The sequence below is a fragment of the Meriones unguiculatus genome, chromosome X (assembly GCF_030254825.1).
Source record: "Meriones unguiculatus strain TT.TT164.6M chromosome X, Bangor_MerUng_6.1, whole genome shotgun sequence".
NCBI classification, from domain to species: domain Eukaryota; kingdom Metazoa; phylum Chordata; class Mammalia; order Rodentia; family Muridae; genus Meriones; species Meriones unguiculatus.
In genome coordinates, this window is record NC_083369.1 from 76,647,518 (window position 1) to 76,790,644 (window position 143,127).

Sequence of the window (143,127 nt, forward strand, 5' to 3'; positions counted from 1 at the left end):
AGACCTTGTCTCAAAGGAAAACAAAACAAACAAAGAGTATAATGGTCATGCCATGTCTCAAAGACATCTACAACATCTCACCTTTTCCTCAGGCTCTTACATCCCCTTCCTCCACATATCTTTTATAAAATGTGTGAAGGTTTAAGAAGTTACAACATGGGCCTAGAGAGATGGCTCAGAGGTTAAGATCACTGGCTGCTCTTGCGAAGTGTCCCGAGTTCAATTCCCAACAACCACATGGTTGCTTACAACTATCTGTAATGAGATCTTCCCTCTTCTGGTGTACAGGTGTATGTGCCGGCAGAACACTATCTACATAATAAATAAATAAATCTTAAAAAAAAAAAAAAACAAAACAGAAGTTACAACATAAATTCCCTCTGTGTAGCCTTGGCTGTCCTGAAACTGGCTATGTATTTCAGGCTGGCCTTAAACTCACAGAGATCTGCCTGCCAAGTGCTGGAATTAAAGGCATGAACCACTGTGCCTGATAAGTGACTATATTCTCTCTCTGAAAGTTGCCTTCAGTGGCCTGTTCTTTACTTTTTTTTCCAGACAGCTTGTCATGTATCCCATGATGGATGACCTTGACTTTCTGCTCTTCTCAACCAGTACTGGGATTACAGGCATGTGCCACCATACCCCATTTTGTTGCAATTCAGTGAAAAGGCTGAACTCACATGTTCAGACCTTTAGCAGTTTCTGTAAGGGGCTGGATAGAAAACTCAGCCTAAGAACACTTTCAAGCCTGGAACAGTGGCACAGGCCTTTAACACCAGCACTTGGGAAACAGGGACAGGCATATTTTTATAGGTTTAAGGGAACACCGTAAATTCCAGCACAGCCATGGTTATATAGAAAGACCCTGTCTCAAAAAATTCAATAAATAAATTTTTGAAAATGTAAAAAAAAAAAAAAGCAATCTTGTGGCTTTTTCAGAGGACCTGAGTATCCATGTCAGTCAGCTTACAAATTCACAATCCCTTACAAGCTGTAAGGTATGTGACACTCTCTTCTGGGCTCTGTGGGAACCAGCACACTGTCATGCACCCAACACACACCATTTAATTTTTTTAAATTAATTACAGTGTATTCACTTTGTATCTCAGCTGTAGCCCCTCCTTCCCTTTTCTCCTCCCATGCTCCTCCCCAAGTCCACTGAAAGGGGAGGCCCTCCTCCCCTTCCAATTGACCCTAGTTTATCAGGTACTCATCAGAACTGGCTGCATTGTCTTCCTCTGTGGCCTGGTAAGGCTGTTCCCCCCTCAGGGGAAGGTGATCAGAGAGTCAGTCACTGAGTTCATGTCAGAGATAGCCCCTGTTCCACTTTACTAGGAAACCCAGTTGGACACTGAGCTGCCATGGGCTACATCTGTGCAGAGGTTCTAGGTTATATCCACGCTTGGTCCTTGGTTGGAAAATCAGTCTCACAAAAGACCCCTGGGCCCAGATTTTTTGGTTCTGTTGCTCTCCTTGTGGAGCTCCAGGAGCTCCAGACCCTTTCAGGTCTTTTATCTCCTCCTTCTTTTATGATTCCCTACACTCTGCCCAAAGTTTGGTTCTGAGTCTAAGCATCTGTTTTAATACCCTGCTGGGTAGTTTTTCAGAGGCTCTCTCTGGAAGGCTTCTGTCCTGTTCCATTTTTCTCCCTCTTCTGATGTTCATCCCCTTTGCCTTTCTGAATGAGGATTGAGCATTTTACCCAGGGTCCTCCTTGATTAGCTTCTTTAGGTGTACAGATTTTAGTGTGATTATCCTATATATTTTTAATACCCACTTATAAGTGACTATATACCATGTGTCTTTCTGCTTCTGGGATACCTCACTCAAGATGATCTTTTCTAGTTCCCACCACTTGCTTGCAAATTTCATGATTTCCTTGTTTTTAATTGTTGAGTCGTATTCAACTGTATAAATGTACAATTTCTGTATCCATTCCTCAGTTGAGGGACATCTAGGTTATTTCCAGATTCTGGCTATTACCAATAAACCTGCTAAGAACATGGTTGTATACTTGAGCATATTTTGGACATATGCCTAGGAATGGCATAGCTGGATATTGAAGTAGCACTATTCCTAATTGTCTGAGATAGCACCAGGTTGATTTCCAAAGTGATTGTATGTTATGTTGGGCAATGTCAAGAGTGAACACCTCTATGCAACCTTGGACGCTTGAATCCAGCAGAGGCTAGCATTCATTTATAAGATGCTTTACAGGCCAGTCAGTTCATCATATGAATGTGTACTTATATATGGCTCTAGGATTCCACTTAAAGGGCTCAGGGGCAGAGGGGCCTTGTTGTCCTAAATTGAATCCCTAGTGTATACGGGGGTGGGAGAGAATTTAATCCAGGGAGTTGTTTGCAACCCCACACACTATCTTCAAATAAATGTAAATTTAAGATTCCTTTTAGGGACATTTGAATTTTCATGGCTCCCAAACATGCAGAAACGTGGGCTCAGCACTTAGGAGGCAGCAGTTGGATCTCTGTGAGATCCTGACTCAAACAGGCTTTGTGCAGGTGTGGTGATACATACCTGTAATCCCAAAACCTAGGATTGAGGGCAGCTTGGGCTATATTGCGAGTTTATCAAGCACCAATTAGTTTACAGGGTCTGGAAGAGATGGCATAGCAGTTGAGGACTTGTTCTTGCAGAGGACCTGGTTTCAACTTCTTGCACCCACAATGTATGTTTATACACATAAATACTAAAAAAAATAACCAGTGTGAAAGAGGTTCAGAGTTTAATTCCCAGCAACCACATGGTGGCTCACAACCTTGAGATCTGGTGCCCTCTTCTGATGTGCAGGTGTACATGCAAAAAGAACACTGATAGTTTTTTTTTAAATAATTATGTATACAGTATTCTGCCTGCATGTACACCTGCACACCAGATCTCAATAGATGGTTGTGAGCCACCATGTGGTTGCTGGGTTTTAGAACCCAAACCCAGAACTTCTGCAGGAACATCAAGCACTCAAAAGTGCTGAGCCATAGAACAAGCCTAATTAGGTCTGGTAGGGGAAGGGGAAACTCAATGCTTCACAAAACAGAAGAGCGGTTTGACACGTTCTACATTTTATTATGAGACAAACTCCATCCCCAGTTTAGACAAAACCAAAATTCCATCTGGTAGGATTGACTGATGATCACAGGACCCATTTGATGATGATCATAACTCTGTATAAACCTTCATTCTTGCCATTGTGTGAATCCTTACAGACCCAGCTTTGTTCTCCTCCAGTGTCTTCTCTTGGAGTTGTACCTGTATGGAACCAAGCCACAAGTTACAAGGTGGTTTACTCATAATCTAATTGCTCCTACATCACAGACATGACCTTTTCAGGGAACTGGGGAGAGACTGTCTACAAAATAAATAATTGCTACACATGTGAAGGGCCCTGGTTTAGCAACCCATGTCAGGGATGCATGAGCTAGGGCAACCTAGTTTAGAAACAGGGCCTGGGAATTACAAGGACTAGCACATTGGAACTCAGATTAGATTAGGTGCCCCTAGAACTCACATTAAAGCAGGAGAAAGCAACTCCAAAGCTGCACATGATAAAGTTGCTTGAAAGCAGGCACAGTAGTGCACACCTATAATCTCAGCACCCAGAGAGGCAGAGACAGGGAGATCTCTGTGAGTTCGAGGCTAGCCTGGTCTACAAAAGCAAGTCCAGGACAGCCAGGACTATACAGAGTAACCGCGTGTCTCAAAGAACTAAAAAGGCTTGCAGAGCGAGGCCAACCAGTCTCTGAATTGTCCATGTCAAGGTGTCATGATTTTACCATAGAAAAGCAAAACCAGAAACAATCAACATGGCTTTTCTTTCAGCAGGATAATGGTAGTACTCCCAAAAAACTGAAGCACTATAATTGCAACCTGCTTTTAATTAAGTTTTCAAATATGTAAGAGAGGCTTAGGTTACAGTCCAGTGACAAAGCACTTGCTTAATAGGCAGGGCACCTTGGTTCAAACCCCAACACCCATAAATGAAAGCCAGAAAATAATTCTGTGGGTTTGGGTTAGGGTACATAATCTCCCCAAACAAAATACCACCCCAACTCTAGGATATATTAGATAAACACATTGCATAGTACCTCAAAGCTTTTCTTAGTGTTATATGTTGACAAGACCATGGGTTTGAAAGAGTGCTGACGGCAATTAACGTATTTTAAAAAGAGCAGCACCAGGAGATAGACGAGGGCAAGTTAGTTGAATGTAAGGCCAGAGTGGGTTATTGAATACCAAGCTTAAGTGGCTAAATTAACTAAGAACATGGACCCTCAACTTTAGCCCCAGCAGATCCACACCCAGATTTTTACTATTAATCCCAAAGCCAAGCAATGCATTTGCTTAATCCCAGCACTTTGGGAGGCAGTTGAGTCTGAGTTCAAGGCCAGCCTGGCTCAACCACCACCCCATAAATTTGTTTCTAGGCACTGGCAAAGGCCTGCATCTCAACAACCCAGAAGCCAGGCACCATGATTCACAGGGTAAAAGGTCTTACCACCAAGCTGGACGAATTGTGTTCAAATCCTAGAACCCATGCAGTCAAAGAAATTGTCCTGTGGCCACATGAAGACATGCATCCCCACAGACAAATGGAGTAAAGCAACACAAACATTGACATACCAGAACCGTCACTGATCACCTAGCAAAGTCCCAGGATTTTTTTCTACTTAGTTCCCTTCCCTCCAAGACTTGTCTCAAAGGCTTTGGACAAGACTCAATAAGGCACTCCTCCTTGTCTGAGGGGGGCCCTGGGTTTGATCTCTACCACTCCTCTCAAAAGCCCAGTTGGTCCTGCTTTCTTCTGAAGCTGATTCAACTTTGGCAGCAGGAGTTTCCCATCAGGATAAACAGATTAGATTAGATTTCCTTAAGCTTTCATAGGGAAATTAGTAAGGAAGTGAGAAAGGTTGTCCCTATAGTCTAGCTGTGACCATGCAGGAACCAATGAAACATACTTACAAAGGGCTCTAGACTAGGTTAATGAGGGAAAGCCCTTACTATATGGAGCCTGGTGACCTGAGCTGGATCCCCAGGACCTACTAAGTGAACGGGGAAGTGATTACTGCAAGTTGTCCTCACCCACGTACACCCGTTTACACAAAAGGAAAATCAGAAAGTGTTCCAGCACAGTAGGCAGAGGATGGCCAGGATTTCATGTATTTTTCAACTGCGTATCTACATGCCTAAAATTCTGTAAAAGCTAATGAAATCCAAGCAGGACAACAGAGGTCTTACCTGATTTTGTTACCAGTTTTCATCCGAATCCATTGAGGAATAGGACGATTCTGCTTTTGTTTCTTGGCCAGGAATCGCTTGATTCGGAAAGTCTTGTGAGAAGACTACGAGGAGATGCAACCAGTTTAGCAACACCAGAACCTAGTCATCTGGGGCTGTATTTTGTAACAGTAGTATCTACTTTTGAGGGGTGGTGTCTGGGTAATTTTGATTCATGCAGCCTTTCACATTAAGTAGGCATGTAAAAGGTATTGAAGGCAAAGAGCGCTAACCGCACCCCCCACCACTGTAGGAGTAGATGCCAATAAACATAATCTGTCAGTAGACAACGAATGATGTACTGTTGGCAGATGCTTCAAAGTAGTGATGCTCGAACTTCTGAAGATACCATGAAGTGCGGTTAACGATTACTGTAGTCAGCTTTTTTCACAAGTTCCCTTTCTGACCCTCTCCTCTTTGTGCACATCCAGAGAAGACTACAGTTCAATCACCCGAGACCCAAAAGTGGCCCCAAGTTACCCTTTCTGCCAGAATCATGTAGCTCACCATCAGCTCGAGGCTAAGGGAAACAAGATTACTTCGCACCCCTCGTCAGACTGTACGATGAACAGCACGACCGGCAGGGCTAAAAGGGCTTGTTAATTTCATGCCGTGCCCGCGACTCAAGAGGTGGCTTACAAAACTACCCTCACAAAACACTACCTCCAAAATGCACCTAACCCTTGATGCTGCACACGTCCACCATAAAGCCACTGTACCCTCCTTTCTCAGGGAAGCCGCCTAGAAACGGATGGCGGCCGATAATCTTACCATAGCAAGAAGCCCTGTTAGTCGCAAGGCTCACGATGGAGGAGGAAAGGCGAAGAGGAAGGCCGGGCCGGAAGAACACGATTAGAAGACGGAGCTAGGGGTGGAGCTTAGGATGTGACGCAACGTGTCTTCCGGAGCTCCGCCCCGACGCTCCCATGGGGCTGTGGAAACCCTCCCCGGATTATAGGAAACATAATTCTCAGGCCTCCGCGTCCGCGTCCGTGGATGTGTTCCTCCAAGTGATCGTCACAGTCTTGCGGCACTGTCTTCGTGGCCGGGGTAGGTGGCCTTTGAGAAGCGCCAGAGTAAAAGCCCTTAGCAAAACCCGGGAAACGGAGTAGGCGGGACCAACTCTGAGAAGGGCGGAAAAAGGACGCTGTCACTTTCTCACAGGGCGACTTCCGCCTGTCTTTGAAAGGGCGGGGCTTAGGGTTGGGCGTTGGAGATCTTCAAGGCGGGGCGGATGACCTGGCGGAACGAAGGTAGGTCTAGAGAGATTGTTTAACGGTTAAAGCACTGTTGTAGAGAAACCCAAGTTCGGTTCCTAACACCCCCCTCAGGTGGCTCACAACCGTCTGTAATTCCAGCTCCAAGGGATAATATGACTCTGGCTTCCAGAGGCACCTGCACTCAGGATTTACATGTACATATCCCCATGAAGACACACACTAACCAATAATCAAAAATAACCAAAAAATATAATAATAATAATAATAATAATAATAATAATAATAATAATAATAAAAAGAGCTGAGCACGGTGGTGGCGCACACCTTTGATCCCAGCACTCAGGGAGGCAGAGACAGGCTGTTCTCTGAGTTTGAGGCCAACCTGATCTACAAAGCGAATCCAGGACAGCTAAGGTTACACAAAGAAAAAAAAAGGTCGCAGAAAAAAAAAGTTGCAGGGCGATGTTGGCGCACGCCTTCAATCCCAGCATTCAGGAGGCAGAGCCAATCGATCTCTGAGTTTGACGCCGTCCTTGTCTACAGACTGTGAATTCCAGAACAGCAAAAGGTGCACAGAGAAACCCTATCTGGGGGGCGAAGTGGGGTGGGAGACATATAGCAGGGCAAGGGGAATGGTTAGTGGATAAAAGCAGTAGCCGTGCAGTCCTGACAACCGGAGATCAAGTCCCAAAAAAGAAAGCACCAGGCCGCTCACACCTTTAATCTTACCAAGTTCAGGAAAGTAGAGGCAGAAGTATCTCGATGAATTCAAGGCCTGCCTGCTTTAGATAGTGAGCTCCAGGACAGCCAGGACTACTACATAGAGACCCTGTCTCAAAAAAAAAAAAAAAAAGGCGGAGCAAAAAGCGTGGTGGCTAATGCCTGGTATACAGAGTGAGTCCAAGAAAGCCAAGGCTACACAGAGAAACCCTGTCTCAAAAACAAACAAACAAAAAGCAACAACAAAAAAAGAAAAAACAAGCCGGGTGTGGTGGCGCTCACCTTTAATCCCAGCACTCTGGGAGGCAGAGGCAGGCGGATTTCTGTGAGTTCAAGGACAGCGTGGCGTGGTCTACAAAGTGAGTCCAGGACAGCCAAGGCTGCAGAGAGAGACCCTGTCTCAGAAAAAAAAATTACTTAAGATATATTTCAGTTCTAGAGCACTTGTCTATCATGAATGAGACCCATGGTTCTGTTCCCAGTACCTTAAAAACAAACAACAAAAAAGTTGGATGTAATGATGTGTATCTGCAACCCTAACATTCCTACAGCACAGTAGGAGGTGGAGACAGGAGAAACACCTGAAAGATTGAGGGCCAGCTAACTGTAGAGTCACTATTAGATGTCTTTACAGTGCAAAGTGTGATTATAGAGATTGACCGTGTTGCTATGATGTAACAGGCAAATCCTATCAAGTTTCCAAGCAAAACCAGAGGAACAGAGGAAAGCTTTACGAAAGAGGGTTTTCTTTGCTTTCTTTCTTTTTTTCTTTTTGAGACAGGATTTCTCTGTGTAGCCTTCCTAGACTTGCTTTGTAGACCAGGGTGGCCTGGAACTCAGAGATCTATCTGACTCTGCCTTCCAGAGTGCTGGGATTAAAGGCGTGTTCCACCACCACAACCAGCAGGAAAGAGATTCTTGCTATTCTCCCATCTGCAAAAGAACAACAAAAGAGAACAGAAAAAGAATAGAAGGATGTTTTAAAAAAAAATTAAAGGCTCAGATACTAAACTGAGAATGGTGGTGTAGGGTTATATTCACAACCATTAGGAGGAGAAAGTAGCAAAATTCCTAGGCTTTGAACAGCCAGGGCTATAGAATGAGAACCCGTATAAATAAATCCATGCATACAACTCTTATCTTTTCTTAACTTCTGCCAAACTTTACAGCTTGCTTACTCTGAGTGTGTGTAGCCAGAGTTACTTACTTTGTGGGTTCTTTCTTCCACCTGTCTCAATCCCTTTTCTTCTTCCCCTTCAACACCCAAACACTAGATATGGGACAAAAAAGGATAGAGAGGAAAGGAAAGAGATCCTTGAATAAAGTTGGGGTCGGAAAGGGGGCTAGCGATATTATTAGACTACTTCCTGCTGATTAGAGGTTGTCAAGTTCCTTGGGGCAAGTTTGATCTTTGCTATCAGGATATCTAGTTTCTTGTTTCTTCTTTGCACAGGATTACCTAATAAACCGAAACCAACAACCCACCCCACCGCCTGGGACCCTAGCATTTATATACACTCTGAAAATGCCCAGAATTCTACTCTTCACACAAGCACAAAAATTATCTGCAGCTGGCAAAATGCTTGCTACTTCCCCCACCCCTCACCAGAGCATGAGGCAAATCATAGCTGCTGTGAAGCAGCCTGATATCCCCGCAACTTTGGTTAAAATTAAAACATAGTGTTGTTTGTGTTTTTAAAAAAAACCAAAATTCCAAAATTCTCACTACAACAGTGTGTTTCTTCTCAAATTCTAATTAAATGATAGCTTCAGAAACAAACAAGCTTGGTGTGGTAGTAAACTCCTTTAATCATAGCACTCAGAAGGCAAAGGCAAATCATCTCTTGAGTTCAAGGCAACTCGTTCTACAAATCCAGAACAGCCAGTGCTATATAGAGAAACCCTGTCTTGAAAAAACAAAACCAACCAAGGAAACAAACAAAAAAGGCTCAGATGCCCACCGTGAATTGTGGATGAATTGTCTCCATCCTGTCTCTAATTTCAAAGAAATCAGGAGCTGAGAGTGTAGCCCAATAGTAGAGTACTTACTAGCACCGCTGAGGGTTTGGATTTAATCACCAGCACCATGCAAATTACAAAGAAATAGCCAGAAGTGGCATAGGTCTTGAATCCCAGCACTCAGGGAGGCAGAAGCAGGCAGATCTCTGTGAGTTCGAGGACAGCCTTGTCTGCAAAGTGTTATGCCAGGTTCACGGGACCCTCAGAGACCACCAGGAGATGACTCGATGCAATTGCAAGAGAGCTTTATTACGAGAGCGATCGAACTCGGGACCCAAGTCTCACTGGCGTAGCAGTAGAGAAGTGGGACCCCAAGCTCTGAGTGAACAGAATTTTTAAAGGGAAAGTCTGTGAGCAGGGGGTTTCCATGGCAGCAAGCAGGGGGGCACAAGCCTTGGCGTTACAGAATTGGGTGAAGTTTAGCAGGGCGGGGTGACCTTTTCTGAGGCACATAATCACAATGGCTAAGGCATATAATCACAATGGCTATTTTTCTAAACCATATCTGAAACATTGGGGAGAATTTTCCCACCCGATTCTCAACCGATTCCCATTGATTATTGCCAGGGAGTTTGTCTCTATTTTCTATGAAGCATTTATTCTGTTATATTTCCTAGAGGCTGTTGCTAGGAGAGTTAACTTTGTTTTCTGCCAGGTGTACATTCTGTGATATTTCCTGGTACCTGAATTCAGTTCCCAGTCAAGATCTTTATTTTAAAATGGAGTTATATTCAGGCTATCATAAGCTCTTCACAAAGTGAGTCCAGGACAGCCAAGACTACACAGAGAAACCCTGATGGAAGGGGAGGAGCACCTCCCCTATCAGTGGACTTGGAGAGGGGCAGGGGAGGAGATAAAGAAGGGAGGGTGGGATTGGGAGGGAATGATTGAGGGGGTTACAGCTAGGATACAAAGCAAATAAAATATATTTAATGTAAAAATAATTTAATTAAAAAAGAATGCGAAGAAAAAAAATAGAGATTGCAAAGGAGAAAAAACAAAAAACAAAAAAAGAAATAGCCATAGGAAAAAAAATGAAATCTGTGCCTGAAGAAAAAAGCAGACCAAAGTGGAATGAACTCTTTCCCCCACATTTGTGAAGAAATCTGATTATATACACAAAAAATAGTAAGATTATAGATAAAAATTACAATCTTGCCTTTGTGTGTATATGTGTGTATGTTGCTAGGGATGGAACCCAGGGTCTATACATGTTAGGAAAAGCACTCTACCATGGAGACATACCAACTCCTGAGTTTATTCTTTGTTGTTGATTTTTTATTTTAATTTTTATTAATTACAATTTGTTCACTTTGTATCGCCCCTGTAGCTCCTTCCCTCCTTTCTTCCCATGTTGCTTTTTTGAGACAGGTTCTTACAATGTAGCTCAGGCTGGCTTCAAACTTACTATTTAGCACAGGTTGGCCTTAGAGTGATCCTCCTGCCTCAGCCTCTTGAGTACCAAACATTATAGATAATATACCATCATGCCTGGTTTCTATAAGTTTATTATTATAAATAATATGAAAGTATGATTTATGGCAGCAAAGGTGGGACATAGTGGCACATGCCTTTAATCCTAGCTCAGGAAGCAGAGATAAGCAGATCTCTGTGAGGACAGCCTGGTCTAGAGAATGAGTTAAAGGACAGGCAGGGCTACACAGAGAAACCCTGTTGCAAAAAAATAAAAAACAAAGAAAAATAAAGGTGGTAAAGGGGACAGAAAAGAAACAAACTGGGGTTTGGAAAAATGGGGCAGGGGACAGTAAGATAGCCCAGTGGGTAAACCTGAAACCTGAGAACCAAGCCCCAAAAGTTATTCTCCAACCTGCATTCATTATGTCATGTGCACACAACTCTACAATATAAGTATAATAAAAATCAAAATTAGGACTGGAGAAATAACTCAGTGGTTAAAAGTTGGTACTACTATTTGGGAGGGGTTAGGTTTTGAGACAAGACCTCTCTACATACCCCTGGATGTCCTGGAACTCAGGCAGGTCTTGAACTCAGAGAGCCAGCCATCTGCTTCTGCCTCATGAAATGAAATGCAAGAATTAAAGGTAATGCCTGGCCTAAACTGGTACATTTGTAGAGGACCCCAGCTCCATTCCCAACATCCACAATGATTGGCTCATTACCAGCTCCCGAGAACAAAACACTCTCTCTGGCCTCCATAGCCACACACACACACAAATTTAAAGAAAAAAAAAATCTTAAAGATGTCAGTTCTTAACAGATTAAACAATTGCTTAGCAGGAGGGAGGGCCCTCCTGTGGTTGCAACCAGTAGATCCAGTTTAGTGATTTTCCTCAGCAGCACTTGGCAAGAGACTCCCAAACCATTTTGTCCTCTCACGGCCCTTCTCACATTACACACCAAATTCTGATTAATTCCACTTGTCTCTAGTCACTAATGTCTCATGAGTTACTCAAGGACAAGGACTTGACTTTTCATCCTTGTCCCTAGGGACAGGTATAGAGTGAATAGTAAATGTTGGCCAAATGAATAAAAGAGTGGAAGAAATTTGAAGGGGGCGGGAAAGTAGGCTTGACTCAGAGCTGGACAGGCCTGGCAAGAACCAGAGGGAGGTGCTGACAGGAAAACTGCCCTGAATTTACTCAGCTGCAAACAGACCAGAAGGGAGGGAGGCACGTATTGCCAACTCTTTACTGGTGGCTGGAGAGTAGCCTTTTTCTTAAGGCCCGCTACCATGACCTCTATCTTTGGCTTCTTTTGGCCGCCTCCTTTGCAAGAAACCTAAACTATTGGTTATTTTCTTGGGTATTCGTTCTTAGATATCTTCATTCTTTAGTTATATTTGAAATGATCATTTATCACAACCACTTGCCAATTTGTTTTATTTCAAGGCCAGACTTCTACTATAAAAAGTTTTAAATGATAACTGAATCTATTCTCAACCTAATGACTTCCTTCCAGGCCATTAATGGTCTAGAAGTACCACATCTGTGGTACTCTTCAAGGATCTTAATTGAGTTTTCTCTAGCATCAAGCATATTGGTCACTTCCTTCTTTCTAGTGCCAATTGGAGTGAGCCTTGCTTACTCTGCCATCAAGCTTTATCCACAGCCCTGTCCACTACTCCTGTTTTTTGGTGTTTTGATAGACGGTCTCATATAGCTTAGGCTGGCCTCAAACTTACTATGTAGCCAAGAGTAGCTTGAACTCCTAGTCCCCCTATCTCTTTCTTCCAAGTGATGTTATTTGACATCTCTGCCACCATACTTAGGGTCATTACTTCTTGAAACATTCTTTTAGATTAAGTAGCACCAGAAATTCTCCTTCTCTATGCCTACTCCTTGTAGATATAATTTTTTATTGGTATAAGAATGTTAGAATTCATTCAGGCTGGGCTCTAGCTCTATTTCTGTCCCTACTTTATTCTCTTTGGCTAAGCGACAGAATCCATGCTTTAGTGACCATCTAAAATTAGATAAGTTCCTAGATGTTTCTCAGGTTCAAATGTCTTCTGACCTATTTGTCCCAATCTCCACTTCCCACGTGCCATTCATTTTACACTATGACATGGCTTTCCTCTGCCCAGTTTACTACTGCCTGAACACTGCCAAATCCTATAAAATTTTCATACTTCCTGTATTCCTTAGCCCCTCTCAGGCATGGGAAATGCCGAGCCACTTTTCCTAAAAATGTCCCTTATTTGGAAGTACTTTCTCAGTTTTAGATGACTCTCTTTCAATAGTTTCTAGTGGTTCTTCTACCTGTTTCTTGGATATAGCATCTAAAAGCTGAGGAAGGTGGATATGATCAAAATACACTGGCATTGCACAGGAGGGCTGAAGAGATGGTGTAGTGATTAACAGCACTTGCTGCTCCTGTAGAGAACCCATTTCAGTCCCCGGTGCCTCCATGGCAGTTTATGACTGCCTGGAATTCCAGTTTCAGAAGATTGATTCCTTCTATTGGCATTCATGTGATATATACAAATACATGTAGACAGATACTCAGACACATAAAATATCTTTAAAAGGTATATTGCATATATGTATGGAATTACCAAAGGAAAAAAATATTCTAAGAAAACTGAGGAAATATAAAGCCATAAGTTAACCGATTAGTAATGGCAACCAATAGATGCCAGATTAGGTGGAGCTGGCAGAAGTCAAGCAGAAACTCAAGAATGTTGTGCAAACATTATATTGTTTGGGACAGAGTCTCACTGTGTAGCTTGGGCTAGCCTGGAGTTTACTATGTAGTCCACGATGACCTCAAACTCATGTCAATATTCCTGCCTAGACCTAAGGCCTTCTAAGTGCTGGGACTGCAGGTGTGACCCACTGCACTGATCTTCATTTTGGTTCTTACAGGAAAAGAATGATCAACCTTGATCTGACACTCTTCTTAGTCGAAGCCTCTCCTTGTCTACTGCAGGCAGAAATTAATACCATTTATCCCCTTTTAAGACTCCCAGGAACTTAATTCAGTATCAAAAGTTTAATTTCTTAAAACCAATAGCTATTTAATAAAGTTAATAAACTCAGTTGGTTTGGGGCTAAAGAGGTTATAGCTCAGTGGTATACACATAGCATGCTTGAGGTCCTTGGTTCTGTCCCCAGTACTACAAGTAAGTCAGTACATGAATAAATAAATGTAGCTTCATACTTGAGTGAAGTTAAAATTTATTGACCAGCAATACAAAACAAGCTATGACTGACTGAAAGCTGCCATTTAACAGGAACAGATATTGGTGTAGTTTCTTTCCTGGAGGAGGGTAATGCACTCAAATCATCAGACCTAAGATAAAAAAAAGACTAGATTGTCAGTACCTAACCAAGGACTACATTTTATCTATTAATAGGAAGAAATGCTGAAGGCAAAACAAGATGTTTACAAATATTTTCTGATGCTATGTTCACAGAAGTAAACAATCTATAATTACAAAAAATCCAGACACAGGATATAGCTGTAACATGACTATTTAAATCTTTTAAATATTTTAAATCTTTTCCATCAGCCATAATTTGCTCTATCCTCCACTCTACTTGTGCTACAATTACATGCTTGTTGCTTCTATACTACAGAGTCCACAATAGTCAACACCAACAATGCAAAATAGTTAGATCTCAACAAGACTTCAGTGTGCTTTTGCTCAACTCAAACTAAGACGCGCCAAGACCGGATTAAGAACACCTGTTGATTTTAGACCCTGCTCTTTTTTACTTGTGGCATACAAAGTTAAGTCCTTGTTTGACATTTTTCACTTGCAATGCTCTTGCTACCATCTTTTTCTGGGACATTAAAATTGACTTGTGGCAACTGCAAAAGACAATGAAATTGTACTTCCAATTCTGAGCCTCCTCTGCAGTACTCCCACCAGCACAGCGACCCTTTCCTTGTTCTCTGTTCCTTTGCCCTGAAGGCACTTCTGGATAGCATAATACGTGCTCTTTGGCTGCCTGGACAGTCAGGACACCTATGGCCATTTGGACTTCTCACTCTTCTCCTCCTTCTTTTCTATGGCTAATACCACTTTCCTGCTTTCTGTCCACTGGTGAATCTCCAGACTTGATGCTGTCATCAGAAGGACAGAGACGATTTCGGCTTCGAGCTCCTGGTTGGTAAAGCTGCATTGCGGGACGATCCTGAAACAAAACAATATACATGTTATAACACAATTACTCTGCTTTAACGTGGGGGGGGGGATCCAGAGCCCTAAATTATGCATTCATATGTCCCCAAACCAAGTTACAACAGGACAAAGACCTAAATGTGTGCTACATAGTAACTTTCCATTTCCTCTCTCTTACCTGAAAAGCAAACTTTGGGAATGGGGTGGGAGGAGCAGGAGGATTGAAACAAAAGCCTTATGCATGGTAAGTATTCCACTGAGTTGTATTTCCAGCCCCTTTTTTAATATTCTGAGACAGGCTATCACTAAAATGCCCAAGCAGGCCTTGAACTTAATTAATATCTTCCCAATAGCTGGAATTGCAGGCCACTGCCACCAGCTACAGCTGCTGTCACTTTTTTATTTAGATAGGGTCTCTCAATGTAGCTGTGGATGTCCTAGGACTTTCTATGTAGACTAGGCTGGTCTCAAGGTCACAGAGATCCATCTGTCTCTGCCTCCTGAATGTTAGGATTTAAGACGTTCAATACCATGCCCAACTGGTAGTCATTTAACAGTTACTTTACATGTCTAGGGTAATATTTTGAGAAATTTACTGCCTAATTTTAAAGTAATATTTTATTTTCTTTGAGAATTTCATACACACATGTAACATATCTGCCTAATTTTTAAAATCACCTCAAGTTTACCTAATTCGCTCTAATTTTTTAAACTTAGAAACTACAACAATCAAGGTCTTAAGCTATAGCTCAGTAACAGACTACTTGCCTAATGCATTCAAAGCCAGGGGTTAGATTCCTGACCTAGGGGAAAAAATCACCGGAGAAACCATGACAATTACATGCCTGTCATTATCCATTATCCATTATCCACCTGTCATTATCCACCAGTATATTGCCTTTTTTGGTGGGAGAGGGAGAACAGGGCCTATGATAGTCCAGGCTGACCTTCAACTTGAAATCCTCCTACCTCAAATTTCTGAGTGCTGGGATTATACATATGAGCCACTACCTCCAATGTAATAAATTTGCTGTAAAAATCCAAAACTATACAAAAATGTTTAGGTTTGGTTGGAGACTTAGTGCAGTGGTAGAGTTCTTGCGTAACAGGATCTTGGGTTCAATCCTTAGCACAGCATGGAAAAAAAAAAAAAGATTGAAAACTTTAGCCAGTGAGATGGCATTGTGGGTGACATTGATTCCTGGAACCACAAGGAGAAAGGAAAGAGCCAATTCCTGTAATCTGTTCCCTAACCCCCACTTGCACACACAATCACACACACACATACATTAATTAATTGAATTTTAAAATAAAAAGCATGGAAACTTCCCTGAAATTATGAGGTTAGATCCTACGTAAATTGCCACAAATTTCTGTTTAAATGAAGTCTCACTGTATTGTCCAGTCTGGTCTTAAACTCCTAGGCTGTGATGATCTGCTTGCCTTAGCCTCTCCAATAGTTGGGACTCTTAAGTTTAGCAGGTGGGTGGCACTTTAGAATCAGATTGCTTGGTAAACCAATATAATCACAGACTTGATTAACTCTAGTCCTATGTTTGCTTTATGATCATATGACCCTAGAAAACTTGTAAGCCATTTTAGAATTTAGCAAGTGGTGGGCTTGGAATATGGCTCACTTGATACAGTACTTGCCTAGCATGTGTGAAATCAAAGACCCAGGGAAAGTATATTCAAGTCTCTAGACCAGGACATACCAGGTATATTGTTTGGGCTTTTTTGTTTTGTTTTCTTTTGTTTTTGAGGCAGGGTCTTACTGTGTAGCCTCAGCTGACTTGGAGCTCACTGTTTAGACCAGGCTGACCTCAAATTTGTAAAGATCTGTCTGATTTACAGAGATACATCTGCTTCTGCCTCCTGAGTTCTGGGATTACAGATGTGCACCACCACACCCAACCTTTCTTAAAGATTTATTATTATTTTTAACTGTGTGTGTGTTTATGTATGTGTGCATGGGCAAGTGCACCTGTGTATGTATGCATATGTATGTATGTATGTATATATGCATGCATACATGCGCTGTTGCCCACAGAGGCTGGAGTTATATATGTCTGTTAGTTGCCTGACATAAGTACAAGGAATTGAACTCCAGTACTTTAGAAAAGCAATATTCACCCTTGACTGCTAAGCCATCTTTCCAGCCCCAAGTTGATTTTTGTTGTTGTTTTTATTGATACAGGGTCGCTCGACAAGGCATTTGTTATCTTGAGACTCAACTACATAGACAAAGTTACTCTTAAATTCAGAGATACTCCTGCATCTGCCTCTCAAGTACTAGAATAAAAGGTGTGCACCACCATGACCAGTTTGTTTTGTGTCCCCCCATCCCACGACTGGCTATCTTGGAACTCACTCTGTAAACTAGGCTGGCCTTGAACTCACGGAGATGTGCCTGTCTCTGCTTCCCTGAGTGCTGGGATTACAGGCATGTGTTACCATGCCTAGCTCTAAGCAAACACTCCCAACTCCAAAGTCATTTTATGTAGCATCCATGCCTGTTTTCTTACAGAGTTTAGCTGTTGTGACAGAGACTGTAAAGTTCATACAGCCTAATATATTTACCAGCTGGTCTTTTCCAGAAAAAAAAATGTTTACTAATTTCCAGCCTAGATTTAATTATTATTTTCATTTTGAAATTGTTTAGTTACAAATTTTTAATGCTGGGGATTGAACAGATGGTTTTATTCATGCTTCTGTCTATCATAGTACCAGCACTTAATTACCAACTGTAAAAGAAACATAGAATATATATGTTCAATAAGATCAAAAAGTTATTATATGCCAATCTACAATCTAAAAAGATTCATAGGACAAAAAATTAAATGTCAGGACAACACAAGGGATTTCAATCATATACTATTTAACTGTTTTAACCACACACAATCTATGAACCTCATTCATAACCCTTCTTTAAAAAGACATTAATCATGTAATTGGGAAACTCTGAATATGAATAAATAGGATATTAAGAAATTACCTTTGGAATTGGGCATGGTGGTACATACCCTTAATCCCAGTAGCTGGGAGGCAGAGGCAGGCAGATCTCTGTGAGTTGGAGGCCAGCCTGGCATACAAAGTGAGTTCCAGGACAGCCAGAGCTACAAAGAGAAATATTGTCTTAAAAAAAGAAGAAGAAAAAGAAAGGAAAGAAAGAAAGAAATGACCACTGGGTTAATGAGATGGTAAGGGCACTTACTGACAAGCTTGACAACCTGAGTTCAATCCCTATGACCCACATGGTGGAAGGAGAGAATGACACTCTCAAATTGTCCTCTGACTGTCACTCCTGTACTGGGACATATATATACTTGCACGCACTCATGTACACTCACACACGAAGTAAATAAATGAATAAATACATTAGAAAAAAAATAATGAAAATTCCACAATAGGGACTGCGGATAAGGTTCACTGGCAGAAAGCGTGTAAGGATTCAGTACCTAGTGCGGGTGGGGAGAACACATATTCCTTTCCATTTATACTTCTTACAGAAAAAAATTCCCATAAAGTAACCAAGTTTTGTTTTTGTTTTTTAAGGGAGGCAAAGGCAGGTGAATCTCTGTGAGTTTAAGGCCAGCCTGGTCTACAAAGTGTGTCCAGGACAGCCAAGGCTACACAGAAAAACCCTGTCTTGAAAACAAAACAAAAAAAAGAGCAGTAGCAGCACCTTGTTCCTTATGCGGTCTCTCTTAACCACTTCCTCCTTTTTTTCTGAGGTGCATATTGATTCTGTATTCTCACTCTTCTTCCCTTTATCTCGAAGTCCCTCTTTTTCTCTCTTCGTTTCCTCTTCCTTTCGTTTAAAAGTTTTCTCCTTCTCATAGCGCTCTTTCTGCTGTTGCCTCCGACGTTCTTCTTCTTGCCGCTTCAGCCTCTCTCTTTCTCGGATCATGCGCTCCTGATCTCTTTCATAATCCCGGTCCCTCTCTCTGTAATCTCTGGCACATTCATCATCAGGCCTGCATGAAAAATAAGTGAGAGGACTGGAGATACAGCTCAGTTGACAGAGTGCTTTGCCTAATGATGTATGAAGTTCCCAGGGCTCAAGTTCCAGCACTACAGCCTGGCCTGAAATACTGAAGATCATGTCTGGGAAAAACAAACCAAGACAAAACAGAACAAAACAAAAGGCGAGACTGAACCTTCAAGAACCCTGCAATTGCAAATGCAGGAACACTGTGATTCTAAATTGGCCATCCTAATGAGGGTGCACTCTTATAGCTGAGGAAAAAGTGTTAGTGTTTTAGAAAATTTAAAAAAAAAAAAAAAACACCAAAAAAAAACAAAAAAAACCCCGAAGTCACGACTGGAGAGCTGGTTCCTCAGTTAAGAGCCTACTGTGTTTGCAGAAAACCCAAGTTTAGTTCTCAGCATCTACATCAGGTGGCTCACAACCACCTATAACTCCAGCTACAAGGGGATCTGACACTTTTGGCTTGCTTGGGCATTTGCCCTCATGCACACTTAGGCACATATATGCACAATTGAAAAGTATATAATTTTTAAAGATTTATTTATTTGATGTATGAGTGCTTTATCTGCATGTATGCCTGCATGCCAAAAAAGGACATCAGATCCCAGTATAGATGGTTTCGAGCCACCATGCATGCAGGTGCTGGGAATTGAACTCAGGACCTCTGAAAGAGAAGACAATCCTCTTAACCAGTAAGCCATCTCTCCAGCCCCATATAAATAAATCATAAAAAAAAAGAAAACCAAACCAAACCAAACACCTATAGGGGTCATTCACATAGATGGAGACACTAGAATATTTGAAACCGTTCCTCTTCCTCCTCCCTCCACCCCATATAAAGCATTTTTTTTTTTTTTTTGCCAAGCTTTTGCTATGTAGTCTAGGCTGGTCTTGAAACTAGCTATCCTCCTACCTCAGCGTCCTAGGTATTATTACCAGTGTGTACGTCACTCCAACCAGCAAATATTTTAAATCCATGCAAGTCCAGGACATGGCGTGTACATGAGTGGCTCATGGCTAAGAGGGCTAAGAACTCTCACTGCTCACTGACCTCCTTTGCCTTTCAACCTTCACTTCGACATCAGAACGTTTGAGTAGAATACAACTTTGCCCAGTGACTCGTTCTTCATTCAGATTCTCTTTGTCCGGTTTCTTGGCTTTGTCTCTTTTATCAAGTTCTTTTTCATCTCCTTTTTCTGGTTTCTTGAGAAGCTTTTAAATAGAAAATGTTTATTTATTTTTTTATTCTGGTTACTGGGGCACTGCCTTCTGATTCTATCAAAACCCCCACAATATACTAAATATTATAAATTTAGACTACAAAGGCCCTTTATGTTGGCCATTAGTCTCAAACTTCCAGTTAACAGCTAATGCACAAGAGTGATTTTCTAAAAGGATGCTACTAAAGTGAAAGTATCATTCCCCCCAACAGGAAATGGTTTCACCATCCTGTGGCAATGGGATCAAGACTCCTTTGGATTTAAATGGGTCAACCTCTTTTGAAGGGGTTTGGAGACAGGTTCTCACTATGTAGCCCAGGCTAACCAGGAAATTATAATCTGCCTACATTTATCTTCCTAGTGCTAATTAAAAGTATGCAGCACCATATCTGGCTACAGGTGAAACTTTTAAGTGAGTCAATGTATTTTTTGTTTGTTTTTCTTATGTGTATATATTTGGAATGCCAAATACATTAATTACCAAAGGAGAGTTCCACTGGGTGGAATGATTCTACCATAAGTCTCAGAATAACATATATATGATGGTATAATCACATTAACATTAGAGATAATAGAAAGAATTACTGGACACTGGATTTGTAAAATCCAAAAACTTTATACAATAGAACACTGAAATTCCATCTATACTTAGTGCCACATGACACTCTTTCTGACATCATTGCTATAAAGAGGTACCATGGATACCTCTGCTAGGTGTTGGATAGGCAGAGATTCTTAGGCAAAACAAAGTATCAAAGTAAATGCTTCGTAAGAGGCTCATCTCAAGGAGAAGGCATCATGCAAGTCACCAAGCAAAAGGTAAAGGAACCACAGACTTAAGCATGAGCTACTTCAGCACATACAGCAACTACAAATGGGAATCAAAAACTGACACAAAGAAGGTCCCAAAGTAAAATGAGGGCAGATGTGCAGGTTTCATTTGAAGTGTTCTTATTTTTCTAATGAACATCTATCTGTATTAGATGCCAAGATGTTCAGTACTCTAATAAGAACATTAGAGAAGCTTTCTAAAGCATGGCTGGCTCTACCTTCTATCTTGCTCATCATGAGGATTAGCAAGTCAAATCACTTGTGGCACGGTGACAGAGAGTCAGCTGGAAGGAACTGAGGGGGAAGCTTCCCCTGTATCAGCAACAGAGACTCAGGAAACCCCAGGCCCCAAAACTGCTGTTTTCAGAAAGTAGTAGGTAACCATGCAGTCACATCTGGGATATACTCTCAGACTTTCTGAAGGTCTGGCTGCAAGTACTTCTCTGAGATGTTCACTGGAGCAAGGGCTGCCCAGGCCATGCTCTTGGGAAAGTAGCAGCAAGGCTGAGATCTTTCTACAAGTTTTCCTCTTCCTATATACAATGTAGCAATAAGCATCTGCTACTCACAGATTCCTAGCTCCAAGAAGGTAACTCCGGAATCACATGAGAGGGGAAAGCACTTAAGGCAGGGTATTTATAAATACTCTTGTCCCATGGCAGCCAGTGAGGAGAGGCATGTTAAGAAGATGACAAAGTGCTATATATCCCGACTTTCCTCTGAACCTATATTACTGAGGCTTCTGGGTACCAGCAGCATATCAGGGTATCACCCCTCTATTTCATTCTATCCTATTTTATTGAGATAGATTCTAGAACTGCAGGCCAGGATGGCTTCAAACTAAACCCTCCTGCCATGATGAGTCACCATGCCTAGGTTTCCTTTGAAAGAGGGATGTCAAATAGCTCAGTTTTCACAAATACCCAAGTCAATCTGAAGGGGTTTCAACACATAACACTACCACCACCACCAAAAGTTCTTATTAGCTAAGACCTAAGTGTATGACATGATACTAGATGCTCTGTATCATGTACTTGATCCTTACATTTTTCTGATTCACAGCTTGTAACAGAAACCTGTGTACCTGAAGACAGTGGAAAACAAACAGATGAGGCAATTTCATGTATCATTTATGAAAGAAAAGCTGAATCAAACCCCAAATTCATGCAAGCCAGACCTAAGTCCTCATTTACCAGGAACTGAGAGACTAATAACCCACATAGCAAACATCAGTGACTTAAACAAAACAGGTCTGCAATGAAGGACAATAGCATTGGGTAATCTATAGAATCCTTCTAAGTCATCTTAAGCTTAAAACTTAATAGTATTAGTATGATAGGAAATCTTTTTATTTCTATAACCCCTCCCCCAAAAGTGCAAAAACACAACAAAACTTGCAACAACACAAAGCTCATGGATAAATAGATACATGCAGTTTTCAGGGACATGCAGTCAGTCTCCATTATTTTCATACCTTAATCTTTGGTTCATCCTTTACTTTGTCCCTTTCTGGAATTCTCTCTATCTTCTTTAGCTTTTCTATATCTTTCCTTTTACGTTTCTCCTCTTCTTTCCACTTTCTTCTCTCTTCTTCTCTTTGTCTTTTCCTTTCTATTTCTCGCCTCCTCCTTTCTTCTCTCTTTTCTTCTCTCATCCTCTAGAAATACCAACATAACCCTTCTAATTACAAAGGTCCCCAAACCCCAACTAATCCCAAAGGCATTTTGGGTACCTGCTAACCTGATTTCTTTCCTACTTCCTGCAATGTCCTTACTACCCATTCCCTCGAGACTCAAGACTAGAACCTACTTGCACCCTTTTCCTTTGTGCATCCCCTGATGCTTTCAGGGAATCACAAATTTCTCTGGGACATCAAAGCTCTATCCACATCTGCAGGGTAAACCCCTAGTCCCACAACTACCATGAATAAGATGACCAAAGAAGCTACACCTTTAGGAGCTATTTTTCCTGTAGGACCCCAAGGCTCTCAAATGTTTATTCACTGTGAACTACCAAAATGAATAAACACTCACCTGCTTATTCTTCAGGAAGCTCAAAAGTGGGGTTGTCCTTTTAGCTATAAAGTATAAGGAGATTATTAATAATGCTTATCAACCCTGGAAAGGATTCTGCTTTTAGTCATCCCCTGACACCCCTAAGGAAGGGGAAAATATACCCTTACAAGATCTACAACTGTATTAATCCAAACAAGTTGTATAGTATTCTATTTCAAAGTTCAGGCTTAAAATTATTTAAATATGGGTAATACTAGGTACATTGGCACATGCCTGTGGAGACCAGATCAGGAGTTAAGGCCATCCTTGGCTATATAGTTTTTTCTCAAGAAAAAGGAAAGAAACTCTCATTGAAATGCTGAAAGTTTTTGTGAGTAATTTCTAGTTGGTAACACATAAGTAACTACACTCTTATCATACAGGAACATAAAAGTTTGTTCAACTGGACAGAAAATGAGGGGACAGGTTTGTGTAGCTACAAACATCCAGTCATTCTGATACCAATAGGAATGAGCTTATTCTGCATATTCATTAATAGAAATAAGGTTTTAGAAATTTATTTAATGGGGCTGGAGACAGCTCAATGGTTAAGAGCAAATACTGCTATTGCAGAGGACCTGAGTTCAATTCTCAGTACCCACAACAGGTAGCTCACAGCTACCTATAACTTGAGCTCTAGGTAACCTGAAGCCCCCTGGCTTCCTCAGGCATCTTCACTCATTTGCATATACCTTCCTCCCTTACATATAAACATCATTAAAACAGTAAAAATGGGTTGGACATGGTAGAACACTATGGAGGCTGAGGTAAGCAGATTTTTGTGAGTTCAAGGCCAACCTGGTCTACATAGTTTCAGGACAGCTAGGCTACACAGAGAAACCCTGTCTCAAAACAAACAAGCAAACAAAATAAAAAATGAATTTTTAAAAAGAAATTTCAGTTCAGTTTTCAACATGCTGAACAATAATTAGCCTTGAGGGTATCTTTGTGAACATGTCTTTTTTAAAACATCGTTTTTGTTTGTTTAGAAATAGGGTCGAATATGACTCAGGCTAGTCTGGAACTCACTATATAACCAAAGATGGTCTTAACCCGTGATATTACTGCCTCTATTCCCCCAGTGCTAGAAATATAAGGGTATGCCCCCATTACTGTCTTTTGGTTTGCTTTGGTTTGGTTTTTTACTCACTAAATTGCCCAACTGGCCATGAGCAAACTGTAGCCAAGGTAGAGCTTAACTTGCTGTACTCCTGCCTCAGCCTCTTGAGTAGCTAGGATTATGGAACAAATTTATGGGATAAATTCCTGGGAGTAGAAATCCTGGGTCAGTACTATGCCAGTAGTTAGAATTGGTTGCTTGGAACATCTAAGCTGAAATTTCCCAGACTTTCAATTTTATAGTAATGAACTTCAGTTTGTTTGTTTTAGATTACCAGGTCAAATTTTAGGAATAAGACCTTACTGCTGAGGAGACACCAACTGTTCTTCATTGGCTAAGCATTTTGAAACAAGCTTTAAACTTTGGCATACTTATATCACAGCTGTGTAACACTAAGAAAGCCACTAGAATCTTGTCTCATGGGTTCAGTATCCCATTACCTCCTGTGAACCAGTTATTTATTGTGTGCATTCAGAAGAAGCAGTCTCAGTCAAAGGAATGCCTTCAAGATCAGACAGCTGCCAAGTCAGGTAGGAGGAAACAGACTTACATAGTCTGATGAAAAAGACATTGGCTGAAATCCTTTTTCTACTTACCTACTAATTCTCGATTTTTGGCTTCTATTTCCTCTAGCAATGTCTCTGGAGTAGATGTCATTTTCTCATTGTCGGTGGCATAACTCTCCAAAAATTTTTTGTATTCTGGGTCTAAACAATCATTTAAGAAACCAGAAAACAGAAACTTTAAACAGCAAAAAAGGAATTCTTACCTAGGATAGATATTTACCTTAGAAGATATTTTTTCCTATATGGAAGATTTTAAAAATTAAAATTAAAACAACAACAACAACAACAACAAATGAACACTCACACAAGGTAGATTACTAGTACTTAACTTGCTACTTACTCTTTGGAACCCAAATTAATGATACCCACCGAGGGAGTCTGATATAACAGAAGAGTCAGGAAAAATGAGAGACCATACATTAGAGTTCCTACGAATCCAGAGCCACACTTATACGAGAAATGAGAATTACAGAGTATTAATTAGCAGCATGTAAGCAATTTGTACATGGGCACAGCCCACTTTAGGAAAATTCAACATAGGAAAGTGAGGTGTTCCAAAAAGTTAAATTCCAAATTCCAAAAATCCAAGTCCTAGACCTGGCTTTGGAGAGCATGGTGATTCTTGCAGTTGTTTCCTAGATACCTCTGTCTTAAGAAAGGGAAATAAATACACCTGAGTCATTATATTGTTTGGTTTTCCACATTTAAAGTCTGCAATGTCATCAGAAAAGAGCTGTGTTACTGAATCGTCACTGTTTTATAAGGTACCTGTTATAGTAACAAAGGACAGAAATTCAACAAGGTATTTCTAAAAGATCAATCTGACATAAAAATATTGGGGGTGCTGGTGGTTGGATAGGTGACTGAGTAGTTAAGATCTTTCAGAGAACCCAAGTTCAATTCCCAGAACTCAATGGTGGCTCACAATACTTTGTTACTCTAATTCTAAGGGATGTAGCATCCTCTTCTGTGCATGTGGTACATAGATAAATACGCAGGCAAAACACTCACACACATAAAAAATAAAATACTGGGGCTAAATCTTTATCTAATACAGTAAGTCATACAGTAGTTATCCAACGTTACCAAAATCTTACCATCTGCAGTTGGTTTTGCCTTACATGGAATGATTTAACTTTTCCATTTCTATATTTCTGTTAAGAAATATAAGAACTATAAGAACTACATGTAGGGGGCAGGAACCAGGTCACAGCAGTGTTTCCACCCAGCTGCTGATCCTTAGGCTCCGAAGGCCTCTGGGCCAACTTACCATCAACTTATGGATAATGTAGAGTTGTTGCTGCCAGAGAAACTGAAGCCACTATACAACACCTGGCAGGCCCCAGAACAGTTTTTTTTTTTTGGGGGGGGGGGCTCCAGTATGAAATGGGGATTGGTGTGTGCTGGATTAGCTGACATGGCCAGACCTGCAGAGAAACTCAGCACAGCTCCATCTATTCTGCTGATGGCTACAGGGTTTCTTTGATCAAGGTACTCACTTGTAATTATACCAAAAATTGGAGTTTGTTCATTGTTAATTTTTTTGTGGGGTTAGCAGAAGCCTCTCAGCTGTATCATATGTGGAGATATAAGCAAGAACTCAAAGCTAAAGGACTCAAGTAAGAGAATTCCCGATCACCTGAACAATCCAGATGTGGACAGAAACATTGGAACCTAATTTATTTGATTATTATTGATAAAGTGATGCTAACTATTCTGATAATATTTGAAAAGAATGGAAAAGAAATCTAACTGTCATTAATAGCTGGCACTTCACAGAAAAATAAGCAGATTTTTATTAAAAAAAAAAAGGACTACATGTATTGTTACCTACATAGTCTAAGCCTAGGAGACAAGAATGGCATTTTCAGTTGATTTATATGAAGTACTTGGAGATAAGGGTTTTAGTCTTGGGGGTAGGGTGTGTTTCAAGATGGCTCAGAGGGTAACGACATTTGCTGCCAAACCTGAAGACCTGAGTTCAGTTCCCAGGAACCAAAAGATATAAGGGAAGAAGTAACTCCTACAGGCTGTCCTCTGAACTCAACACCTATGCATTCCCCCCCATCCTCACTATATACATTATTTTTAAAATAAGTTTTTGGGGGCTAGAGAGTTAAGAACACTGACTGCTCTTGGACCTGGGTTTAATTCATATAGTGGCTCATAATCACTTATAATTCCAGTTCCAGGGGACACAATGCCCTCTTCTGGCCTCTTCTTTTAAGAGGCACAGAAGTGGTACAGACATACATATAGGCAAAATATCCATATACATAAAATAAAAGTAAATAAATCTAAAAAAGTTTCATAAAGTTTTCTACTGCAGGTCAAACCTTGCTTTAGAAAGATAACTAAAACTAAAAGTTAAATCACAGCAACATTAGGAAGCTGCAAGGAGCAGTCATTATTGCTTAGAAATGGATTCTTCTTATGGCTGTCTAATCAGCAGGCTCAGTGGTAAAGACTAGATTGCCCAGTGGTGGAGGAATGAAATGCCAGTAGCCACTGAGAACAGAAACACTGTGGAAAACCCTCACTTACTCTAGCAATTCAGCAAAGCTTCCATAGACAAAAGATTTCTCATGAACTTTATTCATGTTTTCTAGCTTAACATACTATAGTTTAACTCAAAAAAGCATTATGCAAAAGAACTTTTTAAAAAAGCTAACAATAGTAGTATATAAACAGCGCTATACTGTACCATCATCGATAGTCCCAACTTTTGTATCTCTTTTCTTAATCTTCTTTTTTGAAGCTTTTTGAAATGGTGCAAATTCTACTATAGCACGATATTCCTGACCTGTTTGAGGAAACAAAAGAAAGAAAGAAATGCTACCCTTGCTTTAATAAAGATGTCAAGAGTGGGTACAAGCAAATCAACCTGTTTTCTAGACCTACTTAGATGGCAGTCAGTTGAATTAGTCTCCCGAAGGCCATCACCCTCACTAGATTAGCAGAACTATAGAATTAACACTGATAACATATGACAGCAAGCTGGAGGTGATGGTATGTACCTATAGTAATGACTACTGGGAAGAATGAGGCATGAAGATTGCTTGAGCCCAAGAATTTCAGGCCAGGCTGGGCAATACACAAAGATCCTATCTCAGTCGACAACAGCAACAAAAAATTAAAAGATATGACAAAAAGTAAAATGTTCCCTGAAATTCAACTTCTAAAATGTGGTGTTTGATATGTGAAAAGAAATGTATAATTTTTATTAGTTTATGTATTAGAGCATGGCATAGTGACTTGTTTTTTATAACCATAGTACTGTGAAGGCTAAAGAAGGAGGGTCATGTGTCAAGGCCAGCCTAGGCTTCCTAGCAAGCTCCTGTCTCAAAAATTCCAAGTAAAGCAACAACTATTAGGAATCTCTTAAACAAACTTTAAGAAAAACTTTTTTTGGAAGTAGGACACCTCATGTGGCCATAGCCAGCCAGCCAGCCAGCCTCAAACTTAGTATGCAGGTAAACTGCCTGAACCCCCTGATCCTCCTGTCCCTAACTCCCAAACTCTAGGATTATAGGCATCAATGTCCAATTAGAAGCAAATCTACAGACAGAAGCTCTATGTGGAGGCACAGGCCAGTAATCTTAGTACTCATGAAGAAGACATTAGTTTGAGGCTAGCACTGGATAAGCTAAGATCCTCTCTGGGAATGGGAGGGGATACTAATGGTTTAGAGCTAATTGTAGGAGTGACAACTAATGAGAATGCTGTTTCTCCTTGGGATGACGGTCACTGTCTAAAATTAGATTGTGGTGATGCTTACACAACTCTGTGAATATATGAAAAACCACTGAACTGTATGCTTTAAAAGGGTAGATTTTGCTGGGCAGTGCTGGTGCACATCTTTAATCCCAGCACTTGGGACTCAGGGGCAGGCCAATCTGTGAGTTCAAGGCCAGCTTGGTCTACAAAGCAAGTTCCAGAACAGCCAGAAATACACAGAGAAATCCTGTTTCAAAAAAGGTAGGTTTATGGTATGTAAATTACATCTTCATAAAGCTACTATTTTCAATACGGTACCAGTATGAGTTTGACAGGTATAATTAACTTCATTTCACAGTATATATACATATATATACATCCACACTGGGGTGGTAAAAGGGCTCAATGGATAAGGGCACTTGCCACCAAGGGTGATGACCTGAGTTCAATTCCTAGGTCCCTAATGGTAGAAGGAGAGAACATGTATGACACAGCCTGCAGACACATAAAATAAACAAATTCAGGTAATAAAATTGGTTATTAAGAAAATAATAATGCTGGGCACTGTGGCACACACCTGTAATCCCAGTACTTGGGAAGGTAGACGCACGTAGATCTCTGTGAGTTTGAGGCCAGCCTGATCTACAAAGCATGTCTAGTATAGCCAAGGCAATACAGAGAAACCCTGTCTCAAAAAAACTAAAAAAGAAAATGAGAGATAAAGAAATGAAAATATTATACAAGTTGGACCCCTGAGCTAAGTGATAAATCATTGCTATCTACTAGAATAAAAATGCTAGTCAGGAAAAATAGCTAGTTTGGGAAAATTGATAAAAGACATGGGTGAGACTGTAGCAGAGGGTGAGAGGTCCTTATTTTTTCCTAAAGTGCATAAAGTAGGACAAACACAATTGTCAAGCCTTCAGCTTTTATTGACATATACCATAACAAGGATTTAATATTTACAAACGTAAAGTAACTGAGGAAACAGAACTTGTCTACGATTATAAAACCAAATGAAAGATGGCAAATGGCAACTTGGATACATTCTGGCTAAATACTGAAAGCACCAGAAAGCAAATAAAAAGTGAGATGAGAGTTAAGTCAGAAATTTGTCATTGTTATAAATTGTGTATCTTGGATTCCAAGAGTTTGTATATGGGGACTGGAGAGATGGCTCAGAGGTTAAGAACACTGGCTGTTCCTCCAAATTCCCGAGTTGAATTCCCAGCAACCACATGGTGGCTCACAACCATCTATAGTGAAATCTGGTGCAAAAGCACACATGCAGGCAGAATGCTGTATAAATAAATCTTTTTTAAAAGTTTGTGTTTGTGTGTTTTGCTAGTGCTGGTTTTGATGGGACTGAACCTAGGGCCTCACACTCAGTTGATCATTACATTATATCTCTAGCCCAGGAGATCAAATTTTATACTTTAGTTGCATACAACTTTGTGAGAAAAAGAAACAGTATTCTAATGAGGGCTGTTGACATAAATAGTATCTCTAAGCAGAAAGTCAGCATTTAAAACAATTTTAAAGTATCACATAGGGAGAAAGAGTGGCAATTTTATTCACTGGATCAAACCAAAGAAACAATAAAATACTAAATATCTCAGGGTTATAAAAATCCTCTAAATGTTGTACATTGTATCTCAAAGTAGTTTAGGAAAAGTACCTATATAGATGTTATTTTGTATACTGCTCTCCCATAGATGTTATTTTGTATACTGCTCTCCCCCACACCTCTCTCCCTTTCCTTCCTTCTGCAAGTTCATTGTATGTAGCCCAGACTGGCCGCAAACTTGTAGTCATCCTCCTGCCTCTGCCACAAGCGCTCCAATTACAGACATGGATCACAACCGGCTGCACACATTCTCTTAAACGTAAAAATGGCAAACACCCCTAAATCTTATAAAGACTCACCTTTATTGTCAAGGAATATATAGCCATCAAATCGGTCCCTGAATAAAAGAATATCTTCTTGGTTTTTAAAGTTGATGTATGCTCTGGCATACATATGAGGATACAGACTGTAGAGGGAAAAGCAATTATGTGAATATTGTTGCAAGTGTCTTGCTGAATTGCAAACATGTATATATTAAAGAAACTAAGTAGCTCAAAAAACAAAAAAGGAGGATAAAAGAACAGAAGACTTTTCCACCCCGGTTTTTAATTTTTATTTTACCTAGTATCATTAGAAAAAAACTCAAAATAATCATGTTCAGGCATAGGTTGAAGATGGTCCTGAAGCTGCTCCTTGGTCAAAGTTGGAGGTAATCTTCGAATTACCACCTTAGAAAATGAATGAGGAAAGTAAATTCAGTACACATCAACTTTCTGGCATACCCAAATCATGGCTCCCGATGATATGCTTTAAAATAGAAGCACTGATAAAAACACTGAAAATAATCTGCAGCCCAATGATCCGAATTAGCCAAAGGTAGGGAGTATACGGGTATATACAAACTGACGGAAGGATGATCTCAGGTTCTGCTCTTAAATGGCAACCCTACAGTTTAAAACCCATTTTCGAACAAATCTGCTGGCAAACAGGTCCTGGTCTTTTGTCGATGTCACGAAACCTTGTCTCTCACATGTCTAACATTCGCTAAATGAACCCCCTTTCCCCATTCTGCTTAAGACAAGCAAAACATTTACCCATTGCCCTCCATCTGTCTGCCCCTCCAGGTCAATCAATTCCCTTAACGTGCTCCCCCAACTCGCCTCCATTATCACTTACACCACAATTACTCCCACCCCACACCCCTGGTGTTGAAAACACTATGTAGCAATTCAAGCCCATTAAAGTTCCCCTATCTTTACTACCTCTCCCTCGACCACCCACTGTCACAGCTCTGACCTAAACCCTTCTCATTTGGGAACCCTCCTTTTCGCTCACCCCCTACTTTGGGGGTTTGATCGGAACCTGCTAATCCCATTTCGAGCAGTGCATGAGACAGAGCGAAGCGATTTTCATTCGGTTAGAAACAGAAGAGAAACCCGAGAGAGGAAGAGAGCAGCCCCATTCTCAGCCATCCTCCCAATCGGTGTCCTCGTCCCGCCCTCTCCTGGGCCAGCCACTGATAGGCACCTTGCTCAATGCGTCTTTCTTGTCCCTGTTGTGCTCCTGCTTATCTTCCCCTTTGGCGCCTTCCGCAGTAGCCCCAGCACTGCTGCCTGTGGCACCCTGAGGCATTAACAGGGTCACTCGCTTCTCCTTAGGCCTATGATCCTTCTCTTCCTTCATGGCCATGGTTACGGTCCTTAGTGCCGTGGCTCAGCGGCTATGCCGTTACGCCCGGTACCTACGACTGGAGGGTAGAACCCACACGAGCTCCGCCCCTAACAAAAGCCCCTAGTGATAAGCAGAGTCCCACGTGCCATTGGGCTCTCTGAGATCTCGCGAGAATTCTAGGCACCCAGCTTCGCTCAGGGTTAAGGTTTTAACACCTGGTCTTTACTTCCCGCCTGCCTAATCCCCGCGCTGCCCAATCCCCTAGCGGCCCAGATACCCTCGGGGCCCGCCCCTCTGTGCGTCATTAGCAACTTCGCCATCTTGTCTAGAAATGACTCTTTCCCGGACTACAACTCCCGGCATGCAAAGTAGCTACCCGCCTAAGATTAGAAATATGAGAATCATACAGATGTCTCATACAGATTTTAAGTATATGTGATCGTTTAATCTTAAAAGTTTAGCGTTTTTTTTTCTTTTGTCACTTTTTTATTTTTATTTTTTAATTTTTATTATTAGTTACATTTTATTAACTCTGTATCCCAGCTGTATCCCACTCCCTCATTCCCTCCCAATACCACACTCCCTCCCTCATCTCCTCCCTGTCCCTTTCCAAGTCCAAGTTTAGTGGTTTTATTTTATTTTTTTTTTCAAACCACAAGTTTTTGAGCCACTTGTGGCTCGTACTTGTAATCTCAGTACTGGGGAGCCTGAGGGAGGAGGATCTCAACAAAATTCAAAGTCTGGTCTAAATAGCAAGTTCCAGGCAAATTAGTGCTAGATAGTGGAGCCCTGTGTCAACCAAACAGTCAACAGATAAATAGCTAAGTAAAAACTTTGAAAACTGAAGTATGCTTTCAAAGGCGTTAGGATTTACAAGTACTCAAGAAACATACAGATACTAATTTCAAAGACTTATAACCAAAATGGATGGCTTTTTATTTTTTCACCACCTTTCTTTCTTTTTCTAATTATAGAATTTTCTTATGGCATTGGTATCCAATAGGGAGAGGAAAGGAAAAGACCCAACTTAATTTTTGTTCACTTTACTCTCTTGACTTTCAAAAGGTCAAGACTGACTGTAAATTACCCCTTATGCAATCCACACATACCCATTAACAGGTGAATGGACAAGTACTGTGTCGTATTAGTGAACAGTGATCCATGCTGTAACTTCATTAGCCAGGGGCGGTGTCGTGTTCTTGCATTTCGGAAGCTGAATCAGGAGGGTCAGGAATTCTAGACCAGAATGATCTACTCAAAAAGATGTTTTCTTTGGAAGGAGGGAGGGAGGGAAAAGAGGAAGAAAAGAATAAAGCTTTGTGTGTGTGTGTATGTGTGTGTGTTATGCCAAGTCTCGTGGACCCCAAAGACCACCAAGGAGCCGATTCCAATGCAAATGTAGCAGTCTTTTTTATTTTATTACAAACTTGAGCTTCAGCCCACAGCCTCACAGATGCAGTAGTTGAGTATAGAGCCTCAGGCTCAGGGGGAGGAGGGTTTTCATTTAGGGTTACAGCAAGGTTGGGAAATTCTAGCTAGGCAGTGTTATGATTGATTGACATGTAGCAAATATCAGGTGTCTGGAGGAAATTGTTTGCCCAGAGGGCCAAGCCACACCGTAATTGTTTTACTCATCCTATTTTAAAAACACCTGGATAAATTCCAGGTATTCACTGATTAGCCATTGGTAGGGGGTGAAGGTTAAATATTACTGGGTTTTCTTCAGGCTATTCCTAGGGTAGGGGACTCCATTGTCTTCTTCTTGGAATTGGTGACCTATGGTCTAGTACCTGGGGGAGTCAGGCCTGATTCTCTCATAGGTAGGCCTGCTTGAGGGGAGTCTCTGGTGCAGTTTATTGGTGCCCAAAGAAGACAAGGCACTGACTAACCCACATTGGAGCAGCTGGTTCCTGATCCTTGCAGGCAGTTCTCAGTGCCACTCTTGAAAATAACCATGCTGTGTTACAATTGAAGAAAGAATGGGGTTTGGAGAGCACACTTCCATCACCTGTATTCTTCACTAACCTGAGAACATAAAGCCTTAGAATTTTGCTGCTACAAAAGGTGACCTTTATCTGAAGTTGGCCAGATCCTGCAATTTTGGTCTTTCTTATAGCCTTGTATTTTTTTGAAAAAATAAATAAATAAAGGCCTGGGGGTGTGGAGTGGCTGGAGAGATGGCTCAGAGGCTAACAGCACTGGCTATTCTTCTAAGGGTTCTGAGTTTGATTCCCAGCAGCCCCATGATGACCCATAACCATCTGTAATAAGATCTGGTGCCCTCTTTTGGCATGCAGGCATACATGCAGGCAGAATACTGTATACATAATCAATAAATAGGGGGCTGAAGAGATGGCTCAGTGGTTAAGAGGACTGTCTGCTCTTCCTAAAGACCTGGGTTCAATCCTCAACACCCACATGGCAGCTCACAGCTGTCTGTAACTCCAGTTCCAAGGGTTTTGACACCTTCATGCTAATGCACATAAAATAAAAATAAATAAATAAAATTAAAAATAATAATAAATAAATAAATCTTGCTGGACGTGATGGCATATGCTTTTAATCCCAGCACTCGAGAAACAGAGGCAGGTGGATTGTTGTGAGTTCGAGGCAAGCACAGTCTACAAAGAGAGTGCAAGACAGTCAAGGCTACAACAAGAGAAACCCTGTTTCCAATAAAACCAAAAATAAAAAGGACTGAAACCAGCATATTTATGTGCGAGGTAGACAGGAAGCTGAGTGGGGTGGCAGATAGCTATGCTGTAGTTGTTAGGATTGTGCAGCAAAGCTACATGGCGGGTTCACAAAACATGCCATGGGACTGGTTCCACGTGGGAGATTTGTTAAGGGAAGGGGGAGGGGTCACAGAGACTGTCTCTAAGCAGGGAGAGAGAGACAGAGAGAGATTAGAGGTGGTACAAGTTCTCTTATAAGGTGACCAAAAGCATGCACAGGTGGTTTCAGGTGGTCTGCAAGTTGCTTCACAGATGCCTGATATGGGGTTTGTCAGGTCCCTTGGGGCTGACCATGGAGATGCCTGCTTACAGATCCCAAGATTCCTCCCTTTTTGTTTTATTAAAAAAGTGAGGAGCTAGGAAGGGGGTAATGGTGGGGACAGTATAGGGGCGACCTTTGCTCTTCAAGCTACTTCCTACTGATTGGGGCATTGTCATTCTCAGGGGGTAGCTGGTCCCCACCATCAGGGTCTATTGGAAGGTCATTGTGATCTGGTTCTTTGGGAAGAGATTGATAATCCTGTAAGAGTAACTGAAAATGGTTTGGTTAGAGAATTTTTCCATTTGTTGTTGGAATAATGTAGAGAGGAATTTAATAAAGCAGGTGTGCAAAGCAAAAGCAGAAAGACAAACAAAAAAGGTTTGAGAAAGGGCAGAATCCATTTCCATATGGGGTTCTCGAAGGCCCAAGAGCTAGGGGTCTCTAGCTTTTCCCTTTGCTTTTACAGATTTGTCTGGAGTTGTTGGATTTTGTCTTTTACTATACCCGACTGGTTGACATAAAAACAGCATTTTTTCCTAGAAGAAGATGCAAAGGCCATCTTTAGCTGTGAGGAGATCCAATACACTTCAGTTTTGAAGTACTACTGCTGCCAGCAAGTCGATCTGCGCTTGGGATGTTAGTATTGTCTGAGCCACTTGCTGGAGGTCCTGGATGAACTGGGAAGAAAGCTGATAATACAGAGTTTGTGAGGTGGCTAGTCCTGCTGTCCTTGTCCCGACAGCTGCCATGATTCCTGCAACAGCCAAGTGGGGCAAGATTTGAATTGCTGTCTTATCCTGCTGGGAAGCTATTGATCGAGTCCACGACTGGGATTTGGTAGGGGCTCCTTTTCATTTATCACCCCCAGCTCGGGGAAGAGGAGCATAAGTGCACAAACTCCTGACCAAACAGCGGGCAGACTATGGTCGACCTAAGTGTCACAAAGAATTGAGGTATTATTAGCAGTAAGGCATTGGGGCTGAGATGAGGTATCAAGGATTATAGTTTTATTACAGTCTAAGGAACTTAGAATTCCTAGAAAGTATGTCTCAGATGCCTTGAAACATCTTGCCATGCCAAAGATGGTGATATGAAAAAGGTAGGGAGTTTTGGCAACATCAGAGTCAGGGCAGTCAGTGAATGATGAAGTAAGGTTACTTCACAGAATCACCAGCGATGCTGTCGGTAGTAGTTCTGAGTTGGTCCCAGGTGAGACACAGCCAGCAAGCTTTAAAATGGCCCAGTTGGGTGACATTAAGGAGCTTATAGGCGGAGGTCAGAGTCTGAAGTAGGAGATGAAATGACAGGTTTGTATTATTTAGGAGGAGGGATGTCAGAGAGGCAATGACCCTAGAGGAGTGTTTAATTACCTTCTTTCTCTACTTCTCCCACCACCAGGGAATGGGTAATGTACTGGGTGCGATCCTATAGCTGAATTACTACAGGAGAATGGTGTCTAATGACAGAGAGGTTTTGAACATCCCAGACTTGGAGGTCCACTTGAGAGGCAGGTAAAAGAAGTGATGTGTCACAACTGGTAGGTAATGTAGCTAGGAGGAGGAGAGAGGATGCTGGTGAGCTTGGGGTCAGGTGAATGGGTGGAGTAAAGGAAATAGAGGCTCCTACTTTGGCTAAAAAGTCCCTTCCCAGTAAGGGAACTGGACAGGTTGGTATCAGTAAAAAGGAATGAGTCTAGGGGACACCCCTGAAAATACAATTGAGAGGTGGAGTACAGCAAGGCTGGAAAGGCTGTCCCCCTACCCCAACAATAGAGGAACTAGAAGGAGAGGTTGGTCCCCAATACTCCATAAGGAGTGAGTGGCTCTGGTGTCCACAAGGAAGGAGATGGACCACCACAATACCATGATAATTACCCATGGCTCCATGCTAGTGATGACAGTGGTTGGGTCAAGGGAACCTGGGCACCTTTAGTCGTCTGTAGCCAGGCCAAGGATATTGGCTGGCAGGCAATCTGGGAGTGATGTCCCCATATCATGGAAGAAATGGTGGCAGTCAACACCCCAATATCCCTCTTGGTGGCATTTTGGACATGGACCAGGTGCCTTATGAGGGTTAGGACAAAACCGGGCTCAGTGACCTTCTTGACCACATTTACAACAGGGACCCCATGGTTCTCATGTCTTAGGAGGCAAGAGAGCCTGGGTAGTGGCCTGGGCCAGTAGGATGGCCTTGGCCAGTATTTGGTATTTTTGTTTGTGGGCTTTCTCATCTCTCCCATGGTACACTTTAAAGGCCAGCACTAAGACTTCTGCCTGTGGAGTCAGAGGGCCTCTCTGCAAGCATTTAAGCTTGGCCCTGATGTTGAGGTAACTCTGGGAGAAAAAAATAAGTCATCAGGAGTTGCCTACCCTCTGTACTTTTGGGGTATATATTAGTATGTTGTAAGAAGGCCTTTGTAAGGCGCTCTAGGAATTGAGACGAGTTTTCATTCTTGTCCTGAATGATCTCCTGGAGCTTTTCATAATTAACTGACTTAAGGGCAGCCTTGTGGAGACCAGCCAGGAGGCAGGTCGTGAACTGATCTCTGGCTAAAATGTCTTCTGGGGTATTATAATACCATTGCAGATCCTCATCCTGCACCACCTCATCCCCAACCAGGTGTGCTGCATTTGTTTGGTGAACCTCATCTGCATGCATTCCTCAGGTTAATATGTTATTGGTAAAAATCATATATATATATATATATATATATATATATATATATATATCAAGGAAGGTAAAGACTGAGTGAGATACTGAAATTCTTTAATGAAAGTAGAAGGAATAGAGGTATAGGATCCTAGTCTCTTCTCTCCTTGAGAAAGTTCAGTTAATGAGAAGGGAACTTGCACCCTAACTAAGCCATCCACACTGGCCACCTCCCACAAGGGAAGAATTGAGTCTGGTTTATGCTGAGTAGAAGAAGGGAGCTTTGCTATAGAGCAAGAGTGGGTAGCAGGAGGGTTAATAGCTGTTGGTGGGGTGAAAGTGGGTGCCAAAGTAAGATGATTGGGACAGCCTATTGCTGGGGAAGGGGGTGAAGGTTCTGGAGAAGCCAAAGAGGTAGAGGAGGAAGCAGAGAGGGTTGAGCGGCGCGGTGGATCATCTGCAGGATCAAAAGTAGAGAACTCTTGAGGTAGAGACTTTATAGCTAGAAGAAGTTGGGTAGGAGAACAGGAAGAACAGAGAGAATGTTTAGAGCAGAGAAGAGAGAAAGGATATATAGGCGGAGCCAGGCTTATATATCCTCAATCTCCATGTTTTTCCTGATTCCCATGTGGTTCATTTCCCAGATTCAGTAAAGGTGACAGATACTCTGGGTGTTCTTCCTATAGCTGGAGGCATATGACATGGGCCACCTGTTCCCTTGTTTTTTCCTTTTATCTATATCGTTCTTGACCCTGGGAAGCGAGCAGCATAGTTGATGTTACTACTGGTATAGGGCCCATAGCTGCCTCTCCTATGTACTGTGATTAGATCCTTCCGATTAGCTTCCCAGCAAATGTGTCCTGTGCTCTCGCATTCCTAGTTGGCACAGAAGTATTGTTCTGGCCCCCCACACTTACCTCTCCGTGATTTAGTCTTATCGTGGTCAGGACATATGTAGAAATGATGGTTCCGGAGGCTAGCCCGGTACCCAGGGTATTTACAGCCATATCCTTCTTCAGGGTTGTCGTGGTCCCAGGTTCCTGACATGTGTGCCAGGTCACAGAGATCAAATTCTAGTTGGGACCACCAGGTATTTCTGGGGGCTAGTCTGGAGGTTGCATTAATGATTTCCCCAGTGGCTGTAGCTATTATTTCCCAGGTGAGGTTGAGGGGCTGGTGTGGATTTACAGGAGCAGAAGCAGTTATTAAGGGAAGCAGAGTACATACAATTAGCAGTCTCATGATCGGACGAGTTTGAGCTTGAGTGGGTTCTTGGGGTCCTGATGCATTCCATGCAGTCTGATGGTTGGTATAGTCCTTTTTAGTCTCTAAGGGGCTAGCTGGTCTGGCATGGGTGTAGTGGATCCAGGTGGCGACACCGTCAACCTTCAAGGCAGTCTGTGTTGTCAACAGCACCACGTATGGCCCCTTCCAGTGTGGTTCCAGTGATGCCTAGCAGTATCTTTTGATGTAGACCTAATCTCATGGTCTATATCAATCAGCCTCCCAGTTGGCTGATTCATAAAGAGCTCTTAACTTAGGCCAAACATGTTTATGGGACCATTGTATCCCCTTGAGGTCTTTCAGGAAGTCTCCATCTTCAAACTCAGCAATGACCACAGCTTGTAGGCAGGGATAATAGGGGGAGGGACTCCAAACATAATCTCAAAAGGAGTGAGCCCCATCTGATAAGGAGAATTGCACACCTGGTAGAGCACAAATGGAAGGAGAGACACCCAGTCCCCGCTGGTCTCTAAGGTCAATTTAGTTAAAGTCTCTTAGAGTTCTATTCATCCTGCCCTGAATTCTGGGGTCTATAAGCACAATGTAACTTCCAATCAATCCCCAGGACCGTAGCCAAACTTACCTTGGACACAAAAGCTGGCCTATTATCTGACGCTATCATCTGAGGAAAGCCATACCTCGGAAGGATGTCCTCTATAACTGCTTGGCTACAATTTGTGTGGTTTCATGCTTTGTTGGGAAGGCTTTAGTCCATCCTGAGAAGGTGTCTACAAAAACTAGCAAATACTTATAACCATATTTACCAGGCTTCACTTCTGTGAAGTCTATTTCCCAGTAAGCTCCTGCTTTCCTACCTCTCAGTCGGATACCTGCATTTTTACCATTGGGCACAATATTTGTCAATTTGCATGCGTTGTAGTTGGAAACAATGTCCTCAATCTTGGAGTTAGTAATTTTAATAGTAACTCCTTATTGTTGAATTAATCCTCCAGATACCCAAATGGGAAGAGTGATGAATTTTCCTTAACATTTTCTCTCCCAGCTTTTCGTGGAGTATTAAGTTTCCTTCAGTTGATCTCCACCATCCATCTAAGTATTGAGACATGGGCAATCCCTTGGCCCACTCACTGTCCTCTGGAAAATAGTCTAGTTCCTTAGAGAGGACTGGGTCTCCGGGTCTACCAGAGCAAGAACGGACTGCGTCTCTAATGTAACTGCATTTGCCATTTGGTCTGATCACCTGTTGCCTCTGGAGATTGGAGTGTCCCCCCTCTAATGTCCTGGACAGTGTATGATAGCCAGTCTTTTGAGGAGCCAGAGAGCTTTAAATAATGGCAGTATTCTTTGTTTTTGTTTTCCCTTCAGCTGTCAATAGGCCTCGCTCCCGGTAGATGGCGCCATGTACATGTGCAGTCGCAAAGGCATACCGACTATCAGTATACACGTTAAGGTTTAGATCTTTTCCCAGAGTCAATGCCTTAGTCAATGCTATCAGTTCGGCCCTCTGAGCTGAAGTCCCAGGAGGGAGGGGCTCTGCCATATAGTCTCAGCCAATGACACCACTGCAGCTCCTGAACACCTTTTCTCATCCCTGACATAGCTGCTTCCATCTGTGAATGAAGTCTCGCCCTCGTTGGTCAGGGGAGCATCTTGGAGATCGGTTCAGAAACCGTGCCCTTGGGCTAAGATCTCAGTGCAGTCATGCAGAGGGGCATCCAGGTCTGGGTCTGGCAGCAGAGTGGCTGGATTCAAGGAAGTCAGCACTTGAAAAGTGACTCTAGGCGGATTCAGCAATAGTGCTTGGTAATGGGTCAGGCGAATGTTGCTCAGCCATCGGATATGGGGGTTGTTTGAGCGCTCCCTCAATGGCTTGAGGGGTGGTTATAACAAAGTCTTGCCGTAGAGTCAATTTATTAGCATCTTTGTTTAACTATATGAGTGTTTATATGAATGTATAACCGTGTATTACATATCTACAGTGCCTTTGAAGATTTGTTTATTTGCTTATTTGTGTGTATGTGTTTGTGTGTGTGTGTGTGTCCTTATGCTCAGGAGTAAGGTTAGGGTACAGGCTGCTACAGACAGGCCCTGAGAATTGAACTCAGATCTTCATACTACATAGCAGGTGCCTTTACCATCCTGATTCATCTCTCTTGCCCCACTCCATTTAAAATAATTTTTGTAAAATATTATTTGGGGTTTATGGGTTTTTTTGTTTTTGTTGTTGTTGTTGTTGTTGTTTTTCCCTTGAGTTTTGCCCAGAGTTGCCATTCTCCTTCCATCACCTGGTTCCCAGAGACACAATTCAGATGGCCAGGCATGGCAAAGGGCAAACTTAAAATATTTTTTAAATACATTTAATTTTATCTGTATGAAGGTTCACATGCATGTAATTCTGTGCCCCATGTACATGCCTGGTGCCTGGGGAGGTCAGAGGTGGACATGAGATTCTCTGGAACTAGAGGTAATGATAGTTGTGAGCCACCATGTGAGTTCTGGAAATAGAACTCAGGTACCCAGGTCTTCTGCAATAGAAGCAAATACTCTAGGTCAGAGCCATTTCTCCATCCCCAATATGTTTTTTCAAACATTTTAAAGGCTGGCATAGTGGAACATGCCTTTAAGCAGAGGCAGAGATGGGGGAGGGGGTGTCTCTGTGAATTTAAGGCCAGCCTGCTCTACACAATGAGTTCCAGTATAGCCAAGGTTATGTAGAAGAATCCTGTCTCAAAAAATAGTGGTTATTTTATATGTAGTACGTGGTGTGTGTTTTTGTGTGTGTCTGTGTGCCTATGTATGTCTGTGTATGTGTGTGTGAGGCTAGGTGACACCTCACCAGAATTTGCTATCTCCTTTCACGATGTGTTTCTGGATTGAACTTAGATCTTTAGGCATGGTGGCTTCCACTCTGAGTCATTAGGTAACATCTACCTCCTTTGAAATCTGTTTTTGAAGGGGTATGAACTCTCCCTCTTTCTGTCTTTCTCTGTCTCCCACATCTCTCTTTGCATTCCTGTTCTTGTGGGGCAGAGGGAAAAGAGGTAAGGTGACACTCACCAGAGCTGGCTCTTTGCTTCCATCACAGGAAGATTAGGGATTGAACTCTGGTTTTCCTGTTAGCAAGCACATTTACAACAAAAGGAATTGGAAACAGAAGAGAGTGAAAAAAGAAGAGTTGAGCCGGAGAGATGGCTCAGAGGTTAAGACCACTTGCCTCTCTTCCAGAAGTCCTGAGTTCAAGTCCCAGCAACCTCATTGGGGCTCATAACCATCTAGATCTGGTGCCCTCTTCTGGCACACAGGTGTAAATGCAGGCACATTTACTTGATGAGGCATCTTGGTGGCTTTTTTCTTTTTTTACATTTATTTATTTATTATGCATACAATGTTCTGTCTGCATTTACACCTGTGTGCCATAAGAGGGCACCAGATCTAGATGGTTGTGAGCCACCATGTCGTTGCTGGGACTTGAACTCAGGACTTCTGGAAGAGTAGCCAGTGGTCTTAACCTCTGAGCCATCTCTCTGGCCCAGCTCTTTTCTTTTTCACTCTCTTCTGTTTCCAATTCCTTTTGTTGTTATTTTTTGGACAAGGTCTCACTCTGTAGCTCAGGTGTCCTCAACCTCATGGCAGTCCTCCTTCCTCAGATTTCTGAGTGCTGTGATTATTGGTGTGATGTAGCAAAGTAAGTTTGCCTTCTCCATTGAACATGCTCTTTAAAAATTTCCCAGCCATTGGGACTGGGTTACATCCAAATGAGTTGTTGGCCAAAAAGGTTCCATGCAAAACCCTAAACAACCCAGGCTATTGCCAAAACAATAGGTTGCTTTCCATGAGCTGACAGCCAGGCCCCATTGCTGAAGACAACACACAAACCACTCATTGAACATGGAGAGGTAGGTAGAGTTGGTGCCAACACAGAACATCTATCCCTATGTTTTGGTGTCTTTAATACAGGAAAGTACTCTGCAGGTTACCAAAAGAGAAATGTAAACACCAATCTGTCCATAAAATCTTTAATCTACAATACTTTCCTGCCTGAAAACATGTTTAGTTTTTTTTTTGTTGTTGTTGTTTTTTTTTTTTAATGGGACTCCTGACTATGTGAGTAAGGGGTCTCTGATACTTGTGTTTTCTCTTGGGCTCTTTTTCTTCTGTTCGTTTGCCTTGTTCAACTTTGATATGATGGTTTTTGCTTTATCTTATTATATTTTATTTTGTTATGTTTTATTGTTATCTCCTAATAGCCTGCTCTTTTTTGATGAGAGCAAGAAAAACATGGGTCTGGATAAGAGGGCAAGTAGGGAGAATCTGGGGGAGAGAGGAAAGGGCTGAAAACTTGTAATCAGAATATATTCTGGGAGAAAATAATCTATTTTCAATAAATGGGAAATCCCCGGTGGTGTGTAGTTGTTTATGCCTTTAATCCTAGCACTAGATAGGCAGAGGCATGTGGGTATCTTTGAATTTGTGGACAGCCTGATCTATGTAGTCAGTTCCAGGCCAGCTTGGGCTACATAATGTTAACTTATCTCAAAACAAACCAACAAACAAGAAAAGAAAGAGGAGAAAAAATCGCCAAAAGGCTCATTCTAAGTAGTATTATATGACATTATTCCTAGGGAGACATGAACAAACACCTACTTGCCTCAGTTAAGGAAAAGAAAACAGATCAAAGTAAGGATATCATCAAAAAGTCCAACTTGGTGAGCCAATGAGTTTTATTGGGGTTACTCACAGGGACATGGATGAATTGTTACAGTATCAGAAATGATTCAAAGACAATCATATGTCACCAATATGAACAGGCAGGGAGGGGCTTAGTGGAACCGGCCAGTTTCAGAGATTTTCTCCAGTTGTTGCATTACTTACTTCCTGAGCTTAACTGAGCTGCTCTGCAGGATGTAATGTTTCAACTTCCTTTACAACAGTGGTTCTCAAACTTGCTCTATCTGCAACCCTTTAATATATTTCATTATCTTGTAGTGACCCCCACCACAAAATTATTTTTGTTGCTAGTTCATAACTGTAATTTTGCTACTGCTATGAATAATAAGGTAACTTATATGCCGGATATTTGATATGTGATCCCTGTGAAAGGGTCTTTCAACCCCTAAAGAGGTCTAGACCTACAGGTTGAGAACCATTGCTTTAGAACTTCCTGTGTCTTAATGAGCTCTCCTCCAAAATGGAAAGTTTTAATCTCAGAGGAACCTGTTACACAACACATAGTTCCACATGATTCTGGTTTGGGCCTTTGACCTATGACTAATTGTTTTTCAAAGAATATATTCAATATAAGGTTCACCTTTTCCTTAACATTTTATACAACTTCTTTTTATATTTCAAAGAAGATGACTCAGATTCAAGTTTACTAGCTTCCAAAGTGTAATGAATTACTGCTAGCCCTGGTATGAAATTTTCACAGCAGGTAGAATAATTCTATTTTGGGTAGCACAATTACTTAACATTTGTTTAACAAAAAAAGGGAATGCATCCCTGTTGTGGGTTATTAATATTTGCTATTGATTTATCTTTTAGTAAAGCAGCAGTTATTCCTAAACCAGCTGTATATCCAAATCATCACATAGAGACTAGGATGTATTTAGTTAACCTAGAGCACAATGCTGGGCAATAGTTACTCCATCCTAAACTCCAAGCCCGCATAGTTTCCTACCATTCAGATTTCACCCATTGTATTTATTTTTAGTCACATTTTAGGCCTGGTTCATCTTTCCACGTGGTTCCAAGTCCTGCCCTGCTGACCAATGCTCCTATTCCACTCCTCCCACTCACTTACTTCCTTCTCCTCCTCCCTGGACCAGGATGTCCCACCCTATTCTCTCCATTGCTCAGCATTGGGGCTGGTTGTTTTATTGACAATATAGAGAGCAAATAGTGGCATGTTTATACAAACTTGAGACAGGTGATGCTCAGAATAAGCAACACAATGCAATGTCCAGAATGAAACCAGATAGTGGGGCAGAGAAATCAGCATTTGAGTGAACAAGGGTAAATTGTATACATTCCAAAAGAACATTATACGAACACATCCCAAAGGAAATAATGGCTTCGTTAAAATGCCTCAGATCTATCATTCCTATTGGATACTACATTATCTCCTGATAATCAGAATCAGTACCATTAGAGGCATATGTTGCACAATCATTGGGAAAACCAATGTTGACTTCGTAATTCCAGGCCATTCCACTCGAAGCACACTTGGCTCAACATTAATCCTGTCCCTTGAAATGGACTGTTTCTTTTCAACTCTGTTGCTCCCGCACAGAATCCTCCTCCTGGCTCCTTGCCTGGCCCAGGAGTTGACAGGATTTGAAACTGAAAGTGCAGAATGGAGGGCTGGCGGGGGGGGGGGGGGGGGGGGGGGAGGGAGCAGCAATTGCAGGAAACTCTTGCTCACAGTCACCAGGTCTGAACCCTTTTGTTTTTCCTTTTCTGGTGCTTTTTGCTTTCCAAGCTCTTCAACCTTTACCCAAAAACTCTCTAGTTGCACAGTCAATTCTGCAATCCTTTTAAAAAGAGAGAGAATAGCGTGACCCTTCTGGTTTTCCTATTTCATCCTTTTTTTTTTCCTCAGAACCCTCCATATCTACTTGCAACTTTTTCATTTGTTCCCCAACGTTTTTTTGAAATGGAATACAGGAAGAAGATGAAGAAGAAGAAATAGAAAATCCCTTCTGGGAGCAGTGTGGGAGAAAACTCAGTGGCTATAGCTGCAATAAATCTTTTGCTGACATCCTGAAACAGTATATTCGTTCCTTCATACCCTGCTGTTCTTCTATGGCATTAACTTCCTACTTCAGATTAAGGAAAATTCCCTCACTGGTTTCCCCTCCTTTTTTTGGACTTTAATTCATCCTAGATAGAGTCAAGTTGACAATCAAGAATAACCATCACAGCAGGTAAAAAGCCCCCTCTTTAGTTATTGGTCAGGGTAGCCCAGAGACTCCTCAAACATTATAGGCTATTGCTCTTTTTTGTTTCTCAGAAGTTGAAGGTAAGTTAATACACATCTCAGACAAGGAACTGGATGATCCAAGCTTCCTCCCTGAGGATTAGCACTTGTCGTACCAGAAGATGCTATATAAACTTTCAGAACACCAATAGCATACACAACTATTGTTATGCCCAAGTCTTACAGACCCCCAAAACCACCAAGGAGCCGATTCTGATGCAAACGCAGTAGGGTTTTTATTACAAGTAGGTCTTTATTACAAGCTTAAGCTTGGGCCTACACCTTCACCAATGCAACAGTTTTTTAGTGTAGTGCCCCAAGCTCAGGGTGAGAGGGGTCTTTATTTAGGGTTAAAGCAAGGTTCAGGAAATCTCAGCTTGGTAGTTGTATGACTGATTGTTAGCCTGGAAGGCCAAATTATAATTGTTTTACTCAACCTATTATAAAGAACACCTGGGTAAACTCCAGGTAGTTAATGATTAGGTGTTGCTAGGGGTGATGGTTAAATATTACCAGAGGTGAGGGGTCGAAGCACATATTTGTGGGTTTTCTACAGGCTATTCCTTGCATAGGGGACTTTATTGTCTTGTTCCTGGAATTGGTGACCAATGGCCTAGTTCCTGGGACTGGTGACTTTGGGGGTGGGGGGAAGGAGGTCAGGCCTGGTCTTCTCATTCCCCTCCTTCTCATGGTCATTTGACGGCCCAATCATGCATCTTCCAGATATGACCCTTCAGTGTCCTCTAGATTTACCCTTCTGTAATGGAATCTGAGTACCATTAATTGTATCACTCCCAAGTGTTCCTTCATGAAAGCTACCAAGTGATTTAAAATGCAGGATCCCAGGCTGGAGAGATGACTCAATGGTTAACAGCACTGGCTGCTCTTCCAGAGGACCTGAGTTCAATTTCCAGCAACCACATGGTGGCTCAGAACCATCTGTAATGGGATCTGATGCTCTGTTATGTCATGCATGTGTACATATAACTAAAGGTCTCATATACAGAAATAAATATATTTTCAAAAGAATTACTTTACATTAAAAAAAAGTAAAATAAAATGCAAGGCCCAAAGGTTGGGGACTTGATAGTGAGGCAGGGGAGACTGCCAGGGGGAGCAAAGTACATACAGTCAGTAGGCTCAGGATTGCTTGAGCCTTAACTTGAGTGGATTGTCAGGGTCCCTCTTGGCCTTCCATCCTGGAGTCAGGACCATGTAGTCTTTTTTTCACAGTGAATGGGTCAGCAGGCTGGTTGTGAGTGTAATGAACCCCAAGATGCCACTCTGTCCACCTTCAAGGCTGTGGGAGTGGCAAGCAACACAATGTAGGGATCCTTCAACTGAGGCTCCAGGGACCTTTGTCGATGCCACTTGACAAAGACCCCATCACCAGCCCAGTACTGGTGAGGTTCCGGGGGAGGACTTGTCTCCTAAAGAGCACATAGTTTAGTCCAAACACGCTTATGGGACCACTGGACTCCTCGAAAGTTGTACAGTAGGTATCTTTCCTCAAATTCAGCAATTACCTTGGCCTGAAGGTTTGGAATAATAGGTGAAGGGCTGCCAAAAATGATCCCAAAAGGAGCAAGTCCCATCTGATAAGGGGAATTATGTATCCGATAGAGTGCAAAGGGAAGGAGAGTCACCCAGTCACCACCAGTCTCTAAAGTCAACTTAGTTAAGGTCTCTTTTAGAGTCCTATTTATTCTTTTTTGCCTGTCCTGAACTCTGGGATCTATAAGCACAATGCAATTTCCAATCAATCCCCAGAACTGTGGCCAGATTCTGACTTCCCTTGGACAAAATTTCTGGTCCATTGTCTGACCCTGTCATCTGTGGAAAACCATACCTTGGGAAGGATGTCTTCTAGCAATCTCTTTGACACCACTCGGAAAGGCTTCAGTCCATCCTGAAAAAGTATCTACAAATACCAACAAATAGTGATACCCATACTTGCCAGGCTTTACCTCAGTGAAGTCTGTTTCCCAATAGGTTCCAGGTCTCCTTCCTTGGAGCCTAGTTCTTGCGTTTTTGGCATTTGGTACCGAATTGGTGAGCTAACAAGCCTTACAGTTGTTGAAGGTGTTTTCAATTTGAGCTGGCCTCCTTGATCTTTATATCTGCATGTCGAATCAAGCCCTGAATCCTCCTGATGCCATGTGAGAAGACTGATGTATCTTTGCCAGCATTCGTTCTCCCAGATTTTCTGGGAGGATTAAGTTTCCTTCTTCTGACCTCCACCATCCTCCTAGGCATTGGGTCATTGGTAGTTCCTTTATCTGATTTAGATCTTTCTTAGTATACTTGGGTTTTTCTGGGCGGTTTGAGTTACCTGGGCTGACCAGCGTGGTGGCCAAGACTGGGTTAGTTTGGAGGGGGGACTTGTTTGGCTATTTGGTCCTCCTGACTGTTTCCTTGAGAATTTAGACTGCCTCCAATAATTATCAGTTTCTTTGGTAGCCAGAGGGCTTTTAACAATGCTAGTATGTCTTCCTTGTTTTTGATAGTCTTTCCCACTGCCATCAGCAAGGCCCATTCTGGGTATATTTCCCCATGGATGTGGGCAGTACTGCCCTGAGTACCTCTGCCCATCCTGGATGAAACTACTCCTGTCAGTGAACCATGTCCCCTTTGCATCCGGCAGTGGGGGTGTCCTTCAGTCTGATCTGGTCCTGTGAACATGGGCCAGGATTCTGGCACAGCCATGGAGGGGAGTATCCGAGTCTGGGTCTGGCAGGAGAATGGCTGGATTCAGGGCAGCAGGTACCTGAAAGATAATTCTGGAAGGATTAAGTAGTAACACCTGGTAGTGTGTCATTCGGGTGTTGCCCCTTTAAGTAAATAGCCCAGGCACTGAACCTGTTGTTTGCACCATTGATCCTTCTTGGTAGAGGCTCAGTATCTGCTGCTACAAGGAGGTCATCTACATAGTGCAAGAAAGTAAGGTGAGGGTGCTGGGCACAGTACTCACCCAGATAGGATATACGGACTGGGCACTGTAGGGTGAATGTTTATTTCCCACTTGTTTACTTTCTGCAGATCTTGCACCAGCCTAGTCATTGGAGTGGGGCATCTTTACTGACAGCAGAGGAGGTGTTCCTGGCTCACTGGCATGGCCTTAAGTCCAACAGTCTCCTGATGTGGGGGAGTGATGCTCATTCTAGCTTCCAGAGATGCTGGATAGTGGCAGACCCTGCCTGGATCGGCCCCTAGTTTGAGCTCCACAAAGATTGAGGACTGGTGTTTGGCCAATCCCAGCCTTCCTGTTCCAGCCTGTGCTGAGGGAAATTTCTTTAGCCAGGACTTGACGATCGAGTCTGGTGTTACGTGTCAGGTCCATACAGATGTTATACATTCACTAATGTGGTGGTCAATGCATGGATAGGCTCCCCTATCTTATCCAATACTCAGGTGCCCTCTGGTGAGAAGTGTATCTGGGCTCCCAATTTAGTCAGCAGGTCCTACCCCAGCAAGGGATACAGGCATTCTGGTATGACTATAAAGGCATGGGATATGTGACCCATTCATAAGTCTACCATTCTTCGCATAGTTCATGGGTTTTGTTTCATCCCGGTGGCCCCTTGAGCCCATGATATTCTGTAGGACAGGGCACCTTCTGGTTGGAGGAGCACCGAATGTTGGGCTCCTGTGTCCACCAAGAAGCTGGTGAGTTTCCTCTCCACTTTTAGGGTTATCCTAGGTATAGGGAAGGGGGCCCGAACCCTGTCTCCCCTAGTCACCAACTTTAGCACTAAGGTTGAGCACCTTAGTAGGACCCTTCTTTGGGGGCACTTCTTTGCCCAGTGACCCTCTTTTTGCAATATGCACACTGTTTTTTTCCCCAGTTGGGGGTCATCCTTCTTTCAGGAATTCCTTCCCTTCCCTTCCTGACACCATCTGCTTCAGACACCTCCATTGGTCCTCTGGGTCCATGGTGGCCACCAACAGGATCTTTGCGAAGTCCCCGCTCTGCCTCTTCTCTGCCTTCATCAGTGCAGGTTTTCCTCTGCACTGTCCCTGCTATTATATATTTTATCTGCCACAGTTACTAAATCTCTCAAACTCTTTGCTCCCAGCTGCTCTACCCTTTGAAGCTTTTTCTTAATGTCTGGGGTGGACTGGTTGATGAAAGCCATAGTCACCCCAGCCACATTATCCTTGGCTTCTGGATTGAGTGGAGTGTATCTATGGAAAGCCTCTATGATCCACTCCAAAAATGCAGCAGGGCTCTCATCCATTCCCTGACTGATATCCTATACCTTGGTCAGATTGGTCGGTCTGTGAGCAGCTGCCTTGAGACCTGCCAACAGAGCCTGGTGGTATAGACCAGAAGCCTTCCCTTACCTTCAGCAGTGTTATAATCCCAGGTGCATCTAGTCAAGGGGGAAACCAGCATAGATTTGTGCCTGATCGGTGGTAGGGACTCCAGTGGTTCCAGAAACCAATTTTCTGGATTCTGTCTGGATGTATTCTCTTTCTTCCATGGTGAATAACACCTGCATCAACTACTGACAGTCATCCCAAGTGGGCTGGTGGACAAACAAGACAGTTTCTAATAAACTAATGGGGTCTTTGGGGTTCTCAGTGAAGGGAGAATTCTGAGACCTCAAATTATAAAGATCACTAATGGCAAAGGGCCAATTTTCTGGTATGTCAATTGGGGGTATAGGAACCCATTACTTATGCCAGGGAGCCCCTTTTGACTTAGAATTTCAGCCTGTTAGGTAGGATAATGGCTGACGAATTTCTCTTCTGTAACTTTCTTCAGGTTAACATTAGAACAAAGATATTGGGGGTCCAGGAAGGATGAAAGGCTAGTCAAAAGCTAGGCAATGGGGCACTTATCAAAACCATCTAACTAGTGATCCAGTTGAAGACACAAGTAGCCATCACATTGGCTGGACCTGTTTACTCCAGCTTTCAACAACTCCAGATCTCAGCTTGTAACCCATAGCTGATCTCTGAATGGAGTTTGTTAGGCAGGTGAAAATCTGCTGAGACAAATTTAGGCTAGAGACAGAAGTTAAATTTTGTGTCATAATAAGAGAACGTGAGGAATCCCAAGACCAAGGGAAAACCCCATTTCAAAATCATCTGGGTTCCGTTTGAGCAGTGGCAGATCCAGGTATCATGATCTTTTGATTTCCTGAAGCTCTTATGAATTTTAGTTTACAAAAAGAAGTATTTCAGTATCACCATTGTATTGAGATCCATACTTTACAAAAAGCAGGTAACAGGTGTCTGAAAGACAGCAGGAGTAGGCACATGCCATTAAGATATACTAAAAGCTATAGCTTTGGGTCAGAGATATACACATTAGACATAGATATTTTTAGCATGAATAGAAGCACCTTAAGTCTATTCCAGAAGATAATCAAAGGGAAATTAAAATCTCGAGCTTGTGGCTGAATAGTAAGCAGCCAAGGCTCCATCAGCTTATCAGAACTCTATTGATCAATGTTGTTGTAACTCTGAAACTTTGAAATCTTATAACAATATAAGCACAACAATAGCATGGGGGGGAGAGAAATCTGAAATATTTTTCACTTTTAATATACCTTAAATTATTTTCTTATAACATTACAATTTGCATTCACATACCTTAAAACACCTTCTTAGACCAATAAAAACTTTTTTTAGATCCTCATAACTTAAACTTTCATATCTTCAGACCTTACATAAACTTTACATCTTTCTACTCAGTTATTCACCATAAGACACAGACATTTAACATGAAGCCTGTGAACAAGGCAAACCTGTTTGCCTTTTTAAATAAGAGATCTAATACCTAGTAGTTCTAACTAGCTAATCAATCGACTAATGAACTAACAGTGGTTGTAATTGCTCCTTAACTGCAAAGCTACCGTTAGCTTAGCTTAGCCATCAATGTGATCAGAGGCCTGAGAAGGATAAATTATAAGGTAAATGAATCTATGTATCAATCAAAATGAGAAATTACTAGTCAGTCCACCACTTAGACAATTGTCCCTTGCTCCTGTGGTTTCATGGAACCACATGCATAGACAGTCTGGCCATCAGGCACAGAGGGTAAGAGACTGTTTCTGTGGAAAAAGCACATGAGAGACTGATCTCACCTCTCCTTCAGCAACATGAAGCAATGATTCTCCAGGTGTCCACAATTTTGTCCACAGTTTAGGCAGTGGTGGGCCAGTTGGGCCAGTCTTGCCCAGTGGTTACCATACCACAATTCAGAGTTGAAGTCCTCTGTCGTTGTGCCCAAATCTTCTTGGAGACTTTGGGGAGCTACTGCGAGGATTTTGGGACTCTGTCTGTCACAATAAGCTTACACGTGTTAAAATGACATATTCCACAGATCCCTGACAAGCTTTGAGGGACAGCATATGAGTTACTCTTTGTCTATCTTTAGTTACCGTCTCTAAACTGCATTCTGTAAAATGGAATGTAATAATCTATTCTGGCATATTCTGTACTGAAGTGTTTTAGGGCCGTATCTATTTCAAGTAGATCTACATAGGCAAACTTTGTAGTTACCTATCCTAGGCTTAACTTTGAAAACATAAACAAGAGACTAGGTAAAGCTCAATCGTGTAACCAGCTGCAGTCATTAGCATAATTTTAATTTTTCTGAACTAAAATTGAAGCAAAACTTTCAATCATAGATACAGTTCATAGAGGGGCTGGCAAATCTTGCCGATCCTATCATATTGCATTATTAAGACTGAACAGCAAAAGTTTAAAGGACAAAAGTTGCACTTAGTGCTAAACAAAGAACTGAATATAGTTGGCAGCCCTCAACAAAGATGGCAGTGTACCATGACTCTCCCATAACCAAGATGGTTGCCAGTCATGTGACTGCCCTTAGTTGAGGTGGCAGTAAAACCATGGCTCCACCTTCTTTATCCCTGAACCAACACTTCAAATCTTAATAGACCTTCCTGAACCGGGATTGAATCACACAGGATACCTCAAAAATACAACCCTGAATTGTATACATATATAATCCATAAAGACATTATTATAAAATAACCGATAAACTAAAATGTTTCATAGCCTTGAAACACATTTTTAAAAAGAAACCTGTTCTTGCAATATCAAAATAAAGTACCGTTTTTTTTAGGAGTGAAGTCATAAAGCATAACCATAATTTTAAAAGTCAAAACCAAATTTTATCAGTGTAAACAATTCAGTCTCTAAAATCAATACCAACTTAAAATGAGACTTGTCTTCTTGGTCTAAAAGGCGATAGGATGATAAACAGTATTCATTATACCTAAGAGGTTCTGTAACTTTTTTTTGCCCTATGTCATACCACGTGGCAATTACAAGATAATGAAGTCACATCACATGGTAGGCCGCATGGTCGCTATTTATAAACATCTGTTTTTATATATGTGTTACAAACATACATGCATACCTATATATGTTCTAAACAAGAGTTTGAATTAAAAAATATTTTATTTATTTATTTACGTATTCTTCTGTCCGCATGTACACCTGCACGACACAAGAGGGCACCAGATCTCTCTGTAGATGGTTGTGAGTCACCATGTGGTTGGGGGGGGGGAATTGAACTTAGGACCTCTCGAAGAGCAGTCAGTGCTCTTAATCTCGGAGCCATCTCTCCAGCCCAAGAGTTTGAATTTAACATTTAAACATACCCAATAACTGTACATCTATAACCAAGAGAGCATATTAATCATTTAAGATCAGTCAGAAATAAACATGTAATGGCCACAAATACACTTAAACAGGCAAAACTTTCTGTTTACTTCCTCCAGCTGTAATTTCAAGCACTTTGTTACCTGCAGAGGCAGGCAGATCTCTTTGAGTTTGAGGCCAACCTGGTCTACAAAGTGAGTGCAGGACAGCCAAGGCTACACAGAGAATCCCTGTCTCAAAAACAAAAACAAACAAACAAACAAAAAGCAAAAAAAAAAAAAAATTGTCCCCTGGGCTGCTGATTTAACCGCAGTATAATAGACTGATGTTATCAGAATGTATGCTTTCTAAGAGAATTGGATAACAATGTTCTTAGATCAAAGCTTAACCCTATTCAGATAAACCCTCTTTAGTTTGCTTGAGACTTCAAAAGGGGGGGTGGTGATGGGAGTACAATATATACTGTAAGTATTTAGGCAGCCTGCTTCTGGGTTGCCTAGCAACATGTTATCATGTGTCACCCACCAGGTAGTTGCACCTGGCAGGAGTGGTTCAAAATTGCTCTATAAAAGGACCAACCTGCTACTTTGTTACTCTCTTATTCTCTTACTCTCTTGCTCTTCTCTCTTTCTGTTGGGGTGTTCCTTCCCCTCTACAATGTCTCTCTCTGTTTTTCTCTCTTGCTCTCTCTTCTTCCCTCCCTCCCTCCATCTCTATCCAATAAGCCTTATTGGACTTAAGATTGGTTGTGTTCGAGGCATCATTTTAAAATAAATATTAACATTTAGTGTGCTTTGGGCCCAGGACCAACAGCTCCAGGTTCTCCCAGCATTCCTCAGTCCCTATTTGCTGCTGGGCATGGCTGGCAACTAGACCCTCTACCCTGAACTTTTCAGGGCAGGGACTTCTCCTCCCCACCATGTAATCTGGACATTTTGGAGCTCTTACTTTTCCTATCTCTCTTATCCCTTGCATGGTGACCAAGAGCTGTTTCCAATGTACCTACATTTATATACTTTAAGTTGCCGTACGTTGAGAAGCAGACCAAGCTCCTCACTTTTTAAAAGATTTTATTTCTTTATTTTTGAATGCTCTATGTGCATATACACACCTGCATGCCAGAATTTTAGTATTTAGGCAGCCTGCTTCTGGTTTGCCCAGCAACATATGATGCCAGGTGGTTTAGTTGCTTCATAAAAGGACCAACCTGCAACTTTGTCCCTCTCTCGCCTTCTTGCTCTTATGCTCTCTTCCTCTTTCCTTCTCTCAGAGCGCCCCCTCTCCCACTATATTTTTCTCTTTCTCTTTCTCCCTCCTTCCCGCTCTCTCTCTCTCGCCATCTCCTTCCAATAAACCTCATTGGATGTAAGATCGCTTGTGTGCATGGCATTTTTATGTAAATACTAACACACACAGATTCATATGCGCACACCATACAGGTAAAAGGAATTCCCCACAAAATACATGGAGAATTGGTGATTTAGTTCATACAGCTACTCAATGTACTATGTACTGCATTTGTAGTAACTTTCTTTCAGGCAGCCTGTGCAGTTTAGATTTCAGAAACATAACTAGGAACTGGATGAGAGCATGTCCCTAGTTTCCTGGCCGGCTTCTATATACTGACACACACATCTCTTCCTGTTGGCTGCAAGGAGCCTGGGTCGTGGGGAAGTGGTTTACCGACGTACCCGGAACTATTCCCAAGGTTTCTTTTTTTTTTTTTCTTTTCTGTTAAACCCTGCAAGCTCTCGGACCCTAGGCGTCTGAGACATTTGGGGGGGGGGGTCGCCAGAGCACCCCCCCATTGTCAGGCCCGTTGGTGAGTTCAGCTTCCAACACCATGGCTCCTGTGTTGGGCTCTCGTAGCCCTGAACGGGAGGCCTCCGGAGGAAAAGGTCGCAGTTCATCGAGGAGCCCTAAGCCCAGGAAATCATCCCGCTCCCCGCGGGGTCCCCGGTCTCGTTCGCACTCTTGTTCTCGGCTTGGTGACAGGAATGGCTTCAACCATTCACTGAGTGGCTTCAGCCAAAGCTCTCGAAACCAATCTTACCGCCCCCGCTCTCGATCTCGTTCTCGGGAGCGGCCCTCTGCACAGCGGAGTGCCCCTTTTCCGTCGGCATCTTCGTCCGCCTATTATGGTGGTTACTCGCGTCCCTACGGGGGTGACAAGCCATGGCCTAGCCTGCTGGACAAGGAGAGGGAGGAGAGTCTGCGGCAGAAGTGAGTGAGATCGCTGCACCCTCTCTTGGACCAGTCCGCCTGCCTTTGAGTCGTCTGGCTTGTCGTTCAGTGTTTCTGTTTGTATTTTGCTTCCCGCCTGCCTTGCATCTTTTCCGTGCCTCTTTCTACTCCACATCACGACCTTTTTATTTATCCTTTTCTAACTTACAATTTCATTCATCCCCAGACTCCTTCATAAAGTGCCCTGGTTTCCTAGCCTATATCGCTAAGAGGCGCTATTGTGTTTTCTTGGTTGTGCCATTTATTCCTCACTAAACTGAACTTTTGGAAATTAGAGGACCTATTTTATTGATCACAGAATTAGCAGGTCCATCTCTTAGTAGGCATGCAACCGTTGCTTGTTGCATGAAGAAACAGACAAGTTTGAAATAAGATAGATAATTAGAAAAGTTTTGCAGGGAATTGGGAAGGATTGTAAGTAAGGATCTGTATTGGATATGAAGAAACAAGATGATTGTAAGAAAAGTGCTCTCTCAAGCTGTAAATGGTGCTAGGTTAGAAGAAGTCTTGTAAAGTGGTCGCAGCCATGTTGACCATGAAACACAATTCAGGAATGAGATCATATCTCCTTTAATAAGAGTTCTTAGTTTAAAAAGACCCACAGACCTTTAACCAAAACAGCTGTGAGGCTGCTGGAAGTCAGAACAGTGTCGTTTGTACTCATCTACATAGCAAGTTTAAGGTCAGCCTGGTCTGTATGGGACCGTGTCTCAAAACAAACAAACAAACAAACAAATAAATAAAAATAACCTTAAATTAGAAAAGCTGGGCATGTTGGCTCAATCCTGTGATCCTAGCATTCAGAAAGCTGAGGTAGGATTGTCACAGTTGGAGGTCAGCCTGGACTACAGAGTAAATTCAGAGTTCGCCTGCGATAGAGACCCTGAGAGTCTTATATTGCTGCATTACTCATCGTGTCTAATATGTATGAAGTTTATGTTTGTTAAACATTATGTCTTAGGTACTGTGGTTGGCCTTGCACCACGTGTTTAAAAAGGATAAAATTTCAAGTATTGAGGGGCAAGTTAATTTTCCAACAGTTGAGAAGTGTTTTTGTGTTTTTTTTTTCTCTTCCAGCAGCAGAGGAAATAAATTATAGTAATAAAAAGGGCAGGCTTCAGAATCACACTGTCTGAGTTTGAAGGCTTTGTTTACCATGGAGCAGAGTAGTCTTGGGCAAGTCAGACCTCTCTGAGCCTCACTTCTTCATCACTAAAAATGAGGAGAAGCTGGAGTTGTAACTCAGTGGAAGAGTGCTTGCCTAGCGAACCTGAGGCCCCGAGTTGGATCAGCAGCCCAGAAGGAGGAGAGGGCAATTAGTAACAAAGCTTTTAAGGTTGAAATAACTTCCACAAGTGCATGGAAACAGAACGGTAAAATAGTCCTGAATTGTTGGAGACTTACTTGTCCAACTTAAATTGTTCAGCATGCTATAGCACCCACAGAAGTATGTCCCTCCAAAAGCAAATGGTGAGCCAGGATCATGTCTCTTATCTCAACACTTGAGAAAGGGTCAGAACTATGAGGACCTGGAGGCTAGCTAGACCCTGCTACATGAGATCCAGTCTCAAAAAGAGGTGTAAAGAATTTACTGGAATGTTATAAATGCTTGAAGACACTAGCATTTGTACTTTTATATGATACAGAGTTTATTGTGTCTGTTAAACATCAGGTCTTAAGCACGGTACTAGGCCTTGTATGTTCTATGTGCTTTAAAATGAGAAGTTTTTACATACGACGAGCAACACTTCTGTGTTCTTTATGGCTGGGCAGGCATTCTTCCCCAGCACTTAAAAACAGATATATCCCTTTTAAAAATTATCTGTTTTGACCAAATTAAAAAAAAGTCCAAATCTGCCTCTGTAGTTATAAATGCCCTTTTTGAATGATCGAAGAAGTTAAAAAAGAAAAGAAAAGAAATTATATGTCTTTTGTAATGATTTTTTTAAAAGTGTGAGTTGCAAGCTGCTAATCTTTAAGGAATTCAGGCTTATTTTTTTATTCAAAGAATTATTTTTATTTTCTTTATTTTGGGAGGTGGGAGGTTGAGACAAGGTCTTTCTATATAGCTTTGGCTGTCTACAAAGCTGGCCTCACACACAGAGATCAGCGTGCCTTTGTCTCCCGAGTTAGTGGCACTGAAGGCATCTACCACCACACCCGGTGTGATTTTTATTATATTCTTAATTATGTGTATGTATGTGTGTCTTGGTATGAATATGTACTTGTGAGTATAGATGACTTGAGATGCTAGAAGCATCAGATCTCCTGGAGCTAGAATTACAGGAAACTGAGAACCGACCAACTTGGATGCTGAGAACCAAGCTCTAGTCCTCTGCAAGAACAGTATTTGCTCTTAATTACTTTCCAGCCCAGAGTTTGTTTGTATTTAAGTATATGAATAGTAGTAAATATAAGAACAGAATTAGTTACATACATAAAACGAAAAAAGTCACCCCCCCCCCCAAGTGTAGAGACTGTGCTCCTTCTCTAAAAAGGATCTAAAAGGAAAATTGGTAATAAACCTTATATAGCATGGGGGCAGTTTTTGTCAAATAAAATTTTTCTTCCTTTCTAGAATCCTTTTTATTTTCATTTCATCTTTATCTTCTTCACTAATTCCTAGGTTCCTGAAAACCGAAGGTTTTCAAGTCAAGATTTGTCTACCTTTATAAACATACATAAACAAATGGATTTATTTTTTAAATATAAAACTTTCTGTCACAGTTTACAGTTAAACGGGCCCATTGAGTAGCTGTGCCACAAGTTCAGCAAAAGGGATGCCCTTGACAGCCTACCCAGCTGCTGTTTCTGCCACTGCCACTGCCACTGGGGTACTCTATAGTTTGAACCAGTTGGTGATACTATCAGAACATCAAATCCTAACTAATGAGTTTATATTTAAACCAAGATGTCCTGTCCGCTCCTGCCCTGATACTGGGTTTCTTTGTGTAACCCTGGCTGTCCTGGAACTCTCTCTGTAGAGCAGGCTGGCCTTGAACTCACAGAGATAGGCCTGGCTGAGATCAAAGGCTTGTGCCACCACTGCCTGGCTTAAACCAAGTTTTTATTAATTTTTTAAGCATATAGATAAATCCAAGTGTTCCTGTAGCTCCAGATACTTTTAAGGCGGGATCACTTGCACTTAGGAGTTTAAGGCCAGCCTAGGCAACACGGTAAGATATATGACTCCTGATGAATTTTATTATATGTTTAGGAAACAGTTCATCCATTGAGTTATTATTTAAATATTTATCTCTTTTAGGAGATTAAGTGAGAGAGAGAGGATTGGAGAATTGGGAGCTCCTGAAGTTTGGGGACTTTCTCCAAAGAATCCTGAACCAGAGTAAGTGTGTTAATTTTTTTTTTTTTAAAGTTAATAGCATTTGTTTAAATACAGGTCAGCAGTCAAATTTTTTTAAATTATATTTTCTTACATTTCATTTATCTGTATGTGTGTATGTGCACAGTTGGAAGTCAGAGAACAACTTGCAGGAGTCCATTCTCTTCTTTCCACCATGTGGATCCCAGGGATTAAACTCAGGTTGTTAGGCTTACCAGCAAGTGCTGTTACCTATTGAGCCATCTCACCAGCCCTACTGTTGAATTTTTAAGTGAAGAGCTTCAAGTACTTATCAGATTTTTTTTTTAATTTTCTTATGATTTATACTATTTTACCCCTTATATTTAAAAAAAATCATGGAATATGGGTAATGATTACAGATACTGCTAAAAGACTTTAGCACATTCATTGTATGTGTGAGTGGTTGTTTTGTTTTGATTTTGAGACATGGTCTCATTCTATAATCTAGGCTATCTGGAACTCACTGTGTAACAACCAAGGTAGGATTCAAACTCTTTCTGCCTTAACCCCCTGAATACTGGAATTACTGGTATATATTACCATGCCTAGCCTAATTGCTATCTTTATAACTCACAAAGCAATAATTTCATACTCAGAGAGATTCATTATCAAAAATAACATAAACATGTTTATGTTATTTTAATAATATGTTTATATTTAATAATATGTTTATATTATTAATTTTTTAAAAAATTATATATAATTTTTATATATAATTTTATAATTAAATATAATTAAAAATTATATTATTTTTTCTTTTTTTTTTTCAACTAACCCATTATCAGACTGCTAGGTATTAGCATAGCAAAAGAGTTTTACTTTTTTTTTTTTGTTTGTTTGTTTGTTTGGTTGGTTTTTGGTTTTTTGAGATAGGGTTTCTCTGTATAGCCCATATTGTCCTGGACTCGCTTTGTATACCAGGCTGGCCTTGAATACACAGAGATCCTCCTGCCTCTTCCTCTCAACTGCTGGGATCAAAGGCATGCGTCCCCACCACCTGGCAAGTTTTATTTTTTAAAGTGATAAAAATAGGGACAATTTACTAAGAAAGAAGATATGCCTGAGGGTAGAAAGGGGCTATTCAGATGGGAAAAGTGACACTCAGAACCCTAAAAGAATAAATGTGTGTGAGTGATTGTATATGTGGGGCCAGAATTTTTTTTTTGAAGTCAGATATTTTTTGTGATCTCTACTTAATATTTTAAAAATGTTTTTCTTTTTATTTACTTTTGTTTGTCTTCTTTTGTTTTTTATTATTTTTATTTTTAATATTAATTACAGTTTATTCATTCTGTATCCCAGCTGTAGCCTCCTACTTCATTCTCTCCCAATCCCACCCTCCCTCCCTTATCTCCTCCCTGCCCTTCCCCAAGTCCACTGATAGAGGAGGTAGTCCTCCCCTTCCATCTGACCCTAGCTTATCAAGTCTCATCAGGACTGGCTGCAATGTCCTCCTCTGTGGCCTAGCAAGGTTGCTCCCCCCTCAGGGGGAGGTGATCAAAGAGCAGGTGACTGAGTTCATGTCAGAGGCAGTCCCTGTTCCCATTACTATGGAACCCACTAGGAGACTGAGCTGCCAAAGGCTACATCTGTGCAGGGGTTCTAGGTTATCTCCATGCATAGTCCTTGGTTGGAGTATCAGTCTCAGAAAAGACCCCTGGGCCCAGATACTTAATTTTTTTAATTTAAATTTATTTTTTAATTTGTTCACTTTACATTTCTACCTTATTTTTAATTTATATTTATTTATTTTCACTTCGTGTGTATGTGTGTATGCATGCATGTAAATGGAGTACCACAAGAGGACAACTTGCAGGGGTTGGTTTTCTTTTTCCACCATTTGAATTCCAAGAGATATAATTCATGTTGCTAGGATTGGCATCAAGTGCCCTTATCTGCTAAGGCATCTTGCCAGTGTAGCACCTTAGTTTTTGAGACAGAGTTAAAATGAACCTGGTGCTGATCCGATGATCTGGATTGGTTAACCAGAAAAGCCCTAGGGATCCTCCTATCTCTGCCTCCCCAGTGCTGGAATTACAGCTTTACAACCCTGTCCATTGTTTTTGTGGGTGCTGAGGATCTGAACTCAGGTCCTCATGCTTATGTGACAAACATTAAGTCAACTGAGCTACCTCCCTGGACCCTAATTTGAGAAAAAGAAACAAAAAAGGTTCATACAGACAAAATATTATTCATTGCCCATAATCCCCTCCCTATGTATTCCTTTTGTACCCCTAAACAGTTTAATTTCTTCTTCATTTTATATATACATATGTGATTTTATGTGGCTATATGCAATCTGGGAACCACAAATGAGATAAAACATGAAATTTGTATTTCTGAGACTCACCTAATTTGTTCAGTATGATTATTTCCTATTCCATTCATTTTTCCTGCACATGATATAATTCTGTTCTTTTGGCTGAAAATATTTCCACTGTGTACACATCCTACATTTTTAAATCTATTCCTCTGTTGTTGGATACCTAGTTTGATTGCATAGCCGAGCTACTATGAATAGTACTGTAGTTTCCATTGCTGTTTGAGTGTCTGTCTTGTGATGACTTGCAGTCCTTCAAGCAGATGTCCACGAGTGGTACAGCTAGATTCTGTGGGGATCTATTTTTTTTTTTTTTGTTTTTGTTTTTGAGAAAGCTCATATTGGAAGTATATAAGGGTTTTCTGTTCTCTGCATCCTCAACAGCATTTGTTCATAGTTGCTTTCTTAATGACTGTCATTCTGACTGTGGGGTAAGATGGACTCTCGCTGTAGTTTTCATTTGCATTTCCCTGATGGATAGTGAGACTGACCATTTTTTCATGTTTATTGTCCATGTATTTTATCTTTTAAGAACTGTTGGTTCATTTCTTTAGCCCATTTATTAATTGTGTTGATTTTTGTTTGTTTGTTTTTTGTTTGTTTGTGTGCTCCTTGTATATTCTTGGTATTATCTTCCGCCAGATGTAATATGTAGTAAAATTTTCTCCCATTCTATAAACTGTCTCTTTACTCAAATGTTTTCTTTTGCTGTATAAGGGGTTCTAATTTTACAAGGTCTCAGTCATTGATCTGGGGTCAGATTTAGTGAATAACTGGCATCCAAGTTAGACAGTTCTTGCCTATGCCAATATTTTCTAAAAAAATACTTTTTTATTTAATAAGGGTTTTGCCTACATTATGTATAAATGTACTGCATGGATGTCCTGGGCCTACAAAGGTTAGAAGAGAGCGTTAGATTCTCTGAAACTGGAGTTACAGATGGTTATGAGCTGCCATGTGGGTGCTGGGAACTGAGCCCAGGTCTTTTGCAAGAGCAGCCAATATGTTTAACCACTAAGCTGCCTCTTCTCCTGTTTGTTTATTTCCTTTTTATATTTTCAGAGTTTCAAGTTTACGTTATGGTCACCAAGTGTTTTTTACATTAATATACTAACATTTAAAAAAATGTTTCCTACTGGGCAGTGCTGGTGCACACCTTTAATCCTGGCACTTGAGAGGCAGAGGCAGGCAGATGTCTGTGAGTTAAAAGCCAGCCTGGTGTGTAGAACCTATCCGAGGACAGCCAAGGCTACACAGAACCCTGCCTTTAAAAAAAGTTTCCTATATCTAATACTCTAAAGGTCTAGTGCTTTTTTTTAACTCCATATTTATTTATTTAAAATATTTTATTGATTTTTTTTCGTGTATATGAGTGTTCTATCTGCATGTACACCTGCATACCAAAAGAGGGCATCAGATCCCAGTATAGATGGTTGTGAGCCACCATGTGGTTGCTGGGAATTGAACTCAGGATCTCTGGAAGAGCAAACAGTGTTTTTAACTGCTGAGCCAGCTCTCCAGCCTCTTACTCCATACCTACTTACTTACTTTTTAAACGTTTTTAACATTTTATAGTGAGAGGGACATGTGTATGTCATAGCACAAAGGTGGGAGATGCTTTCTCCCTCCATAGTTGGATCCAAAGGATCAATCTCAGGTCATCAGGCTTGACATTTAACTTGCTGGCTGCTATATTTATTCATTTATTTTATTTATTATTATTATTATTATTATTATTATTTTGCTGCAACTCAGATGTTTTTTTCTTCCTGTTCTTGATCTTCCCCCACCCCACCCTTGGGAAAGAAGGTGTCTCTGTGTAACCTTGACTGTCTTAGAACTCACTCTGTAGACCAGGCTGTCCTCAAACTCAGAGATACACCTGTGGGGATTAAAGACATATACTACCATGCCCAGCTCCACTCGTGGATTTTTAAGATGTGTTGAGGCAGTGTGCTTAACAAGAAACCTATAATTTGTGTCAGAGTGATAAAGCAATAATATCTGAAACTTGTTCTTATAGATAAATACTTGAGCTCATCAAATGAGAGTTTAAAAAAAACCCAAAAATATGGGAGATAATATCTAAGTTATTCCATGTGTGAAATTCAAAACTTCAAAGAAAAAATGTGACACAGTATGTACAACTAGAGCTTTTTAACTTTTTCAAGTCTGTCCCAAGGAATTTAATAATTTTTAAAAATATTTATTTACTATTTTCACAAAGTCTCATTCTGTGGCCCTGGCTGGCCTGAAGCATGTGTAGATTAGGCTGGACTCATTCACAGAAATCCACCTGCATCTGCCTCCTGAGTGCTGTGATTAAAGGTGTGCATCGCCCTGTCTGGCTACTTTTATTTGTTTTGTTTTGTTTTTGTTTTATTTGAGACAGGGTTTCTTTTTATTTTTTATTAAATTTTTATTTTTTATATTAATTACAGTTTATTATTTTGTATCCCAGCTGTAACCCCCTCCCTCATTTCTTCCCAATCCCACCCTCCCTCCCTCATCTCCTCCCATGCCCCTCTTCAAGTCCACTGATAGGGGAGGACCTCCTCCCCTTCTATCTGACCCTAGCCTATCAGGTCTCATCAGGACTGGCCGCAATGTCCTTCTCTAGCATGGCTGCTCCCCCCTCAGGGGGAGGTTATCAAAGAGCCAGCCACTGAGTTCATGTCAGAGACAATCCCCGTTGCCCTTACTAGGGAACCCACTTGGATACTCAGCTGCCATGGGCTACATCTGAGCAGGGGTTCTCAGTTATATCCATTAATAGTCCTTGGTTGGAGTATCAGTCTCAGAAAAGACCGAGATAGGGTTTCTTTGTGTAGCTTTGGTTGTCCTGGACTCAATTTGTAGACCAGGCTGGCCTCGAACTCACAGAGATCCTCCTGCCTCAGCCTCCTAGAGGGCTGGGATTACAGGTGTGTGCCACCATGCCTGGCTTATTTTTAGTATTTTAATTATGTGTTTTGTATTGGTTTCCATGGGTATGCACATCTAGGTGTTCATGCCCCTTGAGGCCAGGGACATCAAGTTTTCTTGGAGCTAGAGTTATAGGTGATTGTGAATCACCCAGTATGGATGCTAGGAGTCAAACTCAGGTCCTGTACAGGTAAGAGCTGGTCAAGTGCTTGTCTAGAATAAGTTTTGATCATGAGCATCAAGAAAACCAGTCATGATAGTATACAATTTATAATCCCAGAATTGAAGAGGCAGAGGCAGGAAGATTAAAAATGAAAGGTCATCCTTATCCACATAGAAAGTTCAATCCCAGCAGGACAATGAGATATTTCAGGACGTAAAGGTGCTTGCTGCCATGGGACCAACATAGGGTGGAAGGAGATAACCAAATCCTGAAAATTGTTCTGTAACTGACAGTACTGTACAAACACACACTTACACACACACAAATGCATACATGCATTCCCTAAACAAATTAAATATAAAAATATTTTTAAACTCCAAAACAAAATAACTTACTTTCAGAATTTGTTTTGCAAATTCTGTAATCTGTTAGGTTCTAGGGAGATGGGAGTTGTTATGGCATATATCATTCACCTACTTGGAATAAAATTATGGAATTAGTATATAGCTTGGTTATAAGCAAGTGGCTAGCATTTTTGAAGTCTGGGTTTGATCCCATAGCCACAAAATAATAATGAAATCACTAACTCGTCTTTCCACCCTCATGTTTGTCTTTTATCTTTCCTTATGTTTTTTATTTCTCAACTTTTACCATATGAGTTTCTTCTGAAAACATTACAACACATTGCTTTTTTAATGGTACTATGTAAACTCTAAAGCATTATACAAATATAAGTCATTTTATTATGAAGGTAGTAGAATCTTGAATATATTCTTACAAAAACCGTTGCCTTTAAGGGCTAGAGTGAGGGTTCAGTTGTTAAGAACACTAGGTGTTTTTCAGGGGAATCTGGGTTTGATCCACAGTACCAACAAAAAAGCTATTCTAACTCCACTTCCAGAGGATCCAATGCCTTTTCTGGCTTCTGTGGGCACCAGGCACTGTCATACATGTAGACAAAATTCCTATACACATAAGATAAAATGTAATGATGATGATAGTAAAAAAAATAAAATATTTTAATAGTAATAACAATAAAAATAAAATAAAAATAAGATTTTTTAAATGCTCGCCTTTAAAGGTTCTTAGGCAATGAGTGCTGTTACTGAAATTTTTAAATGCATATTTTCATGCTCAATGATCCATTTCTTACAACCATTTCTTGTAATTCAGCTCTGATGAACACACACCAGTAGAGGATGAAGAACCAAAGAAAAGCACTACTTCAGCATCTAGTTCAGAAGGTAATTTTGTAAAATAAGGAACTTAATCATAAATTTAAAATTTATAAATATTTGAACATTGCTTTTACTCAAACTACCAAATAGCTGTTTCTTTTCAGTGTTTCAAACATAGTGAGATAGTTGCAAATACTTTATAAGTTAATTTGTCTTTTGTACTTAAAACAGATGAAAAGAAAAAGAAAAGGAAATCTAGTCATTCCAAAGAAAGATCCAAGAAAAAGAGAAAGAAAAAGTCATCTAAAAGAAAACATAAGAAGTATTCTGAAGATAGTGACAGTGACTCTGAATCAGAAACAGATTCCAGTGGTAAGAAAGCCATATCTTCTGCAAATCCTAGAATATAGCTTAATTGTTAAAAATTTTGCGTGTATGGGTGTATTGCCTGCAAGCATGTCTTTGCACCATGTATATTCTTGCTGCCTGATGGAGGTCAGAAGAGGGTTTAGTTCTCCTGGAATTGAATTTAGAGACAGTTGTGAGCCAACACGTGGTTACTGGGAGTCAAATCAGGTCCTTTGGAAGAACAGCCTGTGCTCTTTACTGCTGAGCCATCTCTCTAGCTCCTCAGCTTTCTAAAAATTTGTTAAATTATAAGCATAATTATGGCCATGTTAGTTTTCTGATTATATTCCAGTTTTTATTATTTACTTAATTTTCTGTGTTTAAGTATGTGTCACATGGTACAGTAGGTCCTCTGCCTTCAGAACTAGTCGTTTCCCGTGTCCACCTGGGCTTTCAGTGCAGTAATGGACATGTGCTACTTTTATAATAAGCTGATTTCAAAAACAACTTAGAGTCACTGCTTCAGGGCTGGAGAGATGGCTTAGACATTAAGAGCACTGGCTACCCTTTCAAAGGTCCTGAGTTCAATTCCCAGCAACCACATGGTGGCTCATAACCCATCTATAGTGAGATCTTTTGCCCTTTGCCACTGTATAAATAATAAATAAATCTTTAAAAAAAGTCACTGCTTCCAGGTCAACTATTTCTCAGTTACCTTCCCAAATCAGTCATGTTTTTAATTACATTTTATTCATTTATTTTGTGCATATGTGTGCATGTGTTTGGATGTGCATACCACAGTGTATACATGGAAGTCAGAAGTTAACTTGGAGGAGTTGAAGTTTCTTTCCTTCCACCATAAGGGTCCTTGGGATGGAACCGGGTCCTCAAGCCCAGCAATATACACTCTTACCTACTGAGCTATTTTGCCAGTGTCTGGCTAGCTGGTTTTAAGACTCCTTTGGGTCCTTAGAGCACCTGTCAGACCAGATTATACTCATTTCATTACTATCTCTCACCTCCATTCCACTGAGATTCTGGAAAATATTATCTTCCTCTGCCACACACACAGAGAGTTGTTTCTTTTTGTTTTTGTTTTTTCTCACTATGAAACTTTAACAATTTTCAGGAAAGTAAAAGGAGTAATGTTAATTGTCAATTTTTAACTTTTATTAACATTTTGATATATTTGCTTAAAATATGGGGGGAATTGTTGAGTTATTCAAAGTAAGTTAAGTTATCCTTCCTTGGCTAAATCTATATGTACCTCTTTGAAATGGGAATTTTTCCTACTTAACCAGTTATCATTAACTCAATGAGTAAATGAATAGCAAGTCCATATATTATTAATAACTAGTGTGACTTTAATTTCTTAAACTTTTTTATTGCATGTGTTTGTGTGTGTGCAGTCATGCATGTAACAGCCAGTGTGTAGAGATCAGAAGACATCTTATTGGAATCAGTTCTCTCCTTCTAGCATATAGGTCTCGGGTTTGACCGCTAGTCATCAGGTTTGACATTAAGTGTTTTTTGCCCATTGAGTTATCTTGCCAGTCCATGACTTTTGTTTCTTTAGTTCCTACCCTAGTATCATTTATGGCAAGTTTCAATCAATGTTAGAATGAATTAATTTTTCTGTAACAAAAATGAATATTTATAATAACAGAGTATCTGTTAAAGTAAAATAAAAAATTTAAAACAATTTTGAACTTCAAAAATTTTTCAATAATAATGTGCTTTAATTTGCAGATGAAGATACAAAAAGAAGAGCAAAGAAAGCTAAGAAAAAAGAAAAGAAGAAGAAACGGAGAGTGTCAGTTTTTCTTTAGTTTTTTAATGGAAAAGTTTAAAATGTACTCAAGATGATGTGAAATAGTATCACACACAGTTTGATCAATTACCCTTTAGTGGGTAATCTCCACCACCCTCTGATTATTTTGGAACTAATCAGAGCTATTGTTTCCTTCATAAATAATTCAACAATTTAGTACCTTTCTCTGAAAGGCTTTCTTAAAAAAAAAAACAAAAAACAAAACTTTTATTGTGTGTAAGAATATTACAGTCAGTCTCTACAGTTTTTTTTTTCCTAATGTCCCTAAATTATAGCGGTTATACAGAGTGAATTACCATGTTTTTCTGTCTTCTCTATTTCCTAGAGAGAGAAGGGTCTTGAGGCTGGCAAGATTCAAGTTGGAATTTTGGCCAAGAATACTTTTTAGGTGGTGCTGTGTACTGCCCTCAATAGGCAGCTAATGTCTCTTTTTGTCATATTGGCAAACATGCTGGTCATTGTCTAGATCATTATGTCTTCGAGATTGCAAAACAGTGGTGGTTTACTTTGCTACTACTCAAACATATTTGCTGTATTTTAATCCATTATACTGGAAATTTTTATTAATGCTCACATTGGTAAGAACTTGTTTTCTTTTTTTTTTGTTTTTATTTTTCATTTTTGTGGGACTTTGTATTTAGGGTTGTTCAATTATTATTATTATTAATTTAAGTATATGTATGCATCTATGTATGTGCCATGTACATATATACCTGGAGAGGCCAGAAACAGGCATCAGATCCCCTGGAGCTGGATGTAATAGGTGGTTATAAGCTGCCTGATGTGGGTACTGGGATACAAACTCTAGTCTTCTAGAAGAGCAGTAAGCACTTGTAACTGTTAACCTATTCATTTTAAAGTTAAGTTAAAGTTAAAGTTTTAAGCTTTTTCATTTCTATTTTCTTTCTACATAACTGTATTTCATTGATCCTTTAGTCATTTCTTGTTAATAGTAAAATGCTATAAGGTTAACTGAGAAGACTGAATTGAAAAGTTCAAGTAAGCTGGGAATTCAGGTCATTTTTATCAACCTTTTCATTCCTTTGAAAACTGAGAATGCCTGGGGCTGGAGAGATGGCTTGGCAGTTAAGTACACTGGAGGCTCTTCCAGGGTACCCAGGTTTAATTCCCAGCACCCACACGGCAGCTCCCAACTGTCTGTAACTCTAGTTCCAGGGGATCTGACACTCACACGGACATACATGCAGATAAAACACCAATGCATGTAAAAATAAGTAAATCTTTAAAATTTTTCTGTAAAAAAGAAAACTTTTAATATGAGAATACCTAATTTGTATTAAATTATAATCCCCACAGGAAGAAATACAAGAAAAAGAAGACTAAAAAGAACAGAAAAGAGTCCAGTGATTCGAGCTCTAAAGAGTCCCAGGACGAATTTCTTGAGAATCCTTGGAAGGATCGATCAAGTAAGTTCCTGTAGTTGACTAACTCAAAACAGATGAAGCATTAACTGATTAGTTAAGATGTTAATGTGTTTCTGAAAATGTTTCATGCAGAGACAGAGGAACCATCCGATCTCATTGGCCCAGAGGCTCCCAAAACACTTGCCTCCCAAGATGATAAGCCTTTGAAGTAAGTAGTGGTGGATGGTTATGGGGTTTGGTGGTTTTCTTTGTTATAGGTTATTTGTCTTGTTTTCTGCTCAGCGTTCTCATGTAGGTTAGCAGGCTGCCACTGAACTGTCCCCTTAGCTAGAAGCAGTGTATTTGCAATATCTAAAGCACTTTCTTTAGCTCAGTCTGGTATTTGTACCTGTGATCCCAGCTTTGAGAGGGGGAGGCAGAGAGATTAGGAATTCTAGGTCATTCTAGGCTAAGAGACCCTGTTTCTACAAAATAAAAACAATATCTGTAACTGTTCTTCAAGCCCCTTTCCTGAAGCAGCAGCTTATGCTTCTCTGAAAGGAGTAGTGACTTCTGTCCTTCTTTAGTCCTCACAGCAGTTTCTATTTCTTTTATGCAAGGTAAATTTTAAGTTTTTATTAGTTTATTATTTTGTATGGGAGAGGGAAAGGCATGAAGGCTAGAGGACAACTTTGAGGAATTAGTTCTCTCCTTCCACTATATGGGTACTAGGGATTAAACTCAGGCCAACAGGGTTGACAGTAAATAATTACCTTTACCCTTTGAGCCCCCTCATCTCATGAAACATACTACTTAGGTTTACCTTATAGTATAGTCAATATGTAAATTTTATAAGTACAGAGGTTACTATTGTGTTATAAGCTTCAGGTTTAATAGGAATACAAGAAACCATCACTGAACTGCTCCTAAAATCTTTTAATCAAAGGCAAAAGATAAGTTTTATTGAATGGCATTATTGTTTATTGTAAGTTATTTTGAGATATATCATTTATTTGGGTTTTTTAAGAGAATGAGTTGAGGGCAGAAACAATAATGGCAGTACCTGATGAATTAATCCACAATTATAAAGTGTGAATCTGTACTCATGAACATCAGTTCTTTTGTTTTTCCAAAGTATACATTTCTAGGTTAGTAATAAAGGTCACAGTTCTCTAATAAAAGTGAAGTAATTCACACCAGGGACATTGCTGCTCAGCACTGTTATTCTTATTACTGTCTGAGGGAAAATATTTTGTGTTGTCATTTCTATGGAGGTAGTTTAATGAATCTTTTGTGAATTCTGAATTACTTTGTAGTTATGGCCATGCTCTGTTACCTGGTGAAGGTGCAGCTATGGCTGAATATGTGAAAGCTGGAAAGCGCATCCCACGAAGAGGTGAAATTGGCTTGACAAGTGAAGAGATCGCATCATTCGAATGTTCAGGTTACGTTATGAGCGGTAGCAGGTATTTTCTTGGCATTGAGTCAATTTCCATGATTCACACTTTTCCTTCTTTCTTACTACTAGGATTATATTTTGGTGTTCTGTTTCATTAAGTGACTATTTCCTAATGGAAAATAGAGTGTACAAACACACACACATACGATACTAGTTTCATTAGATGAAGCATACTTAAATAAGTTTCAATTATGTATAAAATTCAACCTCAAACTCTAAAATATCTCCAAATTTAAAGAATCAATAGTTTCCAGTTTTATTTCTTCTTCATACTTTGGAGCAAATGTTTTCCCTCTACTAAATATAGTTAAGTTCAGCCATCTATCATAGAGGAATGTGGGGTTCCAGTGGTGAGGAAAACATTTTCATAAGATAATCTTTCTTTTTTGAGTTTGCCTCCAGTTCTTGGAGGACCTGAATTTCTGGAGTGAATATCAGTTAAGGATCATGAAAAAATGTCACATTCCGCAAGATCAAATAAAACTGGAAGAATAAGAAAATACTTGACTGATCAGGGAGAGTAAAGACAGTGGTACTAAAATCACAATTATCGATTCCTTAAGATTACAAACTACCTGTTAAAATACTTAGCCGTTTTGAATTGGTAATAGGGACGAATATTTGCTGATCCTCTGAAGTACCTCCAGAATCTTAGATGTCTAAAACCAGTGTAACTTTGGAGCATGGACACAGTATGACAAGGACAAATCACTGGAGACATAAGAATAAGTAAGGAGGGTTCTCCGTAGCCATTTTTGTGATTGAGATCATTGTTTACAAAAAAGGTCTGAAAGACTGCTCAGAGGCTTAACAATTGGTTATATATGAAGTCATTACAAAATCAGTTGTGTTTCTATATCTCAGCAATAGGCAACTAGAAGATATAATTTAACACATTAATATATTAATATAATTAACAATGTATAATTGTATATGTTAAATATAATTAAACAGTTATAATAGTATCAGAAAATATGAGTGATTTAGAAATAAATCTTAAAAAAGAATCCACAGACCTCCACAGGGGAAACCATAAGACATTAAGAAACATTGAAGGGCTGCAGAGATGGCTCAGTGGTTAAGAACACTGGCTGTTCTTGGAGAGGAACCCAGGTCAAATTCCCAGCACCCACATGGCTGTAACTCCAGACCCAGGGGATCTGAAGTCCTCTCTGGCCTCTGCAGGCACTACACATATGTGATGTGCAGACATACATTCAAGCAAAACATTCAGACACGTAAAAAAAAATTAGCTGGGTGTGGTGATGTATATCTTTATTCCTAGCACTTGGGAGTGGAGGCCAGCAAGTTCCAGGACAGCCAGGGCTACATAAAGAAACCCTTTCTTGAAAAAAACAGAATAAATAAATAAATAAATAAATAAATAAATAAATAAATAAATATCTCTATCAGTGGGGACATACCATGTTCTGAGTTAGGATAGCAATATTGTAATGTCAATTCTTAAAATTTATCTACAAATTCAATAACATTTCAATCAAAATAATAGCACTTTATGAAACTTGTAAGGTTGTTTTAAAAGTATTTGTTAGACTAAAAGGCCAACAATAGCCATTTTAGTTCCGAGGAAGAGTAGGAAAATGAGATGTGACCTATAAGAGATGAGAATTTAAGGGGCTTGCAGACTTTAGGAAGCATATGTGATAGCCTAATTATTTAGCGAGATAACATGCCAAGCCCAAAGACAGTTATACATGTATGAAATTTTGGTTTATGAAAGAGACAGCATGTCAGATCTGTGTAGAAAAAAATGTGTTCAGGAAATGGAATAGGGAAAACATTTTTTAAAAGAATGTAGAACACTGAATCACTGTATATAAAAGGCAGTGCAACTACATTAAGTACTTTCAGAGATGATGATTTTTAGGTAAAAAGATATTTTCTAATCAGAACAAAAAACTTCCCAGAAGGTTGCCTAGGTGCTAAAAGTAAGAACTTGTGTTCATCAAAAGATACATGAAAATGTGAAAATTCTAGGCTTAGGTAAGATTCATGGAATGCACACAATTTATAAAGTTTTGGTAGTGAGTATATTTAAATACCTACAAAATAAATATGGGGAAATGATAGAAAGGGCCGTTTATCAAAAGACTACATACGTGGCATGCATAAATTAAATGGTATTTATTGTCATTGGAAATGGAAATCAAGACCTTAGTGAAATACTCTTGTGTACCATTTAATAGCAAAAGGTTCAAAGTTCTAACAATGACAAATATTTGAAAGGATTGGTGTCACAGGACTTCTTAAACACTTCCGATTGTATATCAGTTAATATACAAGAACAATGTGACATCTTAGAAAGTTGGACTCTGATACTCAATATCACCAAGCAGCACTACACTAGGGTACCCTGCAACTTGTATATTTTATTTTGGTTTGTTAGGCTGCTACCTCCCTTCCAACCCCCTGACCCTTGGTAAGAGAGAAAGAAGGTTTGAAGAGAAAGGAGGTAGTAGCCTAAGAAACCAAAATAAAATAGAGGAAAATATGCACACTACTTGTACAAATTTTAGAATGATTATTCTATATTATATGTCTAATATCCACTTATAATCGAGTATATACTGTGTGTGTCTTTCTGCTTCTGGGATACTTCACTCAGGATGATCTTTTCTAGAGCCCACCATTTGCCTGCAAATTTCATAATTTCCTTGTTTTTAATTGCTGAGTAGTATTTCATTTCGTAAATGTACCACAATTTCTGTATCCATTCCTCAGTTGAGGGACATCTGGGTTGTTTCCAACTTCTAGCTATTATGAATAAAGCTACTATGAACATGGCTGAGTAAATGTCCTTGTATACATGAGAATCTTTTGGATATATGCTTAGGATCAAAGCAGATGCTGAGAATTATAGTCAAACTTTGGGCAGAGCGCAGGAAATCTTATGAAAGAAGGGGGAGATAGAAAGACTTGAACAAGGCAAGAGCGCCACAAGGAGAGCAACAGAAACAAGAAATCTGGGCACCGGAGTCTTTTCTGAGACTGATACTCCAACCAAAGACCATGAATGAAGATAACCTAAAACCCCTGTACAGATGTAGCCCATGGCAGCTCAGTCTTCAAGTGGGTACCCTAGTAATGAGAACAGGGGCTGTCTCTGACATGAACTCTGTGGCTGAATCTTTGATCAACTCTCCCTTATGGGGGAGTAGCCTTACCAGGCCACAGAGGAATACAATGCAGCCAGTCCTGATGTGGCCTGATAGGCTAGGGTCAGAGGGAAGGGGAGGAGGACCTCCCCTATCAGTGGATTTGGGGAGGGGCATAGGAAGAGATGAGGGAGAAAGGGTGGGATTGGGAGGGGAAAAGGGAGGGGTTACAGCTGGAATACAAAATGAATAAACTGATTAATAAAATAAATTTTAAAAAAGAAAAAAAATATATACATACTACAAGTGGCGGTCAACATAAATACTTGTAGCATGTATATTTTACTCTATTTTATTGAGGTTTCTTATACCTCTACTTCCCTTCCAGCCCCCCCAACACTAGGTAGGAGAGAAAGAAGGTCATTGGGGAAAGGGGACGGATTTCTCTTAAGCTAATTCTGGCTGTTTAGGGTCATTTGGTTCTTTGCAAAAACACCAATCTCAGTCCTCAGGATATCCAGCAGTCTAGCAAAACTAGCAACTTTCTTTCTCCATCTGTCTCCTCGAAGCCTTTTCCCTTGACATGTCCTTTTTTTCTCTCTCCGGGCTCTGGTACTTATACCCTCTCTGAGTCCTCAGAATTCCACTAACTGCACTGGCAAGGACCAGACCCCTCTCTGATCCTCATGAGGCTGTTATCAGCTGTGGACAAACTAAAAGCAGCTCTTTATCTCACACTTGGGATTAAAACAAAAACCTGTTGACATAACATAACTGAATTTTGAAAGAAACCAAAACTTCCATTACATTTCCCAAGAGAAAATATTACCCATGAACTAGAGACATGCATGTGGGTGTTCATTATAGCATCATTTTGTATTGCTTTTTGTTCCATATTACTTCACAGAGCCCATGCTGTACTCGAAGTAACCTAAATATATTGCCATTTCCTCAACTCTTCCATCTTATCCCTAGATACCTTCACAGTAACCTGAAATTATTCTCTCCTGTTCTTTCCTAGTCTTTCTTACCTTTTCTAAACATAAGTTTCTTGAACTGATTATTTAGAGTTGGGTATGTACAGAAAAAAAGTCATTAATATTTGTCTCTGAATAATAGACCTTTTGAATCTAACATCATATTCCTTTGCCCCTATATTTTACTGATCTAATTCTTAGACTGAATTCCTTTCCCCTTTCTTTGTGACACTCCTAGATTCTAAGGGAATTAAGCTCTCTACACAATGTCTCTTCAGTTATAGATTTAGACTTGATTTTCTTCTTTGCATGAGTGAAGTTGAGTCTTGATGTGCCACTTATTTTTTTTTTCCAAGACAAGGTTTCTCGTGTAGCCTTGGCTGTCCTGGACTCACTTTGTATACTAGGCTGGCCTCAAACTCACAAAGATCTGCCTGCCTTTGCCTAGCAGAATGCTGGGATAACAGGTGTGCACCACCGTGCCCGGCGATGTGCCATTTATTAAGATACATCTTTTGTTTTTTGTTTTTTTCTGAGAGGGTTTCTTTGTATAGCCTTGACTGTGTTGGACTGATTTTGTAGACCAGGCTGGCTTTGAACTCATAGAGATTTGCCTGCCTCTGCCTCCCTGAGTGTTGGGACTACAGATGTGTGCCACCATATCTGGCTAAGATAAATCTTTCATCTGGCCTGCTATAGACTCTACAAAGACAAATACTATTACTGGCTGGGCATAGTGGCACATGCCTTTAATTGCAGTGCTCAAAAGGCAGAGCATGTGAACCTTTATGAGTTTGAAGCTATCCTGGTGTATATAAAAAATTCCATCCTAGGGTTTACTTGATAAACCCTATCCAAAACAAACAAAAAATAAAACAAAACAAAACAAAACCCAAGCCATCACTAAAACATTTAATAAGTTTCCCATTTCAGTTTATTAGAAATAATAAAAAACAAATTATATCTTCAGTCTTTGAAATTAGTGGATAAAATCCACTATGCTAATAAAATATCGGAGATTATTATTTGAATACTAAAAATAAGTCAAAGGAAAAAGAAACATCAACAGATAAAATGTATGGTCATTTGATAACCCATCTCCAGGTTCTATTGTTACCTTTTAAATAGAAGAGTCTAGATTAAGAATGGATTGATGAGGACCTGCTATAAGAGTTATTAGTAAGAAATTATGTCAAGGCCTGCAGAGACCAGTACTCCAACCAAGGAGCATGCATGGAGATAACCTAGACCCCCTGCTCAGATGTAACCCATGGCAGCTCAGTCTCCAAGGAGGATCTCTAGTAAGAAGAAAAGGGGCTGTCTCTGACTCAGTGGCTGGCTCTTTGATCACCTCCTCATGGGGGTGGGGGGGGTGCGGCCTTGCCAGACCACAGAGGAAGATGATGCAGGCAGTCCTGAAGAGACCTGATAATCTAGGGTCAGATAGTATGGGAGGAGGACCTCCTCTATCAGTGGACTAAGGGAAGGCCATAGGAGGAGAAGAGAGAAGGAGGTTGGGACTGGGAGACGAGGGAGGGTGTTACAGTTGGGATACAAAGTGAGTGAATTGTAATGAATAATGAATAAATAAAAATTATAAAAGAAATTAACCCAAATATATTGTCTCCAGGCACCGGCGAATGGAGGCTGTACGACTGCGGAAGGAGAATCAGATCTACAGTGCTGATGAGAAGAGAGCCCTAGCATCCTTCAACCAAGAAGAGAGACGAAAGAGGGAGAACAAGATCCTGGCCAGCTTTCGAGAGATGGTTTACAGAAAGACTAAAGGGAAGGATGACAAATGAGGGATTTCTGACTTTACAAGTGGATATTTTAACATCACAAAGGAAATTGTGGGTTCTAGAGATATACACAAAAAGGTCATTTTGTTTTCTTTGTTTGTTAGGTTATGTTTTGATGTGTGGTTTTAAGTAGCCCAGGTTGACTTCAGGCTTCAGACTTTGTAACTAAGGATGACTAAAGTCTTGGTCTCCTGTCTCTACCTTCCAGGTGTTGAGATTCCAGACGTGTACTACCATGCTAAGCCAAAAAGGCTATTGTGCTCTGAAATTAAGGCTTTTCAGTGCTTCTGTGCCTTCTTTTTAATTCTTCAGCCCCTTATAAAAGATGCTTGTTGATACCATTAGTAAATTATTTGGGGCTTTTTTAGATTCACCTCAAATTTCTGGTATAAAAATCCAAATTTTGAATGAAATCCTGCTGTGTTAGGAAGGTGGCATAGAGAGAAAGTGGCAGCCTAATGAGAATTAATAACTCTCACATCATGATTTGGTGTGAATATTATTAACTCCATACATGTCTGCCCCTACCCCGGCAGAACTTGGGAATTTCATATCTTGTCTTCAATGTGTGAAAAACAGGTTTGAGAGAAACTCTGTAGGTGATTTCTGTTAACAAGATGAAGGTGTTGCTGTAAAAGGCAACTCTAGAATTTGAAAACTGACTTGTTTCTATAGTCTTCCTTAGAAATGTATTTTGGGCTAAGTCTACCTCTACTCTAAAAACAAGCAGACCAAATGACTAATTCACAAATGTGTGGAATAGAAAATGTGAGCATTTGATGTTTTAAGTTCTTCATAAATTAGTTAAAATAGTTCTTTTAGTGGCTAGGGTATAGCTGAGAGTTAGAACATGTGCTTATGATGCATGAGGCCCTAAGCTACATCCCAGCAGTGCAAGAATTTTTTTCAAAGACAATTTTGGGAGGTCTATTGTTGTGCCATTATAAAAATACTATTTCTATCTAAGCTGATTTTTAATGATAGGATAATATCTAAAAGAATGAGTATCAAGAGTGCTGATATGGGAAATATAAGTATTTTAATTAGCTGTTTCATGATGATGAAGGTAAAATGTTAACCATTATCAATGAGTCCTATCAATGAGTCCTTTATGGATTTGGATTTCTTTAATGAGACAGAGTCTCACTATGTAGCCCTGGATGGCCTGGAACTCAGAGAGTTGCCCCTGCCTCTGCCTCCCAGGTGGTAGGATTAGAGATGTGTGCCACTGCACCTGGCTATCAGATTCTAAACACTGTTAAGATCTGCAGCATTTTTATATCTATCAGTGTCTTTAATTCTTAACTTTGTAGAAACCCTCCCCACTTTGTCACTGTTTCAAATGTTTAATATATGTTTTGGAAAGTGTGTTTTTAATCCAAAACTGCTGAACTGAGCAGCAGTTAGCATGTAGTAACATCTGTCATCTTTGAACTTGAAATTATTTCACTGTGTTTATACTTCTAGGTCTAATAAGTATATAGTTTCCTAAAGTTTAATGGAAAGTAGGTTCTAAAGTTGGAAGTCTTTTTAATCCATATACTTTCTCATATGATACAATATAAAGTTTATAATCCATTCATTCAAATTTATTCTATAGAGGCATTAGTTTTTGTTAACTGGCTGAATATGTTTTTGTTTTTTCATTGGAAATGTAGTTTCAATGCAACATTTTTGTGGGTGTATAGATATTATGGATTTTCTTTTGCGTCTTCTCCTCCACAGAGTAGATACAGGCAATGAAAAAAGATAAGAATTTATTTTAAAATTTACCATTCTTTGCATCACAGTTTATTTGGATAAGATCTGAAAAGAATAGCTTCAGATCCTTTACAAAGTGGAGGGCTAAAAAGTATTTTATTTTCAGGTTATTTGAGTTACTGCTTCAAACTGTGTTTTGTCCCCTGAGCTCTAAGTTAACCTTTGTTTCCAAAAGCAAATCTTCCCTGGCCTACAGAGGAAAAAATACACACACACACATACACATACAAACACACACACACATACAGTCATAATCAAACAAAACGTTGAGCCAGGAATTCCCTGTTTGTTACATTCCCAGTGAACATGATAGTGGCTAGGATTTTACCTGTATTCCTCAATTCCTCATAATTCTTTAGGCCTGTGTAAAAATCTATATAGAACTGTTGTAATTTAAATACTTTGTTTTGTTCTCTAAAGAGACTTACCTAGTTTCTTACCTGTTGTTCATAGGATTTTCTCATTTTTAATTTGTTGTACAAAGATAATAGTAAAAATAGAAGATTGCTCAGTCCTACCACGTGAGTTGTTATAAGTGTTGTATGTTTCTTGTATGTCTTTGTCCCTCAAAGTGTAGTGTAATTTTGTCTTTGGTATTTTAAAGTAATGTGAGCAGGCATAGAAGCCCTATTGGGAAGGTAGAAATATGTGATGATCCAATGTGAAGGCAGAAACAAGACCAGAAATAGTAAGGGTGGTAACCCATCTCTGCTTCATTACAGTCACAAGCATGATGGTATGTCCTAGATGCCAAAGTACTCTGTTTCAGAGTTTGGCAGTAAGGCTCACCTTACAGTAAAAGAGATCTGTGAGGAGGAGAGTCCTTAAGACTGGTTAGTGTGAGCTACAGAACTGTTGCCATTTTCTTACCCAGGATATCCATAAAAAAGTGTATCAAGCCTTGAGGTAGGCATAGAGAAGGACCAAACAGTTAAGGGCCAATGGGTGAACTTTAGTAATGTTCAAAATTCAACTCTGTGCTTGCCAGACTCCAAAATCATAATACAGTGTTGAGAAAAATCTTTTCAAAAACAGAAAGGAACTTACTGTAAGATTGATAATGAATAAAAGCAAAAACACAGTTGGATTGTGTACCACAAGTTTATTATTCAATAAATATTATGTGGTTTGATGTGCCGTTTCATATTTTTAATGTACTGATTGTGAAAAGAATCTTTAAACATAAGAATCAGGCAAATTTAAAAGGGATAGACTCCAACAAAATATGTTTGGTCTCAGTAATGTCCCTCAGCCATTGTTCTCGAAATCGAATATTTCCTGGTCTATAGAGGAAGGGAAAAAAACAACACACACACACACACACACACACACACACACACACACACACATAAAGCTTTTATAATAAACAAAACATTGAGGCAGATATTCCCTCTTTATATTCCCAGGGAGCAAGATTCTGGCTAGGTCTAGCTATATTCCTTATTGTTCTTTAGATCTATGTAAAAGTCTTTTGGAGAGCTGCTATGCTCTCATATATTTATAGACATATATAAATATATTTATAGATATAAATAAACATATATATTTATATATATTTATGTGTTTATATATTTATATATATGGATTGTTACACATGAGCTAATTCATTGTGTTTAGTGTAATTCATTATTGGAAGGGGGAGAACTGAAACATGGTCTCACTCTATAGCCCTGGCAGGCCTAAAAATTACAGCAATCCCCTTGCCTCAGCTTCCCATGTACTGGCATTATAGATATGCACTACAGTGCCTAAAAGGGGTTACTACCCACAGTAAATTCAGTATAATTCTGAAGTTTTCCTCAAGAGGCCTGAGGCTATACCTCAGTGGTAGAATCCCTGCCTACCATGGACTTGATATGCAGCACCACATATGCAAACATGCAGACACACACGTGGGCGCGCGCGCGCACACGCACACACACACACACACGCACAAACACACGTGCATACACACACATACATAGAAATAATAGACATGACTCACTTTGCCCCACCCTGTTTTGTCAAGAAATCCTTAAATTTCTAATTACTGAAAAATGTTAAAATTTTTTTCTATACTACTGCTAGAATCCTATGTTCAGCCCATATTGTAGGGTAAGTAGTCCAAAGGTGAAGTGAGCCCTGTTTGAATTATGTGTGTTTATGGCCTACTGGAATTCTAGAATGTGACAACCTTTACCTCACCCATCTAGAACAAGTCTCCAAACTATAATTACCTTTGAAGTAGTTCTGAATTCTCAAAGACATAAGAGACATCAACAGGCATATCCTAAGAGAGAGGGACAACTGTAAGCCTGGACCAAGCAAGCCAATGCTTAATCCTCCCACTCTACCCTTATGTATATGGTATTTTTGCAGTTTTAGGGCCTGTCCTCTTTATTAACATGGAATCCATTAATTGGTAGTACTTTATTATTTCAAACCAATTCTGCAAAAGTTTTTTTTTTTTTTTTTCGTAGATACCATAAACTACTCCACAAGATTGGAGACAACTGGCAGAGGCTTGCCTTCTTCAATGAGAGTAGGAATCACTCTTTTGCCTGTACTATTTTTTTTGGCAGGGGAGAGGATTGGTGTGTGTGTGTGTGTGTGTGTGTGTGTGTGTGTGTGTTTGTTTTTGTTCTTTTTTTCAGAGGTTTATCTCTATTGTCTTCTTTACGTGCTCCAGTTTACTTAGCTGTGACTCTCTACCTCTTAGGAATGGAACCAGGAGAAAATAACATAGATGAACGAGGTTGGAACATTTTTATCTTAAAGCAGGGAATTTGCTGTGTTACCTCTACTAGTGTTGAGTACCTAGATGCATGGAAACCTCTCCTCAAAACCTGTTGCCTAAGTGCTTGGATTATAGTGTGCTGCAACACCCAACAAATATTCGGAGACAGGGTCTTGTGTAGCCCAGTCTGGACTCAGACTTAGTATGTAAAAGGCTGGCCTTGAGCAGATCCTCTTGTCTCCACCTTCCAAGTTCTGGGACTACAGTTGTTGCTATCAAGCCTAGCTCTAACAAATATACTTTTTCCAAGGAGGAAGAATTATTTTGGGGATGAGCACAGTGGCGCATGCCATTAGTCCCAGCACTCTGCTAAGGAGGGAGAGACAGGCAGATCTCTGTTAGTTCAAGGCCAGCCTGGTCTACACAGTGAGTTCTAGGACAGCCATAGCTACACAGAGAAACCCTGTCTCAAAAAAAAAGTTATTCTTGGCTCCTGATTTCAGATGATTTCAGCTGATGACAGTAGGGAGGACATAGTGGCAGGAGCATGAGGTATGGTTTGTTCATGTGGCACATACAAGGAGACAGGACACACAGATGGAACATAAGAGAGCATACTTCCTTCAAAGGTTCATCTCTACCCACTTCCGCCAGCTAGAACCCACCTCTTGAAGGCTTCACAGCCTTCAAAATAGTGGTACAAGATCAATTATTAACTTTGTTTTTTTCATATAGGATCTTATACTATAGCCCAGGCTGGTGGTACACTCAAGGCAACTGATCCTCTTGTCTCAGATTCGGTAATGCTTACATTATATGTATGAACCACTGTAATGGTTGATTTTTTTTGTTTGTTTGTTTGTTTGAGACAGGGTTTATCTGTGTAATAGAGCCATGGCTGTCCTGGAACTCATTCTGTAGGCCAGGCTGGCTTCAAAATCATAGCAACTCGCATGCCTCTGCCTCCTGAACACTGGAGTTAAAGACATGTGTCACTGCATCCAGCTGACATTTTTTTAAAAAATGAAGTTCTCTTACAGGTTTGTTTTACTTGGGAACTGGAGATTTTTTAAAAGATTTATTTGCTTTTATGTGTATGAATGTGTATGCTTGTATGTGGGAACCCATAGAGGCCAGTAGAAAGAATTGGATTCTCTGAAGCTGCACTTACAGGCATGTGTGAAGTTCCTGGTATGGGTGCTGGGAATTGAACTTTGGTCTTCTGCAAAAGCAATAAGTAGAAAGTTTCCTTTACATTTTTAATTTTCATTTTCATTTTTATTTTGTGTGTGGAAGTGTTTTGCCTGCATGTATGTGCATTATGTATATGATTGGTGCCCACAGAAGTCAGAAGAGGATGGTAGATCCTTGAAACTAGATTTATGGATAGTTGTAAGCCATCATGTGGGTGCTGAGAACTGAATCTAGGTCCTTTGCAAGAGCAATAAGTGCTCTTAACTAAGCCATCTGTCCATTCCCCATAACAAGTACAGTTTGTAGGCAGAAAGAATGTAGGTAATAATATTACAATGGTCCTCACCTATATTTTTCTTAGGGTTTTCTCTGTGTAGTCCTGACAGTCCTGGAACTTGCTCTGTAGACCACACTGGCTTAAAGTTCACAGCCTGTTTGCCTCCCAAGTTCTGGGATCAAAGGTATGCACCATCACCACCTAAAACCCCCACCTATTTTCACCTTCAAAATTAGTCTTGGAATTTTGAGCAAGAGCCTTTTCCTAGGACCTCAGTGTATGATATCTGCTCTTGCTTGCCATCACCAGTCTTACTTCTTAACCTCTGTGCTGCCAGCAGAAAGACTGCTAAGGGAGGGAGGGAGGAGAAAGGGAGGAAACATATGTATTACATATAGTTATAGCTCATGGGCCCTTGCTACTCTCTAGATGTGCACTGTCAGAATTACCTAAGAGTTTTTAAGAATGTATTATCTCAGTCAGGCAGTGGTGGCACACACCTTTAATCCAGGGAACAGAGACAGGTAGATCTCTGGAGGCCAGCCTGAGCTGTAGAGTGAGTTCCAGGACATCTAGGACTACACAGAGAAACCCTGTTTCCAAAAATAAATAAAATAGAAACAAAGCAACAAGAATGTATCATTTCTAGCTCTACACAGACCTGCCGAATCAGAATCTAGCAAAATCTTCAAATCATTTCCGTGTACTTTGAAGTTGTAGAACCACTTAGGGACATTTTAAACAAAGGACTGGAGGTTGGAGAAATGGCACAACAGTTAAGAGTGTTCCTACAAGCCAGGTGAGGTGGAGCATGCCTATAATCCCAGCACTCAGGGAGGTAGAGGCAGGTGGCTCTCTATGAGTTCTAGGCCAGCCTGGTCTACAAAGCAAGTCCAAGACAGCCAAGGCTACACAGAAAAACCCTGTTTCAAAAGACCAAATTTTTAAAAAGAGAAAAGAAAGAAAAAGTAAAAGAAAGAGTGCTCCTACAAAGGACCTGAGTTCCTAGCACCCATGGCAGGCAACTAACAGCAGCCTGTAACTCCAGATCCAGAGTATGTGAAGCATCTGTGTATGAAAGCTGCACTCACATGCACATTTACATACACATATGCCCACATAAATAATAAAAATCTTTAAACAGAAGAATGATGGAAATTTGCTTTAAAGGGCTCTAGCTGGCTGGCTACTACCTGTGAGCAAGAACAGAAAGAGAGATACCAGTTAAGCTACTGAAATAATCCTAAATGGCAGGGGATATGAGAGCTGGGATCCTGTACACTTTTTGTTGTTGTTTTGAGACAGGTTTTCTCTGTGTAGCCTTGGCTGTCAAGGACCCACTTTATAGACCAGCTGGCCTTGAACGCAGAGGTCTGCCTGCCTTTGCTTCTCCACATGCTGGGATTGCAGGCATGTCCTACCACTCCAGGCTGTACATATTTTTTAATGGTTTAAGGGGTTGGGGATGTAAGAGAAAAAGAAGAATCAAGGAAGGTGCTGTGGTTCAGCCATCAACTCAGATGCAAAGACCTGAAGTGGGTCAGATGTTGTAGGGAAAATCCATTCAGTTCCAGGGCTGGGGAGACAGCTCAGTGGTAGAGCTCTTGTTTAGCATCCAGAGGTCCTGAGTTCAACCTCCAGAACCTCAGAAATAAAATCAATTTTAAAAATGGTTAAGTAAAGCTGGGTGTGGTAGTGCACACCTGTAATCCCAGAACTCAGGGAGGCACAGACAGGTGGACCTTGAGGCCAGCCCGGTCTACAAAGTGAGTCTACAACAGCCAAGGGTACACAGAGAAACCCTGTCTTGGAGAAAAACAAAACAAAACAAAATAAAAATGGTAAGTGAAACATTCACTAAATCTCAATATATGCTAGAGATTTAGAAATGACAAGGTCTAAGTGATATTTATCTTATTGATTCACTTATTTTTTGAGCTTAAGGAATCACACTATGTCGCCTAAGCTGGTTGCCAACACTTAAATTTTTTTTCTAGGTATAAATGTTTTTCTAAAGTTCTTTTTATTTTATTATGTTGTGTATATGAATGTTTTGTCAGTATGTATATATGTGCAATGCACATGTGCCTGGAACCAAAGCCCCATGGACTGGAGTGAGCTGCCATGTGAGTGGCAGGAATCTAACTCAGGTCCAATGCAAGAGCAGCTAGTGCTCTAAACCACCGAGCCATCCCTGGATTTTCTTTTTAAGGGGTGTGTGTGTGTGTGTGTGTGTGTGTGTGTGTGTGTGTCTGTGTGTAGGGGGTATATGCTTGTGAATGCCATGCTCTGGAAGCCAGAAGCTAGAGGCCTTGGACCCTGTGGACCTGGAGTTACAGGTAGTTTCGAGCCATGTGACATGGGTACTGGGAACCAAATCTAACAAGAACAGTAAGGGCTCTTAACTGCTGAACTATTTCTCAAGTCCTGCCATAAACTCTTGGGTTCAAGTGATTCTCAACCTCCTGAGTGTGTGCCACTATGCCCAGCTTGAGGTTTTGTTGCTTAGGCTAGTCTGTGAATTTAAATGACCCTCCCATTCCAGCCTTCTGAGTAGGTGGAACTATGAGCATCTATCTCTGGGTGGTATTTAAAGTCACATGACTGGATAAAGTTAATCAAGGTAAGTACAGGGACGGGGACTGGGTATTGGGACATTCCAACATGAATATATTAGAGTGAGGCAGACACACCAGTACATGCTGCAAAGGAATGGTAAATGAGGCACAAGGCACACTAGGAGAGCATGTTCCAGAAACCAAATGCAAAGTGTTGCAAAGAACAATCAGCATGGTGAGTGCTACAGCTGGGCCAAGTAAGATGAAGGCAGAAACATGACTATTAAGTTTCGTGTGCTAGAGACATAGCTCAATGGCAGACATAGCTCAACTGCCTCACACATGCAAGGTCCTTGGTTCAAACCTCAGCACCACAGAAACAAACACATAGTTTTTGAATTTGTTAGAGCCAGCATGGTGGTGCACACCTGTATTCTCAGCACTGGGGAGCCTGAGGCAGGAGGATCACGATTTCAGGGCCACCCTTGGTGATCTAGGTTGTTAAAGATCATAACCTGTCTTCATAAAACCCTACATTTTGCAGTGTTGGGGGGGGGGGCTGGGGAGATTTAATGATGCCCCTGACTAGAGATGTTACCAATGCCGAATCCTTATTGAAGGGATTGGGACACAAAAAGAAGAGCTTACCGGAGATTTGCTTTTGTTGAACTTGATGGTGAAGTAGGCGTTGGCACTGAACTGTGCCATGGGTTTCACAGCAGTGGGTGCACTCCAGCATACACGGTAGATATAGTGAAAGGAGTGAGTGAAGTCTTTCTTCTCTACAAAATCTGCATGGAACACCCAGCGGTTTTGAAAGTCCCAACTCTGTTTCATAGAAAAAAGAGAAAGCTCACTGAGAAAGAAAAGCAGGTTCAGTTCAAGTACTTAACAGTCAGGGTTTCAAATTCTGAAATCTTAACCTTTTAAAAAAAAAGTCTTTTTTGATTCAAACTAGAACCAACTCCCAGTTATTCCCACAGCAGAGGGAATATGGACTAATTTGGGAACACAAAACTCATTTGAGACAAGCTTTGGATGGCGGTGGAGGCAAGCATTAAAGTGTGTGTTTCCACACTACACTTCTTCGCATCTTCACTGAGGAGGCAAGTGTGTGGCAATTGGAGAATAATTAGTGATAAAGTAGGTGCTGTGCTTACCACATCCTGGGAGACCTACAGGAATGACTAGAAGATAATGGACCCAGTGTCAACCATCTGTAAAATTGGACTTCATTTGTTGTGTTATGTGGTTCATGAAGCAAGGGCCAAGGTTTGGAGAAAGTTGTCAGTGAAGGCACTTGTTATGCAAGCCGGAGGTCTTGAGTACAACCTGCAGGATCCATGTGAAGGTACAAGGAGGTCCGAACTAACTCCACAAGGTTGTCCTGTGACCTCTCTACATGAGTATTTTGCTACATGCATGATCCCCATACTCACACAATAAGTTTAAAAGTAAAATGAGACCAGAAGATTTAGGCAGTTGGCTTATCCACATGCCCTCAAAAGGGAGGCTGGGGGTGCAGCTCAGTAGCAGAGTGTTTGTTTGTCTCATGTTTGTAAGGCCCTGGTTTTGATTCCCAAGCAAGAGTTTTTTTAAGACACTGTCACTATATGGTCCAGGCTGCCCTCAAACTCACAAATTCTACCTCTCCTCCTACGTGCTGGGATTACTGGTGTCTTGAAGTGCCAATGTGCAGATATTAAACTTGGAGTATCTCTGCTTTGTGAACCTGTTTTTGCCTTTGAGATGGGAATAGTCGATGAAAGTTTAGCAATATTATTGAGAGCACCCAGCATCCCTTCAGAGGCAGCTATAGTAATCCTGTACAGGCCTGTAATCCCAGCCCCTGGGGAGTCCAGGCAGGAGGATTGAGAAATCAAAGTCATCATCAACTCTATCATTCCAGGCCACTCTTTCTATGAGTCTCTGTCTCAAAAAGTAGGGGAAGCATGGAGAGATGTTTCAGTCAGGAATGGGCCAGCTCCATAAGCATGAAGACCGAGTTCAAATCTCAGCACCCCCTTAAAAAGTCGTGCACGGTGCTTTGTGCTTCTTCCCTTAAAATATTTATTTATTATTTTTATACAGTGCTCTGCCTGCATATGTGCCAGCAGGCCATAAGAGGGCACCAGATCTCATTATAGATGGTTATAAGCTACCAGATGGTTCCTGGGAATTGAACTCAGGACCTTTGTAAGAGCAGCCAGTGCTCTTAACCTCTGAGCCACCTCTCCAACCCCAGTGTGGTGTACTTATAATTCCAGTGCTGGGGAGGCAGAGACAGGCAAATCCTTGCCCAGAGAGTCTATCTTAGTTGGTGACGAGGTAACCAGTAGGATTAGTGAGAAGCCCTGTTTCAAAAAAAAAAAATGTTGGAGGTTAGACAGACCTAAGGAACAACAACCTGGTCAGCCATTGACTTCCACATAGGCATGTGCGCACATGTGCACACACAGGTAGTGTTCATTTAGTCCACATAAACTTGTGCACACACACTATTCAGTCTACATGGGCATGTACACACACACATACTATTCATTCAGTCCTTTGGTCCCTCCCAATTCACATATATTGCATTCATCTTCATTCATGTGTGCCCTTTCTACTGTGGCTCACGTCTCTCCACTCCTCTCAGATACTGGTACCACTCACTACTCCACTTTAGCATTGCTGGTGCTCATCAGACCCTAGGCAGCAGCCTCCTGTATAATACTCCATTGTCCTTAACTGCACTTTTCCAGAGCACCTCCTGTTGTTAAGCTAGGGTTAGTTTCCTCAAGCCTAGCTTCAAATCAGCAGCTCAACTCTGAAAATTTCAGTAGCTCATTGAAAATCAAAGAAAGTGAAAATGTCATTTAAGATTTCCCACAGTCTGGATTAAAAAACAAAACAAAACATATAACCCTTTGTACATTATATGTGTATGGTGTATGTGGTGTATGTTGCGTGTGTGTGTGTGTGTGTGTGTGTGTGTGTGCATATGCATTTTATGGGAACATATGCATGCTTGTTGTGTGTGTGAGAGAGGCCTGAAATAAATATCTGGAATCTTCCTCAATTACTCTTCCCCCTTATTTTTGAGGCAGAATCTCTCAGTGATTCAATTCCATAGCTTTGCATTTGTGAGCTGTCTCTGGAGATTCACTGTCTCTGCCTTCTAAAGCTAGAATTACAGGTAGGCTACCATGCCTACCCAGCATTTACAAGGGTTCTGAGGAGCCAAACTTCAGTCCGCTTGCTTGTGTATGTGATTTAACCACTGACATTTTTGGGGTGGGACAGCACAAGATTTCCTTTAGCTCAGACTGGCCTTGAACTCATTGTATAGTAACTTTGAGCTCATGAACTTCCTGTGTCTATCTCCCAAGAGCTAGTATGACAGGTGTGCCCCACCATGTCTAGCTTATGCAGTTCTAGGGGACAAACACAGGCCACTGTACCCACTCAGGTACATCCTAGGCCCAAATTGGGTAAGACCTTCCACCTTTGTGTCATACTTTTCCAATCAAACTAGAACTAGTCATTGTCCTCCAACCCCTACTTGTTCATTATGGATCCAAGTTAGAGTGGCTCTGTTTGTTTGTTTTGGAGGTGCAGGGAGGTCTCATTGTGTTGATTGGTCTGTTCTTTAACTCCTGGACTCAAGCAACCATCCATCCTATCTCAGCCTCCTGAGTATCTCCAATTAAAAGCATATTACAGTGTTTAGCTTGCACCACACAAGAGCCTGGCATTTTGTCAGATGGTCTGATGATACAGAGATGAGAGGTGGGATGGAGGAAGAATTAGTTTAAAGTTTTTTGTTTCTTTAAAAAAAAACAAAACAGTCTGGAATTTTGCCGTATCCAGTTGTCCATTTTAGCCACAACAGAGAGGCAGTGCTCAGTTCGTTGAGATCAGCAACTAAGCCTTCTCCCATCATCATGTGATATTACCCCCCTATTGTTTCAAGAAAGGGCCTTATTATATATAGCCCAGACTGAACTATAATTTGCTGTTGTAGTCAAGGATGATCTTGACTTTTTATTTCCCCTGCCTCTATCTCCCAAGTGCTGGCATTAAAGGCATATACTACCATGTCTTGATTATTCAGTGTGGGCTAAACTCAGGACTTAATGCATGCTTGGCAAATTCTCTACCAACTGAGCTATATATCCAGACACTTTTTTGTTTTTGAGATAAGGTGTCATGTAGCCCAGGGTAGGCTTGAACTCCTAATTTCCCTGCCTCTACCACCTAAGCAATAAGATTACAGGCATATGCCAATCTGCCCAGTGCATTATTTCTTTTTTTCTTATAAAGAAGCCTGGCAGTCAACTCCTTGTGCCCCACTTTTCTCACCCTTTCTCAGTTACTCAAATTTGTTCCCAGTGGGAATATTTGTTACACAAAGATTATGTAGCACTAGAATACTTCCTAGAGATAGTCTAACAAAGCTGTTCACTTTTCAGAGGAAGATAGTGAGGACTCATGCCTGGATTGATACCTAGGGGCTTCTGGGCAGCAAGCTAAATTTTGTCTGCTTCCCACCAGATACCTCAACTCTCAGAGTTTCTTCCTTTCTACTTGCTTGTACTGTACTTGTATCTTTTATGTGAACTAAACCAACCTTAAGACATTCAATTCTATTATTTCTATAAGTCAACCACTTCCTCTTTTACGAATGAATGGGCAACAGATTTTATTATTATTAAATTTTTTAGAGACACAGTTTCTTTGTGTAGCCTTAGCTGGCCCGGACTTGCTTTGTAGACCAGGCTGGTCTCAAACTCACAGAGATCTGCCTCCTGAGTACTGGGATCACAGGAATGTGCCAACAGGCTTGGCTTGGACAATATATTTTTATGTCACTCCAGTGAATGCTTATTTTCCTTGTGTGTTGTAATTTTACATAACACACCTTCACATACTCACTGACATGGTCCTAGTCTGCCATGGATGGCTTAGCCCATTCTATATTATTGGACACTCAAAATCAGCAGGCACTTGGAAGTACATGCACAAAACTGTTAGCCATGGCAGGTGACCTTTGGAAGAATAGAACTGTATTGTGAATAGCTGGAATTATAGCAAAAGCCTGTAATCCTAGCACATTGGAGACTGTGTCAGGAAATAGGAATCTAAGCCACTCTCAACTACCCAGCAAGTTCAAGGACAACCTGTCTCAAAATAGGTGTGAGAGAGGTATAAAGGGAGAGGAGAGGTGGGGAAAGGGGAGAAGAGAGAGGATAAATCTATTCATGTGCCCCAAAAGACTTATTGAGGATCTACTTTGCACCTGACATTGCTAGAAGCCTAGGGCAAAACTTACCAAAACTTTCTGCTTTCCTGGATCAGATGACCTGGTGATGGAAAACTGACAGTGGGATAAATTAATGGTGTCCACTCTCTTAGGTAGCACTCCTGAGGGAGACTTCTAAGAGAGGAATGAATGAAAGGGAGAAGGTGGCAGGTCTAGGTGAAGTGACAAGGAAAGGCCTCAAAGAGCAGGTGGCAGTTCATAAAAATCTAAAGAGAGGCAAAGTAGTGAGTCATTCACATAGGTCTCGGGGTACAGGGAGGAGCAAGCACCAAGGCCCTGGTGATGGGTCATGCCTAGCAGCTGAGGAACAGCAAAGAGGCAGCCATGGCTGGGTGAGAAAGGGGAGAGGGCAAAAGTTTTATAATGGGGTCTGAGCCATGAAGTTGGGAGGCAAGCAGGGCACTCATCACCTTGGTTCTTACAGGCCTGTGGCCCACCTTACTTTGCCATTTACTCAAAACAGCTGTCCCTTTGGCAAGGGACAATTTGCTACTTGTCATGGCCGCTTCTAGTTTGAGTCAAGAGCCCTGAATGCAGTGAGCAGGCGTCTTTGCTCAGCCTGAAAAGAAAACTCACACCAGAGCAGGATGCTCAATAGTCACCCATGCCACTCATTCCCAGAGAGCTCTAGATGCCCTTCCTACTGGAACCCCTGCGTGGTGCCCAGTGCTGTACAGAGGTGGGTGAGAAGTCAGCTCTCCCTCCTTTTCCCAGGGCCACTTGGCTTTGGTGGCCAGGGCTTAGGAAACTGCCCTTGGGACTGTAGGCTTGGACAGGGCTAGGTGACTTCACCTCCAATTTCAACTAATCTCCCTTCAGAGAAAGTGGGGAGAAGGGATTTCAAGCCATTCTTCATCTACCCTACCCATAATGCAAAGCAACTGTGGTTTTACTGCCCAGAAGCCACCTAAAAGGGTCAGAGCCAGGTACAGGTTGCAGGTGGGGGAGGATTGGCAGGCTTGTGTATCATTATTACCATCAGGGCAATGTATTCCAAAATTACAGCAAAAAAGATATTGATCCTGGGAGTAGAGAAAATAGCTCAGAGGCAGGTGTGGTGGTGCACACCTGTAATTCCAGGACTCAAGGAGGCAGAGACAGGCAGATCTCTGTGAGTTCAAGGTCAGCCTGGTCTACAAAGTGAGCCTGGGACAGCCAAGGCTACACATGGAAACCCTGTCCTAAAAAGAAAAAAGAACAGAGAGAGAAAGAGGGAGAGAGAGAGAGAGAGAGAGAGAGAGAGAGAGAGAGAGAAAGAGAGAGAGAGAGAGTAATAGGAAACATCCATAGTGCAGGTAATGGTGTTAATTCAATATCCAACACTGTATATGAACATAAAGACATCTGTCCCATCTGAATCCCCTCTGTCAACCTGAACATACCAATATTGTTGGAGGAAAGCTATTTTAGATAATGCTTCTCTCTCCTTAGGCCAGCAGGCCCCCATTGAATATATTGGCATGGACAAAGTACTTATATGGAAATAGCATTTCCTCAGGAAATGGACAATTAAGATGATATAAATGCATGGCAATATGGCTGCACTTTGTGTTTGAATGATTTTTCCCACCTTGGGGCTGGAGAGATGGTTCAGTGGTTAAGAATGCTTCCTGGTTGGGGAGGTGGTGTACCCTTTTAATCCCAGCATTCAAGAGGCAGGGGCAGATGGATTTCTGTACGTTTGAGGCCAGCCTAATCTACATACCAAACCCCAAGCCAACATGGGCTACAAAGTGAGACCCTGTCTCAAAAAATTTAAAATAGGGCTGAAGAAATGGCTTACTAAGGACACTGGCTAATCTTCCAGGGAACTCAGGTTCAGTCCCCAGCATCTACTTGGTAACTCAACAGTCACCTGCAAGTCCAATTCCAGGGCATCTAACACCCTCTTCCAGCTTCCACAGGCACCAGGCACACACCTGGTGCACATACATACACACAAGACAAACACTCATACACATAATATAAATATTTTTTAAGAAAAGACCTGAAGGGTGTACAATTCTTAAAAAAAAATAAGTAAGCAAAACTTTCTTGAGTCATGAGAAAATTATGTTTACGTACTCTATGTGTCTTTGATGCCCCACCTCTGGTTTTCATGACCTCAAACTTTTGATCAATGGAGGACCTTTCTATTGTTGCTCATACCCTTGGGCACAAAACTGGAGTGACCAAAGTCACTTACCGAGACAAACATTTCAATTTGTTGCCGACCTTTTTCTACTGTGAATTCCCCATGAGTGAGCCAGTCGATGTTCTTGATGGGGTCTCTGGAACCTGAAAACAAGGCATGGGTGTATTAGTTGCCTGCGAGTGTGGTGTTACAGTAATGAGGCAATCGTTAAGGCAAGCAAACCTGAAGCCTACCTTCCACAAGCTCAACAGCAGCAGCCAGAACGCCCTGAACCACACTCCGAGCTATCTCATTTATCCTATCGGCTTTTTTTCCTCCTACCAAAGACTTTTTCTTTTTTATCCTTGACACAGTTTTCTTCTCTTTTGTTTCTGTCATGGCTGCCTTCTCTTTTGTCTTAGTCACAACCTTTTCTTTTATCTTTGGTTCAGCTGGCAAAGCCTTAGTGTCCTTTATCTGGGGCATAGTTGGCAGTTCCTTCTTGTCTTTCACTCCTGGCACTGAGATCTTCTCTTCTATTTCTGGCACAACTTGTGCAACTGATGCAACTGGTGCAGTTGGTGCAACTGGCACAATTGGTACAACTGGTGCAATTGGCACAATTGGCCCAACTGCTGCAATTGGCACAATTGGCCCAACTGGTCCAAGTGCCCCAACTGGTACAATTGGCTCAACCGGTAAAACTGACAAAAATGGCTCAGGCATTTTCTCTTTTGATTTTATCAACTGCACAGGCTTCTTCTCTTTGGCTTCTGGCACAAATGGCACAATCACCTTTTGTTTTGTATCTAAGAATGCAATCTTGTTTTCTCTTGTGTCTACCACAATCATCTTGTCTTTTATTTCTGTCAAAAATGTCACCATCCTCTTTTTTGTGTCTACTCCAGGCTTCTTGATTTTGGGTTCTGAGACTGTCACAGTTTTCTTATCTTTTGGCTCAATCATATGCCTTTTGTCCTTCTGATCTGTAATGAGGGACATTGTCTTCTTCTCTTTCAGATCTGTCAGAGGCTTTTTCGGTTCTGGCATGGTCCCTTTTGAGTCACTCAAACGCCTTTTTTCCTTCAGATCTGTAATAAGGGACAATGTCTTTTTCTCTTTCAGATCTGTCAGAGGCTTTTTTGGCTCTGGCATGGTCCCTTTTGGGTCACTCAAATGCCTTTTTTCCTTCAGATCTGTAATGAGGGACATTGTCTTCTTCCCTCTCTGATCTGTCAGAGGCTTTTTTGGTTCTGGCATGGTCACTTTTGGGTCACTCAAATGCCTTTTGTCTTTCGAATCTGTAATGAGGGACATTGTCTTCTTCCCTGTGTGATCTGTTATAGACTTTTTCGGTTCTGGCATGTTCACTTTTGGGTCACTCAAACGCCTTTTGTCCTTTGAATCTGTAATGAGGGACATTGTCTTCTTCCCTTTGTGATCTGTCACAGACTTTTTCGGTTCTGGCACGGTCACTTTTGGGTCACTCAAATGCCTTTTTTCCTTCGGATCTATAATGAGGGACGCTCTCTTCTTCTCTTTCTGATCTGTCTCAGACTTTTTCAGTTCTGGCACAGTCACTTTTGGGTCACTCAAATGCCTTTTTTCCTTCGGATCTGTACTGATGGACGCTCTCTTCTTCTCTTTCTGATCTGTCACAGACTTTTTCAGTTCTGGCACGGCCACTTTTGGGTCACTCAAATGCCTTTTGTCCTTTGGATCTGTACTGATGGACATTCTCTTCTTCTCTTTCTGATCTGTCACAGGCTTTTTTAGTTCTGGCACGGACACTTTTGGGTCACTCAAATGCCTTTTTTCCTTTGGATCTGTACTGATGGACATTCTCTTCTTCTCTTTCTGATCTGTCACAGGCTTTTTTGGTTCTGGCATGGTTAATTTTGGGTCACTCATACGCCTTTTTTCCTTCGGATCTGTACTGATGGACATTCTCTTCTTCTCTTTCTGATCTGTCACAGACTTTTTTGGTTCTGGCATGGTCCTACTGTCTTTTGGCTCTGTAACATTCTTGGGTTCTGGAGCCTCCGGTTTCTTTGTTTTGGCTGTGTTAGGACTCTCCACACCCTTCACCCTCTGGCTTAGGTGCCTTTTTTTGTTATCCATTTTATTTTGCCTGGTTTAAAAAAAATTCAAGAATTTACTGTGTCTGCAGGGGTTACAGGCCTTAAATACACTCATATAAGTACATGCTCTCTTTTTAAAAAATGCTTTTAGTTATTTAGTTTATTTGTATTAATGTTTTGCTTGCTTCCATGTCTGTGCACCATGTGTTTGCCTGGTACCCACAGAGATTAGAAGAATGCACTGAATTCTCTGTAACAGGAGTTACTGAATGTTTTGTGCTACCATGTGGATGCTGGGAATCCAACTGGGGTCTTCTATAAGGGCAACAAGGGATGAAAAACACAGAGTCATTCCTCCAGCCCTTATACCCTGTCTCCTGAAGGAACAAAACACTCAGGCAATATTTACTGCCTTTTGAGAAGAGACTGGGAATGAAGGATGGGATCTTAACCTTTTTATCTGCCTGCTGAGATGGATATTTCCTGAAAACCAAGGATTTTCCATTCTTCAAAATGTGAAGACTTAACAACAGAGGAATTTCTAGAATCTTTGAACAATAACCCCAAATATTGACTCTTATAGAACCTCAGTCCATGCTTTGAGCATCTAAGGGCACGAGACTATTTGTAAGATTCTGTTTTCATTTCTAATTATATGTATGCGGGTTTGTTTGTGCATGTGGGTGCAGGTTCCTGGAGATGCCAAAAGAAGGCTTCAGATTGCCCTGGAGCTGTGGTTATGGGTGGTTGTAAGCCACCTGATGTGGGCGCTAGAAACCAAACTTAGGTCCTCTGGAAAAGCAACACATGCTCTCTAGCCCCAGCATGATTTTTTTGTTTTTGGATACAGGACTTCTATGTGTGTCCCCGGCTTTCCTGGAACTCACTTCGAGACCAGGCTGGCCTCAGACTCAGAGATGTGTATGCTTCTGTCTCCTGAGTGCTGGGATTAAAGGTGTGCTTCACTGCACTCTGCACATGACTTTTTAATTTTTAAGTAGTGAATCAAGGGAATAAAAGTGTATTCCAGTAGTCGAACACTTACCTAGCCTTGGGAATCCTTGGATACCATCTCTAGCAACACACACATGCACACACACACACACACACACACACGTAATGAATCAAGAGGCACACAACAGATTGGTGTTTCCATTTTGACTTTTCCAGGTATATAATCTGTTGTGTCAAAGAAACTATTATTTTTACCATCTCTTTTCCTGAACATATATATCTCTTGTGTTTATTAGCTTTGATTAACACTTTAAAAAATGTTAAATGGAAGTCAAGTTGATGAGTATCCTCCTTTGTATCCAGATTCAGTAGATACCACTTTCTGTTATTGCCCCATTTAGGAGGATGCTGGTGTATGACCTAAGATTTAAAGCTGGGAATAGGGCAAATACCAATTGGGAGGCTAAGGTAGGAATATTTCTACAAGTTCAAGCCCAATTGGGGCTACATAGTATATGTTAGGCTACCTAAGGGCTGCCCCTCAAACAAACCAACCAACCAAACCAACCAAATGATAAAAATACGCATAATCCAGGTGTGGTACTGCATGCACATCTGCAACTGCACCTGGGAATGAGAGGCAAGTGGATCAGAAGTTCAACATCATCCTTACCTACATAGCCTATTTGGGGCCATCCTGAGCTACATGAGACCCTGGAGGGACAGAGAGAGACAGAGACAGAGACAGAGAGACAGAGACAGAACATTTGAACTGGGCATGGTGATATGGCATATGCCTGTCCCAGTAGTTGAAAGGCTGAGGCAGGAGGATTGAATTATGATTTGGAGACCAGCTTGTGCTACATAGTGATACCCTGTCTTTAAAAAAAAAAGTGAATAGAGCTGGAGAGATGGCTCAGTGTTTAAGAGCATTGCCTACTCTTCCAGAGAACCAGGGTTTGATTCCTACCGTCTGCCTTGCCCTTTGAGTCTTGGACTCACTTTTCTTGCTACTGCTTAAAACTTTTCACTTCTGAGAAATCATTTCTAGCATGCTTGTAACAAATAATTCTTCTTCTTCTTCCTCCTCCTTTTCCTCTTCTTCTTAGATGGGGTCTTATTGTCTTATTGGCTTACTTGAGCTCCATGTATAGACCAGGATGGCCTTAAACTCACAACCATCCATCTACCTGCCTGATTAAAGGTGTAAAACACCATTCCCAGCCTCCTTGCCAGCAAATCTTTAAATGAAGGGAGGGAAAGGCAGTAGATTTCTTTCCAAACAGAGATTGTTTTCTTTCTTCCTTCCTTCCTTTCCTTTCTTTCTTTCTCTCTCTCTTTTTCCTTTCCTTTCTCTTTCCTTCCTTCCTTTCTTTTTTCTTTTTTCCTTCTTTTTTAAATATATATATTTTAAAAATATATATAACTTATACATATATATAATTTATATAAAATATATATAATTATGTATATTATATATATTTAAAAATAAATAAAATAAATATATTATATATAAAATATATATAATTTATATATATAAATATATATATAATATATATATCCCAATTTTGGAATGTTTAATGTATCATGTTTCATTTAACTACCCAGACTCTATGAATGAGATGGACACTGGCTACATTCCCATCCACTCTCCCCTGGCTTTTGCTTTACTGGATGGATGGATGACCAGAGAAGTCCCTAAGAAATGGCCCTCTAGTGCCGTCTAGTGTCCGTGGGAGGCCACACACTAGAAAGAGCATGCTGAGGGAAACTATTGGCCCTCCTCTGTGGGGCACCTGTGACTGGAGGCCTGGTGAAGCTTCCAGCTTCTCAGGGATGCTGTCTTACACAACTTCTCTGTTTGGTCACTCCTGCCTCTAACTCCCATTTGCCCCAACTGCTGCAAGCCTCAGCAAGCTGAACTACCCTTTGTCTCTTTCTATTGTGGCCACATCATTTTATTTCCTTTACCAACTGTGGTAATTTTAGTGTGATAACTCTAAAAAATGTTTATTTCTTTTAACGTGTGTGTATGTGCCTTGCATGAGTGTATGTAAGTGTACTGTGTTTATCTAGGAGACCGTGGAGACTAGAAAGATTCAACACCTGTTGGATCCCCTGGAACTGAAGTTGAAGTTACCTGCAGTTGTGAGCCAGATGATATAGGTGATAAGAAAAGAAATAATAAGACCTGGAGAAGACAGGAGCTCCACAAGGAGAGCAACAGAACCAAAAAAAATCTGGGCACAGGGGTCTTTTCTGAGACTGATACTCCAACCAAGGACTATTCATGGATATAAACTAGAACCCTTGCACAGATGTAGCCCATGGCAGTTCAGTGTCCAAGTGGGTTCCATTGTAATAGGAACAGGGACTGTCTCTGACATGAACTTACTAGCTGGCTCTTTGATCACCTTCCCCTGAGGAGGAGCAGCCTTACCAGGCCACAGAGGAAGACAATGCAGCCACTCCTGATGAGACCTGATAGGCTAGGATGAGAAGGATGGAGAGGAAGACCTCCCCTATCAGTGGACTTGGGGAGGGGCATGTGTAGAGAAGGGTGAGGGAGGGTGGGATTGGAAGGGGAGGAGGGAGGAGACCATGGGGGAGATACAAAGTGAATAAAATATAATTAATAAAAATTAAAAATGGAAAAAATAAAATAAATAAATGCAAAAATATAAATTAAAAAACATACTTATAGCTCTGTATGGTGGCACACACCTTTAACTCCAGTACCTGGGAGGCAGAGGCAGTCAGCTCTATATGAGTTTGAAGCTTGCCTGGTCTACAGAGCAAGTTGCCACACAAATCCTGTCTTGAAAAATAAAATAGAGGCTTCCAGGAACCATTTCTGACCTCCATATCGTCCAGAATGTGCTCGTTTCTGCAAGCCTCTTTTTTTATTTATACTTTTTGTATTTATTTCTTATACTGGGGGTGGGTGGGTCATGGGTGACTCAGCACATATGTGGAGGTCAAAGGGTGACTTGCATGAGTTGTTTCTCTCCTGCCATGCTAGTCTTTGGGACCACCTTTATCCACTGAGCTATCTCACTCTTCCTGTAAACCCCTTTCATGAATGGCAACGCTTTATTTCCCTTTTCAGCATCATTGGTCCCAAGGATACAGGTAGACACAGCACAAGGCCACCAAGTTCCCATGACCATCAATCAAAAAATGATGTGCATACCCTTCGAGGATTGCTGAAATAATTACAGACTAATGTGCATTTAGGCCTTGCTATTTTCATTTTCAGCTCAGTTCACCTCCATCTCAGTTTCCTCTTTCTGCAGCTGGTGGAAAACAGGTCTGTCTGCTGGAAGAAACATAGCCTTCCAAAGCAATTTTTGGCTACATAGCAAGTTTGAAGCCAGACTGGGTTACATAGGTCCCTCTCTCTAAAACAACAACAAACCAGAAAGGGAGGGACTGAGGAAGGAAAGAAGGAAGTTTTTTATTTTCACCCATTAATGGATACAACACCATTCTTAGGTGTCCCTCCCACTAGCTTCTTTGGGGGTCTGAGTGATTAATAGAATCACTACAGGTCACTTTTCAGGCCTCTCCCATCGCAAAGAAAGCCCAGTACCTAGATGAGCAGATTCTAGCAGCAGCAGAATTGAACCAGCAGCAGAGGAGTCTTTGCAGTCTCTCAGCAGCTTTGTCTCAAAGTTCCTAGAGAGAATGTTTGCAAGTGCTGCCACAGCAACGATGGCAGTTTCAACAATGGGAAGCTAAGTCCAGGTGCCTCTGTCAATAAAAAGAACAGAAAGCGATAGGGAGGAGAAGCCAGTCCCACTTGCCCTTTGACCTCAATAACAGCTAAACTGCAGAAGGCAAGCCTAACTTCCTCCCAGGAGGAGATGAGCTTGCTGGGCTGTGCCTGGAGGACTGGTGATGTGACATTCTTCAGCCAAGAAGCATTGTGAGAGAACCAGGCCCGACTCCCCCACCCCCACCCCAAAAGCCACCAGTCCCAGGAACTAGGTCATAGGTCACCAATTCCAGAAAAAAGACAATGGAGTCCCCTACCCAAGGAATAGCCTAGAGAAAACCCAGTAATATCTAATCATCACCCCTAGCAACAGCTAATCAGTGAAGACCTGGAATTTTCCCAGATGTTCTCAATAGGATGAGTAATTACGGTTTGGTTTGGCCCTTGGGCAAACAATCTCCTCCAGACATCAGATATTTTCTAAAAGTCAATCAATCATAACACTGCCTAGGTGGAATTTCCCAATCTTGCTATAACCCTAAGTAAAAACCCTCCTCCCCTAGAGCTCGGGGCTCTACACCCAATTGCTTCTTTGAGAGCTCCAGCTTGGAATGCATTTGCATCAGAATAGTCTCCCTCTTCAGTGGTCATTGGGGTCCATGAGACTTGAGCATAAAAACTGCATCAAGCTGTGTACATCTTGCAATAGTGACAGAAGGTAGGTATTAGTGTTTCATAATTATATTTGAATGAAGTGAGACACAGAGGATGTCATGTGACTTGCCTGGAGCTCAAACCCAGAACTGTCTGTTATCACTGACTACAGTTACAACTTTTCATGTCAACGTTCTGAGGTTAGACCTCTTTATGTACTTGACTATTCTGAAAGATGTCTTTTGTGCATTGAGGATGAGGGTGTAGAACAATGATTATCTGTGCAGACTCAGAGACAGTTTACTTGGCACTTTTCTTTCTCCATTCTTGTGTACAAAATAAAGATGACCATGGCCTAGAATAGAGGGTTTTGTTCTCTTTTTAGACAAGATCTTTCTGTAGAGCCCATGCTGGCCTCAAACTCAAGATCCTCATACCTCAGGCTCCTGTGTGCACCACCATACCTAAGTTTGAATAGGTTTTCTTTCTTCCTTCGACCTTTCCTCTCCTCCTCCTCCCCCTCTTCCCCTCTCTTCATCCCCCTCCCTTCCTCTCTCTCTCTCATGGGGTCTCATATATTCCAGGACGAACCTGATTTTCCTGTGTATTAGAGGATGACTTTGTATTTCTGATCTTCCTTTTGTCCCCTTGCAAGTTATGGAATTACTGATGTTCACATCACACCAGGGCTTCATGTGTGATAGGCAAGAATTCTGTCAACTGAGTTGCATCCTTAGGCCTGAATAGGTTGGTTGTTTGGCTGTGGGGGGCTGTTATTGTTGCTGTTGGACTTTGTTTTGTTTGTTTTTGAGACAAGTTATAACTATGTAAGTTCCTGACCTGGAACTTAATACATAGACCAGGTTGGCCTCAAGGCCTCAAACTCACAGATTATCTGCCTGCCTTTGCCTTCAAAGAGTTGGTGTGTGTGTGTGTGTGTGTGTGTGTGTTTAAATAATAATAGTGTTAATTAAGCCGAGTTATTCATCTGAAGATTAACAGTAGTACCAGATACATCATAAACTTTCTATCTAATGGTTAATAATATTTCTAGAATCATTGTCAATAAGAGTGGTATATTTTAAAAGTTTATTATTTTATGTGTGTGTTTTGCTTGAATGTATGTATGTGTGTGTACCACATGTATACATGGATGACAGAAGAATCTAGATCTGGAGTTACAGACATATGAGTTGTCATGTGGGTGCTAGGAACTGAGCCTGGGTCTTCTACAAGAACAATTAGCACTCAACTGCTGAGCCATTTCTCCAAACCTGATAGTAGTAATCTTTTTTAATTTTTATTTTATATGTTTTATTTTATGTGTTTTGCCGGCATGTATATCTGTATTAGAGTGTCAGATCGCTGGAATAGGAGTTACAGGCAGTTGTGAGCTGCCATGTAGGTTCTGGGAATTGGACCTGGGTCCTTTGGAAGAGCAGCCAGTGCTTTTTACCACTGAGTCATCTCTCCAGCCACACCCCCTTATATTTTTTGTTTGTTTGTTTGTTTTGGTTTGTTTTGGTTTTTTTTCGAGACAGGTTTCTCTATATATCCTTGGCTGTCCTGGACTCACTTTGTAGACCATGCTGGCCTCGAACTCAGAGAGATCCACCTACCTCTGCCTTCCCGAGTGCTGGGATTACAGGTGTGTACCACAGTGCCCAGCTTTTATGTATTTTTTTAATATATGAGTGCTCTGTCTGTATGTTTGCCTGTATGCCAGAAAAGGGCATTGGATCCCATTATAAATGGGATAGCAATCCATATGGTTGCTATGAATTGAACTCAGGTCTTCTGTAAGAGCAGCCAGTGCTCTTAACTGCTGAGCCATCTCTCCAGCCCCAGTAGTGATATTTTAAATGTACTGTATTTAAATGGTCTTAGCCGGTGAAATGAAGATATGATGACTCTATGTCAGGACCTAGTCTTATTAGTCCAGAAAACTCTTCAGGTTCTGAATCCTGGCCTGAACCACACTATGGGTGGTGGAGAGGCTGTTCACCCTGGCACTGATGATCAACATTGGAGCAAAGAAGAGAAGTGTTCTCTTGGGTGTTCCTTTTTTATCCCTTAGGAGAAATGCTGAGCTTACAGTGTGGACGATACCATGTACATCAAGGTTCTACACACTGAGATCCTGCTGCTGAGATGAAGTTCCAGATTGGTGCGTGGCAGAGCTGAGGAGTGTGGAGGCAGTACGGTAAAGCAGGAAGAGCACATTATATGCTGGGTTCCATCCTAGCATCAGAATAAAAAAAGGAAAGAATAATCTATTAATATCTTTTATATATAATGCATATACATTTATTATATATTTAATATATTATTAAACTTATCATTATAATGCTCCTAGTAACTTTAGACCTGGGTGGGGTGATGATGCACACTTGGAATGGCAGCCTCTGTAAATAGAAGCAGAAGGATCACCACAAATTAGAGGAAGGACGGTGGGTGAGAGATCCATGGGGAGGACCTGGTGTGAGAAATTGGAAGTAGAATTATTTTTTAAAGGTTTATGTGGTGGTGTGTGTTAGGCCCAGCAAGAGCCTAAATATAAGAAGGTATGAAGAGAACTCAAGAAACTAATCATCCATCGATGCAAAAACGCAAGAGACTCTTCTTGACCATTGCGCAATGGGGTCACCCCTGCTGGTCAGCTAGGAGTGGCACTGGGAGACAAAGACCCTGGGTTTTTAAAAGACACAAGGTGGGAATCTCCTGGGGTTGCCTTCTTGGCGATTTAGGGTTGGATGAAGTGTTTAACTTTTAAAATAATTGGTCAGTTCTGGTCACCCTTAGGTCCAGTCAGCCCTGTCATAAATATCTGATCGTCAAGTCAGTTTGGAATTTCCTGCCATCCACAGTTAAATGTGGGAGGGTGATTAACTCATCCCATGTCTGTTCTGAGGAGTGGGGGTTACAGGCTTTGGATCAAAGGTCAGGAGAAGGATTGGGGCCATTTGGCCCAGTTTCCAAACAAAGCCCATCTCACCGGCACCAGCCGGTGATTTTTTCTCCATTTAGTAGAGATCTCTGCTTGTTCTCTTCCTTATCTCTGCCCTCACAGATGGCTAATGTCAGGAACTTTTACATTCCTCGGTTCTCTGGAGAAGCACTAAGAGGCTTTAATTAACATGGGCCTAAAACTTGCAAATATAAGTTATAAGGCAATTAAAAGAAACATAGGTTACAAAGTTAGTCTGATTCTTTCAGTGTGAATGGAATATCCTCCAAGTCCCATATTCTTGAGGATTTGATTACTTGGTCCTCATTTGGAACACTGCTTATGATTAGGAGGTGTGTCCATGCTGGAGGAAGTATGTCACTGGAGTGTGCTTCGCCATTCCTGCTTTGCTTACCTGTAGCCTGCTTGTGATTTGAGACATGAATTCTCAGGTCTCCCCTCTGCCAGGTCTCCCCTCTGCTATACTTAGTGCTTGCTACCACGCTTCCTTGATGTGATAGTGATGGCCTCTGAAACCATTAGAACCATAAGCCCCAACTAGATCTTTCTGTAGTGAAAGTTTTGGTTTCTCTTAAAACTCAGTTATGTTATGGAAAGAGGTTTTTGTTTTAATCCCAACTGTGGGATAAGGAAGTGCTCCACAGCTGATAACAGCCTTGTGCAGCTTGGGGAGGGGTGTGGTCTTTGCCAGCTGGAGATAGTGAAATGCTGAGGACTTTGAGAGGATATAAATACCAGAGCCAAGAGAGGCTCAGAGTGGAACACTTGGAGGAGTCAGAGAAGGAAAAAGGCTGCTTGTTCATTCTGCTGCGTTTGCATTTGCTGTTTGCTATTGTTGGACTGCTAGATATCCTGACAACTGAGATTGGTATTTTCCTAAAGAACACAAGGACCATAACCAGATAGAACTAAGTCTAAAGATGCCTACCTCCCCTGTCCCTTTTAACCTTCTTTCTCCCCTACCTAGGGGTGGGGGTTGGAAGGGAGGTAGAGGCATTAAGGAATCCCAAATAAAATACTTAAGAAGTAGGGCCTATACCTTTCTTTCTATAAGTTGTCTTGGTCATGGTGTCTTATCAGAGCAATAGAAAAGTAATTAATACAGTTTACTTTTACTATTTTTATGTATGTGTCTGTACATATGCTACATGTTTGTACGTGCTGTTGATGGTCAGAACAGGAGCTGGATGGTCCTGAATGGTCACCTGGAGCTGGGTTAAAGCCAGTTGTGAGATGCTATAAAGATGCTGGGGCCCAAACTTGGCTCCCCTGGTACAGCAGTAAGCTCTTAAATTTTGAACCATCTCTCCAGCCTCCAGGAAGTAGATTCATGATTGTCAGAGAAAAATATGTAGGCAAGGGACAGGCAATTTTCTGTAGGCAAAATATAACTTCATGAGCAGAACTACAAGAGATTTTTTAGCAGGATTAACTGGCTTTTTCTCTGTAGCAGGAGCTGAAACTTCATCTCCTAAGCAAAGCCAAGATGCAGACCAATTCTGGACAGTTAGCTTCCAGGGTTTAGCATATTAGAGACCTCTCAGGGAACATGGAGAACATATTCTTTCTGGCTGTGCCAACTCTGATGCCAATTCAGATAAGTGTGAAGGTGTGTTGGAGAGCAGAATAAGGGGGCAGCAGTGAGAGGAGTTAGAAGGGCAGCAGAGGGGCTGTGCACCAGAAGCTCAGCCATGTTTCCTTGCCCAAGAGGCCCCACACCCTAGTTACCTCTTTTTGTATCTCCCACCTACATCCCCTCCACACAATGTGCCTCTAATAATCAGTTGTCCTGCTTCCTCAGAACTCTCGGCCTCCATTCCTGGCCTTGACCATGCTGGGGGCAGGACCCCCAAAAGGTCCATGGTTCAGAAATGCAGCAATGCACCAGCATTTACTGAGAAGTTGGAACCTGTACACAAGGGGTGATGTCCCTAAATTCTTCTCTATTCTAAGCTGCCTTTGCCTATGGCAGTCCAGGCCAAGGTAAGTCTGTGGCCCAGTGGACCCCTAGGAAAGTTGTACATGCCCTGTGCTATTCAACTGGACTGCCCGATGTTGGACAGAACTCCAGTGAAGAGAGAAAGCCAGCCCCTTGCTTGGTCCAAGTGTGGGAAGTAGGAGGATTCTGTCAGAATACTGTGTTTACCAGAGAGCATTGATTTGGAGACAATTGAAGGTCCTACTCTGTTAAATTCTTGAATTGGAAAGAACCCAGATACAGGCTCTGTATTACTTTGCTTTCTATCTATCACTATGATAAAACACTGACACAGTCTTAGGGAGGAAAGGGCTTATTCGGGCTTACAAATCTCAATTACAATCCTTCACCAAGGAAAGCCAGAGCTGAAACAGGTTAGAACTGTGGAAGAAACCTGCTTACTGGCATGCTCTCCATGGCTTAGCCTGCTTTCTTACCCAACCCAGGACCCCACGCCTAGGGGTGGCCCCATGCCCAATGACGGGGCACTCCCACATCAACCATTAGTCAAGAAAATGCCCCACAGATTTGCTTACAGGCAATGTGATTGGGGAACCCTCCCCCCTTCCCAGATGATTCTATCTGTGTCAAATTGTGAAACCAAAACTAACCAACTAACCAAAAAAATTAACAAGTACAAGCCCCTAAGCAGGAGTGGAGTACATCAAAGCACGAGGAAGAGGGAATAGAGAATATTATAACGTCCCTCTTCAGGACTTTACACATTAAGCCTTAAATTTTCCTTTCCACCTGTGTCCCTTCAGTCATTTGTACTCTTTCCTGGCTCTTCCCTCATCTTTCCCTTATACCAGCAGTTCTCAACACATAACTGCTGGTGAGGGGTCGCATATCAGGTATCTTGCATATCAGATATTTACATTATGATTGATAACAGTAGCAAGATTACAGTTATAAAGTAACAATGAAAATAATTTTGTATGGGGGGGTTGTCACCACAACAGGAGGAACTGTATTTAGCGTCACAGCATTAGGATGGTTGAGAGCCACTGCCTTCTACCATAACACCATATCACACTCTCCATTTTATTATTTTCTTTCCCCCCTTCCTCTCCATTTTCCTTCCTCCTCACTTGCCTACGCCTTGCAAAGCTGATGGTTCACAGCAGTAAGGTTCAGGCCAGATGATGACATTCTCTTGTCAAGTGAAGCCAGCCAGCTAGTCCATACACTGTGGGTACCTGCAGCATGTGCACACAGTAGGAACTATGAAGTGAAGGTAAGTCAGATTCCTCACACAATGACTCACAGTCTAGTGAGGAAGGTAGAGGGCTGACATATAAAGGTAAATAGCAATTGACCATGGTGGTGCACACATGTAATCCCATTACATGGAAGGTAAAATGTCTTCCTACCAAGGAATAAATCAATAGATGATACAAAAGTGGATTGGAAGCCAGGGCCTTGTAGATGATAGGTAAGCCCTCTACCACTGAACCATATCCTTGGGATACCAATTAGAATTTTGAACTCTGCAGGAACCACTCAGAAAAAGAACAAGGGAAAATAAGTTTCCATATTTTTTTTAGCCATTTTTGAAGAACTATAAATATCTTAATATCTACTACAAAGGTCATTGTAAGGCCAGTTGTGAAGTATTAGTTTACCATGCAGAAATGGCTGTTTGGTATTATGTCCATAATTTTACATGCTTTAATTGTCTTCTCTTAAAAATCTTTATAGTAGGGGTGTTTTCAGTGCACCTATTTCTACATACCCATGTCTGCAATACTTGGAGAAGGCAGAAAAGGGCCTCAGATCCTCAGGGACTGGAGTTACAGATGTTGAGGAGTGCAACACTGGTACTAGGCACTAAACCCAGGTCCAGTACAAGAGCAGCCAGGGCCTATACTCTTTATTGCTGAGCCACCTCTCCAGTTTCATCTTGTTTTCAGCAGTAAAGCCGCATTGCTTGTTCTTGAATACTCTTATTTATGGCTATTTGTGTGTGGGTGCCCACTTCTGGAGCAGTAGTTAGATACAGGCAGTTGTGAACTGCCTAGGATGTGCTTGGAACTGAACTTGGGTCCCCTGAAAGAAGAGCAAGCACTTTTGCAGCTAAGCAATCTCTCCAGATCCAACTGCTTGGTCTTACACAGTTTGGATTTTTTTTTGGCTGGTCTTTTGTTTGTTTCAAATTTTATTTCAGACAATTTTTTCATGAATCATGCTCTTTATTACAGAGGTTTTCAAAATGCCTTTGCCTTATCTCAAAAACAAAACAAAAACCAAACCAAAACAACAAAACCCACTATTGCCAAATTGTGCTTTTTTACATGTGTATGAGTGATTTGTGTATATCTGTGAACCACTTGTGTGCCTTGTGCTTCTGCAGGCCACAAGAGGATGTCAGGCTCCCTAGAATTGGAGTAAGAGGTTGTGAGCTGCCATGTGGGTGCTGGGAATTGAACCTGGGTCATCTACAAGAGCAGCCAGCGCTATTAACCTCTGGGTCACCCTTCCAGCCCCTACCTTAGGTTTTAGTAATTTACCAGTATCACTGTTATCAGACATCAAAAATAAAAGGCCCTGCTATTTTTTTATTAACCTTGATCATATTATTTGTATTTGATATCTTCAGTGATGATTTCTCTTCCACAGTACCTTTAAATAATGACACTTCAACATCTAAGCTCATACCTGTGTTGGGAACAAGCAAAAGAAACTTAGAGTAAGTACTAAGATTTTGTTTTCAGACTCCATTTAAACATAGGGAAAAACTAATTCAAGGTCCAAGCTCTAGGAAAGCTGGGGACTTTCCAATAGCCGAACAGCTTCTGTTGTAAGGAGACAGTTGTCTGAATCTAGACATCTCTGGAAAAATTCTTCATCTTCCTGACAGGTTCAAGCAAGTTCATGTTCACAAGCCCAGGAACTTCTCCAAATATTTTTTTTTTTTTTTGGTCATCTGGTAAGAATATAGAAATTGCTTATTTAAACCAAGATATATAAGCTATAAAACTATATAACCAATTGCCTCTTATGCCCTAATTAACTACGTGCAGCTGACCTGCTCCTTTGTTTCCCTTATCACTCTGAGCTCTAGACCAAATGTCTAGGGAAGTAATTAAGGGACTTGAGGCCAGGTGCCCTGGATCAGGCCCAGCCTCCAACAGAAACTCCCTTGCTTATCCCATAATCTTAAAATTTGATTGGATGACCCTGACATTTACCAGATTCCCCTTGCCTTGCCATTTACACCCTTTAAATATGCAATACAGCTTCCCCCCTGGGATGTAGTTCAGATCCCAAAAGTGGCCGCCTCCCTCCAAGAGCAGAAAATAATGCTTGCATTTTAAGCTTCTGTCTCTGAAGTGAGTTTTATCGGTTTCCACTCCAAACCCAACACCTCATGTACTCCTTCGACCAGGCAGGTTGAGACTTATGTGTGGATTAGAAGGTAATATCATGGTCTGAGTTCAACTGTACATGTGGAAGACAACTTTTGGGAGTCAGTTTTCTCCTTCCACTTTGTTTAATGGCAGGGTCTCCTTACCTTTATACTTTATACTCCAGGCTAGATGGTCTCAAGGTTCCAGACGATTCTCCTGTCTCTGCCTCTCATCTTGCAACACGAGTACTGTGATTACAGACACATTCTTAACATCTAGCTTTTTTTTTAAATAGTTAGTTTAAAGTTTGTCCATCACTCTGCGTGTAGGTATGTGCCTAAGTGAATACTGGTGCCCCTGAAGTCCACAAGATGTTAGATCCTCTGGATCTGGAGTTGGAGATGACTCTAACCACCCACCATGGATGCTGGGAACTGAACTCAGGTTCTCTACAAGAACAGTGAGAACATTTAACCACGGAGCCATCTCTCCAGCCCTAAGTTCTTTTTAAAAAATGAGTTCTGGGGATTGAACTCAGGTAATTAGGCTTGCAAAGCTAGTATTTTTACCAGCTAGACATCTTGCTTACTTGGTTGAGACTTTTGGTCCCTGGATAGATAAGGTCTATGTCCCTGCTCAACACAGAAATCTCACAAGGGTTTTCAGATCCTTGCAACCTTTAATAGATCAAAGTCTCAGAGGAGGAAACTGAGGCAGTATAGAAAGGGACAATTATGGGGACACAGGAAAAGAGCCCCTCACCCTGGAGTCTGACTGAAACCTCTTTCCAGTTGAAAAGAATTGTAGCACAAGTAATAAGATTTGCTGTATAGGTTGTCAACATTAAGGATATTATTCCTGGGCTGGAGAGATGGCTCGGAGGTTAAGAACACTGGCTGTTCTTCCAAAGGTCCTGAGTTCAATTCCTAGCAACCATATGGTGGCTCACAACCACCTGAGATCTGGTGACTTCTTTTGGTGTGTAGGTAGAACACTGTATAAAAATAGTAAGTCTTTTTAAAAAAGTTTATTCCTTTTTATATCGATATGTTAAAATAGCAATGAACTAGACTTAAGGCCTGAATGTGTATAACTTTGGAGAGGGACTGAATATTTTCTAGGAATCTCAAACAAGATAATTAACATTTAGAGTGAAGATAACCTAGCTCAACTTTTATTTTATCACTATAATCTGGATTATAATCCCCCAGAACTAATTTATGATATCATTAGGTTTCTTAGCAACTCTTTAAAGATCACAACTTCAAAACCTACTGTACTGTTTAGCTTTATGCCAATTTAATACAAGCTGGAGCCATGAGAGAGCCTCAACTGAGAAAATGTCTCTATATGATCTCATTGTGGGGAAGCCTGTGGGGCATTTTCTTAATTAGTGATTCGTGGGGGAGGACACAGACCATGTGGGTGGTGTCATCCCTGGGCTGGTGTCTTAGGTTCTATAAAAGTGAAGAGGCAGAGCAAGGCCATGGAGAGCAAACCAGTAAGCACCACACCTCCACAGACTTTGTATCAGCTCCTGTCTTCAGGTTCCTGCCCTGGTTTGGATGAAGAACTGTTATATCTAACTGTGAGTGGAATAAAACCTTTCCTCTTCAAGTTACCTTTGGTCATGAGGTTTCATCACAGCAACAGTAACCCTAACTAAGACACCTACCAAAATCCTACATATGACTCTTCAAGGAGCTCATACCCACACTCTCAGATGTGTCTTGGTTTCTTCAGAGTGCCTCTATTTCTGTCTCAACCTTCATGCCTCTGCCTATATCAAATCATATTTACTAAACCCTGACTTAACTTCATAAAAAGACTTTGGATTTAATTTTTTTTTATTAAGCATCACATAATATGCACATGGTATGTAATATGCTGCATAGCCTTCTAGCAGGAACAGATGACCATAGCTGAAAACTTTTTTTTCAGCAGCCAGGAAAATGCTTCCTTAGTCAATATTCTCCAGGCCCTGTAAAAGAGTTTGAAAAAGAGAATCTGAGGATTCTGTTCCCATAAAAATGTAGCATGCTATTTCCAGTATCATAGATTGGCATTCTGTTATTAAAACTAGTGGTTTCACATCCTGCATTTCTCTAACTGCAATAATATAAACTAAATTGGCTTCATAATCATTAAAGAATGACCACTAGACAATGACCCCAGCCCCTAGCCACATCTGAGACAGGTTGTACTCAAACTCATTCACTTGCCTCTGCCCCCAAAACACTGGGATTAAAGGAGTGTAACACTGCATTATGTCTGTATTTTTTTTTTTTTGTCAAGGTCTCACTTCCTATGTAACACAAAGTGAACTCCCGATCCTCCTTCCTCCAGCTCCCAAAAGTTAGGATTGTGGGATGCAACACCTCATTTTTTGACAGCAGCATACATATTACTATATATGAAAAGCTCCTTCCTTCATCCTAACTGGAATTACAGTCAAGCAATTATTCACTTCCTGAATCCTCATATATAGTTCCCTCCATGAATTAGGACAAAACAGTAAATTGTCTCACAAAATAGCACTTGAACACAAGGTAAATTCTATTTTCCTCATTCAAATTTTTCATAATGATTTGGAAACTCAATGAAGTTAGAAATCACCTGATTCTGTCTCAAGAGAACAAAAACCACTTTCTTAAGTCAGACAAGTAGTAGCAGAGTCAAAATTCAGTAAAATGACCCCAACTCCAAAAATTTTGCCCCATAAACATTCAAAGACCTCCTAAAGTACACATAGTGTTGCAAATCTGTAATGCTAATCCCAGCATGCAGGAGGTAAGGACAGGAAGTTTGCTTTGAGTTTGAGGCTACCATAGTCTACACAGCAGACTCCAGACCAGCCAGGCCTATATAACAAGTGCCAGACTCCAAACAAAAGCAATAGCAAAACCAAAAAACCTTTCAGCAGGATAAATGGAAGCATGGAACACCAAGGGATAGACTTTTTAAAAGGCAGATAATCTACCTTCATGTATATGAGATTTGATTCTGAGACATCAAAGAACTGAGCCCCTGAGCAGTACTTTTTACTCATTATAACCATGTCTTCTCATAAAAGGAACACAAAATCTACCTAGGTTCATTGTGGGGAGCCCATGAGGTAGGAGCAAGTAAAGAGATTTAAGAAACTGGAAGAATTATGAGGGTGAGAGGCACTTGCATGCAGACTTGGCAACATGAGTTGGAGTCCCAGATCCAACAAGGTGGCAGGAGAGACCTGACTACGTTCAGATTGTTGTCTGACCTCCACACGCAACCTGCACTCACAAATTCAAAATGCACACATACACAAATAAATTTAGAAGTAATTATAAAGATAAAATGGTCTTACAAGTTATTAAAATATATCATTAAGTTGATTAATGTTAAAATGCTACTTGGCTATTTTGACCTATAAAAATAAGCTTCACAGAATCCAATCATACATAAAACCATATTAATTCTTTTTTATGGATAAAAGACTATATACCTCACTAGTAAAAAAAAAAAAAAGCAAATTAAATGAGCACTGTATGACCTTAGAGAAGGCATTACCAGAACCCACAATCTTTCAGTCATCTTACCCTTGACACATGATAACAATTGACTCCAGACACACGTCTATCTCGTTCCATCAAATACCACTGGTAGTGAAGTCGGGCAACCCTTTTTTCCTTCAAATAAAGAACAATGCAGTTTATAAATATGCGTGACCCAGTAAAAACATATATCAAACAAAATTTCTTAAATGAGGCACTAGGGGTTAAAGAGAGAGAAACTCAGTGGTTATGAGCACCTGCCTGTTATTCTGGGGGCTTCCAGTATCAACATGGGTTATTGTGTGTGTGTGTGTATCATAACTGCCTTTAACTAGAGTCCAGGGGATATTCATTCCCTTTTTCTATTCTTCATGCATGCATACTGAGAGCAACAGACACAATTTTACAAAAATAAGCCTTTGCAAAAAGAAACGATTTACTAGAAAAATAGAATCATTATTAAAATAAAAGCGAAACGAACAATACAAAGCCAACATCTTCTAAATAAAACCACACTTCTTATATTTCCTCTTTCTTTTTCTTGCGGGGGGGCCACCACTGCCTTTTTTCTTTCTGTTTTTTTTTTTTTTTTTTTTTTTCTCTTTAATTTTTTTTCTAACTGTTGAATAGATATTTTGCCTTTTGGGCCACTCTTCTTCAACAAATAACTAGCTACATTTTGGTAAAGTAAAAGGTGGAATCCGCAAGTCTCCGCTTTCAGGCAACACCAAGAGGAGGACTCACTTAAATGTCCTCACCTCCACAGAGCTGCTGCGCATCCAAAAGGCCACTGTATTTCACCGCCCCTAGAACAACTCCGGTCCACAAAGCCCAGCCATGTCTCCCTCGGCCGCCTTACCTTGCCCCCGTTGGTGAACCTGTGGATGTACGCAGTGGACACTCCGGGGATGACCAAGCACACCCCCATGACGGCAAGGCCAGGAAGAATCTCGAACCACATCACTGCACTGTGACTCACACGCCAAACAGTCACCAGCTCCTCAGAGGTGACCGGCTTTGCCTCATTTCCGGCAGAACAAGGGAGGGGCGGTGCCTCATACGTTTCGGGAGGAAGCGACGGCGGCTGCAGGGGCTCAAAAGTAACTGATGAATCTGGCCTGGCAACCGTTCCCAGGCATTGTTTTCTGTGCTGTTCCTTGCCCTCCGGTCTGATTCACTGCCGCCGAGACCACAAAGCGTGACAGACAAAGCAAAGCGGCCCCGTACGCCGTGGCAGTTTCAGAGCTTGGTGATATCTAATGGCGGAGCAACTTTCTCCAGGGAATTCGACCGGTCAGGTGTGTACTTTCCTCTACAAAAAGCCTAGGCAGAAAGGAGCAGTTGCGGGCCGCCGAAAGCGACAGCTCTGTGATGCGGGGTCGGGGGACAGCGGCAGCAGCAGTGACGAAGGCAGCGCTGTGGTCTGCCCGGAGAAGAAGCAGGCGACCCACAATGCGTTGATTCAAAAGATGTGTGGCAGCGGTAAACAGAAGGCGAACTAAGGTGGCTTGGAAGGTCACAGCATGGTCTACAAGTCTACCCATTGGGCAAAACCCGTGGGACCCAAGAATATGGGTGTGACCGCTGTCTAGGAACTGGACTGAGAAGGAGCGAGATGCACAGTCCATCTTTGAACGGAGCCAGAGTGGGAGGAGCTGAGGGGCAAAGAAGACAACAAGATCTATCGGGGAATCAATAATTATCAGAAATACGTGAAGCCCAAGGATACATCCATGGGCAATGCCTCCTGCGGGATGGTGAAGAAGGGCTCCGAGCATCTACATGCTACTGTGCAGTGGGACATCTGTAAGGACTACCAGGAGACTGGATTCTGCGGTTTCGGGGACAGCTGCAAATTCCTTCATGACCGTTCAGATTACGAGCACTGGTTGCAGGTCGAATGTGAGCTTGTTGAGGGTCGCTACGGTGTCTATGAGGATGAAAACTACGAAGTGGAAAGTGATGATGAGGAAATACCATTCAAGTGGATGTGCATCTGTCGCCAGACCTTCCAAAACCCAGTAGTCACCAAGTGTAGGCATTAATTTTTGTGAGAGCTGTGCATTGCAGCATTTCTATACCACCTTGCACTGCTCTCTCTAACCAGCAGACCAATGGTGTCTTCAGTCCAGTGAAAGAATTGATTGTTAAACTGGGAAAGCATAGAGCTGAAGTGGAGGGTGGTGCTTCTGATTTCTTAGAAGACCCCAAGGAGAGTCCAGTTTCCATTATTTAGATTTTTCATAATTCTCAGTCTCAAAATAAATATTTTATTGTTTCTTAAAATCTTTTGGAATCTTTCTTTTTTTAAGGGAAGTAGCAGAGAAGGCAGGCGATGGAGTAGGGCCCTGGGTGAAAAGCTTCAAGACAGGTATTTATTTGTACTTTTAACCCTGAAATAAATATTCCACTGGTATTTTCAGAGCCCTATGGCATAAGTTATGTGGCTGGGAGAAGTTCTTGAAAAAAGCTACGATTTACTCGAGGGAATCAAAGTTGTGATGAAATTAAGAGCTGAACCTATTTATTATATCACATTTCTATAGTACTTAATAGTTTGGAAATTGTTTTAATGCTTTATGGTTTGGAAGCAAGTACTGTTTTAAAATGCACATTTGGAGGTCTTGAGTCAGTCCTTGATCTCTTTGAGAATGTTTCTTGCAATCTTTGGAAAAGCATCATCCATGCTCACTTTGAAGCACCTATAGGTAACCCCTGTTTCCACAGATGATGGATGTGCTCTTTGTTGAGCTGTCTAATATGATAGATACTATCCTCATGTGGCTGTCAAGTGCTTGGAATATGCAGGTGACCACTGAATAGGATATTGCACTTAAATGAATTTGTGAACTTGGAGATGGCAAAAAGCCCAATGTTTTGTAATCCATAATCTGAAACTATCCCTGTTCTCATAGTCTCAAATAGGACTAATCACACCTTGTTAAAATTAGTGTCCCTGTATTCACAATCGTCTGGGAACTAGTTCAGTGCTTGGTGTATAGTAAGAAATTAATAAGAGGAAAAAATGTTTTAAGATGAGGAATTTTGATCAAAGCTTTGAATCCACGCTGAAGAATTTTAAGTTGTATTCTGTAGGTAATGGGGAGATGAGAACGACAAATACATTTGTTTACGATTACTTAGGGAAGACAGGCCAAAACGATTAATCAATATTTTAGTGATATAACTAGAATTGGGTTGGTATAAGGAAATAGATAAAAGTATAAATTGAGTTAAAGTAGACTTTATTCGTATTTATTAATCCATGTAAAGATATTCTTTGAAGAGACTTTCTTAGGCACTGTGTTTAGGGTAGGGGCTAAGAGCAATGAATAAAATAGACACAGACTGAAAATTCATAGAGCTGTTTAGAGAGTAACTAATGTGAGTATGGGAAAAGAGTATACTGGGTTGATCTCAGAATTAACTTAATCTCTTAGGTTGGTGACTTGGCGCAGTGGGTGGAAGCACCTGCTGCCAAACCTGACCACTGAATTGGACCCACATAGTGAAGGGACACAGTTGACTCTCAGAGATTGTCCTCTGCTCTTCAAGTACACATAGAGAATGAAGTAAATAAAATGTAAAGGGGAAAATAAGAACCCAATCCTGGGACTGGGGGAATATGGTTCAGTGAATAAGCATCTGCCTGGAATGCCCAAGGGCGGGGGGTGGCGGGGAAGAATTGAAACCCAGCCTAGGAGTTCACAGACATGAAGTCACTTAGATTGTGTGTGTGCGTGTGTGTGTGTGTGTGTGTGTGTATGGGTATCATAAGTCTATACTGCCCCTTTGAAAGCTATAAGAGGGCACTAGATCTCCTGAAACTGGAATTAAGGGCACCGATGAGTTCATATGTGGGTTCTCTGCATAAATAGTAGGTGCTTTTAACTGCTGAATTGTCTCATGAGCCCTCTGAACTCACATGATAGAATAGGATCAGTTCTGTAGTGAAGAGTACACGTAACTGAGATACATGAGTAGTTTACAAGAAAGGAAGGTTGAGAACACATAGAAAATAACACTTAAGAGATGAAAAGAAGAAACAGTTAAATAGGAAAGCAAAGGGGCTATTGTAGGGAAAAGCAGAGTGTACAACCATGCAAGGCAAAGGAGGAAGAAATGTTATAGAAATAAATAGAGCATGGGCCAACATGTTTCAGTGCTGTGAAGGCTTAAGGACCTGAGTTCAAATCCCAAGCACTGAGATATAAAAAGCTGCGCATGATTACACATCCCCCAGCTTTGTGGGAACTCATTGGCCAGTCAGCCTAGACAAAACGATGAGTTTCCAGTGCATGGAGAGACCCTGTCTCCAAAAATAAGGTGAAGAATAAAGCACTGGGGAATGGCCCAGTGGCTAGAAGTGGTTGCAATTCAAGCCTGATGACTTGAGTTTCAATCACTGCAGCTCTTGAGAAAACAGTGCTGTGTGAATTCCGACAGTCCTATAATGAAATGGGAGGTGGAGACAGAGGAATCCTCTGGAAGCTCGGGGACCAGCTAAACCAGAGTACACAGAACAACAAACAAGAGATACCCTGCCTCAAAAACAAGACAGCAGTTAAGGGTGTTTACTACTCTTCCAGAAGACCCATGTTGGGCAGTTCACAATTGCCTGTTACTTCAGTCTCAGGGTGCCCTCTTCTGGCATGCCTGTGCACAGACCTTTACACAGCACTCCTACATATATATGCCACAGAAACATAAACACACAAATACGCACATACACAGAAGTAAATGTTTTTAAAAGATGGAGATTAGTGTTTTAGCCTGCCCCCTCCCACAGTAAAAAACAAAAATAATGTAGATTTTCAAAGGATGAAGAGGACCAGCAAGATGGCTCAGAAGGTAAAGGGGCCTTCAGTCAAGCCCGATGACATGAATTGGATGTCCCAGTCCCTGTGGTGGAGGAAAAGCAGCAGCTCCCACAGGTTGTCCTCTGACCATTACATGAGCACGATGACAAGCCACCCCATCCTCAGCACAATATAATAAATGAATGTAGTTTATGTGCTGTTCATGGTGGAGAGCAATAGAGAAAACCACCTGACATCAAACTGTGATGGAAACACACACACACACACACACACACACACACACACACACAAGTATATAGTAGAATTTTGATGAGAAGTATGGAAGCTCTTAAAAGATTTGTTATGTTTATTTTACATGAATAGGTGTTTTGCCTGCATGTATGTCTGTGTACCATGCACATGCATTGTCCTTGGAAGCCAGAAGAGGAGATCAGATCCTCTGAAACTGGAGTTATAGACCACTGTGATCCACCATATGGGTTTTGGGAATCAAACCCGTCCTCTGAAAGAACAGCCAGTTCTCTTAATTACTGAGCCATCTCTCCAGCCACCCCCCCCACCATAGTGTGGAGTTTAAGGCTCCACTCCAACTATCTCTTGTGTTCCAGAAGATAGCACCTATTATACAGATTTATTTCAGCTAATGCTTGATTAATTTGATCCAAACAACAACAACAACAACAGCAAAAAGCACTCCAGGGCAGGCAATGTGAGTGGGTCGAGAAGCTATGTGCTGCAAAGCCTGAGGACTTGAGTTCTATCCCACATGATCACATGATAGAAGAGAATCTTCCCCTGTAAGTTGTCCTCTGACTTCTACGTGCATGTCCTGCACTCAAGAACACACACACACACACAAACACACAAACACACAGAGACCTACATGTTCAAGGCTAGTCTGATCTACATAGTGAGTTCCAGGCTGGTCAAGGTTACATAGTGAGGCCCTGTCTCAAGAAAATAAAAACAAAACGGGAGCGATGATGCACACCTGTAATCCCAGCACTCTGGGAGACAGAGGCACATGGATCTTTCTGTGAGTTCGAGGCCAGCCTAGTCTACAAAATGAGTCCAGGACAACCAAGGCTACACAGAGGAACCCTGTCTCAAAAATAAATAAATAAATAAATAAAAACACACACATACACAGGCACACATGCATGCACACAGACAAACTAAATTAAAATGTAAAGCAAAAACATTTAAAGCGGAAGTGTGAACCTAACAATAAAATTGAAGTACTTGTACTCAAAAAGAGGCAGAAGGTGCTGCTAGTGGATTTAAGCATTCCTAAATCATCTCAGAAATGTGTGCTCCCGTTGCCAAAGACATTTCGAGACTTCCAATGCAGAAAGAGGAAAATCTTTTCTTAATTGAAAAGATAAGAATTTGCAGTAGGAACAATTAGTTTCTTCAGATACACTCCTGGCCAGTTTCTCTTCATAGCAATCTATTCCTGGGTATGCTGCCTGTAGATTTTCCAGCTCACACTGAAGCCTTATGTGAGAGAAGTGGGCACCTTTCCCAATCTCCCGGGGTTAACTGCTGAATCTCGGCTTCAAATAGAAGTTGAAGGGAATGAAACTGCTAACAAATTAGAAAGGGACACCTGTAAGAAACCCAACTCTATTGTGTGTCTTCCAACTCCAGAAAGCCAGGGCCCACAGCAGGCGCCACCTTGTGGTGAAGCTTAGCTAAATTAAGCTTAATACAAAGGGTGTCACCTTGTGAAGTATTCACACATACCCTCTACATAAGGTCTGTTGCTATCATACTTCTTTGACCAAATATCCAAATTTTGTGGTATTCTAAGCTGGAACGGTTCTCAAGTGATCAGTCTAGTTTGCTTTCTGGTGCTGTAATAAAACTCAGACCAAAAGCAATTTGGAGGAGGAAAGGGTTGACTTCCTTGGCTTCCGAGTTACTGTCCATCCTCTGGGGAAGCCAAGGCAGGAACCTTGAGATAGGAGCTAATGCAGAAGGCATAGAGGGGTGCTGTTTACTGACTTGCTCCCCGTGGCTTGCTCAGCCTGCTTTGTTATAGAACCCAGGACCACCAGCCCAGGAGTGGCACCACCCACAATGGGCTGGGTCCTCAGGCCTCCCACATGAATCACTAATTAAGAAAACGCCCCACTGGAGTGCATGTATGATGGAGGCAACTCCTCAGCTCAGGTCCCCTCTTTCCAGGTAACTTTTTTTCTATCTTTCTATCTTTTACTTTTATTTATTTATTTATTTTTTGAGACATCGTTTCTCTGTGTGTAGCCCTGGCTATCCTGGAACTCATTCTATAGACCAAGCTGTCCTCAAACTCATAGGAATTCACCTGCCTCTGTCTCCCTAGTGCTGGAATTAAAGGCATGTGCCACCACCACCTGACTTAAAATAAAATAAAATGGCTAACAGGGCTGGAGCGATGGCTCAGTGGTTAAGAGTACTTGCTGCTTTTTATAAGGATCTAAGTTTTATTCCCAGCACCCATTTCAGGTGGCTCCTCAGGCACCTGCACACAGAGGTGACAGAGGTGAGTTTTGGATGGTGCACTGGCGGCTCAAGATGACACTGGGATGCATTACTAGGGGTTAATAAATATACTTAGAAGTAATTAATGTCACTGAGAAACTTACAAAGGTAAAGTAGTGTGGCAGAGACACCGAGGAGACTTCAGGCACCAGAATTAGAGCCAGATAGCAAGACAAAGTCTTTAAGAGGATCAGAGGCCCTAAGGCAGAAAAGGGTGTGTCTACTTTTACTACTATAAGGCAGTCTGCAGCAAGAGTCTGCAATCAGGCTCTCTGACTCACAGACAGGAGGCACACATTAGGATGCAGAATGTGACACCCTTTTGACACTGGCTCACTTCTTATATGAGACCTGTTAATCAGCTACTTTGGGACTCATAGACAATGTCCCAGTAGGAGACCTGTCAGTATCTGAAAAAGAATGCCAAGGCAGAGGATGAATTATAGCATTACACTCTTACATTACAGTGCAAATTTGGCAAATTTGCTAAAAACAAAACAAACAAACAAAAACTAAGAGGCAAACTAAAAAAGAAAATGGCACAATCATCCACTGACCAGAGAAAGCATTCTTGAATATTTTCTGGAGCAATTTTTATCATGTGAAAGGTTCTTTTGTTTCTGTTTTTCTCCCCCCTCAATTTGTATGATGCTATTAGGAGTAGCTATGTTTTCTGTAACTTGAAAAGTAGGGAATAATTCTCAGGTTTAGCTACAAGCTCAGGTGAAATCTGAAGACTTTCTCGTCTATTCAGTAGGTAGTAACTCATCTCTAGGATTTAGGTTACAATGCAGATTATTTGAGTTCTTAACAGTGGTTCTGAACTTTTCTAATACTGCAACCCTTTAATACAGTGTGGTGACCTCCCCCAACTGTGGAAATATTTTGTTGCTGTTTTATAACCGTAAATTTGTTACTGTTATGAAGTGTAACATAAATGCCTATTTTCTCTTAGGTCTTAGGTAACTCCTGCTAAAGGGTCACGACTCACAGGTTGAGAAACCACTGCTCTGTAGAAAAGTACATTCTTTACCAGTGACATTTTGGTAAAAAGGAAAGAGTAAGTTAGAGAGCATGCCAGATGACACCATTAGCTGTGCTCTGTGCCCTCCCCCGAGTGCGGTGATTGAAGGCCCTGCAGGTCATCAGATAAAGGTGTTTCTGGATCAGCAGAGCAACACAGCTGCCCTTCCAAGACTGCATCCCAATGCCACAGGCCAGGATCACCAGACGCCACTCTTAACTCAAAGATGCAAGCTAAGGCATCTGCTTTCTCAGGCATTGAGGCCCCCAGGGAACCAAGAAACTACAGGTTGCTGAGCTGTTTTGTCAGTTTACCTAGCAAAAGGGCTTTAGTCGGCTGGAACATGTCAAACCTGATTTTGGGAGGCCTTACCCTTCCCCCATTCCCTCTTCCTTACTAAATAACATTATATTGCATTACTAAATCTAGCTTCCAAGGTCCATTCCCTTATTTGGCCCCCTTCCTCCCCCTAAGGCTGACCACCAAGGTCCAGCTATTCAAGTATTATAGTCCAGCAATCAAAGGCAATCTTTTGGTTTGTTCTGCCCAGTTCACGAACCCCAAAAGACCAGGAATAAACAGACTCCGCTGTAAATACATGAGGTTCTTTTTATTGTAAATTACAAGCTGCAGCTTGGGCCCATACCCCCCACTGCCGAAGCTGTGGGAGCCAACCACCGCGCTCAGGTAGGTTAGTTAGGTGATTTAAAGATTCTGGCCCATCCCAGCATGCCCAAGTCAGGGGCAATTACTGCCTGGCAAGTATCTATTGGTCAAAATGCTACATTTTGAACTGATTGGCTATAGGAGGTCCCCAGACCATGACCTGGTATCCTTCCCTAGGGGGATGGGCCAGTTTCCTAGCAACTGTATCTCTAGTGGGTGGAGAAAGAATGCAGTAAGGTGGTCCTTCCCCTCAGGGCATTACTAGACTTCTCCACCCACCTAGTTCAGGCCTTAATTAATAGCTGATTTTTAATCTTTTGGTCTCTCAGGCTCACCTAATTAACATGCCCAATTAAAACAAACCAACACATCCCAACACAAGCCTTTCTCTTTTACTCTTACGAGTATGGGACACGTCTCTCTCCTCTGTATCCTGAGGTAGTCTTTTGTCTCTCTTGGGCAAATGCCCCTTCCTTGGCTCCCTTGCCCCCTTCCCCTTCTCCCTCATTCTCTATATCTTGTCTTTGTCTCTTATTCCCTGACCTCTGTCCCTCTGGGGCAAATAAATCTCCATTATGCTGAGAACTTGGACTTGGGGTATCTTGTCCTGACTTTGAGGTCCTTTCACCTAGTATGCTCTAGGGATCTACTCTCAACCCTTTGGACATGAATATCTCCACAAGGCTCTCCAAATACTTCTCACTATTCTGTTTTGTAAACATCTTAAGAGCTGTGTTAAGAAACCAGTATTTATATTGGAGAGGAGAGGCAAGGTCCTATGTCTATCCAGAGCCTGCCATACACCTCATATTCAAGAAGGATTTTATGTAGGACAGGGTGCAATATATGCTCCCGAAAAGGATTCTTGATAGATTGGGATATTTTTCCGCCCTTGGTATAGGATCTAGGACCTCACAAATTCAAGACAAGAACTGAATTCTGTGCGCTACCTTCAGCCCACCACAATATTAAAACAATAAGGAAGAAAGTTCTTCTGTGGAACGTAAAATCTCACTGGCAAATGAACTTACATTATGTCATTTTGGCTATGATTCTAAATGTACAATTAACCAAGCTCTTTCTGCCTTTCATTGTAGAGTTGGTTTAAGAGGAGGAGAGCTAAGTATATGAAACAACAGAAGCTATAAACATGCAGAGGGCTCCTTGTGCTACCCAGACCCAATTTCCCTGAAGATTTTGAAGGAGCCCTAGTTTGCTACTCTTACCCAGAAGCCAGATGCAAATGATGTTACCTGATCCCAACAACACCTTGTTATTACACTCTTATCTGCTTGGCACTTGTATTCACAATAAAGAAGGGGATTCTCAGGTTTTCTGCTCCATGTGTCTTCTGGATTAGTAAAATAGCTATCTAAATTAGTTATTAAGGAAATATTTTTAAATTTAATTTTAATTATATATTTATTTATTACAATTTATTCACTTTGCATCTGTGCTGCAGCCTCCTCCTTCATTTCCTCCCAGTCCCATCCACCCTTCCTCTTCTCCCCGTATGACCTTTCCCTAGTCTCCTGATAGGGGAGGACCTCCTCCACTTCAATCTGACCCTAGCTTATCAGGTCTCATTAAGGCTGGTTGCATCATCTTCCTCTGTGGCCTGGTAAGGCTGCACCCTCCAGGGGGAGCTGATCAGAGATGCTGCCACTGAGTTCATGTCATAGACAGCCCCTGTACCCCTTACTAGGGTACCCACTTGGAAATTGAGCAGCCAATGGGCTTCCTTTGAACAGGGGGTCTAGGTCCTCTGCATGCATGGTCCTTTGTTGGAGTATTGGTCCCTGAATGCCCCCCCAGACACAGGTATTTTGGCTCTGTTGTTCTCCTTATGGAGATCCTGACTACTCCAGGTCTTTCTATCTCCCTCTTCTTCCATAAGGATTCCGGCACTCTGCCCAAAGTTTGGCTATGAGTCTCAGTATCTCCTTCGATACCCTGGTGGGTAGAGTCTTTCAGAGGTCCTCTGTTGAAGGCTCCTGCCCTGTTCCTTGTCTTCTCCTACTTCTGATGTCTATCCTGTTTGCCCTTCTGAATGAGGATTAAGCATCTTCCCTAGGGTCCTCCTTGTTGTTTAGCTTCTTTTGGATTATAGATTTTAGTATGTTTTTTCTTTATTATATGTCTAATAGCCACTTATAAGTGAGTATATATCATATGTGTCTTTCTGCTTTTGGGATACCTCACTCAAGATGATCTTTTCTAGTTCCTACCATTTGCAAATTTCATGATTTCCTTGTTTTTAATTGCTGAGTAGTATTCCATTGTGTAAATGTACCACACTTTCTGTATCCATTTCTCAGTTGAGGGACATCTAGGTTGGTTCCAGATTCTGACTATTACAAATAAAGCTGATATGAACATAGTTGAACAAATGTCCTTATTGAATGATGGGGCATCTTTTGGCTACATGTCCAGGAGTGGTATAGCTGGATCTTGAGACAGCACTAGTCCTAATTTTCCAAGAAAGCGCCAGATTGATTTCCAAAGTGGTTGTACAAGGTTACATTCCCACTAACAACAGAGGAGGGTTCCCTATTAAGGAAATATTTAAACAGAAAGGCAAGTTCTGCTTCCATGATGTAACAATGCTGGTTTACCATCAATAGGCATTGTATAGCCTTAAGCTACCAAATATGTCATGGTATGCTTGAACTGACTCACACTTTTTTTTAAAGTTTTCAAACCTAAATATTATTTTTTAAGTAATTTATTCGCTTTACATCCTGATTGTAGCTCCATCCTTCCTCTCCTCCCATTCCTATCCTCTCTTTCACTCCTCCCTATCCCCCCTCCCTTACTCCTCAGATAGCGGGAGCCTGTCTGCTACCAACTTAGACCAGCACATTAAGTCGTATTAGGACTTAGTGCATCTTCTTCCCCTGTGGCCTGTCGAGGTCGCCCTGCCAGGGAGAAGTGATTGAAAAGCAGGCAACAGAGTTCATTTCAGAGACAGACCCCACTCTCCTTTTTAGGAGTCTCACATGTTGGCTCAGCTACCCATCAGCTGTGAACTAGGTTGAGCCCATACATGGACTTTGGTTGGTGCTTCAGTCTCTGTAAGTCCTCCTGGGCCCAGGTTAGTTGGTTTTTCTGTTGGTCTCCTTATGGAGCTCCTATCTCCTCTTGGTCCTTCTATTCTTTCCCCATTCTTCCACAAGACTCCCTGTGCTCTGCCCAACGTTTGGCTGTGAGTCTCATCATCTGTTGATCCACTGCTAGGTGGAGCCTCTCAGAGGACAGCTATGCTAGGCTCCTGTCTGCAAGCATAGCAGAATATCCTTAGTAGTGTCAGGGATTGGCTGTCTCCCACGGGGTAGCTCTCAGGTTAGGCCAGGCATTGGTTGGGCATTCCTCAAATCTCTGCTCTATCTCTGCACATCTTGTAGGCAGCGTATATTTTGGGTCAAAGTTTTTGTGGGTGGGCTGGTGATCCTCCCCCTCCACTAGGAGTCCAGTCTACTTAAACGGTGGTCTCTTCAGTCTCTATGACCCCTGCTACTATGTTTCTCAGGTACAGTCACCCCTCACATTTTCTTTTTTGACCCCCATGTTGTGTGATAATTTTTTCCTGGGGAGATGCAACAAACAAGTCTACTTACCTCAGATACAGAACACACTATAGACTGAAGTAGAGATAATACCAAAGTCTAATTTGTGGGTAAATGAGGCAAATGTAACATCATCTTTTCATCATGATGATAACCATGTTGGACATCCTTATGTATAAACTGAACGTTAGGTATCCTCAGGTAATTTCCAAGAATCCATCTTCTATTATTTGTGTTTATCCTTCCACCATGGCAAACATCCTCACAAGGGTTCATCATGTGCGTGTGTGTGTGTTTGTAGCTCTTCTTTTGTATTGTGTTTTATCTGGAGGCCGTCTTGTGCTCCCCCATACTCTGTGTTGGGAGCATTTCTTTAGAGGCTTTTGCTGTCTATATTAATGTTTTAAATTGCATGTTAGATATGTGCTTAGGGTTTATGTCTATTGATAGCACCTTGCTGAAGTATTAAACTGGCCTGTAGAAATTGACTGTTTTAGAGGGTAGGAAATTGAGACAAACTTAAACTTAAAGAGTCCTTTATATGCTTTACTTCATCTGTGATGCCAAACGCTGACCATTTTTCTCTGAGGAAACATCTGGCATTATTAATGGGTGTGACGGAGGACAAACTGCAGGTGAGTAAGCAACAGAAAGCCGTTTGACAACATGGCCTCTCGAATGCTCCCTCAGGTCTAGGACATGTTTGCCCTGTGACTGAGGTTGTACTGTTGTGTTTGTCTCACCATGTCCCAAAATGACTCTTTAAGACAGATTTCTTTGAAAGTGTGTGTGTGTGTGTGTGTGTGTTTGCCAGATGTGTGTGTGACACACACCTATATTTGTTACCCCATAACTGGAGTTACAAGTGACTGTGAGCCATGAGGCATAAGTGCTGGGAAATGAGTTCAGGTCCTCAAGAACAGCAAATGCTCTTAATCCTTGGGTCATCTATGCAGCTGCTTCAAAGTGATTTTGAAGCCTGTGGTCTGTGTGCATAGAAAATGGAATTAGAAGGCTCGCTATGCAGCATGGGCACAAGTACCGTGGCACATAACTTACAGGGTCAGTTTGAGTATGTGGTTAGTTCACAGGTAGAACTCAGCTCCCATAGAGCTGATGGTTAGGAAGAGACTGATGGGAATAGGGAAAGCATAGAGTCCACATGCCTCGCCCTCCTGCTGTTTTGACATGCCAAGTGAAGCCACACAGATAATGTGGCATTATAGTTCTCTGTAGAGTGCCAGTGCGTCTGCCTGAAAATTCTGCTAATGTCCTCCAGACTATGGTATGGTACGCTATGGTGTGGTATGGTATGGTATGGTATGGTATGGTATGGTATGGTATGGTATGGTGTGGTGTGGTGTGGTGTGGTGTGGTATGGTATAGTATGGTGTGGTGTGGTGTGGTGTGGTATGGTATGGTATGGTGTGGTGGGATGTGGTGTGGTATGGTATGGTATGGTATGGTATGGTGTGGTGTGGTGTGGTATGGTATGGTGTGGTGTGGTGTGGTGTGGTATGGTATGGTATGGTATGGTATGGTATGGTGTGGTGTGGTGTGGTGTGGTGTGGTGTGGTGTGGTGTGGTATGGTATGGTATGGTATGGTATACAGAGAGAATTAAAGCATGCAATGTTTGCACATTTGTCCAGCGACTGTTTTGCAGTGTTGGGGACAGAAGCCAGTCCCCCCCCATTCTAGACATGAGCTGGACCCTGTGCTAGCCCTTGGCCCCTCACAGAATTAGAGGACTGAGAACCCAGGATCTTCTGTGACATATAATACTTAAATTATATTAATATAAATTATTGCAGTTAACTAATGGGACACCATGTGTTTTTTGACTAAATATTTAATTGAGTAATTAACTAACTGAATACTTTGTGATTAATCCCAATTACTATCCCAAATAAATCTGTCTTCCTCTCCTTATAGAGATGGTTTAGGAAGAGAAGAGAGCAGATGTGGAGAGGGCAGAATCAGCCAGAGCCTAGTGGTGGTGATCCTCCTGGGACCGACTCCAGCTCTCTCTGAGATCGTGCAGGAGCCCTGGTGTGATGCCCCTGACCAGGAGCTGCTTGCAGTTGCATATTTTCTCTACCAACATGTTATTACATCTTTATCCCTAAGCACTTGTGTTTGAAATAAATAGATTCTCAGTTTATTTGCCTCATGTGTCTTGTGGAGTAGTTCAGTATGTGTGGCAGTCATCAAGGAAATGCCCTTTAAACAGAATGACAAGGTCTCCTGTGGGTGACATCACCGAGTGACCATCCATAGGCTTTTAGTATCACAAAAGCTTGTCAAGTGATGCAGTAGGTTTGCACTGACCCTTACATTCTCTTTTCCCTTGTTATGACGTCTTCATCTTCACCCTGACCATATTGCAGTACAGATGTTTAAGAGGGACAAGGACAATCCAGAAAGACAGCATTTATCCAGACAGACCTTGGTCTAGCCGCATTGGGATTTCATACCCAGATGAACTCTGGGAGAAACTTTCCAAGAAACTACTCTCAGTTTTCTTGGGAAACAACAAAGTGCATTCATTTAGACAATTTCCGGGTTCATTTACTGTCATCCAATTTGTGGAAACTATAGGGCATTGGCAGCCGCTTTTCCAGAGGTCCTGCTGCTTCAAAGAGAACAGAAGAATCCTCTCATCCAGACCAGAAAGAAGCACCTTTCTCTTGCCTCTTACTGCTAGCAAAATTTTCTCCCCTTGAGGAGCTAACTGACATTTTAAAAGTTATATTTCTAAATTATCCTCTCCTCAAGGTTTCAGAAACAGACTAATGCTTAAAATATTTTTCTATTGAGAATTCTCTGCTTAGCTCTGTACCCCATTTTTTAACTGGATTATTTGGTTTGTTGGTGTCTAATTTCTTGAGTTCTTTATATATTCTGGATATTAGTTCTCTATTGGACGTAGGGTTGGTGAAGACATTTTCCCAGTCTGAAGGCTGTCATTTTGTTCTGCTCACAGTGTCCTCTGCTTTACAAAAGCTTTTCAGTTTCATGAAGTCCCATTTATTAATTGTGGATCTTAGAGCCTGGGCTGTTGGTGTTCTGTTCAGGAAATTGTCTCCTGTGCCAATGAGTTCAAGGCTCTTCCTCACTTTTTCTTCCAACAGATTTAGTGTTTCTGGTTTTATGTTGTGATCTTTGATCAACTTGTACTTTAATTTTGTGCAGGGTGATGGATATGGGCCTATTTGTATTTTTCTACATGTGGACTTCCAGTTATACCAGCACAATTTATTGAAGATGCTATCTTTTTTGCATTGTACGGTTTTAGCATCTTTGTCAAAAATCAGGTGTCTGTAAGTTGTGTGGGTTTATTTCTTGGGCTTCTATTCGATTTCATTGGTTCACCAGCCTGTTTCTCTGCCAGTAGCATGTAGTTTTTATTACTGTTGCTCTATAGTACTGCTTGAGATCAAGGATGGAGTTACCTCCAGAAGATCTGTTATTGTAAAGGATTGTTTTAGCAATTCTGTTTTTTGTTTGTTTGTTTGTTTTTCCATATGAAATTGAGAATTGTTCTTTTGAGTTCTGCAAAGAATTGTTTTGAAGAAGGGGGAGACAGAAAGAGCTGGAGGGATCATGAGCTCCACAAGGAGACCAACAGTATCAAAAAATCTGGGCCCAAGGGTCTTTGCAGAGGCTGATACTCTAAGCAAGGACCATGCATGGAGATAACCTAGAATCCCTGCACAGATGTAGCCCATGGCTACATGTGGGTTTCCTGGTAAGAGGAGCAGGGGATGTCTCTGACATGAACTCAGTGGCTGGCTCTGATCACCTTCCTCTGAGGTGGAGGCAGCCTTACCAGGCCACAGAAGAAGACAATGAAGCCAGTCCTTATGAGACCTAATAGGCTAAGTCAGATAGAAGGATGACCTCCCCTATCAGTGGACTACAGGAGGGGCATAGGAGGAGAACACAGAGGGAGGGAGGGACTGGGCAGAGATGAGAGAGGGTACTACAGCTGAGAATCAATGTGAATAAATTGTAATAAATAGATAAGAAAGAAAGGGGTTATAGAGTTAAACAGAGAGTTCTCAACAGAGGAATGTCGAATGGTAGAGAAACACTTAAAGAAATGCTCAACATCCTTAGTCATCAGGGAAATGTAAATCAAAACAACTCTTTGATTTTATCTTATAGCAATCAGAATGCTTAAGATAAAAATCTCAAGTGAAAACACATGCTGGTGTGGATGTAGAGAAAAGGGAACCCTCCTCCGTTGCTGGTGGGAGTGTAAACTTTACAACCACTTAGGAAAAATTTGTAGTGCTTTCTCAGAAAATTGGGAATAGCAGTACCTCAAGTTCCAGCTATACCACTCCTGGGCATATACCCAAAAGATGCTCCACATTCAATAAGAACATTTGCTCAACTATACTCATAGTAGTTTTATTTGTAATAGCCAGAATCTGAAAAAAAAAACAAAAACCTAGATGTCCCTCAACTGATGAATGGATCCAGAAATTGTAGTACATCTACACAATGGAATACTACTCAGCTATTATAAACAAGGACATCATGAAATTTGCAGGCAAATGGATGGAACTAGAAGAGATTTTCCCGAGTGCGATAACCCAGAAACAAAAAGACAGGCATGGTATACACTCACTCATAAGCTGATATTAGCCTTGTAATATAGGACAGCCATCTACAGACCTAAAGAAACTAAACGCTAAGGAGGACCTTAGGGAAGATGCTTAAATCTCATTCAGAATGGCAAACAGGATAGACACCAGAAGCAGTGGAAGAGAGGTAACATGATGAGAGCCTACTGTAGAGGGTCCTCTGAAAGGCTCCACTCAACAGGGAATAGGAGCAGATGCTGAGACTCAGGGCCAAACTTTAGGTAGAGCACAGGGAGTCTTATGGAAGTAGAGAGAGGTGGGGATAGAGTGACATGGAGGGGACAGAAACCCCACAAGGAGACCAATCAAGCTAAAGCATCTGAGCCCATGGGGTCCAGCAGAGACTGATGCACCAGTGGAGGACTATGCATGGAGAGGACCTAGACCCCTGTTCAGATGTGGCTGATTGGCATCTCCGTGTGGATATTTGAGTGAGGACAGCAGGGGCTGCCTCTATCATGAACTCAGTTGACTGCTCTCTGATAACTCACCCCTTATGATGCAGTCTTGTCAGACCATGGAGGAAGAGGATCCAAGCAGTCCTGATGGATGAGACTTAACAAGCTATGGGCAGATGGCAATAGTGGAGAACTCGACCTTTCAGTGGACTAGGGGAAGGGGATGAGGGGAAGATGGAGGGAGGGTGGGGCTGGTGGAGTTGAGGGAGGAGTCTTCAACTGGGATATATAATGAATAAATTTTGAAGAAAAAAATTAAAAAAAATATTTTTTTTTTACTCTTGCAATTTCTTAAAACAGTTCCTGACTAAGTTATCACCACTTACAATTTCAAGAAACAGCCAGTGAGCTACAGTACTATTGTGTCCACTCTTCTGGCTCTGGGTGGCACCCAGAGAACTTCCTGTCACAACTTTCTAAATACAACTCTGCACCCAGTGGTGCAGAGGGACATTCAATAGGAACTGGATGTCTTTTGACCCTATCTCATAGCCATGAAGGGTTTGAATTAGTCACACAGTGGGCATGCCCATCCATGCAGACCTGGCAGCACTCAGGATCTGCCCCATCAGACTGTTGGCCCTGCCACTTACACTTAATCTTCTGCTCAGACCCCTCACTTCCTCATCTCAACACACTCTAACTTCGCTTTTGTGAAAGCGAAAAGGAAGGTCTCCCCCACCCCCACCCCACACCCCACCCCCCGATAAACACGTTAGCTTAAAGTCAGCTCTGTGCCAAGTAGCAGGGACCCAGTGTGGAGCACTAGACCAGGAGGTATTGCCCACACATTTATGCAAGGACTCCAGAGCTATGGGGGAAATATTTTCTTACTCCTGAGTAAAAAAGGTTGAGGTATCCCCACACATTTCTGCAAAGCCTCCAAAGCTATTGGGGATCTACTGTTATTTCTTACCAATCGTTTCCCGTATTCGATCACCACTCCTTCCCTAGGAAGATAATTCACCAGGGCAAAAGTACTCCTTGCATTGCAAATTGGAAGGCTCCTTCTATGCCCTACTTGCCCACGGGCCATCCATGCCTTCCCTTCAAACACCTCCTGCTCACTTAAGCTCTCACTTTTCCACCTTGGGTGCTCAGCCCATAGCAACAGGATGTCAACCAGAAAGCCAGGATGCTGGCCCATGATTGGATACATGCTAATGTAGACTATGGGACCCGGGACAGGGAAGAGAGTGATTCATGGGTGAGAAGCTCTACCTCCACCTCCGGAACTGCAGGGCTCTCCAACTCAGAATCTGCAGAAGCCAACAGCAAGCTACAAGCTATTCCAGCGGCTTTCTGAACATGGAGCGTCAAAACATAAGTTACCTGCTTCATATGGGACCTGAGGAGGAGTCAGTTTAATGCTATGCTGATTTAGGAGAGTGATAGTAATGTGTTCTCTCCTAAGACCTAGGATCTTTCTAGCCACAGGCTCTTTGCCTTAACATTGGTGCCAGGTCTGTGTTTCAAAGTGTGGAGTAGGACCTAAATCCAAAAGGAAAGTACTTGGTTGCTACAAATAAGAAAGGACAAAGTGTATCTTTTAGTAGATGATATAATTCTTCAGATTCTTGCTGTTTTTTTTTTAAAGTAGTTCAGTTATGATCCTAATGGTTTACCATAGTGAATGAGTTCCTTTTCTACAATAATTACAGAAATGGTTTTTGAAGAAGAGAGAAAAATACAGGAATTATAAGAGGCTGTAAATGCTCAGGGGTCCTCCTCCTGCTTCCCAGAACTTTTCTGAAGGCTGTGGAGGAGCCCTGGAGAGCCACCCTTCCTCAGGAACCACATGCAGATGAGATTTTTTTTATGCTGCCAAAACCCTGTTACCACACACTTATTTCGTCAGTGCTTGTATTTGCAATAAAGAGGTAAATTCTCAATATATTTGTTTTGTGTGTCTTAGGAGAATGTTAGCATACATGGGTGTTATCTGATCCTAGTCAATCAGGTCTCATCAGGACTGAATTCTTAGTCTTACTCTGTGCACTGGTAAGGCTGTTCCCCCCATCAGATGGAGGTGATCAAAGAGCCAGCCACTGAGTTCATGTCAGAGACAGTCCCTGTTCCCATTATTGAGAAATCCTCTTGGACACTGAGCTGCCATGGGCTACTTCTGTGCAGGAGTTCTAGGGTATCTCCATGCATGGTCCTTTTTTTGAGTATCAGTCCCAGAAAAGACCCTGGGCCCAGATTTCTTGGTTCTGTTGCTCTCCTTGTGGAGCTTCTTTTCCCTCCAGGTCTTTCTATCTCCCCTTTCTTCCATAATATTCCCCGCACTCTGCAAAAATTTAGCTATGAATCACAGCATATGTTTTGATACCCTGAAGGGTAGAATCTTTTAAAGCCCTCTGTGATAGGCTCCTGTCCTGTTCCCTGTTTTATCCTTCTTCTGATATCCATCTCGTTTGCCTTTTTGAGTGAAGATTGAGCATCTTATCAAGGTCCTCCTTCTTGATTAGCTTCCTTAGGTGTCCAGATTTTAGTATGATTATCTTATATTATATGTCTAACATCCAATAAATGAGTATATACCATCTGTGTCTTTATGCTCAAGGGATACCTCACTCAAGATGATCATTTTTAGATCCCACCATTTGCCTGCAAATTTAATGATTTGTTTGTTTTTATTTGCCGAGTAGTATTCCATTGTGCAAATGTACCACAATTTCTGTATCCATTCCTCCGTTGAGGGACATCTAGGTTGTTTCCAGGTTCAGGCTATTACAAATAAAGCTGCTATGAACATGGTTGAGCAAATGTCCTTGTTGTATACTTGAGCATCTTTTGGATATATGCCTAGGAGTGGTATAGCTGGATCTTGAGGTAGCACTATTCTTAATTGTCTGAGAGAGCACCAGATTGCTTTCCAAAGTGGTTGTATAAGTTAATATTCCCACCACTAATGGAGTAGGTTTCCTCTTTCTCCACATCCTCTCCAGCATGTGTTGACACTTGAGTTTTTGATCTTAGCCATTCTGATGGGTGTAAGGTGAAATCTCAGGGTTATTTTGATTTGCATTACCCTGATTACTAAGGACGTTGAACAATTCCTTAAGTGTCTCTCTGTCATTTGATGTTCCTCTGTTGAGAAATGTCTGCTTAACTCTGTACCCCATTTTTAAATTGGATTACTTGATTTGTTGCTATTTAAATTCTTTAATTCTTTATATATTCTGGATATTAGGGTCAGATATAGGGTTGGTGAAGATTCTTTCCAAATCTGTAGGCTGCCATTGTGTTTTGATGACAGTGTCCTTTGCTTTATAAAAGCTTTTCAGTTTCATGAGGTTCAATGTATTGATTGTTAATCTCAGAGCCTCTGTTGTTGATTTTTGCTCAACCATGTTCATAGCATCTTTATTCATAATAGTCAGAATCTGGAAACAAACCAGATATCCCTCAGTTAATGAATGGATACAGAAATTGTGGTACATTTTCACAGTGGAATACTACTCAGCAATTAAAAACAAGGAAATCATGAAATTTACAGGCAAATGTTGGGAACTAGAAAAGATCATCCTGAGAGAGGTAACCCAGAAGCAGAAAGACACGTATGATATATACTCATTTATAAGTGGATATTAGACATATAATATAAGATAAACATACTAAAATCTGGACAGGAAAGAAGCTAATCAAGAAGGAGGAACCTGGACAAGATGTACAATCCTCACTCAGAAAAGCAAACGGGATGGACATCAGAAGAGGGAGAAAACAGGGAGCAGGAGAGGAGCCTACCACAGAGGGACTTGGAAAGACTCTACATAGCAGGGTATTAAAGTAAATGCATGGAGATCTGACTTTGACCTCTGACATAGATGTAAAAGCAATGCCTGACACAGGGCTTGCTAGCTAGTCAGTTAGCTGTAACTGTGGGTTGTGGTTTAGAGACAGAGCCTAAGGTAGGAGTAGCTCTAAGGAGTGCAAATTGCTCTTGCAGAAGACCTAAGCTTGATTCCCAGCACCCACAAGGGGCTGCTCACAATACCATGGGATCTGAGACTCTCTTCTGGACCTACAGCCAGCCACACTCGTGTGCACACCCACACCAGGCACACAGGTAGAAACACAATTTAAAATAACAGGTAAGAGTCTGGAGAGACGGATGACTCAGCAGTTGGGAGAGTGCAGGGCTTTTCCAGAGGACTCAGGGTGATTCCTTCCTCACCAGATGGCTCACAAGTACCTGTAACTCCAGCTCCAGGTCAATAAGAAACTCTGCCTCTGCAGGCACCTGCATGTACACAAATACACTGAAATGATACAAAACAATCTAAAACAAAATTTACAATAATGTGGAAAGTGCTAAAGACACTCAATGTTGACCTCTGCCCAGCTGCTTAAATGTACATGTGAAAACATATGCACAAACTCTACATAAATAAAATAAAAATTGATTTAAGCAAAAGAGAGAAGTCAGCCAGGTGTTGGGATTGATAAACTAAGATTTTAATACTTCTGTTATAAATGTTCTCAAAAAGCTAAAGGAATTTAAACTAAGAAAGGAATTCCAGGCATGGCCTGGTGGCACACACCTGTAATCCCAGCACTCAAGGAGGCAGATGTCTGTGAGTTCGAGGCCAGTAGGGTCGGCTAAGTGAGTCCAAGACAGCCATGGCTACACAAAGAAACCCTGTCTTGACAAACTAAAAACAAACAAACAAAGAGAAAAAAATTACAGGAAACCAAGAGTGTTCACAAAGAATGTCAAACTGTATTTCCAAATAACAAATAAAAATCTGTAAAAAACAAAAAAAAAAAAACAAGAAAAACCAAACCAAACCAAACAAAACAACAGCAAAACCATAAGGATTAGTGTTATAGCTCTGCATTCCTAGGGACCTGATTTCCATACCCAGGACACACATGATGGAGGATAGAATCAAGTCAGGAAAGTTGTCCTGAGATGGCTACATAAGCAACATGGCATGCACTGGACCCATTCCCTCACCAATCCATAAATAAATGAATTAAAAGATATGTTCAAACGCCATTATTAATAGAGTAAATAAAATAAATGCATAAAAATTACTGGAGGGAGGGCCTAGCATGTGTGAGTAGGAGGAAGGAGAACTGGACAGTCTTGAAGGTAGATCAGTTGAGATGATGACCTGTTCTTGATAAACAGATTAAGCTAACCCTCTGGTACAGAGAATACTGGGATTGCCTAGCTCCAGGAAACACTGCCTCAAAATGCATTTTTAAAAACACCTGGACTATAACATGAAGTGAGAGATGGACATCTCTAAAGCAACATAGATTGCAATATATCATTTTGAAAAATGTGTAATAAAAATAGAGCATCCTACAGAAAGGGAAACTCACCATAATGAAGTGTAAGAGATGAACCTGATATTCTAAACACAAGCAACAATATACTCATCTTTTTCAAACGTACAGGGAATATTCTCCAGGTAGATTACATTACAAGACAGAAACACATGCTAGTGAATTTTAAAAATTAAATCAGACCCCGTGGTCACTTCTTTACTGTAAATAGGAATATCAAAATTGAGGGAAAGGAATGGTTGTTTGTTCTTTTTTTAGACAGTGTCATTTCCTATTTTTAGATAGTGTCCTGTGTCCTTCACTGAACACCAACTCACTTTGTAAATTAGGGTGACTCTGGTGTCTATCTCCTCACTTGGCTAGCATTACAGGACTGCCACACATCATGTTGGCTTAATGCAGCTCATGGGGATCCTGTGCCTTTAAGCAGGCTAGGTAAGGACAATGCAAACTGGCTACAACCCCAGCCCAGCACTGTCTTTTGGCCAGACTAGAGAGAGAAAAAATTCTCATGTTCTTGACTCATTAACAAGAGTAACGTGAGGATTTAGAGCAAAGAAAGAAGAAATCCCAGGAAGGATAAATATATAGACTTAGTAATGGGGCAGTTATCAGAACTGTGAGGTAAGTCTTATCCTGGGAGAAGAACTCCAGGAGCACCGGGGGCTCTAAAATATTCCCACCCCAAAATAGGAACTGCCTGGACATTCCACAGTACATTAGGGAGCCCGCTATTTTTAGAGTGACCAGAACATGTTGGGAAAAGTGGCTGACATGGGATCAAACTAGACACATGCTACTGAAGAAGGGCCTGCTTGCCTGGCAGTTCTGAGATGAAGACCAGGGCATAAAGGCCTGCTTTGCACACTTTGACTGTTCAGAGAAAACATTAGAAGTGTGTGTTTATGTGCGTGTGTGCATGTGTGTGTGCCCCTGCACACGCATGCTTGTGAGTTCAAGACAAATATGAGGAACCTCAGCAGAGGTATGACAATTCTCAAAACTTTTTACCAGATCTTCTTTTATTTTTCCCCTTGGTTTTTCGAGACAAGGCTTCACTTGTAAAGCCTTGGCTGTTGTCCGGGACTAGTTTTTGAAGACAAGGCTGGCCTCGAAATCACAGCAATCTGCCTGCGTCTGCCTTCCTGCATGCTGGGATTACAGGTATGCACCCCCTTGCCTGGCCTTACCAGCATAACTCAAAGCATAGACAGTACTGCTAAACTCTTCCCCAGAAGTGCTGGTGAGGATGTGCCCTTTGCTCCTTCTGAGCATCCAGCAGGCCCTGCAGCCCTGCCCAAGCTCCTGCAAAGCAGAGCGTGGATGGCAAAACACTGTATCTTAGCTACTTTCCTATTGCTTAAAGAGACACTACCATAAAGGCAACTTGTGAAATCACTAACCTGTGGCATGCTTACAGTTTCAGAGGATAAATCCTTGACCAACATGGCAGAAAGTGTGGTAGCAGGTGGGCAGGCATGGCACTGGAGCAGGAGCTGGGATCACTGGGAGCTTATATCTTGATCAACAAGCTCTCAGCAGAGGGCTGGGGAGTGGGAATGTTCTGGGCCTTTGAACCTTGAAAGCCTACTCCTGAAAACACGCCTTTTAAGGCCACACCTCCTCTAACGTGGCGCTATAGCTCCTAATCCTTCCCAAATGGTTCTACAAACTGGGGACCAATCATTCAAATGTGTGTGGCCATAAGGGTCGTTCTCACTGAAACAACCACAGGATCTGACTTCACTTTCTGTGAAAGTCCAAAGGAAGAGGCCTCCTAGAAAACCACATTGATTTAACGCCCTTTCGTTGCTAACTACCAAGGACTCAGTGTGAAGCACTAGACCAAGAGGTGATTCTCCAAACATTACCCAATCCAGAGTTACTGGGAGACTCGTTTCTGATGCCAGAATCATCTCCTATAGCTGACAACCACCCCTTCCCTAGGAAGGTAATTCACCAAGGTCAGAGGACTCAGCTGAGATGCAACGTAGAAAGCCACTTCTGCATCTCTACTTGCGCAAGGACTGTGCTACCCCTGAAAACACATCCTGCTCATCACAACATCAAACTGCTCTCACCTGAGCACCTCAAGGCTCAACCCACAAAAACTGGTCATGACCATGATGCTAGCACATGTATAGCTGGACACAGTATCATGGAATGGGGTGGAAGAAATCTCTTCCAGGTCAAAGGTCACAGCTGTGTTCTATATCCTGAACTACAACGGAACTGCCTCACATTTCTTTTCAGTTGACAGAGGTGGAACCAAAATGGACAGTAGCCAAGGTATGGAGCTTTACAACATCGATTACTTGTTCATTCTGGGATTTGATGAGGATGAGGGTATAGGGAATGGCCAGTAGGTGGCTTGGAATGAGTAGGTCAGTCTCCACGAGAGTGACCGTTGAGGTTCCAGAGCGACTCGTGAACAAGAGCCAAGAACTGCTGGCTCCTCTGTGACTTCACACCTGTGCTAGGCCCCGACGCCTGATATTTCTGTTTCCCCTGCTCCAGGTACAAACACTTTACCCGCTATAGAGAAGAGAAGAGAGGAAGATATAGGACAGGGCGAGCCGGCATGGGGAGCCACAGCAGCAGAAGGGAAGGAATTAAAACAGTTCAGTGGAGAAGGTCCCTCTGCTGCAAGTGCTGCAGGCCTTGTAGATGAAGGCATGGACCAGGAAGACAGTGACTCTGAAGGTTGCCAGGAGAATGAGCAGGAAGAAGAGGAGCTAGTTCCCAAGGAGGCCATGGAGGGCAAGAGTGAAGAGCCTGTGCCAAGGCAGGTGCCTCGACTTCGCTTGCGCCACAGATTCACCCAGTGGCAGCTGGAGGAACTGGAGCGCATTTTCCAGACCAATAGCTCCCTCAGTGTAGAAGCAAGGTGAGGAGATTGCCTGGCCTCAAGTCCTAGTTGGTAGAAGCCCATGCTGGCCTATGTTGGCCACGATGACTTTCTCCCTGGTCCCCCACATGCCCTGGCTGAATAAAATTATATCTTATTCATTTATTTAATTTTATGTATTTGGTGGTGTGTACTAGCAAATGTGGGTATGTGTAGTGTGTGTTATGTGTTGTATGTTTATGCTCATGCTCTTGCATGCATACGTCCATGACTGGTGTGTGAACCACTTGGCACATGTGGAGGCGAGAGGAAATGTTCAGGGTTAAGTTACATGATCCATCCTGTAGGCATCAAACACTGTAGGTCACCAGGTTTTCAGACAGGCAGTTTCCCACTTAGCCATCTTATCTAAGGAGTACTGGTAGAATTTACTTAAAGCTTCAAGAACGTTAAGGTGAAGGTCAAAGAAGGTGAGGCATGAGAGCAATATCTTCAAGCAATTGTAAAATGTCTTTCCCATATTTTCTTTCATCTATATACTGTTAAATACTGATCATCTTCTATTTTTCCCTCAGAAGACAATTGGCCAGATGGATGGGTGTCACTGAAGCCATAGTGAAGGTCAGTAAACCAAAGAAAGCTTTTGGCAAGACAGCCATTCTAGAACTTGCTTTAAGTCTTGGACACTTTTATCTATGAAATTGTTTTGTTGTTGGCATAATACTGCTTCAAAATGCTTCTGGTTTGCTTCTTATTATGTGTCTGTCTCTGTTTTCATATGAAACATGCATGCAAGTGCCCAAAGAATCCGGAAGAGGACATAAATTTCCCAGAGCTGGAGTTACAGGTGGTAGTGATCCGCCTGAGGTAGATACTGGGAACCAAACTGAGGTCCTCTTCAAGAACAGCAAGTGCTCTTAACCACGGAGCCTCCTCAGAATGACTTTTGACCTTTATGGTCTTTTGGAGTAGAAATGGGTTGAGGAAGCCTCACCATACACAAAGGGCATATTTCAAAGTGGAACATAACTTTCTAATGAAACATAGAGTGGTACTAAACTACTTTGCTTCTTAGACGCACATATAGTACAATGCATGTATTCTATGGATAAGTTATAAACCCATTTTTTAACTTGTAAAAAACATATTTGGCATATATATGCACAGTTAGATTAATTATATGTAGATAAATAGATCCATGCGCACACACATATTCCATATTTAACTCCTTGTAATGACAGCATCCTTCAGGTATGGTTTCTCTGTGCAGTCATACTGGGGTTGTGACATATAAATCATTCAAATGATCATAGCTAAGGGCTTCATGATCCTAAACTAGTTGAAATACTCAAAACTAAGCATAAATTCTATCCTTACAGGAGGAATTTGAATTAGGTGGTAGCTCACAGGCTGACCCCAGCACTCATAAAGCTGATGTAAACACTGTTTCATCTGTCTGAAAATGACGCTCACATCCTCCAATGGGAATTACAGTGGAGGGGGAAACAAGGAGTGCAACCTTTGGACACTTTCCTGGGCTATGCATCAGAGCTGGGGTGGAGACCAGTCCCCCTCCCCCCTCCATTTCAGGCAAGCACTGGACTCTGTGCCAGCCTTAGCCCCTCACAGAATTAGAGCAGTGAGACCCTAGTTTCACTTGTGCCATAGAACTTATCATGAGCATAAAGTTACATGACAGGTTTTCAATTAAGTTCCTAAAAGTTTACTATGTTAAACCACTTCCTTTCTCACGCTTATTGTAGAGATGGTTTGAGAAGAGGAGAGAAAAATACAGGAGATACAAGAGGCTATAAACATTCAAAGAGTCTTCTCGTCCTTCCCAGAACATCTTTCTCTGAAGACTGTGGAGGAGCCCTAGAGTGCCACTCTAGCTCAAGCACCAGATACAGATGACTTTTTTTCTGCTGTTAACAATAGTTCATTATACTTTATTTCTGAAGCACTTGTATTTCAATAAAGACATGAATTGTCAATATGTTTGTTTCATGTACCCTCTCGCTTAGTAAAACATGTGTGTAAGCTCTCAAGGAAATGTCCTTTAAACAGAACAAGGTCTTCTTGCATGAGACGATATAGCTGTGTTGCCTTGGTCAAGCCTTTTATATCACAAGAACTTTCCAAGATGCATAGTAGGTTTTCACTGACCCACATGGTCATCTTGTTTACCTATCATGGTGGGCTCACCCCTTCTACTATATAGGACCAAAAATAAACTAGAGGAAAAAAGCAAGACCCTAGGGGGAAACAGTGCTTATGCAGCCAGAGCCTATTCTGGTCGCAGTGAAAATTTTATTCAACCCTTTTTCTGAGGAACTTCTGTATAAGCCATCCACAGCATCCTTGGGAAGTAGCACAGTCAGTATCATTTCACTTAGGCTGCTCCCCAAAATCTTGTCTTCTTGCCCTTCCCATGGCATACACGGGGCACTGCAGCCACTTGGCCAGAAATCCTGTTGCTTCAAATGGAAGAGAAGAATCAATCCCATCCTTCTCAAGAAGGCTTCTCTCTATAGTTCCCCCAACCCAAACCCAGTAGGCATAGTGTCCCTTTCCCCCAGAATCCAAGCTGACTGATACTTCTTAAGATACCTTTGCAAAGTATACATTTCTTGTGAATGTAGAACCAGACTAATATCTTTTTTCAATATTGGAGCCTCTTAAATAGTTCCTGGTGAATAGGATACCACTTAAACATCCAGGAAACACACAGTTTACTATATATTATTGTGTCCACTGGGAGGCTCTGTGTGCCTGGAATTTTCCAGATTCTGGGATGAGTCAGGAAGCTACTGAGTAGACACTACCCCCAAAGCCCGTAGTCACAATGACATCATTACTGATAAAGAAGCTGACACTCCCCAACCCCATGCAGGGCTGGAATTCCTCAGTAGCTGCCCTGTCAGACTCAGACCCCTGCTGCTTGTACCTCCTGTTGAGATCTGCCCCTCACTTCCCATCCTGAAAACTCAGGCTGATGATCTCAAGAGATGCAAGAGTGGCATCCTTCACTTAAGGGAGCAGAGAGAGGCTTGGAGTGATGCTTGTTCTCAGGACCTAAAGAACATAGCTAACCTATAGCTATCCAGCAGAAGCCTCAACTTCAAAAATGACTTTTGTGATGATAATGTACAAACAGAGGCTATAATTTCAAAGACCATTTCTGTTGCTGTTACTAGAAAACACGTACCTGAAACTATAAATAGAGCTAAAAAATTTTTTTAATAAATGAATAAAAAACCTCCCCAGGGCACATCGTAACTAAAACGCTAAGTATACAAAACAAAGAAAGAGTATTGAAAGTTTCAAAAGAGAAAAAAGTCATATGTGATTGAAAATACATCAGAACAAGAGCTGCTTTCTCAATAGAAGCTAAGTCCAGAAGAGCCAGGAGCACTGTACTCTGAGTTCTAATAAACCACAACTGGCAAGCTAAACTACTATACCCAGCAAAAATATCCACCATGGTTGTAAATAAAAAAAAAAAAAATCATGTCACAAGAAAGGTAGAAGAATTCATGTCCACAAAACCAGTTCTACAGGGAATACCAGAGGCAATATTCCAGACTGGGGAGAGAACAAGCACAACAATAGACTATATAAAGAGAACAAGTAAAGCTATAGTTACTTATAACTGGATGTTAGCCATAAAGTACAGGATAACCATACTACAATCTAAACCACAACTGGCAAGCTAGACTACTATACCCAGCAAAAATATCCACCATGGTTGTAAATAAAAAAAAAAAATCATATCACAAGAAAGGTAGAAGAATTCATGTCCACAAAACCAGTTCTACAGGGAATACCAGAGGCAATATTCCAGACTGGGGAGAGAACAAGCACAACAATAGACTATATAAAGAGAACAAGTAAAGCTATAGTTACTTATAACTGGATGTTAGCCATAAAGTACAGGATAACCATACTACAATCCATAGGCACCCCCCCCCAAAAAAAAGCCAAAAAGGTCCAAGGGAGGATGCTTGAATCTCACTCAGAAGGGGAAATAAAATAGACATCTGAAGTAGATGTAAGGAAGGAACTGGGTGGGAGAGGGTGTAGGAGAAAGGGTGGGGAAGGTGCCAGTGGTGAGGATCAGGTGAGCGGAGAGTTGGGGTAGTGGGAGAGTGAGAACTAGGAGAGATTACAGATATGGGGGGCATTTCAGAGACAGGGAGGCTTCTAGGAGTCTATGGGCGTGAACCTAACTGAGACTCCTAGCAGCGGGGAATATGGAACCTGAAGTTGCCGCTTCCTGAAGTTGCCTCTTCACATAGCCAGGTGGGACTTCCAGTGGCAGGAGGGGGACTAAAGCAACCCATCCATCACACCTTAGACCCAAAATTTGTCCTGCCTACAAGAAGTAGGAATAAAGCTGGAGTAGAGATCAATGGAATGGCAAGCCAATGACTAGCCCAACTTGAGACTTGCCCATGGAAGAGAGACCACCTTTTACCCTATTAATGATACTCTGCTGTGCTTGCAGATAGGAGCTCAGCATAACTGTCTTCTGAGAGGCTTCATGCAGCAGCTTATGGCAACAGATGAAGAGATCCACAGCCAAACAATAGAAGGAGCTAGGGGAATTTTGTGGATGAGTGGGAGGAAGGATGGAGGGAGCTGGAGGTGTTAAGGACACCACAGGGAGACCTACAGAATCAACTAACCTGGGTTCATGGGGGCTCACAGAGCCTGAACCACAAACCAAAGAGCATTCATGGGTGGACCTAGACCTCCCCCCAACTCATATGTAGCAGTTGTGCAGCCTGGTCATCATGTGAGCCCTCTAACAATGGGAGTGGGGGCTATCTCTGACTCTGCTGTCTGCCTTTAGACTGCTTTTCCCAAGCGGCTGCCTTATCAGGCATCAGTGGGAGAGTATGCACCTATTCCTGCTGTAAACTTGAGGTGCTAAGGTGGTTTTGGGCTCTTTGAGGACCTCACCTTCTTGGATAAAAAGGAGAGAGGGAATGGGGGAGAGGGGGTGTGAGGGTGGGACTGTGAGGAGAGGAGGGAGGGGCTGGGATCAGACTTAAAGTGGTGAAAGGAAGGAAGGAAGGAAGGAAGGAAGGAAGGAAGGAAGGAAGGAAGGAGAGAGAGAGAGAGAGAGAAAGCAACACACTTACCTCAGTGGGGAAAAAAGCCTTCCAAATGGTGAAAAAAGTCAAGACCCATAAAGACTCACAGCAGAATTCTAACAAGCTTTCAAAGATGATTTACAATTAATACTTCTTAAATAATTTTTAAAACAATTTTCATATTCCTCCTATGAAGCCAGTATTACTCTATGACAAAATCCAGGCAAAGATACAACACCAAAAGAAAAGTACATGCCAAAGTCCCAGATGAACATACATTTAAAAGACTTTGCAAGCCTCTGGAAGGAAAAAAATGCTCTTGACCACTGAGCCATCTCACCAGCCTCTCATTTTTTGTTTTCATATTATTTCTTTATTTAGTGAAAAGTGGGTTTGTGTGTGAGCCATGTCTTTTCTTATTTGATTTAAAGAGCTAGTGCTTCTCACTTATGACAAGAAAGCATGTCCTTGATTCTGTAACCTCTTTTATATTAAGACTTGCATTTTCTTGACTTGCAGAGGTTGTTGGGACGAGTTCTGACTGTGTTGCTCAGACTTGTACCTCCTGTACAAGTCTCCTGATGTTAAAATTATAAGTGTGTGAGTGCATTGCTGACCTCTTTATTAACCTTTTGATTCTAAAATATTATCTTTTTGTTGCTGTTGCTTGTTTGTTTTTGAGACACGTGCTTGCACTCTAGCCTAGAAAGGCCTCTAACACACAGACTGACCTCAGACACATATGCATGCACTCAAACACTTATACAACCCCACACATGCACACACATTAGCACACTAAACACACATACA

General features: G+C 41.5%; 7 protein-coding genes and 1 non-coding gene across 12 annotated transcripts; 3 read left to right on the top strand and 5 right to left on the bottom strand.

Moving 5' to 3' along the window:
* Nucleotides 1-3,059: 3,059 nt before the first annotated feature.
* Nucleotides 3,060-6,210, bottom strand: Rpl39 (ribosomal protein L39). The gene is made up of 3 exons (XM_021661020.2): nt 6,064-6,210; nt 5,254-5,357; nt 3,060-3,267 (listed from the first exon to the last, which is right to left on the bottom strand). Exons 1-3 carry the CDS (start codon nt 6,064-6,066, stop codon nt 3,219-3,221), a joined length of 156 nt encoding a protein of 51 aa, XP_021516695.1. The 5' UTR covers nt 6,067-6,210; the 3' UTR covers nt 3,060-3,218.
* On the bottom strand, nt 3,761-3,892 carry LOC132650207 (small nucleolar RNA SNORA69). The gene has a single exon (XR_009588590.1). It is a non-coding gene; the product is annotated as a small nucleolar RNA SNORA69 (small nucleolar RNA).
* Nucleotides 6,211-13,892: 7,682 nt separating the features above from the next.
* Nucleotides 13,893-31,743, bottom strand: Upf3b (UPF3B regulator of nonsense mediated mRNA decay). 5 transcript variants are annotated; one of them, XM_021661027.2, is made up of 11 exons: nt 31,453-31,743; nt 30,547-30,653; nt 30,285-30,391; nt 27,346-27,444; nt 24,672-24,782; nt 22,935-22,978; nt 22,376-22,558; nt 21,947-21,985; nt 19,902-20,062; nt 18,545-18,836; nt 13,893-14,872 (listed from the first exon to the last, which is right to left on the bottom strand). In XM_021661027.2, the coding sequence occupies exons 1-11, from the start codon at nt 31,612-31,614 to the stop codon at nt 14,723-14,725; spliced, it is 1,455 nt and encodes a 484-aa protein (XP_021516702.1). In that variant the 5' UTR covers nt 31,615-31,743; the 3' UTR covers nt 13,893-14,722. The 5 variants fall into 5 exon arrangements, with proteins under 5 accessions (XP_021516702.1, XP_060231386.1, XP_060231385.1 ...); XM_060375403.1 differs by lacking the exon at nt 31,453-31,743 and adding an exon at nt 31,288-31,416; XM_060375402.1 differs by lacking the exon at nt 31,453-31,743 and adding an exon at nt 31,261-31,281.
* A 23,034-nt stretch (nt 31,744-54,777) lies between these two features.
* Nucleotides 54,778-79,088, top strand: Nkap (NFKB activating protein). Its single transcript, XM_060375645.1, has 9 exons — nt 54,778-55,327; nt 58,614-58,694; nt 65,294-65,364; nt 65,530-65,670; nt 67,396-67,459; nt 68,795-68,904; nt 68,995-69,070; nt 70,158-70,307; nt 76,024-79,088. The coding sequence occupies exons 1-9, from the start codon at nt 54,948-54,950 to the stop codon at nt 76,196-76,198; spliced, it is 1,248 nt and encodes a 415-aa protein (XP_060231628.1). The 5' UTR covers nt 54,778-54,947; the 3' UTR covers nt 76,199-79,088.
* Akap14 (A-kinase anchoring protein 14) lies at nt 70,302-99,055 on the bottom strand. Its single transcript, XM_060375644.1, has 5 exons — nt 98,747-99,055; nt 92,374-94,250; nt 92,192-92,283; nt 85,350-85,529; nt 70,302-70,409 (listed from the first exon to the last, which is right to left on the bottom strand). The coding sequence occupies exons 2-5, from the start codon at nt 94,238-94,240 to the stop codon at nt 70,395-70,397; spliced, it is 2,154 nt and encodes a 717-aa protein (XP_060231627.1). The 5' UTR covers nt 94,241-94,250; nt 98,747-99,055; the 3' UTR covers nt 70,302-70,394.
* Nucleotides 99,056-109,651: 10,596 nt separating this feature from the next.
* Ndufa1 (NADH:ubiquinone oxidoreductase subunit A1) lies at nt 109,652-112,390 on the bottom strand. The gene is made up of 3 exons (XM_021661019.2): nt 112,215-112,390; nt 111,401-111,490; nt 109,652-109,803 (listed from the first exon to the last, which is right to left on the bottom strand). The coding sequence occupies exons 1-3, from the start codon at nt 112,314-112,316 to the stop codon at nt 109,783-109,785; spliced, it is 213 nt and encodes a 70-aa protein (XP_021516694.1). The 5' UTR covers nt 112,317-112,390; the 3' UTR covers nt 109,652-109,782.
* A 17-nt stretch (nt 112,391-112,407) lies between these two features.
* Nucleotides 112,408-113,641, top strand: Rnf113a (ring finger protein 113A). The gene is given in 5 exon segments (XM_021661018.2): nt 112,408-112,955; nt 112,957-113,000; nt 113,003-113,397; nt 113,399-113,448; nt 113,450-113,641. Coding segments are annotated over 5 exon segments (972 nt in total). The 5' UTR covers nt 112,408-112,614; the 3' UTR covers nt 113,592-113,641.
* A 23,002-nt stretch (nt 113,642-136,643) lies between these two features.
* On the top strand, nt 136,644-139,032 carry LOC132649870 (rhox homeobox family member 2-like). The gene is made up of 4 exons (XM_060374598.1): nt 136,644-136,659; nt 136,888-137,257; nt 137,794-137,839; nt 138,982-139,032. The coding sequence occupies exons 1-4, from the start codon at nt 136,644-136,646 to the stop codon at nt 139,030-139,032; spliced, it is 483 nt and encodes a 160-aa protein (XP_060230581.1).
* Nucleotides 139,033-143,127: the final 4,095 nt, after the last annotated feature.

What these genes read in the sequence shown, in the direction of transcription:
- Rpl39 (XM_021661020.2), bottom strand. An exon ending in AAAACTGGTAACAAAATCAG is followed by an intron (nt 3,268 to 5,253) that starts GTAAGACCTCTG and finishes GGTTCCATACAG; the next exon opens with GTACAACTCCAAGAGAAGAC.
- Upf3b (XM_021661027.2), bottom strand. Translation starts at nt 31,614, where the DNA reads ATGGCCATGAAGGAAGAGAAGGATCATAGGCCTAAGGAGAAGCGAGTG. An exon ending in AGAAAGACGCATTGAGCAAG is followed by an intron (nt 30,654 to 31,452) that starts GTGCCTATCAGT and finishes TCATTTTCTAAG; the next exon opens with GTGGTAATTCGAAGATTACC. An exon ending in TATATTCCTTGACAATAAAG is followed by an intron (nt 27,445 to 30,284) that starts GTGAGTCTTTAT and finishes TTCCTCAAACAG; the next exon opens with GTCAGGAATATCGTGCTATA.
- Nkap (XM_060375645.1), top strand. Translation starts at nt 54,948, where the DNA reads ATGGCTCCTGTGTTGGGCTCTCGTAGCCCTGAACGGGAGGCCTCCGGA. An exon ending in TTCAGCATCTAGTTCAGAAG is followed by an intron (nt 65,365 to 65,529) that starts GTAATTTTGTAA and finishes TACTTAAAACAG; the next exon opens with ATGAAAAGAAAAAGAAAAGG. An exon ending in ATCAGAAACAGATTCCAGTG is followed by an intron (nt 65,671 to 67,395) that starts GTAAGAAAGCCA and finishes TTTAATTTGCAG; the next exon opens with ATGAAGATACAAAAAGAAGA.
- Akap14 (XM_060375644.1), bottom strand. Translation starts at nt 94,240, where the DNA reads ATGGATAACAAAAAAAGGCACCTAAGCCAGAGGGTGAAGGGTGTGGAG. An exon ending in TGCTGTTGAGCTTGTGGAAG is followed by an intron (nt 92,284 to 92,373) that starts GTAGGCTTCAGG and finishes CCTTGTTTTCAG; the next exon opens with GTTCCAGAGACCCCATCAAG. An exon ending in AAATTGAAATGTTTGTCTCG is followed by an intron (nt 85,530 to 92,191) that starts GTAAGTGACTTT and finishes TCTATGAAACAG; the next exon opens with AGTTGGGACTTTCAAAACCG.
- Ndufa1 (XM_021661019.2), bottom strand. Translation starts at nt 112,316, where the DNA reads ATGTGGTTCGAGATTCTTCCTGGCCTTGCCGTCATGGGGGTGTGCTTG. An exon ending in GGTTCACCAACGGGGGCAAG is followed by an intron (nt 111,491 to 112,214) that starts GTAAGGCGGCCG and finishes CTTTATTTGAAG; the next exon opens with GAAAAAAGGGTTGCCCGACT. An exon ending in ATTGTTATCATGTGTCAAGG is followed by an intron (nt 109,804 to 111,400) that starts GTAAGATGACTG and finishes ACTCTTTTACAG; the next exon opens with GGCCTGGAGAATATTGACTA.
- LOC132649870 (XM_060374598.1), top strand. An exon ending in TCCCTCAGTGTAGAAGCAAG is followed by an intron (nt 137,258 to 137,793) that starts GTGAGGAGATTG and finishes TTTTTCCCTCAG; the next exon opens with AAGACAATTGGCCAGATGGA. An exon ending in TCACTGAAGCCATAGTGAAG is followed by an intron (nt 137,840 to 138,981) that starts GTCAGTAAACCA and finishes CGCTTATTGTAG; the next exon opens with AGATGGTTTGAGAAGAGGAG.